This window comes from Aethalodelphis obliquidens, unplaced genomic scaffold (assembly GCF_003676395.1).
Source record: "Aethalodelphis obliquidens isolate GAN/ISIS:26980383/991018 unplaced genomic scaffold, ASM367639v1 scaffold2, whole genome shotgun sequence".
In the NCBI taxonomy this organism is placed as follows: Eukaryota; Metazoa; Chordata; class Mammalia; order Artiodactyla; family Delphinidae; genus Aethalodelphis; species Aethalodelphis obliquidens.
Window position 1 is genome coordinate 19,131,428 of NW_020837946.1, and position 139,288 is coordinate 19,270,715.

A 139,288-nucleotide genomic window follows, 5' to 3' on the forward strand; every position below is an offset into this window, starting at 1 on the left:
CTTCAGACCCAAGCCCTCCTGCTTTCTCTTTTGGGGACTATGGCTGGATCACTTGGGGGATGGGCAGTGGCAGTCTTCAGATGGGCTGTGATCTACTCTCTAAGGGCCAGGAAGGGCATCAGCAAAGACCCACCTGCTGACACCCCTGAAACATGTGACTAAAGGATGGGGGGTGAGGGGAAGGGCCCACAAGGGCCATCCCATCCCTGGGTCAAGGACTTACTGGGTGAGGTAGGGGATGCCGTCCTGAGGGCTCCCATACACCCGACAGTCCTGGTGCCGCCGGCTGAGGTCACGGTTCCCTCCACTGTGATCCCTGTAGGATGGCACAGGCAGGGTCTTTAAGGGGCAGCTGTACTGGGCCTCCTGCCTCCTTCTTCCCCAAGCGTCTCCAGGTCTCTGAGCCATGGGACTCCTGGCTTCTGGACTGAACCAAGCTGTCCACACCTCTTCTGGCCTTAGTTCAAGCTGTCCCCCTGCCCAGAATGTTGTCCCAACAACTTGCCACCCCTCCCCTCATCACCAACTAATGCCAACTGATCTTCTGGCCTCTCACCTCCAGGGTCATCAGCCTCTAATTCCTCCAAGTGGATCTGATCACACCCTCCCTGGTGCCCCCGCCCCCGTACCCTGTGCCGACTGTCACAGTTGTTACTGTTTGTCATCGCTGTACACTTCCATACAGGGCTGTCTCTCCTATTGGACTATAAGCTCCTTGATGTTAGAGATCACAAGGTTTGCCCATGCCCGGCACACCCGCCCCTCCCCCTCCCTCTCTGCTGGTGCCCCAGTGACTTCATGAGGATGGTGTCCACCCATACTGACTTCTTGACTCTCAGCCCAGCCTGTTCTCGCGGGACCCAGTCCTGGCAAGCCCAGCCGGGGCAGGGGCCAGCCAGGGAAGAGGATCTGCACCCAGACCTCCCACCTCAGCCCCTTACCAGTGCTTGTGGGTGCAGAGAATGGCAACCAAGTTAACGCCCTCCTTTTCAATGGAAGCCTAGAGGAGAGAGGGGGCAGTGAGACTAAGGAACAGGATGCAGAGGGAAACAGGGGCATGGGTGCTGGGTGGAGAGGAGCGGAGAGGAGAGGCGAGCAGGGAGAGATGAGGGAGAAGGAGGCGATGAAGCCAGAGAACGAGAAGCGGGTGGGGAAGAGAGGGCCGGGTAAAGGGGGGCAGCTGAGCCCCAGCCTGGGCATAAGCGAGAGGGAGATTCGTGGAGCGGGTAGACACACAGACACACGCACACACAGATAAATAAGTAACAAGAGGGAATGATAAAGACACCCAGACACGACAGACAGAGGCGAGGAGAGAAGAGCGAGGGTCAGAAAGGGGGCCACAGAGAGTGAGAGGCGGAAGAAAACTCCCTAGACCCGCAGTCCTGGGTCAGCACCACTTGCCCTCTGGCTCTGATTCCCCCACTGCTGCCCTCCCCCTTTCCCCCCGCCATGCCCTGACACTGAGCCCCTCCCCATGGTGGTGGTCTCTTTGTGCACATGTGTGTCAGGGTCTGTGTGTGAGTGCACATGGAGAGGGGCACATCGCATTGGCAGAGGGCAGGGTCAGCCTCTCTCTAGCAAGGAGAAGCTGCCAGTCCTCAAGGTGACCCCAGGTACCCCCAACCCCATCCTCCCCTCACCTGTACGGCCTGAGGGTCTGAAGGGTCCACAGCCACAGCCAGCCGGGCCTGGGTGTCGATGATGAGGTAGCTGTAGTTGTCTGAGAGGACGGGGATAGGAAGCACCTTCACTCCTGAGGAACAAAGATGGGCTGTGGGCGGGGTGATGGGGCGGGCAGCCCAGCAGTCGGGGGTATGAGATGGGGAGTAGGCTGGGAGGGTGGCCACGGCTTGGGGCGATGCTGGCCCGGCGTGGCCAGAGCTCACCATTGAAGAGGCGGGGCTGGGTTCTGGAGTGGCCTTTGGGGTAGCGATTCCGAGCCCTGCGCAGCTGCTGGCGGTAGAAGAGGTACCCGAGCCAGGTGCGGGTGTACAGGCTGTACCTGCAGGACGGGACGTCTGTGCTCAGCCCTGCCCCTCGAGCCCAGACCCTCTGTGAAGCCCAGGTCCCATGTCTCCACTCCCTCAGTCACCCCCTGAGTCAATGCAACTCCACCATCGCTTATCGTGTGCTGTTTGCCCTGCTCAGTACTCAGAACAAGATGGAGAATGAGACAGAAACACCCCCAAGCTCACCAGGCGAGATGTGAGCTGAGGAATTCATAGAAGAGAACCGAGGGTGAGGGGTTTATTCAGTGAAAGGGGTATAGGAGTTAGGAAGCTGCAATGCGGTGGGAACAGTATTTCAGGAAGAGCAGCGGTGTGTCGCAGTCATGCCCGGGGCTTGCTGAAGACCAGATTCTTCGGCCCCATCCCAGTATTTGAGACTCAGCCAGTCTGCGGTGGCGCCCAGGAATCTGCATTTCTAACAAGCTCCAGCTGATGCTGATGCTGCTGACCCAGGGACCACAACTCTGAGAACAGCTGGGGTAGAGGAAACAACAGGCCAAGGCCCAGAGGCAGCAGACAGCAGGGTTTACTTAGGGAAAGTGTAGAAGGTTCTGTTTGGCTGTTTGGTGGAGGAAGCAGGCAGTGGTGAGGCTGGATGAGCTGACCACACTCCCTCCCTCCACCTGCCTCCATTCCAGGCCATCCCAGGCTACACAGTGAAAAGGGGGCATGAGGAACAGAGGGGACTTGCGAGTGACAGAGTCCCCCAAATACAGGATGCCAGCACGCAGGGCTGGCTTCACAGGTGTGCGACCCGGCAGTCACATAAGGCCCCGCACTTGGTATGATGCTCTGCTGTTGCCATCTTGAAATTCTTAACGATTTTCTCTTTGAACTTGTGTCTTGTAAGTGAAGTCTGATGGGACAATGGAACATGCATGCGAGCAGAGGTGATACACACAACATCACGACATGTGTCTGCTCCGTCCCTGCTGCCCCTCACACACCGTGTTTGCGATGGCCATGAGCACAGAATTCTGGTGGACCCTCTATGTGTGGAAATTCAAGGCCCAAAGTGAATACAGGTGAGTGTACATCTGTGACTGAGTAAAGAGTGGGGTGGTGGGCACTGGCTGGCCCGTAAGCCACACTTTGGGTTCAAACTAGAATTTGCTTGAAATGCATCAAGAAGGCAATGGTGTTCTAAGGAACACAAATGATCGAGGAACCCTTATCATGTTACTGCCCTGTATGATCCCACCATTGACACTGCAAACGATGATGCTACGGAAGGAAAGGGAAAGAGGCAACCGATCTGTCCTTCTCCTTCCAGCCCTTCCCGCTCACCAGTAAGCTGAAAGCAGACAGATCTGGTAGAACGTGCACGTATCAAGAAGTGAAATACAAACAGCTGAGTTAGCTCGGGGCCACATTTCCACCGTTCTGGTCGGAACACAACACATATCCACGTACAAGCTAAGAAACGTGACTTATGTAGCTTCGGTGATCCCACATGTGAGCTAAATGTTCCTATATTTGCATTTAGAAGTGGCACTGCATGATATAGAATGAATGGCATAATTCATGCTAATAATTAAGATTTTAAGTACTCCTCTGCTCAGAATGACATTAAGTAGCAAATTAAAAACATCACGGCAAGTCGGCAAGTCAAGAGAGAGATCATAAAAGAAAGGAAAGGCTTTATATTTTAGTACCTTACGTGACACCTCCTTCCTGCCTTTCGAGCAACAGACTCCAAATTCCTTTTCGTAAAATCCCGTTTTACACTGGGCCCTGCAGAGCATGAGCAGGAGTGGTCTCAGGCCCCCTGCTCTCGGGAAGGCTACTGAGGCTGGGGTGTGGGTGGGGTCGGTCAGTGCTCAGGGTTACACGGCAAGGCAGTCAGAAAAGGGGTGGGGGGTGGTTCTGGCTGATTAAGCCTGAGACAGAAAAGTTGAGGTGGGGATGTGGACAAAGGGCCCTAAATCCCTACAGAGGCTTGCTGTGTCTGTGTCGGGGAGGCAGCAGGGGCAGGCGCTCTTCAGGCCCCTTTGGGAAGAGCAAGCTGATCTGTCTGCAAACAATTTGATCGAAACCAAGCATGTTTCCATGACAGTTTGGTCGAAACAATTTAGCTGAAGGTGAATCATGGCTGTCCCGGCTCTGTGTGCCCATGCCCTTGTATCCATTGGGAATCTAGACGCGCTGTGGAGGGGTTTTGTCATCCTTTTTTAAAAAAAATTAATTAATTTATTTAGTTTTGGCTGCGTTGGGGCCTCGTTGCTGCACGTGGGCTTTCTTTTACTTGCGGTGAGCGGGGGCTACTCTTCGTTGCGGTGCACGGGCTTCTCATCGCGGTGGCTTCTCTTGTTGCGGAGCACGGGCTCTAGGTGCGCGGGCTTTAGTAGTTGTGACGCACAGGCTCAGTAGTTGTGGCGCACGGGCTTAGTTGCTCCGTGGCATGTGGGATCTTCCCAGACCAGGGTTCAAACCTGTGTCCCCGCATTGGCAGGCGGATTCTTAACCACTGTGCCACCGGGGAAGCCCCTTGCCATCCTTTATGTGTCTTTATGTCTGTTTTTTTCATAGACCCTGTTTTTATTTTTAAACCCATTTCAGCCACTTCCTACTTTCACTCATTCCACAATATTTAGTGAGGCCTTGCTATTAGCCTGCTCTGGGCACACAGTGAGTAAGGCAGAGTCCCTGCCTTCTTGAAGCTTATATTCTAGTGGGACAGACAGGACAATAAACATACTGTCAAGTGAAGATGACGAAATAAACAAGGCAAAAGGACAGAGAATGAGGACAGGAGCTGCTATTCTAGAACTGGTAGTCAGTCACGGAAGGCCTCTTTGAGGAGAACTGGTAGTCAGTCACGGAAGGCCTCTTTGAGGAGGTGACATTTCCAAGAAGTGAGGGAAAGGCCGTGTGAGAATCTGGGGAAGGGACACCAAGAACAGGCAAGTGAGAGGTACCAAACACCCGGAGGGGGGATGAGAGCTAGTGGGAGCTGCTGATTCTCTTCTTTCTCCCTGCTGTGCTGCCGAACTAACAAAGACTTGGCACAGCAGAGACGCCCAGCCAGAGGGGATGGGTTGGAACAACCTAAATACCCTGGATTGGACTCCAGACCAGAAAAAGAATGTTAGGGGGACAGTGTGCAAAATTTCAGTAAAGTCTAGAGAGTGGTTACTAGTTTGTATGGACGTTGATTTCTTGGTTTTGATAACTGTACCATGGCTATGAAAGATGTTAACGTTCAGGGGATCTGGGTGAGGGGTACATGGGAATTCTTTGTACGAACTTTGCAACTCTGAAATGATTTCAAAATGAAAAATTTTTAAATAATAAATAAGAAAATAAAATCACCCTTTCCTCTGTGCCCGGACACCACCCTGCATCCATGCCCGGAGTCCTGTTCCTGACTTCATTTCTTCCTACTTAGGCTTATGGAAAGTGCAGGGGCTCTGGCAACAGAAAGGTCTGGGTTCCAGTCACGGCTTGGCCCATCCTTGGTCTGAGAACTTGGGCAAGTCAATGGTCTCACAGATCAGGCTTCTCATCTGTGTGAAGATTCATTGATATACAACAAGATGACAAATGTTAACATTCTCCAGGGCCTGGCAGATGGAAGGTGTTTCCTTCCCACATTCAGCCGGGCACCCCTCATAGCTGCTAGAACATGGCCGTCCACATCTGGGAGCGACTGGTAAATGTTCCCTGTCTTCCCTTGTTGGATACTTATTATATGTGCTTTGTGCTCCAGTGAAGATGAACAAGCGCAGGGACTGGGCACTAGGAAGCTGCAGTAAACAAGGCCCTGCTCTTTCACTGACTTTCTCCAGCAGATACTTACTGCACATGCTGGACAGGGTGCGGACGGCAGAGAACAAGACAGATGGCACCCTGCCAACATAGAGGAGCAGCCAACAGACACCAAACCGGAAATCAAAACACTTGACATGCAAGCCGTTAACTGTCGCGGGAAAGGAAGATGGTCTTACTGTAGACAGGGTGGTCGGGGAAGGCCCCTTCTCTGAGGGCGACGCTTGAGCAGGGAACAGACAGATGAGGGAGACAGCAGTGCAGACTGTCTGGGGGGGCGTAGCACCAGCGCCCTGGGGCAGGCACGAGTAGGGCACGTTCTAGGAGTTGCCAGGAGATCTCGAAGTCTCTAGCCAGAGAAGGGGTCAGCAAGGTGTGCAGGCGCCAGGCCACGGAGAGGAGGTGGAAAACTGCTGGTGGGTTTTAAAGTGGGGAAGCATGTGTTCTGACTTCCCTTTTTTTTTTTGCGGTACGCGGGCTTCTCACTGTTGTGGCGTCTCCCGTTGCGGAGCACGGGCTCCGGACGCGCAGGCTCAGTGGCCATGGCTCACGGGCCCAGCCGCTCCGCGGCATGTGGGATCTTCGCGGACCCGGGCGCGAACCCGTGTCCCCTGCATCGGCAGGTGGACTCTCAACCACTGCGCCACCAGGGAAGCCCTGACTTTCTTTTTGAAGAGCTCGCTCAGTTGCTGTCAGAAGGTACAGTGAAAGGGAGCAGAGTGGAAGGTGGCAGGGGAACCGAGTCACTCAGTGGGGGAGATGACAAGGGTCCGGCCTAGAGGCGATGTTGGAGGTGGAGAAAGGTGGGGATGGTTGCCAGACCCGAGAACTGTGCTGGCCGGGGTGGCCCTTGTGGGCCTGAGGTCCGGATCGGTGCAGAGTGGGGGGAGGGGCCTGAGGACCTAGTGGCCCTGGGCCACTCTCTCCAGGCCTGGTCTTTCCCTGACAATGAATTTCTCACGAGTCTCTCGAGTCCCTGAGCTCCGTCTCCTCCTGCATCAGCCGTTCGGCCGTGTCACAATCACCAGGGTCCATAACCACGCTTGTCAGCTCTTCCTCCTGCTGCCTCTCTTTCTAGGAAAGGCCCTGTCATCCTCGTAGTTACACAACTTGAGCACCCCTTTAACCCTTTCCCCAGTGTAGGTGACCCAGACAGGATTCCTCTCAATTTCGCTTTCCACCCCCACCCCCCCGCCCCGCATGGGCTCAACCCTGGGAACAGGCCCTAGAAGCTCTCAGTGAGGCCCTTCCGAAAGGCTGCTTCATCCAGCTCTCTGCCTCTGAAGCAAACTGCAAACTTCTGGCAAACGTTTAAGTTCCTAAAGCACCTCCTTTGACTGCATCCTACTCCTGCGCAAAAGCCTTCAGTGGCTCCGCATTGCTGATGGGAGGGTGTCCAACCCCCAGGCAAGCCCTCTGTGGGCTGGGAGGAGGCAAGTCTCTGGCCCCTCCTCCCGGACGGCCCCTGTCCCAAGAGTGAACAATCAGACCCGCCTAAATGTCTGTCAAAGGCACAGTGGATAAATAAGTGGTGACCTGTTCAGACCGTGGAAAACCATACATCCAGGAAAGCGAATGATCTAGAGCACCAGCCCTCAGCCCGCACAGAGCTCAAGCAGACATGCCACAGAGAAAACAGGTAACCTGACGGTACTTATCTAAAATGCCAAAGCACGCAAGACCATCATTGGTGTTGTTTAGGGACAGAGACATATGTATCAATAGTAAAAGAATAAAGGCAGCTGAGGGGATAGTCGACACGCACATTAGCAGGGCTTCCTCAGGGGCAGGGAGAAGGTGGGTGGGGAGGTGGGCACGGGCTTCACAGCATCTGTAATATTTTCTTTCTTAAGCTGGGAGGTGGGGGGATTGTTATACTATCTATCTTCTTCTGAATGCCTGAAACAACTCATTAAAATTTCAGAAGTACAGTCCTGCCTGGCTCCCGGGGAGTTCTCAGCCTTTCTACTTACTAGAACCCTAAGCATCCTTCAGGGCTGGATTCAAAGCCGGCTCCCGATTGTCCCAGCAGAAAGCGATCTTCCCCTGCTCCATCGGGGGCACTCAGCCTCTCCCCGCGCCTCCAGGGGCAGGCGAGCCCTGCAGTGGCTGGGCCTTGTCAACTTCTACCCGGAGCCCTAATCAGCGCCGTGCAGGGGGCAGGCAGTCACCAGCCTTCTCCTCGTGGCTCCTCTGCACCCCTATGGCTGCCCCCAGCACTAGCCCAGCACAGAACTGGGACCCACAAAATGCTGGCTTAGTGACCAGGAAAGGCAGGGCAGGGCCAGGCGTGCAGGTATTAAAGTGACGGGCACAGGACTTCCCTGGTGGCACAGTGGTTAAGAATCTGCCTGCCAATGCAGGGGACACGGGTTCGAGCCTTGGTCTGGGAAGATTCCACATGCTGCGGAGCAACTAAGCCCGTGCACCACAACTACTGAGCCTGTGCTCTAGAGCCTGTGATCCACAACTACTGAGCCCGTGTGCCTAGAGCCCGTGCTCCGCAACAAGAAAAGCCACTGCAATGAGAAGCCCGCGCACCACAACAAGAGTAGCCCCCGCTCGCCGCAACTAGAGAAAGCCCGCACGCAGCAATGAAGACTCAGTGCAGCCAAAATAAATAAATAAATAAATTTATTTTAAAAAAATAAAGTGACGGGCACAGAAAAAGGATTGTCAACACTGTGATCCCACCTGACTGGCCCCGTGCCAGGCCAGTGGATCCTGTGAGGGCCGGTGGGAGCATCCAGGGCCCAAGTTACAGCTACCTCTGCCCCTGTTCTCCCCTCCCCTCCTCACCCGCCTGCTTCCAAGTCCCTCCCCTCTCCCAGATGCACCCACATGGCAGAGCAGCGTGCTCTGCCATGCAGCTCACCTAGACCCAAGGGCATGGATGGGGCAGTGTCACTGGGGCACACAATCCCAACTTCTAAAGTCGAAGAGATGCGGCAGGACAGAGGAAAGGGGGTCTGAAGATGGGTCCATAGTCCCGGCTCTGCCCATACAGGTTAGAGCATCTCTCCAGAGCCCACTGGCCTCATCTTTAATAATAATGACTTTACCCACAGCTTTCCTAGACCCCACCTGTGAGCTAAGTGCCTCCCATCAATTATTTCCTGTCATCCTCCAAGCAACCCTGAGGCAAGTATCATTATTTCCTCCATTTTACAGACAAGGACAATGGAGCCCAGAGAGGGGGGGAAGGGATTTGCTGAAGATCACAGAGCGGCAGAGATTCACCTGAGGCAGCCTGACCCCGGAGTCCACACTCTTAACCATTGCAAACCCCAAATAAGAGGGTAGGATGAGATGAGTGGGCCTGAACTATTCGGGGGCAGACCCAGCTCCTCTGAGGGCCTTTGCTGGGAAAACTGATCTGTCAGGGTGGTTACAGTGTTCCAGACACACAGCCCAGGATCTGGCCTCTGGGACCTCCTGGAGCACTAGTTTTAGTCTCTTTGAGACACAGACCCCTTTGAATGCTGTGACTTCTCTCCCCAGACCAACTCCTTACATATGCAGCAGTTTCCCCGAGGACTACAGAGGGTCAGAGACCCCCATAACTCTCAGGAGAAGACCCCTTTCAATCTAGGCTCTGCCATTCTCTACCCTGGACTTATGACTGGGTGGATGGCTCCGTGGGGAGCATCACGAGCCAGATGGAGAAGAGAATTTAGGAAAAAAGATGGGACAGTGTGGGGGCTTCCCTGGTGGCGCAGTGGTTGAGAGTCCACCTGCCGATGCAGGGGACACGGGTTCGTGCCCCGGTCCGGGAAGATCCCACATGCCGCGGAGCGGCTGGGTCCGTGAGCGCATGGCCGCTGAGCCTGTGCTCCGCAACGGGAGAGGCCACAACAGTGAGAGGCCACAACAGTGAGAGGACCTCGTACCGCAAAAAAAAAAAAAAAAAAAAGATGGGACAATGTGGAAGTGAATGAGTCCCTGGGAAGAACCTGGCCTTCTCTGCCTCCTGTAAGGCGGCCCCACAGCTTCCTTTCTTCTGTTGCCCGAGGCAAGAAGCAGGAACTCACTCGCCAAGCCTCAGTTTCTCTCTCTGTAAAACCAAGTGCTCGGGCTTCCCTGGTGGTGCAGTGGTTAAGAATCTGCCTGCCAATGCAGGGGACAAGGGTTCGAGCCCTGGTCCGGGAAGATCCCACATGGAACGGAGCAACTAAGCCCGTGCGCCACAACAACTGAAGCCCGTGCGCCACAACTACTGAGCCCGCGTGCCACACCTACTGAAGCCCATGTGCCTAGAGCCTGTGCTCCGCAACAAGATAAGCCACCGCAATGAGAAGCCCATGCACCGCAACGAAGAGAAGCCCCTGCCCGCCGCAAATAGAGAAAGTCTGCACATAGCAACGAAGACTCAACGCAGCCAAAAATAAAAAATTTAAATTAAATTAAAACAAACAAACAAAAACCCCCAAGTGCTCCTTTTCTCTGAATGAGCAGCTGAGTCCAGGAAGTTCACGTCACTTACAAGATGACATTGACCTCCCCAGGGCCTGATGTGGAATTCTAACTCCCTGCCACGGGGTCCCCAAGCAGGGTCAGAATGTGCCCGAATGCATCAGAACAATCTCGAAGTGCTGGTGAAACAAAAAGATTCTGACATTTTCCTCTTTTGCTTACCCCGGCTCTGCCCCCCACCCCGCCCCTCCTGGATTCTGATTCAGCAGTTCTGGGGTGCGGAACTACCCACTGTGGCCTCACCAAAAAGAAAAGAAAGTTTCCTAATTGGTCCTCTGGGACCCACTGGGAGACAGAAAAACCACTCTGCAGGGCGGGGCTGGGGTGGCGGCAGCAGGCCTGGGGCAGCCTGGAAGGTGCCTGAGGGCCCTCCCCACGGGTCGGGTCGGGGCTGCAGGACACAGAGGGCCATAGGCATACCTTTCACTCCTTGCCTCGCTGAACCAGAGTGTGGCGTCTTTGGTATCTGAGCCTGAACCTCCAGCCCATGGGAGGCCACCAGGGACAGCTGGGGCAGTGAGACACAGCCCCTCCCCACCCCCTTCTTTTGGCTGGCTGTGGAGAACACACAATGAAGCCCTTCTTCTCCCCCTCCTCCTTTGAGCAGTCTTGCCATCCTGGGCAGCTCTGAGAGAGGCCTGGGGGCTGTCTGTCCCAGCTAGGCCCTGGCCCCAGATTCTACCAGCTGGACAGCAAGCCCAGGCTGAGAGGCTTCTCTGGTCGGGGGGTGCTTTTGGCTTCTCCTCTCCTGCACCCCCGGGACCCAGGTTTTCCCAGGCTTTGCATCTGACCAGTGACAGGCAGTCTTTATGAAACCAAACCGGAAATGCCTGTCTGAGGGCTGAGGGACCTGGACAGCCACCAGGACACAGAGTCCTACTGGAGCACAGCCTGCTCTGAGGCCCCTCAGGAACAAGTCGAGCCACTAGCTGCTCTGTGCTTTCTCAGAACTGAGGAAACTGAAGATAAGGAGATAGCTAAAAAGGCCCTCAAGAAGGAGAGTTTCCGGAAGCTGCCAGCAGGCCTTGGGGGGTAGGGGGACCATTTCCCCATGACCAGGAGAGGGGCAGTGCCTGCGTCAGGTCAAGACACAGGCCTGAGCGGGAGACCACGGGGCCTGTGTCTATTGTCTCCATACCCATCCCGGGTCACCGTCTTTCCCAGGGGGTAGGGAGAGTGGCTGCTGAGGGCTCTTGGGGAGAACCAGAGACACAGGCATTGCTGGCGGCCTCTTTGCCGAATCTTGGTCCTGGGCAGGACGCCTGGACTATTTCTGTCTCCTTGCCTGAAATCCCAGGCCACCTGCCCAGATAAGGCCCCTGGGGTTTGTTTGGTTCAGTCTGTTCTTTTTGATGCCCCCTCCCCATGCCCCCGCTCCCTCCCTCACCCTAATCCCAGGCCCTCTTGATTCAGTCCTGCTCCCTGGGCTAGGCCTGTGGGAGTCCAGTGGGGAAATCACACCTCTGAACACCTGATGCAAGAATTAGCAAGAATATGCAGTGAAGGCTCTAGGAGGGAAGACAGCGCCGGGGGTCACTGGAGGCGGAGATGAATTTTGACTGGGGAGGCTGGGCAGGCTTCGTAGAGGAGATGGGACTTGGGCCAAGCTATTTATTCATTTAAAAGCCCTTTAACATGGGGATATATGTATATGTATAGCTGATTCACTTTGTCGTAAAGCAGCAACTAACACACCATTGTAAAACAATTCTACTCCAATAAAGATGTTAAAAAAAAGCCCTTTAACAAGCACCAGCTCTGTGCCGGGCACTGTTCTGGAAGCTGGGATACAGCAGTGAAAGAAGTTTCTTCTTTCATGTGGCTCATATTCAGCCTGGGAAAGAAAACCAATAAACAATAGGCAAGTCAATATACAGGATGTCATGCGGTGATATGTACTACGGAGAATAACCTAGCAGCGTAGAGTAACAGAGCGCAGGCGTGGGGGCCTTGCTATTTTTACACAGGGTGGTCAGGGAAGGCCTCTCGAATAAGGCGACATTTGAGCAGAGACCTGAAGGAAGAGAGGCACAGCCATGTGGCCATCTGGGGGAAGAAAGTTCTAGTGAGACAGGACAGCGAGAGGTCTTGGAGGTCAGACTGTCTCAGAGTGTTTGAGGAGCAACAAAGTGGCCTGTATGGCCGAAGCCCAACGAGCAAGGTGAACAGCATACCAAAAACAAGTGAGGTTGGGGATCAGCGGCTGCTCAGGGCCTTTGAGCCATTCTGGAGGGATCTAAGCAGAGAAGTGACACATTTCTGACTTCAGTCTTAACAGTTTCATCCTGGTTGCTATGCTGAGAGTGCGCTGGGGGTACAAAGGCTGAAGGGAGCTGTCAATTTAGGAGATGAGGTGAGAGGCGACCACAGGCTGGCCCAGGGTTGTAGCAGTGGAGGTGGGTTAAGTGCTCGATTTTGGATATATTTTGAAGATGAACTTTGATGCAACAAAATTTGACGTAGGGAGGAAGGCCTGGCAGGCCCCAGACAGAAGTACAGCAAGAACACAGAGCCTGGGGAAGATGGGATTGGGGGAGATGGGTCCGGAGGGGATGTGGGAGAGCCCCTTTGGGTGAGGGGTGTGGACTCCACTCTGTAGGCAACGTGGCCTGGGGAAGGGGGCACTGGGAGCCATCCAGCCGAGGGGCCGCTGTAGATGGTGACACTGCAGCTCTCCAAGGTCCCAAGGCCTGCAGAAAGGAGAAGGACCCTCCCTGCTCCCCTCCTGCAGGCTGTGCTGCGGATGGCCCAGACCACTGCCTCTATGTGGCCTTTCTTCGGGCCACGAGCAGGTAGGTCATTCACTCAAGAGTCCTCAGCTCAGGACCTTTGCCACCCTTTGAAATCAAGCCAGTGGTCTTCACTGGCCCCAGAGAAGGGCTTTCCTCTTTCAGAAGTGGAGCAAGCAAGGTTTGTCCTGAGACAGCTGGTTTCACTTGGGTCAGGAGGTTCAAGAAAGATCATCTATGCTTAGGAGTGAAGAGAGCACTTGGTCAGGGAGGGTGGGAAGGTTTTGTCAGCTAGGACTGTCCATCCACAGAGGCCGAGTGCTTTCCACTTTCTCAGACATTCTCAAGGCATTCCCAGCCTAATTCCCCATTCACCCCCCTCCCCGCCCCACCCCCTGCAGACAGGCTCTGCTCAGGGGCCCTTTCTCTACTCAAACCTCCTCAACTACCACTGAGAAGGCAAAGGGGCAAAAGGGAAACTGAGGCATGAAGCAGGAGGCACACATAGGGGAGCACACACTCCGGATCCCAGCCTCCTCAAGCACACTCTGTTCCTCCTGGGGGAAACTGTCACACCCTGCCTCCTGCCAGTTAGGGTGCCTGTTCACATGCTCCTCTCCCCGACTCCTTGAGAACGGCGACCAGACTCCGCTCATATCAGTGATCCCACAATCTCAACCCAGGGCAGTTAGGGGGGTCACTGAATGAATGAAGGGTGGTGGGATTTCCTGATGGGTATGTGGGCAGGATAGGCTTGGAAGACAGGAGTAGAAGCATGTAAGGAAGTTCCAAAAAAAAAAAAAAAAGTGAGGGGCTTCCCTGGCGGTCCAGTGGTTAAGACGCCGTGCCCTGGGCTTCCCTGGCGGCGCAGTGGTTAAGAATCCGCCAGCCAATGCAGGACACACGGGTTCAAGCCCTGGTCCGGGAAGATCCCACATGCCGCGGAGTAATTAAGCCCGTGCGCCACAACTACCGAGCCTGTGTGCCACAACTACTGAAGCCCGCACACCCTGGAGCCCATGCTCCGCAACAAGAGAAGCCACTGCAATGAGAGGCCCGTGCACCACAACAAAGAGTAGCCCCCAGCTCTCCGCAACTAGAGAAAGCCCGTGCACAGCAACGAAGACCCAACGCAGCCAAAAATAAATAGTAAATACATTTATAAAAGAAAAAAAAAGACTCCGTGCCTCCACTGCAGGGGGCACCGGTTAGATCCCTGGTCAAGTAACTAAGATGCCGCATGGTGCGGCCAAAAAAAATAAAAAAGAAGTTGACAAGCCTCCCCAATTAAAGCTATCTGGGTGCCTATTTAAAAAAAAAAAAAAAAAGGAAGCTTCAGAAGGAGCCATGGCCCAGCGCCATGTATCCTCCCTCCCACCCATCCCCCATGCTATAGAATGAGCAATTGCTAACATTTCCTGAGCACTTACTACAAGCCAGGCCCTCTGTAGCATTTCATTTGATCCTCACAGGAGCCCTGTGAGATAGGCACTATCACCAGGCCCGTTTACAGATGCAAACAACTGAGGCACAGAGAGGCTGAGTTATTAGTCCAAGGTCACGTGGCTACTAAGGAACAAAAGCCAGGATTCTAAAGCAGATTGTCAGTCCCCACGTGCTCTGTGCTTAACTACTACACGCTGCCTCCCAGGCCCCGCAGAGTCCCAAATGTGTGTGTCTACCTCAGGTTAGCCCAAATCAACCCTCCATTGTGCCCCGTTATCCCCATCCCAAGACAATGGTGGTTATGTTTGAGGAAAACCCTTAATAACACTGTCAAACACCAGTGAGTATTGTTATTAATGATAACAACAACGACTCCTCTCCCAGCCATTGCTTCCTATCTCCATCGTCCACTTTCCAGCCTCCAACAGAATCCTCTACTTGTGGTCCTCTCAGCCACACATCTAGGATGGAGTGTGCCCATGTGCTCTGCCCCTCCCATCATGTCCTGCCCCATCCTGTCCCCCTCCCTCTCCATCCTTCCTGGAGGCACCCTCACAGCATTGACACCTGCCCATTTCCCTCAGACCGTTTCCTGCTAACACCCCCTGTCCCTCCCAGCAGCCAGCGGCTTCTCCCCCAAGGGACTGGACTGATTGTTTCCCAGACCCTGGAAGGGCAGGATCTGGGATTCTGATTCCAGGCACGCCCTTCTGCTCTGCAAATTTGGGGAGTTGATTCCAAGGCAACCTTGAAATCCAGCCACAGGAAAGCCCACGGAATACTGAATTCCAAAGAAGCTCTCTGAGAATTCCAAGTTTGAGGACTTGGAAACTCCCACACTCCAAGTTCTAGGACTAGCCAAACCCTCAGGATCCTGAGGTGGCGACCTTGGGAATTTTGATCTCAGGACTTCTGATTCCAGTCTCTTGTGGAAACTTAGTTTTCACTTCCTCAGGCCATTTGTGTGATTTCAATGTTACCAATTTTGAAAGCTGGAAGTAGATTTAAAAATCCCTCCCCAAATACAGCAACAAAATTTCCATAAATTTTGTAAGGAGAAATATTCTTTTAAATCCTAAATATGCAGATATTTGAATATTTGTAAATCTCATTATTTTAATGCAGAGCAGTGGTGACTTAGTTGGAGCATCATTGAGAATGTGACCACTGTTTGGGCTATTAGAGATGCGAATGCCCCAAAAGGCACACGTGCAAGATTCCCCCCCACCCTATGTTTTTCCAGTTCCCCCCCACCCCGGGCCCTTATATCTCTTTGTCTTAGAGTGAGTGTGAGCACAGTCCTAGGGGTGAAGCTTCTGGGATATCTGGGGTGGTCAGGGGAGGAGGGGTGAATTGTACAATGTCTTCTCTGAAACTCAGGAAATTCCCCGCTTAGGTCCTCCCCCGAGCCTGGCCTGGGGCCAGGGCTCCCATAGTTCCCAGGCCCAACATCACCGTGCTTCAACTGGGGCCTGAGGTCCTGCCCCCTGGCCCTGCTGGTAATGGGAAGGGGATAGAGACCCTAGGAAGCCTTCCTCTTGTGGCTCCTTCCCTGCCTCTTAGTGTTTCTGTGGCAGAACAGGGCTGGTCGCCACCCTTGCTTGGCCCAGGAAGGAGTAGAAGTAGGTGGAAGGGAAGAATGAGGACTGGGGTGGGGGTGGAGGGTGGTCAGAAAGGAAAAAGTCACTGGAGGTCAGTGAACCAGCGAGAAGTCAAGCTGAGTGATTACGGTCGGATTTCACAGCCTGAGGCTTATGACAGGGGCCAGGATTGGTGGGGGAGGGGACTGAAGGAAAGGGACAGACCGACCTACAGAGTTGGGACTCTCTCTTGGGACAGAAGAGCTTACATTGAATGGTAGGGAGTTGAGCAATGGGGAGAGGGACAGGGACACATGGAAGGAGTTAACGGTTTCACATGAGACTTAGAAGGTCTGAGACATTCCTTCACCAGCACCTGCCCTCTGGAGGAGCTTGCGGGGGTGGCGGGAGCCCGGGCTCCTGCACCTGCTCTCTTTTCCAGCTCCCTTGTCTCCAGCCCCTCATCTGGCTCTTTTCTCCAGATGTCCTCTCAACGCCCCCTTTCTCTGGCTACCCTGGCCTGTTCCCCACCCCACCCCCGCCGCAAACTGCTTTCCCCAGCCCAACCCAATTTTCCACCCCCAACTTCTCTTCTTCAGTCCCCCCAGATCAGTGGCTTCTCCAGCCTGCCTCTCCGATCGCTCTTCTCTGGCCCTGGATCCCCTAGCCCTAGCCCCGTCAGAACCCCTAAACCCTCCCCCGGCACCCCTCTTCAGTCCCCCTTTCCAGCGCGACCGCTTTCCCGAGCCCCGCATCCCGCCGGAGCCCGGCACGAACCCGATTCGGAAGAGCAGCCGCTTGCTACGCGCCATGAACAGGCTACGGAGGGTCCGCCGCGCTCGGCAGCTGCTGGGGCTCGCGAGCAGGACAAGGACCAGGAGCAGCAGCCCGCAGCTGGCGACCCACAGCCACGACGAAGGCCAGCCTTGCCAGGCCATGCTGGGGGCAGGCGCCCGAGGCCGCCCAGGGGGCGGGGCGGGGCGTTGCTACGCGACGGCTCGGCCCAGGCCCCCACTTGGAGAACCTGAGGGGTTGGGCCACGCCCCCTGCACGCGCAAGCTGGGGGACTGGGGGCGTTCTGGCCCCGCCCCTTCATTGGCTCGCGTTCGCACCCGCCCACTCGCCGTCCCTGGCCTGGTGCACTCCTGGAATGTCACCCGGCTGAAGGTGGCCTGGCCCCGCCCCCGGCTGGCCGGTCGGGAGGCGTGGCCGGAGCCGGCATCTGATCTGCGCTAATCCCGGTATAAAATCGCTGGAGTCCGGGGCTCGGCCCCACACCCTCCCACCTTCCCCCAAAAGGGAACTCTGAGAGAGGCCCTGGAATGGGCCTCTTGGCGGGAAACCGTAGCCTCATAAACTTTTTCAGCTGGAAGGAACCTGGGAGATCACATGGGTCAGCTGCCATTCATTCATTTATTCATTCACTAAATTACTTTTCTGTGTTCTCCTTTGTGCCAGGCACTGTGCCAGCCTCTGAGAATGCAAGGATCAAAGACACACAGTCTCTTCATTCCTGGAGCCTACAATCTAGAATCCAGCAGAGAAACAAACCAAATAAGCAAACAAATATAATTATATATGTATTTATCTATACTTACATATACGTGTATATGTACACATACATTGCTACCCGTGTGTGATTACAAATTGTGGTGCTATAAAGAAATCGAACAGAGGGGGCAACGATATGGAGGACAGAGAGGGCCAGTTTAGATGGGAGGGCCTCCCTGAGCTGGCGACATGTCAGCCATGCCCTGAAGGATAAGAAGAGGCCACAGAGGCTGAAGGAGTGATTTGACCAAGATTATACAGCAATGGTTGGCAGAGGCAGGACTAGGACCCAAGGTATCCCAAGACCAGTGGGGTTTCCACATCATTAACCACCCCCCCTCCACACCATGCTGCCTTCCCAATGAGTTCTAGAAGTTGTTAAGGTCAGTGGGTTGGAAGGCATTGTAAAGACAGGTGAGGTGACCTCTACAAATTTGGGCAAACTGGAGCTAGGGCTGAGCTCCTTCTGGCTCCAGCTCTAGCCCTAGCCCAGCACAGGGAGGGAAAGAAATCTGCAAACAGTGAAGGTAGCCATGTCCCCAGCGGGGAGATAGTTGGGGAGGGAAGCAGGGGAGGCACTGCTCTTGTTTTCTTCTCTTGCTTTTTGGGCTTCGGCCTGTGCTCTGGCCTGAGAGAGGCTAGATAACCCAACCCCCAAACCACACTTTTTCTCTCTCCCTCTGATGTACTCTTATTAGATAGCTGAATCTAAAGACTGAGTCCCCCGTGTGGAGAGTATAGAGGTATAGGATCATTACACACAAGGAACTGGAGGCCTCATTCCTCCCCCCACCCCAAAAAAGCCAAGAGATGGGTTAAACTATCCCCAGACTGAATTGTAATCCCAACACCTAATCCTGGGTTTCATTCAGCAACCCCAGACATGAAGTTTCTTTTATGTGGATACACCTTGAAGGCCGGAGCTATAGCCTGCTCCCTCCCTGTCTCCTTACCCACAATTCAGCTTCTTCTCAGTGTCTGGCACATAAAAGGCTCTCAATAAACAAAAATCAGATAGAATTGAATTAAACCCCTGTGTATGCCGCAAAAGAGGCGGGAGTGAGAAGACTGACAAGCTAGTTTGTAGAAGGCCCTTCTGGGCCAATGGAGCTTGCATGTCTCTAAGTCCGTGTCTATACGTGCAAAGTGAAGAATTACAGAGCCTCATCAAAAGTCACTGTGAACACACTTTTCTGCAGGTAAGGCTGTGCCAGGCATTATATTGAGAAATTAAAACACAGTCCCTGTCATCTGAAACAGGAAATGCAGGCTCAAGCATGAGCCTGCAGAGGTACAGAGATGACTGAATCCTAAATCTAATCTCATGCTACACACACATTTACAAGATTATTGCTAATTATCCAAGATACATTTCAGGAAATGCAAGGAGCTGGACAAGGCCGGGGATAAGGAGTGAGAGTGGGTGTTTTGGGGGACTCATGCAGGGCTAGGAAGCCACCCTCCCCTCCCCCGGCCTGTTCCGGAAGACTTCCAGAACATATCTGCTCCAAATCTGCTTTGCTTTCACCTCCTCTCCCATGAGAATCTTCTGCCCCAGCCAGACTGATGCTTCATTATTCACCCCCTCCTACACTTTATACCTGATAATGCCTCATTGCTTGCAGACATTTGGCTTAGCGGGCACTGTCAAGGTTAAGGTTTGCCTCTGTTTGGCAGATCTTTTACTTTGCTGAGATCTCCTCTCATTATCCATAGTTGTTATTGGAAACCTCAGGCCCAGCTCCAATTCCTTTGCTTTCAGCCAATATGCTTTTTAGAGTAAATAATTTCTGTGCCCATCCACCCCTTTACCCCTTTTTCTCACTCTGTATAAGCAAACTCGAGTATCTCTTTGCCTAAAAAACTTCTCTTGGGGGCTTCCCTGGTGGCGCAGTGGTTGAGAGTCCGCCTGCTGATGCAGGGGACACGGGTTCGTGCCCCGGTCTGGGAAGATCCCACATGCCACAGGGCAGCTGGGCCCATGAGCCATAGCCGCTGAGCCTGCACGTCTGGAGCCTGTGCTCCGCAATGGGAGAGGCCACAGCAGTGAAAGGCCCACGTACCGCAAAACAACAACAAAAACAACAACAACTTCTCTTGGGGCTTCCCTCATGGCTCAGTAATTAAGAATCCGCCTGCCAATGCAGGGGACAAGGGTTTGAGCCCTGTTCCGGGAAAATCCCACATGCTGCGGAGTAGCTAGGCCCCTGTGCCACAACTACTGAGCCTGCGCTCTAAAGCCCGCGAGCCACAACTACTGTGCCCATGTGCCACAGCTACTGAAGCCCGGGCACCTAGAGCCCGTGCTCCACAAGAGAAGCCACCACAAGGAGAAGCCCGTGCACCACAACGACGAGGAGTCCGCACTCGTCACAACTAGAAAAAACCCACACGCAACAATGAAGACCCAATGCAGCCAAAAATAAAATAAATTAATTAAAACAAAACAAACTTCTCTTGACCTTGGGTCCCTATCTAGATTCTGTTCTGCCTTTATCTTAACACAAAGGAACACTAGTTTCCTGAAAGGCTGTCTCCGTGGGTGTGGTAGATTGCATTTCGGTTCTCAATTCTTCATCTCTCCCTGAAAACACACCCTTCACCATGTGACTATGCACCACCTCCACGGAGGTGCAATAGATTTCTCCCGCACCATTGATGTTGGGCTTGACCTTGTGACTTGCTTTGGCCAATGGAATGATACAAGCAGAGGTCTTAAATGTGCTATTATGGTTGAATTTGGTCTCTGTAGCCATGCCTTTCACCATGAGAACATCCCTCGGGTAGTTAGTTGCTGGTTTAAGGAGAGTGAAAGACACAAGGAAGTGACCTGACCCCACTCACAGCTTGGAAGCCAGCCCAGCCCAGCAAAGCCCAGCCTAGATGAGCTGAAACTTAGCCTGCCCACAGGGGCACGAATGAGAAGTACATGCTTGTTGTTGTATGCCTCTCAGTTTTGGATTTGCTTGTTATGCGGCATTATTGCAACAATAGCTAACACTGACAGTGGGAAGCAGAAAGATTAGTTATTAATGTGCTGAAAGCAAGGTGCTTAAATAACTGATTAGCTATTTGGAAAAGAGCAATTTAGACCCATGCTTCACAGAACACACCAAAATAAATTCCAGCTGAATTAAAGTGCTAAGGACATAAAATTCAAACACACCAAATTAGAAGAAAATTAAATGCATGTCCAATCTCTGGACAGTGGAAGACTTTCTAGGGCTAAAAGCAATAGAAGTGTTTTTCTAATTTTCTTTAATAGGCATTTGTTACTCTTAAACTCAGACAAAAAGCAACTGAAGACTTAACAAGGGAAAGAATTACTCTTCTGGTTCCTTAAAAAAAAAATTTAACCTTTTTGTTATGAGGTAATATGAACAAAAGAAAAAGCCAAAAAAAAAATTTTGTGGAAAATACTTGTCTCAAATTTGTCAAAAAGTTAATCTACTTAATACATAAAGACCTTAAATAAATGAGAAAACACAGACCCCCAATTAATAAAGGGATAAATGGCTAATATACACATGAAAAAATGTTAAACCTCAAAAGAATCAAGAAAATGCAAGATAAACAATGAGACAAGATTTTCATCTATCAAAATAGCAGAGATTAAAGACAGTAATACAATTCTGAAGGCTTCTAAGAATATGGGAAGATGAGTATTTATACATTACTTCTGGAGGTATCAATTGGTACAGTTTTCTAGAAAGCAATTACCAATATGCATCAAGGCTTTAAAAATATTCATATCCTTTGACTCAGTAATTCCTTTTTAGCCACCTGCCCAAAAGATCTGCCCCAAATATATCATTTGAAATGTACACAATGGTGAGACTGTAAACAGCCAACAGGTCTGGCAATAAGGGAAGAGTTAAGGTTCTGTGAACTTCTGTGCAGCTTTAAAATGGTGTTTATAGTTAAAACCCAATGTATTGCATGATCCTGGATTGCATCCTGGACCAGAAAAAGGACGCTGGGGGACAGCTGGCAAAATTTGAGTAAAGACTGTAAAGGGACTCTTAAAATTGTATCAATGTTAAGTTCCTGGGTTTGATACTAACACTGTAGTTAAAAGTAAGAAGTGTGGGGCTTCCCTGGTGGCACAGTGGTTGAGAATCTGCCTGCCAATGCAGGGGACACGGGTTTGAGCCCTGGTCCGGGAAGATCCCACATGCCGTGGAGCAACTGGGCCCATGAGCCACAACTACTGAGCCTGCGCGTCTGGAGCCTGTGCTCCGCAACAAGAGAGGCCGCGATAGTGAGAGGCCCGTGCGCCGCAATGAAGAGTGGCCCCCGCTTGCCACAGCTAGAGAAAGCCCTCACACAGAAACGAAGACCCAACACAGCCAAAAATAAATATACATTAAAAGTAAGAAGTGAACATTTGGAGCTTCCCTGGTGGCGCAGTGGTTGAGAGTCCGCCTGCCGATACAGGGGACACGGGTTCGTGCCCCGGTCCGCGAGGATCCCACGTGCCGCGGAGCGGCTGGACCCGTGAGCCATGGCCGCTGAGCCTGCGCGTCCGGAGCCTGTGCTCCGCAACAGGAGAGGCCAAAGCAGTGAGAGGCCCGCGTACCGCAAAAAAAAGAAAAAAAAGTGAACATTTGGGGAAGCTAGGTGTCAGGTGTATGGGACCTCCTTGTACTTTTTTGCAAGTATTTTGTAAGCCTGAAATAACTTCAGAATAAAAAGTTAAAAAAGAAACAATACACACAAATAAAACAGTATTGATATGTCGATAAACATTGTTTTTAAAAAACAATACAGGGGACTTCCCTGGTGGTCCAGTTGTTAAGACTCCGCGCTTCCACTGCAGGGCACGTGGGTTCAATCCCAGGTGTGTGTTGGGGAAGGAGATTCCGCAAGCCAGCGAGGACAATAAATAAATAAATAATAAATAAATAAATGCTTGACATAGTACCTGGTACAACTAAGCATTCAATAAATTAAAAAAAAAATAAGGTGTGGCAGATCCTGTTGGTTGATTAATACCCATTCTCCAACTCTCCCTTTTTTCCTTGCTAACCCCTGTTTTGCCTATGAATAGCCATAGCTTCCAAGTGAGCCTCTCCCCAGCCCTAGTGGGGGGGATCCTGATTGGTCCAAGCCAACTGGCGCTCTCATTGCCCTGCCAGGTGATTGATTAGACCGAGGAATATGACTCAATTCTTGACATTAGATAATAATAGCAAATATTTATATAGCACAAATCATGCTCCAGGCATCGTTCTAAGTGCTTTACACAGATTGTCAGTTCTCATGACTACCTTATGAATCAAACACGGTTATAATTCACATTGGCAAAGAACACCAAGGCACCAAAAGATCAAGTCAGTTGCTCCAGGTCACACGGTGATTTGCTCCAGGTTGAGATGGGGAGGGAAATAGGCTGGAGGCCTTCTAAATAAGCCTTTCCTAGTTGTCAAAATGGGATATAGGGACTCCCCTGGTGGTGCAGTGGTTAAGAATCCGTTTGCCAATGCAGGGGACACAGTTTCGAGCCCTGGTCCAGGAAGATCCCACATGCCACGGAGCAACTAAGCCTGTGCACCACAACTACTGAGCCCGTGCACCACAACTACTGAAGCCCGCATGCCACAACTACTGAGCCTGCGTGCCTAGAGCCCATGGTCTGCAACAAGAGAAGCCACCTCAATGAGAAGCCCGCACACCACAACGAAGAGTACCCCCGCTCGCCGCAACTACAGAAAGCCCGCGCACAGCAACGAAGACCCAATGCAGTCAAAAATAAATAAATAAATAAATTTATTTTAAAAAAACAAAAACAAAAAATACGGGATATACAGGACTGTGCTCTTTTCTTGTTCCAGGATGTTGTCATTTGCCTGTGATGCCTGGAACTATGGCAGGCATTTTAGGACTGTGAGTAAGCAGCCTAAGAGGCTATTCCAACAGCTAAAGATGGCAGAGCAAAAGTGGGGATGGAACTAGTGTCCTTGAAGACATAACTGAGCCCCTGAATTAACCAGTCTGGATTGGCCCCTGGACTTCTTGTTATGTGAGATTAAAATTGTCCTTACTGTTTAAGCCACTTTTAGTTGGGTTTTTTGATACTTGCAGCCAAAAGCACCCAAACTAGTACTGTGGGTAACTTTTATATTTTAATCTAAAGTGGGAGGAAAAGCAGTATAAATTTTGTGTAATTGATATGACTGCTATAAGCAAAAATGCATAAAAAGTATCGAAAACGCTATCAGTGATGATCTTTAATTGATGGGTTCATGGAGTATCACTTGTTTTATTTTTTTATACTTTAAAAATATGTTCTGGGGACTTCCCTGGTGGCGCAGTGGTTAAGAATCTGTCTGCCAATGCAGGGGACACGGGTTCAATCCCTGGTCTGGGAAGATCCCACATGCCGCGGAGCAACTAAGCCTGTGCACTACAACTGCTGAGCCCACATGCGGCAACTACTGAAGCCCCTGTGCTCTAGGGCCTGTGTGTCGCAACTACTGAGCCTGCATGCTGCAACTACTGAAGCTTGCTCGCCTAGAGCCCGTGGTCCGCAACAAGAAAAGCCACCGCAATGAGAAGCCCACGCACCGCAATGAAGAGCAGCCTCCACTCGCTGCAACTAGAGAAAGCCCGCGCGCAGCAACGAAGACCCAACGCAGCCAAAAATAGATAAAAGTTAAAAAAAATCACATTTGTATAAAAAGATATTTTCTGTCTATGATGAGAAGGTAATACTATTTTAATTTTAAAAGTATTATGTTATTAAAACAAAGAAAGTGTCCTCCTTGCTGCCTCTACTTTCACTTCCCATCTATTCTCAGGCCACCCCATTGAGCCTCTGCCCTCACCATTCCATCCTAATTTGTCTCTGACCCCTTGAACCTCAAACGCGGTTGTCAATATTCAGTCCTTGTCACTTAACCTCCAGGCAGAGCCTTCTTTCTTCTTCGCCTTCCCTGTGACAGTGTCTTCTGGTTCTCTTCTCGCATCCCTAGATGCTTCCCCCTCTGCTGCTGTCCCTAACTTTCACTGCTTCCCCTGACTTCAGCAATCACTTGATACTACTCATTACTCCCGAAGAGAAATGTCCACCGCAGCTTCCCCCTGGAGTTCCAAACCTAAATGCCCATCCTCTTTCTGGTCATCTCCAGGTGTGGTGGGGCAGGTGTAGGGGGTGAGGGGCTTAGTCTCTTCTCTGCAAAAAGGACTGATAGTTTGCACCGAGCTATTTATTAAGGATTAACCACAATTACCCAAGGAAAGGACATAGTGCCAAGTTCATCACGGGTACTTACTAAATGTTCATTGATATTATTGTACCATGTATCATTCTTGCAACATCAAGGTCTGGTCCTCGTGAGTGCTCAGCCATCACCCAAATTTGGGCACCTGAGTCCCAACACGTGGTCCATCGTGGGCACCTCCAGCCCCTGTCCACCTTCCTTAGGTTATCAGACAAAGGCTTTGGAAGCCCAGCTCTGAATTGGGTCTGCCCCCTGCTCATAACCAGTATCTGCAGCATTAAATTCACACGGCTTGGTTTACCAATATGGTCTCAACCCAGTTTTCTAGTGTTTTGTGCTCCCACCTCTCCCTTCCATGTCCCCAGCTTTCAGTCAGCCCGCAGTGGTCACTATCCTGTGCTTTTGCCCCCTTACACCTGCCCTACCACACCTGGAGAAATCTTTTAAGGCTCATTTCTCAAGATACCTTCCACCCCAGCACACCCGAGATAATCTAAGACACTCCAGGAGTAACTGTAACTAATTAAGGCCCAGGTTCTCAGTCTGGGGAATTTTGCAGACTCTCCCAGGGGGAGGAAGGAAGGAGGGTAAAGTTCAGGACCAGGGAGACTGATATGCCCCTACTTTTGAGTAACAGCTCCTTTAAAGCTAAAAGTAAATGCAACGTCCCCTTTGAAGCCCCTCTGCTCACCTCAACTCTTTGCAATGCCTGGTCACTACTCTACCTCCAGACTCTGGAAAAATGCCTGCCACCTAGTAGTCAAAAAGAAATGAATGGTTTGAAATGTAACCCTCACTACTTTCCACTTTGAATTATGAGGAGTCAAGCTGGGGGAGCCACTGTGGCCTCCGTGCAGGCAGAAATGGTGCCCTGTGCTTCCTGGTGTGCCCATCACCCCAGCACTCAGTGCCGACCCATTACAGAGGCACAAGTGTTTGCTCTGTGCGGGGCAAGGGAGAAGAATGGAACTAGCGTGTATGATCGTCTGTTATGCCCTAGGCATGCACCAAGCCCTCTCATGTGTTATTTCATCGTCCTGAGATAACAGTGTCCTTACGTTAATATGAGCACACTGGCTCAGAGAGGCTGCAACTACCCCACACAGAGCTAATAAATGACAGAGCCAGGTCCAGTCCTGGTTTTATCTGACCCGAGTCCAGCCTCTTTCCACTGATACTGTTTTGCCAGCTGGGGTAGGGAGTGGGGTAGGAAGTGGTTCGGTCAGAGTGGTAGCCAGAGGAGAACTTTATGGAAGGACTGCTCTACGGGTGATGGGTGGGGGATAGGAAACACAAGGGATAGTGCAGTTCTCCAGGGCTAGGGACAGTGGGACTGTGTCACCACCTCTAGGCCTGACAGGTGCGGGGAGGGAGCAGTTATGGAACTTGGAGGGACAGAGTTTCGAGGACAGGGCCACCTAACTGCAGTTGTGACCTCTGGTTGTGGGATGACCCTTTGGGAGGGGGAAGAACAAATACCCCAGGCCCACTGGCTCCTGGCCACCCCTCTCCTGTGGGGTTCTCCATTGGCCAAACCCAGCTGAAGCTGGAGGACAAAGGGCCCCCTGCTGTGTCCACCCAGGCCAGCCCTGAGCACAGTGGAGAAGGGTGGGGATGGGTTTGGGGACAAATGGACGGTAGGCAGCCAAATGAGGCCAGAGGAGATATGTGGGTTTGGGGGCATATTGACCCTTCAGAGGTGATGGCCGGGTACCACTTTTCACCCACTCACTGAGACAGCTCCTAACCGGCCTCCCTGCTCCCACGCTCTACCCCTCAACCCATTCTCCACTCAGAACCAGAGGGTTTTCTTAAAATACAGCCCAAATCATGTCCCTCCCCTATTCAAAACCATTCAATGGCTTCCCTATAAGGTAAAACTCCAAATCCTTAACAAGACCCAGGAGGTCCTGCAGATCTGGCCCTGCCCACCTCCCCAGTCTCCTCTTAGGCCATGCCCAGTGCTCACCACTCTCCAGGCACACGAGTCTCCTGGAAGTTTCTGGAACACCCCAAGCTCTTTCAGCTTCCGAGTAGCCTCCACTGCCTTCACATAGCTTGTTCACTCAGAGAATAATAACAGCCTGCCTGCCACTGCACACACACACACACACACACACACACACACACACACACACAGCCTGTGTGACTCAGGCTGCTCTTCGATGCCAGCTTCTCAGAGCAGCTGCCTTGGCCGCTCCAATCTAAACGAGGCCCCTGTGTGCTGTTCTCGTGGGTGCTGGGTCCATTGTCCTTCAGTGCAGCTATTAGTGTTTGTAACAATACATTTACTTGTGAGGTTAGTGACTAATGTCTATCTTCCTGACTGGTCTGCAAGCTCCAGGAGGGCAGGGGCTGTGCTTATTTCATCCACTCCTGTCTCCCCATTGTTTAGCACAGGACCTGACACGTAGTCTGCCCCTCAGAAATATCTGCTAAATTCGTATTAAAGGGTTGGGTTGAGTTCTGGCTGCGCCACTCCTAACTGTGAGCCCATCAGATGACATTTCACTGTTCTGAGCTCAGTTTCTTCTTAAATGAACTTTTTATTATGGAGAATGTAAAACATGTGAAGAAAGAGGAGAAAAGAGAAGGAGCTCTCATGTCCCCATTTTCTAGCTTCAACACTGGTCAACTAGTGGGTTTGGTTTCATTATCTGTAGACAAGGGAGATCAAAGTGATTTAAAGTGACCGTGACTCACAGTTAGGAAAGACATTATTTTTTACGTGGAGACCCATACACAATACATTTATAAATAAAACAGAAACAAAGTTACACAGAACAATAGCAATGCTTATATTCTCATATTTTTCTAGCCTTTTTTTGAATGTAGGTATCACCTACTTAATTGATGTTACTAATGGGTCATGACCAGCAGCATGAAAAACGCTGCGCTGAATGATCTTCAGCCTAGAAAACTGTTAAGGGTCCCCCTTTCCTTGCCAAGGGATGATAGCCAGATCCTGCCCCCTAGTGGTCATGTTTGGAAACCGATCGTGTCTTCCTAGAGGTCAATTTTTGACTGGGGAATAAATTCTTTCCAGGAAAAATTACTCAGTGCAGGCCCTAGGCCATGCATCTGAGGTGGTGGGCTCTGAGATGAATTACAGCATAGACCCTGACCCCAAGAGTCTTCTCCCAATTGATGACCACAGCGTAATTGCTCTAGGGTCTGTGCTGTCCAATATGGCAGCCACTAGCCACTGAATACTTAAAATACGGCTAATGCAACTGAGAAATCTAATATTAATTTTAATTCATTTACTTTTAAATATAAAAATCGATACTTGTTTCAGTTACTGGAAAACACTCAAATATGTTTGGACCAAACTTTGTATGTCAATTGACTTTTTCAACTGTACATTTTATAAAATCTAGATAAAGATTCAATATTTCTGATGAAAATTGAACATCCAAATTGAGATGTGCTGTAAGTGTACACTAAATACTTGATTTCAAAGACTTGGCATGAAAAAATCTCATTAATAATTTTTTATACTGACTAAATGTTGAAATAACATTTTTAGATATGTTGGGTTAAATAAATATATTACTAAAATTAAATTCACCTGTTTCTTTTTACTTTTTAAGTGTGGCTACTGGAAATTTTTAAACTACTCATGTGGCTCACACCATATTTCTGTTGGACAGCACTCACAAAGCTGGAGTTCCTTTTTTTTTTTTTTTTTAGTGGTACGTGGGCCTCTCACTGTTGTGGCCCCACGGCATGTGGGATCTTCCCGGACTGGGGCACAAACCCGTGTCCCTTGCATCGGCAGGCGGACTCTCAACCACTGCGCCACCAGGGAAGCCCTGGTGTTCCTTTTGATGTCCCTCCCTCCATCCCCTCCTGTGCATCTTGCACCCTTGATGGAGAAGGAGGAAGCTGCGAGAATCCTCATTCAGACTGGGCTATGGATGGGGGTAGGGATTAGGAGTTAAATGTTGGACCTATTAAGGTTGAGATGCCCATGACCTCATCACTCAGAGTGTGGTCTCCACACCAGCACCCCAGCATCACCTGGAGCGCATGAGAAATGCAGACTCTCAGGCACCACCCTCCCTACTGCAGCAGAACCTGCATTTAACAAGATCCCCACGTGATTTGTTCGCACATAAATTTTGAGAAGCAGTCAGCTATTAGACAGCCAAGTGGAGATACAGGTGGCAGTTCTTTTCTTTGCTCAGTGACATAGGAAGCAAGGTCAAGGCTGTGAGTGAGGCTGTGGAGCAGGTGCTGGAGTTTGAAGAGATTGGAGAAAGTGTGGCTGGGAATGTTAATATGAATAGATGAGAAAAACCCAAGTCTTCTGAACTCAGAGTGAGATCAGTCGGTGCCTTGCATGTTTTTCTCCTCCTTTTCAGCATGGGGGTGCAGCGCTGCAGTTTTGCCTGCTGAGTACCACAAGGCAGAGAGGGGTAAAGGAATGGAGTGATTCTAATGATGGATCTGAGCTGGTTAAGGAGGGAATTGAGGCTGGGAGACACCGGGAAGACAATTCATAGATGGTCAATCCCAACGCGGTCACGGAGTTGTTGGCGGCAGGGTCCTTGAGCTGGAAAGAGAGATGGTGGTCAGAGCGTGGGGTGCTTGAAATTGAGATCATGGCGGATGCAGTTAATGGTAATGAGAGGTTCCAGGGCAGCTATTATCTTGGGCTGGAAATAAGAGGAAATGGCTGTTGGGTTTTTTTCGAGAGGGGAGTTGTTTAGACAAATGCAAGTGAAATATGAGGAAGGGTTTCCCAATCTAACCAGGAGGGGGGGGGGGCTGCAAAAGCCGGGAATCCCCCCACAGGTGGGGATGACTCAGAAGGCCGAGGTCCACGGTGGGTGGCCATGGACAGGGTGTGAGAGCACACAGCTGGAAGGAACCTGGGCCTCTTGAGCTACTGCAAATTCCTCCATCTAGGTCCTGCTTAGTCTTCCAGACGAAATCATATAGCTGGCCAAACTGAGGTTGTGTTAATCACTGAGTCACTGGGGTTCTATCTCACAAACAGCAATAGCAATAGAGTTTCTGCTAGGTCCCAAGCACTTTAAAACTGCTATTTTAAATCCTTACCGTCCTATAGTATCACCTCCTTTTATATGGATAAGGATACCAAGGCTCAGAGAAGTAACGTGCCCAATGTCACAAACCACTATTAAGTAATTTAAAGAGAACCCAGGTCTGTCTAGCACCAAAGCTGGCTGATAATTATTCTCCTTTGGGGATTCATTTCCACATTCCCTGAAGATTCTGATTCAGAGGTCTAGAAAGAGGTATCCTCAAGAAAATCTATATATTTTCACAAGCCCCTTGGGTGATTCTGGTGGTCAGGGAAGATTGGAAAGCACTGTACCCTGCACCCTGCCTGGCCATCGCGGTGCGGTGAATGTCAGCCTGGTTCTGTAGCCCAGCCTTCCTCCTGGGAAGGAGAAGCTCTTATCTAACCTGATTCAGCTCTGTCTAGTCTGGTAGAGTCACTAACAACATCACTGTGTGCCATTTTCAATGCCTTTCACATAGATGATTTCATTTGAGGCATTGAAAGTCATAGGAGATAGGAAAGAGCAGTACGATTAGACCCATTAAACCCATTATAGATAAAGAGATGGGCCCAGGCCTCACAGCCACTCCTGGCAAACCTGGGACACCTCTTCCTCCTGGGATATTGAATCCACCATTCTTTCCACTCCTTATTTCTTTATGAAAGTGCTAACTAATGTTTATGGATATAAAGGCTAATTTTTAGGGGAAAGAACTCTGTCCTTCCCCCTACTCTAGTATCTGTCATTCCTGCCTGAGAGCCTTGCCCTGACGCCAGTTTAGAGCATTAGAATTCCCTAAATTCAACGGATGATGGGGATGGGCTGTGCTGAGGCCTAGAGATAAATGAGACATTGTCCTTGCCTTCCAAAAGGAGAAAGAGGCATCTTTACCCCAGGCCAGATTAAATGCCTCAATTCAGTAATACAAAGTCCTCTGAAAAAAAGGCAACTCCTTTGAGGAAGTTAGTGATAAATGAAAAGACCTAGCTTGGGTGGAGTAACACATAAGCTCTAAGTAACAGGGCATATGGCAGGAGGAATGTGTGGGACCAGTTAGTGGAGCCCTGGGATTGGGCAGCAGAGAAGGTTCTCTGGATCCTCTGAAAACCAAGTCCCCCTAAAACTGAGTTCCCTTACTGAGTTTATGATTAATCTCTCTATCCAAAACTTCATTCCCTTTCTTGTCCCCTCTGACTTCAATTCTATGCTAACTGAACACTAACGACTAAAATTGCTGTTGTCAGTAACATCGTTAATATACTAAAATTGTTATTATGGATATCATCATTAACATACAAACTCAGGTTGTTCCTTCTGCGCACGATGAGCTAATGGACCCTGGAATCATGAATCACCTGGCCGGAGAATTGTAAACAAGAGACATCACGACTCCTGAAACTATGATTGAGAAATGTCATAGAACTGTCATAAAACGATGATTAATCCCAGTCTCTTTGTGCTTCCCCCTTTAAAAAGTCCCCTAACTCAAAGACCAACTTGGAGTGGACTTGGGGCTTGCCTCCCACTCCACTCCCTTGCTTGGCGCCCTGTAATAAACCCTTACTTTGCTGCAAACTCCAACTGCCAGTGTTTGGCTTTCTGTGTTGTGGGCAGGCGAGCCCTGTGCTCGCTTTTTCCCCCACTCCAGTCAAGTTTTCCCACCCACTCCCTGGGGTCCATCTGGGTTCCAGGGAACCACTCCACCCCCTGTCATCAATCACTAAACTTAGGCTACTCCATCCCTAAAATAAACGTCACCCTGATGCCTTTCATTCCCCACCCTTCCTGCGGCCACTGACTTGACTTTCCTCCCAGAGCAGGGTCACCAGAAAAATACATGACACCCACTTAAATCTGAACTTCAGATAAGAAACAAATAAAAAGTGTAAGTATTTCCCAACATCGTATGGGGCAATGGGACATACTTATGCTAAAAGTGATTTGTTGTTTGTCTGAAGTTCAATTTAACTGATCGTCCTGCATCTTTCTTTGCTGAAGCTGGCAACTTTACCCCAGGGGTACCACCAAGCTTCCCCCATCCTCCCAACCTCCCTCTAGACGGCTGTTGACATTCTCTTGGCTCCCCGTTGCCCTAGGGTAAAGTTTCAATTCCTGGATCCCTGCCTCCTTGCCCAGCCCTATTTCTTGTCACTCTCGTCCCACTCCACCCGCCCCATCCAAGATTGCTGGGACAAGGGGCAAGCTCCTTGCTAAGCTCCTTGCTTCAGATACTGTTCTATCTACCTGGAGGACCTGCTTCCCTGCCCCTGCACCAGCTAGGCTGATTCTTAAACATCCACCAACATGGTATCAGGTGTTACTGCCTCTCAAGAGTCTTTCTTTCTTTCTTTCTTTCTTTTTTTTCCCCAGCCATGTGGTGTGGCTTGTGGGATCCTAGTTCCTGACCAGGGATCGATCTGGGCCCCCTGCAGAGGAAGCCTGGAGTCCTAACCACTGGACTGCCAGGGAATTCCCCCTCAAGAGTCTTTCTTGAAACATCCCTCACTCCCACACCATGCTCCTTTTTCTGGGATCCCACAGAACGAAGTGAACACTCTATCCCAGCACTGGTAAAATGACAAAAATTGTAATTATCTGGTCTTTTACTATCTCCCTTAGACTATGAGTTTCTTGAGGTCAAGGGCTGTGTCCTTCAGTTTTGTCATCTCTAGAACCGGAAATTCCTGTCTGCTTGGCAGACAGTAGGGGCTTAATTAATAATCTGCTAAGGGTCCTGCAGATAAGGCCCTATCCCTTTTATCCAGGCACACAATGGGGTCCAGAGAAGGAGACATCACTATTGACTACCTATTGTGAATGGTCACCCTGGGCCTGGGGCTTCCGATGTTCTTTTAGGATTATAATTGTCAAGAAAAAAACATTGCCTGCCATTCTAGTTCTACAGGACCAAGCCATTGGCCACTGCAGTCACCCACCAACAGTGCAACCTGAGGGGAATTCCGGGTGGAGGAAAAAAAAAGAACAAACAAGAGGCATTCTGTGCTTTGGATATAAGGGTCCTTATATAGTTAAGATGCATATCTAAGAAAAAATTTTAATGACCCCAGATTCTTGCATCTTCCCATACATAGAACACTAAAATCATCAACTTGAGATAGCTGTTCTTTGTGATCAGAAGTAACGTTTTTATGCCTGAATACGTGTTTTTCCCAGCAAAAAAGATCCTGTATATTCCGGCTCCTCCCTAATCTCTTTGGAGCAGTTTCTCAGAGCTATCTGAGAGGCTATGGTCCTTAGTAAGGTCCCCGAATAAAACTTAACTCACAAGATTTACGTTGTGTGTTTTTCTTTCAGTCAACACAATCTTGATTCCATGATCCGAACATGGAGCAAGGCTTGTGTGGGGCTTGTCTGTGTGCATCCCCATGGCCCACTTTCCCAGGGGGTGGATGTGATTGCTGGCTGGAAAATGAATCCCCTTGAAATCATTGTAGCAGTCCTAGAAAGTGGAGCGTACTTTCTGGAGAAGGGACCCAAGTGCAGACAGCATGAAGGGATGTCAGGAGATGTGGCCAGATGCGGCAGGGCTTTGCAGTTCACAAGGGCTCTGTTCTGTGATCCAGGGGTAAACTGATATTGAGCGGAACTGTACTTGCCCCGGTGCGTTCTTGCTCCCTTTGGGAGGGGACTTCCTAAAGTGAGGTCTTTGACCCCAAACCGAACTTACACTGAAGGGTTGGGGTGGCTGGGGGAGTTAGCCCACCATAATGTCCGCCAGTGCCCCTGAGTAACTCCTACTTAAGTTATATACAAATAAACATACGCAGTGTGTGTGTGGGGGGCAATTTAAACAACACCTTTATTTTAATTGGTCCCACTACAATCCAAGTGGTAACCTTGCTTACTATGCTTTCTAGTAGTAAACACACTGCTCTCACTTATGTTTAGTATGCAAATGATATTCCAGATAAGTCCACAGGTTCCTCCTTCCTAAGCCTTGCTCTGTGAAAGAACGGGACTGGCCGCTGGAGATAATAATGTAAAGAAAAGTGCTTAGTGATGGGTTTGGAATCCCGAGGTTGTCCTGGTTGTCCAACCGCATTCATTTCTAGCTGTGTTTTGTCAAGTCACACCCCTCCCCATTCAAAAAGGAAAAGTGTCAACAGGCTGTGAACGACATTCAGCGCAGTGCAGATCTGCAGCTACTAGCACGAGATAAGCACCTTAAACAAAGCCGTTCATCTACCGGCAGCCTTGGCGTAATGGAAAAAAACCATGGACTTTGGAACTATGTAAATTCCGGCAGCGTTTCAAAACTTCCCAGAACCTATTTCCTTGCCTGTAAAATGGAATGACTAGTACATTCTACCATTAGTGGCTGTGAGGGTTGAGACTACAGGTGCAAAGCCCCCAACACAATGTTTTGCACTGATTGTAGTGATCTACATCCCAGGATTTCTGATTCTAAAACACCTGCTTTCCTGGTTGAAGTAACTTCAGGCAGGCAATGTCTTAGTTCCCAGGGGCAGAGGTTCTAAGTTCCATCTATCTCTGCATCTGGACGTTTGAAGTTTAAAACTTGAAAAGTACATTTGGCTTAAAAGCATAGAATTGTCAAGGATGTTCATCACTGATTTATGTCTCATAATGAGAAAAATGGGAAACAATTTAAATGTCCTTAAAAGTAGGAAACCGATTTAATAAATCAGCAATAGCTGTGTGATAGAATACTTTGTGGCTTTAAAATTATGCTTTTGAAGAATATTTAGTGACAAGAAAAATGTTCATGCAAAAATGTGAAGTAAAAAAAAAGCGACAAGCAAAACATCGTACAAAACAAGTAAAACACGTAGATATATATAGGCAGAGAAGCATCAAAAGCAAGCGCTCGCCGCTGGGAGTCGGGAGGAGTGGGAAGAAGTGATCTTTTCCTGTAGTTTTGAGTTTCCAACTATGATTACGTACTGCCTTAAAATCCGAAGACACTAGTAAGTCCTCAGGGACATGGGAGGAGCGCGAACAGGGCGGGACGCGGGCGGGACCAGGGCGGACCCCAGCGCCAGGCTGGGGCCGGCGCGACGGGGCGGGGCGTTGAACACCAGTCCAGTCCAGGCCTGCGAGGGGGTGACCAACTTGCGACACCGGGAGCCCGCGGCCGCACCGTCGGGAGTGGCAGGCAAGCCAGGGGCCCGGGGCCGGCGGGAGTGGGGGGCCGCGGGCCGGCGGGGACTCGGCCAGGGCTGGGGCGGCGCTGGGATGGGGTCCCAAACTTTCTTCGAGTGCGCGGTAGGCCAGAATGGGGCTCTGTCTCCCTCACCTTTGGAGTTTCTCTTACCCTGTGCGCCCCGGGCGGGCGAGTGGCGCCTGTTTAGCCTTGGGAGCCGAGCCGCGGGTTGTGGGCACGATCGGGCCGGGGTCTGAGGGTGTCCTGTCTCCCGCTTCCTGGCGCGTATCTGTCGCTGGGCGTGTCCACAGTGCCAGCCCCAGGGTGGCCAGCTGTGCGTGGGATAAAGGCTGTCACGGCCTTAAGCTGGTGGGAGGGGGAGGGGAGGCGGCCCAGGGCCTGGCCTGGCCTCGGCTTGGCTCTGCACGCCCTGGTGGCAGCTTTGGTGTAGACAGGTGACCGAGTATTTGAGTGAGCTGGGGACCGGGTGGAAGCCATGAGCAGCCCCCATTCTTGGCGTGGGGAACCTGCCACCTCTGTCACCACGATTTTGCCTCAGTCCAGACCCTTCTAGCCACTTGCCCTCAGACTGGGTTCAGAAAGCTACCCGGAAGTACCAATACTATCCTCCTCGTGGCCTCTTTGGGCCGGAGTAAAAACCAAACAGGAAAATGGGAAAGGGGAAAACCGTGGAGACGGGACAGCGGGAGGGGCAGTAGAGGAAGGCTGCTGGGAGGCTCGGCCCTGATCTTGCGGGTTCTGCACCGGCCCTTGTCCACTGGGGGTCACCATCCCTTCTGACCCCACGGTGGCCTCTGTGTGGTATCCAGGGGTTGGGGTTCCCCCTGAGGAACCTGGACATGGGTTGAGGGGGTTAGGCCTGGAAACCAGGGACAGAGGCAGATGTCATGGAAGGTCCCTCGGGTGTCCAGTTCTCTGGGGCTCTGAAATATTCATCTCACTGGTGAGCTTTGGTTTCAAAGCTGGTGCCTTTGGCTTGGCCGGCGGTGGCAGGAGGAGCTAAGCGCTCCCTTGGGGCTGCTTTGTCAGGGGCCAGGGGGCAGCCATACTTCCGCCTCACCTGCCTGCTCTCCCCACCTCTCCAGCCATGAGGACCCAGAGAGCCAGTTTAAAACTTAGAAAGTAGTGGTGGGACCACACAGGGTCAAGTGCCCTGACTTCCTGTCATCTTGTGCCGTGACCTCAGGGTCTCACCTGTAAAAACAGGCACCTCAGAGAGGTAATGACAGGGTACACCTCAGGTGTGGGGAGAAGCTCACTTCATGAGCTGGGGTAATAGCCGACTCAGCTCAGCCTCCTCCCATGGGAATGGCTCAGCTGGAAGAGCGCTTCCATCCCCAAAACTTGTCACCCTGGACCCTTCAGAAAGAGCAGAAGCCCCAGGCAAGGGACACACACTGGAAGGGCCAGAGTGGAAGCTCATACAGCAACCTGGGGAGAAGGTCTCTGCTAACGGTATGGTTAACCCTGATGTGGGCTTTCTGGAGTATTCTGTTGGGAATGCCGTGGAGGGGATGGCTTTGACAGAATCTTCCAACCCTGATTCTGGGGATCTAGGCCAAAACCTGGGCCTTGTTTTAAAGTAGAAATGATGCCCGGAAGTCCACAGGCCACAGTGCCAGGTACCTAGAGGGTCAGGGAGGAGGATGAGAATGAGTCCTTATTCTCGTATGTAATGATTGGTATTTTTTCCTATCACATGAAGGTGATGTTAAGGGATCGCAGCCTCCTGGCTCTGTGCTGGTTGGAGATGTCCCCCAGCCCTTGGCAGTGAGTCCCGTTTTGGAGATTATAGCGGCTGTGGGGACAGGGCAGAGGAAGGCCCCTTGCAGAGGATCCGGCTCTGAGAGTGAGGGGGCCTGCCTGGTACTGAATGTGACTATTCTGAGGGGCTGGGGGTGAGGACAGGTGTTTCAAGATATGAGGACTTAGGACATGAATCATTCTGAGGTCAGTCTGTAAAACAAAGGTGGCCTGGCCAGCGCGCCACAGGATGGTAACGAGGTGTGCCCTGATACAAATGTTCCAGCCTTAAGGAAGTTGCAGGAACAAAGCCCAACACATTTGCTCAGGGCAGAACTTCTCAGAGGCTTCCTGTGCCATTGCGCCTTGTGAATTTCCAAAAGGGGATATGGCTTGTTTTTCAGACTTATCTGTTTCTGAGCTCATCCATTAACATCTCTTGGGGCGGTGCTCTTTAGGGCAGTCTGGGAAATGCCTGGCTGGTTGAGTCTAGCTTTCCACTCTCTGGTTCGGGTAACTAATCCCTCTTCCTTTCCCCGATGTGGGCTGATTTGAGGGGAAAAGGAGGCCAAAGGAGGTCATTTGCCTGGATCCTCACAACTAGTTAGTGACAGAGTTAGAACTTGAACCCAGACCTCTTGCCCTCCTGCCTCGTACTCTTTCTCTTCTGCAGCGTATTGCTGTTTCTCTGCAGGCTCTGTGGTGAGTGAGACCCAGGAGATGCTGGTCCAGAGGGCAGTCTGGGAGGAGAGGGAGTTATGGCCACCCCCAGGCCCAGGTCATGCCCTGTGCCTCTGCCCCTGTAGCCATCCTCCAGACCACTTTCACATCCCGCGGAGATTCTTTAGGAAGCAAGTCATTCCACCCTGAAGCCTTCTGCTCTGGTCTGTTAGGCTGTTCATTCAAAAGCAGAGACTCTTGGAGTCCGAATGGACTTTGATCTTTTGGTTCAGTGCGCTTGCTTTACGGATGAGAAAACTTGAGTCCAGAGATGTGCGGTGGCTAGCCCTGACTCACACAGTGGAGTCAGGACCAGAGCCAGGACAAGAACTCAGCTCCCTGCCTCCTAACCCAGGGCTCTGGCAAAGGTCAACTTTCTATGAGGGAAAAGGAATTGGTGTCAACGAGAACGGTCTTCACTACGTCAGCTGGCCCCGCGTGTTGGTGTTCGCCTCTTCACACAGGTGACTGGCGGGGGCTTCAGGGGCTTTTGCTCCAGGCAGGTGTAAAGGCAAAGGGCACTCGAAGTCAGACGTCAGATCTGGGTTCAGACCTATCTCTGCTGTTCGCCTGCTGGGGGACCTTGGATCGGGTTTTCTCCGAATTTCAGTTTTCTCATCCTTAGGGTAGGGATAAGGATAGGCCCCTCATAGGGCCCTTGCGAGGAGCAGACATCCTTGGTAGCCGGTAGTAAGTACACGGTACTTGCTACTCTAAGTGGTTCTCTTCCTTCCCTGCCCACCGCAGGGAGGGGTTTGTCTCCCTTCTCTGCTGTGGCTTGTTCATTATCTGTCTGACTTTCCCCCTCCTCATCTTGAAGTTCAACTGAAAAAGGTAGGAGAAGATGAAACACGAAGGAGATGGATGGGGCTGTGTTTCTGAAGCTGCATCCAGCCCTGGTTATTGCTGTCTGCTTTCCTTATCTGCACTCCCCAGCTGTTCTGACCACTGGCTTGGCTGGGGTCTCCAAGGTCCCCTGCACTGATGACACTGCTTTGCTCCCCTGGAGAAGGGTGATGGGGGGACCCTAGTACTTGGGTCTTCCCATGCCCTCCAGGGTGGCTTCCCCTTCCTTGGAGGCTGGAGCCACCTCCTCAGTTTCCGACTGGAGAGAGGCTACCCTGGTTAGAGCCCGGGGTGGGAGGGAGGTCATGGGTTGGCAGCCTTATCCGTTTCTGAGCAGGAGGGCATGGAGAACTGGGGGGATGGGGACTTGTTCTGGCTCTGCCTCAGCAATGCGGGCGCTGGCATCTGTTACTCTGAGTTCTCAGACAGCGGGCAGGGCTGGGAATGAAAGTTCCAAACCCATGACCAAGAGGGCCTGTCATGGGCTGGGCAGGAACTTTCGTGGCTCTGGGGTTTCCTGGTCTGTCAAATGACCAGATGATTTCTAAAGTTCATTCCAGCTCTGACGTTTCAGTTTTTAGATCCTCTCGGCATCATCCTGTTGACCGCAGAGGCCAGGCGGACAGAAGGATAAGTTGATTCTGGGCCCCTTGGTCTGTGTGCGTCAGGCCTGGTGGCGTGCCCAGCCACGCCCGGGTGGATCTTTTTACTCCTCTGCCCTCCTGGCTATGTGCTGGGTTAGGAGGGTGAAGTGTTTGCTTGGAGGGGAGTGAAGAGCTGGGGGAGTTGGGGTAGGTAAAGGAGGCTGTCACAAGAGGCCTGGTCACAGCAGGCCAGGGGCTGCGCTGCTGTGCCGGCTGGGTGGGGTTTCCTGAGATGCGCACTCTGAGCTATTCTTTCCATTCTGGCTCCGGGCACCCGTTCCTGGCAGGGAGGAGGGCAGGCTGCCTGGACCAGTCAGCTGCTCCTTTCCGCCCCTCCCTCCGACACATACACAGGCACCCTCTTGCTGTAACCCCAGTAGCTCCAGCTTCCTCTCAGCAGATTCCAGAGCCTTAACCCTTCAGATGCCCCCCAGGGAGCCTGAACCTCGGCCCCAGCTGGCTGGGAGCATGCTGGCCACACTGAGACGGCGCCAGGGGAAGGAGGTGGCTTCCCCAAGGTTGCCTCTGAAATCCTTGACAGCCAACAAGTCCTGTGTTTGAGCCCACCCGCTTCCGATGGCTGGGCCTGCGGGTCATGTAGGAGAAAGGAGAGGTTCTGGCTCCTTCCTGATGGGACATGAGAATGGGGTCATGAGATGGGAGCAAGCTTAGATCTAACTTGACAAGGATGGGGTGGAGTCTGAATGTCTTGATAAACTGCATTGGGAGGAAGAATGTTGTAATGATTCGAGCTGCCAGCAATGGAACAGGCTTGCTTCCTGTTGTTGGAGTGTATATGCCAACAACAGAAGCCTAATGTCTGCTGTATTTTAGGAAAATTCAGGCTTCCGATGGGGAAACTTAAAGGTCCTTTTTGGCCCCTGGAGACTGTGAGCCCCTCCAGTAGCTACCAGCGGAACTCAGATGCCCTGATTCCTGGTTTCTAGTTTCTGGGTATCAATCATACTCACTTTGTATCTTCTCCTGCCTCTTTACCCTCCTTCCCTTTGGACGCCACATTCTCCTGCGGTTCCCACCTTTAGTCATAGTCATGAAAGTAAATACCGACCACTTCTCCCTTTCCCTACTACCTAGTCACGTGCCAGGCCCAAACCTCATCCCTAGCTGAGGCCTTAATGACGTGGAAGTGGCCAGCGCTCCATGTAGGTCAGGCCGTGGCCAGGGAGAAGGCTCAGAAGCTGCCAATGCTGGCAGCCCTGGGCCTGAGGTTCCTGCCCCTCAGCTCGGAGGGGAGTGTGACTGAGCTTAGCTACTCCCCTGACTGGCCTAAACACTCTCTCCATCTCCGGCGCACAGGTCTCTACACCAGAGAGCTGGGATGTAGTCCTGGCCCCAGGCCCCACTTTGTGGCCAGGGACAGGTCACTCTACCTCCTCCTGCACTGTGGCTGGCTCCTGGTAAAGGGAGGGGTCAGCTTGCCTTAGATGAGTGAGTTTCCTTTCAGTGCTGACCTTTAAGAATCTCCATCTCTGACCACTCTCTCTCCTGCTGGTGGTTGCACAGGGTTTGGGGACCACGGGGATGATGGAATGGGCTGAATCGTTCAGCGTCCACTTGCTGTGTGAGCGTTCTTTTGTCAGTAGAGGGTCTGAGATGGGAAGCTTTGAGAAGTGATGTGAAGTTCGGATAGGCAGGGTGTCCAAACGAGGATGAGAGCAGAGACATTAAGAGCCCTGGAGTCGGTCTGGAGCTGACCGACTTCATCACACCCTAGCTAAGTAACCTTGGGCAAGTGACTTAATTCTCCTAAGCCTCTATTTCTTTATTGTAAAAAGGGATAACAACATATCCACCCTGTTGGGCTATCATAAGGATTTAATGAAATAATAACTAAAGATAGGCACTATTTTAAGTGCTCTACATAGATTTTCTCATTTAATTTTTATAACAACTCTGGTATAGTGTTAAACCCACTTTCCAGATGGAGAAACTGATGCATAGTGAGGTAAAGTGGTCAGTGCCGGTCTCTGGTGAGCACGGGCTGGTGGCTAAGCCCGCAGAGAACTGGACTGTGAGCTTCTGTGTTCCCTGCGGAGAGGTCTACTGGTGAGTTCCTCTGAAAAGAGAAGCGTCACAGGGAGGGGCGAGGGAGGGCAGAGGGCGTCTTCATGAGTCAGCGGCCCACTGTGCTGGACCGGAACCCCAGAGTCCTGGTGGCCTACCCAAGGCCGGCCTCGAGCTCCCTGATTCACCCTCTGGTTTGGGGAGGGACCTGTCTGCCCGGCTTGGCGGGTGGAGCATCTGGCTGGCGGGGCAAAGGGCAGGCCCCGCGCGGGTAACTGGGTTTGTCAGATAAGTCCCAGTCCGTTAGCGCTGGAAATGAGCTCAGAGATCATCTGGGTCACTCACCTCATTTCACAGAGGTGCGCCCTGAGGAGCCGACAGGACCAGGTCATGGTGACATCACTGTCAAGTGATTCGGCTGGGGCCTCCGACCACAGGGTCTTTCCTGCCAGTGTCTCGCCAGCCGTGTTTAGCCTGTTGTCAGCTGGGCCCACGGCAGTAACGATAGATAACCCTACTCCACAGGTGGCCCACCCGTGCTGCTTCCCGCAGACAGGATGCTGTCCTCCCGGTGGAGTTAAGGGGGGTGTTTGGAAGGGGAGGAGGGGAGGGCGCTGTCGGAAGAAGGAGCCTCTTGCCCCAGGGCAGGAGAGTCCAGTTTCTCTCCCTTCCTTTTTAAAAAAAGTCTATTAAGGGGATGCAGGTATTATAACTGCTCATGAATGTTATCCTACCCTGACAAACCCAAAATATTTTCAAAAACACTTACTATGCCTGTTTCTTAAACTCACACCACTCAGTGTTGGGTCTCCCCGTTCTCCGCTCCCTGTTTCCTCAGGGTGCTCTACCCCACCATGCAGGGCCTTCCGCCATGGCTGTGTCACACCCTCACTGTCAGGAAGGTTTTCTTATTTCTGACCTGACACATTCTTGATGTTCTGGTCCATTCACTCTGGGAAGATGGAGAACAGCTTTCTTCAGAATAACTCATTGACTTGGCCTGTTATTCGAGCCCTCCTCCCCGCCCCTCCCTGCTACCTTCCCCTCTCTGTGTTATCCCAGTCCAGAGAGAAGAGTTAAGACAATCCTTTATCTGCTGCCTGCACTCTGCAGGGAGCCCTCAAAAGAGAGGCCAGTTCTCCCGCCCTCCTGGCAGAGCTCTGGGATGTCTGCTGACCTCGATCTGGGCGTGCTTTCTCCCTGCGCGGTCCTGAAGTTCTTCCCTTGGGAGACACTCTAGGGGCCGGTGGTGGCCCTGTGAAGGGGCCCAGGTTCTCTCAGGGCTTAGGGCCCTTCCAGGAACCTCCTCCTTAGCTCTTCCCAAGTCTTCGTCTCCGCCACCTCAGAGGGGAACACCAGGCCCCAAGGCCATTTATTTGGCATAAGAGGGCCTAGAGAGCACAGCATAATATAGAGGACGCCTACCCAGGACCTTCAGCCTACCTCGGTTCTGGTTGTGCCATTCACTTGCTAGTTCTGTGATCTTGGGAGTCACTTCACTGTTCTGGGCCTGGATTCCCTTAGTGGAGCTGAGCATCTGGGGCTGTACAACTTTGGGGTCCCTGTGGGCTCTGTTTCTGGGGTTCCCTTCTCCTCACTCCTCAGCCCTCCCCTGGCTGTGGGGCTCTCCTCCCGCAGAGAAGGCACTGGCTGGATCTGGCGTGACTCCTCAGCACTCTCTCCTATCCTGGCCGCCAATCCGGGGGCGGGGGGGGGCAAACAGGCAGGAATCACAGGGACACCAGGCACTTGGCTTTCGAAACGTGTGTCTCCCCCTCCCGGGGGCTTCGGGGCCCTGCACTCCCTGGCACCCCACTCCCTGGCAAGGCCACGAAGAGAGTGGTGGCAGCCACAGGCTGTCGCATGCCTGACGCTCCTTGGCTTTTATTTGAAGGAACCAGAAAGTCCTGTCTCTGGCCTGCTTTTCTGCGCAGCCTCCCAACCCCCAGGGGCCATCCCCGTGCACCCACTTGCTCAGGCCTCTCGGGTGGCCCCTGACTCAGCCTGCCACGGTTGGCCCTCCTCCTCCGGGCCTGGCAGCTCCAGCCCTGGGGCTAGCTTGTTGTCTTCAGCTTTGGGCCTTGGCTCTCCCCCAGCGCTGCCTTTCAGGCCGGGAGCTCCTGCCAGCTGCTGTGGGTGCTGGGCTGGCCCCTTCAGTGGGTCCCAGCTGGCCCTGTGACTCACCCGTGGCTTTGCTGGGGCCATTGGGCTTCTTCCCTGGTCACTGGAAGGCCTTCTTAAGTGAGCACAGGGGTGGGGGCGGTGTGGTTCCCAGGCCCGCTGCTCTCACACCACTGATGCCCAGCGACTGCTTCGGGCTCCCGCACCAAATCCCCGTCTCCCGCCTTCCTGTGGCAGGAGGCTACACAGAAAGGGCTGGCGTGAAGGCAGAGGGGCAGGGGCTGAGCTGGTGGGGTGGGTGGTACTGGGGGGATGGGGACGGTGGCCGGTGGGCAGGAAATGATGCGCTGTGATGGGGAGAGGAAGTCTGAGGCTTTCCTCTCCACAGAGGCAGGCTGGATTGGGGCTGAGTGAGCGAGGCCTGGGCACTCATGACTGCTTCTCTCGTCTTTCTTTCAGGTCCCAGCAGCTGGGGTCTCCCCTCAGCCCGTGAGCCACCATGTCCCACCCCAGTGCCCCCCCTCCGTATGAGGACCGCAACCCCCTGTACCCTGACGCTCTGCCCCCGGGGGTCTACGGGCAGCCATCTGTCCTGCCTGGTGGGTACCCTGCCTACCCACAGCCTGGCTACGGTCACCCTGCTGGCTACCCACAGCCTATGCCCCCCATCCACCCGACGCCCATGAACTATGGTGAGTCCCTGAAGGGCAGTGGGGGTGGGTGGGAGGAGGCAATACTCATAGCACTGAAGCTACTTCCCTTCCTTCCTTCTCAACTTCCTTTATCCCTTTTTTCAATCTTCTCTTTAGCTCTCTCCTTCTGTTTCCCCATCTTTGTTACCTCCCTGCTTTTTCCTTCAGCTCCTAGCCCCGCGGACCACCTGCCAGCCCCTTTATTCAGAAAGGAGACTGGGTCCGTAAGACACACACCAGAACTTACACATCAGATGAGAAAGTGGCTGGTGAAGTAATTAATTCCTTCAGAGCTGCGACCCGAGGCGGCCGCTTCCGTCGCCCAGCGAGGCAGCTGCCACCCCACCTACACTCCCCACTTCCTTAGGAGCTGCCTTTGGAACCCAAAGCACTTTTTTTTTTTTAATATTCTCGGTGCTGACAAATCCTCATCTCTTAAGGTAGCATCTGATTTTCGCCAACATCCAGAAGTCGTTTGGATGCTTGATAAACATCATGGCTGGTAAATTTGGTCAGAAATGAGATGAGATTAGAATGTGGTGAGATTTTCCTGTGTGGCTCACATGCGGATTTTGAAAGCAGCTCCCAAAGAGGCATTCAAAGAATGTGTTGAGCCCCTGCAGCATCTCTGGAATCCTGGAGCACAGCCAGCTGTCATCTGGCCGTACGTGTTCTGGTGTGAATATTGGTACATCAGTCACATTTATGGTCACGCCTCGTCCTGTGCACGCACACCCCTGATATTTCTGTTTTCCCTGAGTCCTAACGTTTGCCTAATGTAGATCAGTCTGCACACTCGGTTCTCCATCCTCCACACACGTGTGCTGTTTCTATCTTCCTTTTCCTCCTTCCACCCCCGAGTCCCCGCTCTGACTCCGCCAGCCCCTCTGCCCCGCGCTTGCCTAGATTCCTCATGAGGTCGTGTCCCCTTGATGGCAGTGACCACAGGTGTTCACACCCCTCAGTAAATACATGCTGACGGAGTGGTCACACCTAAGCCCCCTTTGGCCAGGGGTACGCTGCTCCCTGTGGTACCAGCTCTGGTCACGTGGAAGGTACCTAGAGAACCTGGCTGGGGAGTTCCTGAGTTGTAACACATGTCTTTTGGCTGGAGATACCTGAGACTGTGAGATGGTGCCGTGGAGGCTTGGGGATCGAGGCCACACGTCCCAGGTCCCCAGTTGGTCATATGTGATCTGTCCCCAGGCTCAGGCCAGGGCTATGATGGGGAGGAGAGAGCTGTGAGTGACAACTTCGAATCTGGAGAGTGGGGTGACAGGAAAGTCCGACACGCCTTCATCCAAAAGGTGAGATATGGGTTGGGAGGCTGGTGAACCTGGGCCCCTGGGGCTGGGGGAACGGAGCCGGGGGACACTCGTTTCCACGCACAGGTGCTGCTGCCTTCTGGGTCCTCTCTAGCCCTGCACTCTCCTCAAAGGGGACCCCAGTTCCTCTAACCTGTGTTCGCCCACCTTTTGTTCCTCTGTTCCTTGACCTTGTTTTGGGGGGCAGATTCAATCTGGGAAAATCTGGGCAGCTTCTGCTGAAGTGTTCTGCCCCCTGCAAGCTTCCTTCTCCTGTTAGACGGGAGCAACTTGAAGCCAGAACTGATTGCACTAGCTCGCAGCCCCTGCCCCCACGTCTCACGTCTGCCCAGCACCTGCTCAGGGTGGACAGATACCTGACCAATGTCAGGCTGAACCGCTGTAGGCGCGGATGCTGAACCTGGGAGTGCGGTGAGGCAGGGGGCAGAGGCAGGGCAGTGAGTGACAGTGCAGGCCAGGTGCTGGGCAGGGAGGGGGAGAGGACAGGGGGCAGTGGGGGGTGGGGGTCAGCCCTGGTGGGGGCGTGTACAGCATCTGAGCCCTTACTGGGGGCGGCCTGTCTGCCAAGCTGCAGCGGAGCTTGGAAGTGGAAGAGGAAGAGGAAGTGGAAGAGGAGTAAGAGTAGATCCTTCAGAATGAGGCAGGAGACTCCTCCCTAGCTCTGAAAGAGGGGCCAGGGCTAGGGTGGTAAGGTCTTTGGGGCTCCTTGGTCTCAGGGCCCGGCTGCTTCCTGGGGAGAGTCCGGGAGTGCAGGGTGGTGACCGTGCTCCCCACCACTGCCTGTGTTCCAGGTTTACACCATCATCTCCATCCAGCTGCTCATCACGGTGGCCATCATCGCTATCTTCACCTTTGTGTGAGTCTCTAGGCCTCTCTGCACCGCTGGGAAGTAGCTCTGGGGTCCTGGGCTCTGGGTCACCTGCTGGGAGTGTGGCTTGGGGTGGGCCCTCAACTCAGAGGGACTGGAAGAGGAGCTGGGATGTGGGCGATTAGAGAAGAGGGGGCAGGGCCTCGGCAGGGAGGCAGACAAGCCGCGGTGTGACTCCTCTCTTGTCCCCCCTGCTCCACAGGAAGCCCGTCAGCGAGTTCGTGAGGGCAAACCTGGCCGTCTACTACGCATCCTAGTGAGTCTGTGCTGCTCCCTGCACGGGGGCAAGGAGAGGAGGGGTGGCAGCTGACCAGCTTTTCGGGGCAGGGATCAGATCCTTTTGGAGAGGGGCCCTCCCAGCTGTGCTGGGAAGTGGGGTGTGTGCCACTGAGTGTAAGCGTCACGGAACTCCTGAGAGCCAGGGGTGGGGGACTGGTGTCAACGTGCGTCCTGCAGGACCATCCCCGTGTTCTGGCAGCCTCCTCCCTGGCCAAACCCCCTGTTACAGATGTCCTCAGTGCCCCTGGCTGGGTAGCTTCCCCTCACACTTCTAGATAGCTCTCTGGACCTCCAGCCTGCCGGTGTGGTGAGTGCCGCCAGGCTGGGCCGGGAGGGGGCCAAGGGGCAGAGGGGCTCTGGAGACTACTTCCCTGTCTCTTCTCCCCAGTGCTGTGTTCCTGGCCACGTACCTGACCCTTGCCTGCTGCGAGGGACCCAGGTGAGTCCCAGAGACTTAGACAGTGGGAAGGGATGGGGGTGTGGGGCTGTTTTGCACAGAAAGGGGATTCCTTAGAGCAGCTAAGTGGAGACGTACCGGCAGTGATGATGATGATGGTGGTGGCTATCGTTCGGCTGTGTGCAGAGTGCCTGCCGTGTGTGGGATCTATCTAGCTATCTAGCTGTTATTCTTACAGCTACCCTGCAAGATGTGTAGCACTTAAACTATTTAACAAATAGGAAGAACCCAAGGCTCAGAGAGGCCGAGGAACTTTCTCACAGTCACACAGGTAGTCAGAGAGCTGCAAACGGATCCAGGTCTTTGTGGCTCCACAGCCCAGGTCTGTCCTATTGTCCCTCTTGTCCCTGCACAGACACCTGAGCAGGTATCAAGGGCCATGCCAGCCTCGCCTCCCCCAAGTCCAGGCCTAATTCTCCAGGCACATAAGCCAAGAGTCTCCTTCTGCTAATGGAGCCTGTGAGACCTGGCCGGCCCCACACCACTTAACTATGGTTTCTTTCCCTTCAGACGCCGTTTCCCATGGAACCTTATCCTGCTGACCCTCTTTGTGAGTCTAGAAAGGTCCAGGGTGTGGAGATGGTGAGGGAGGGCTGGTCCCAGGGAAGGGATGGTGGAAGGCCGTGGTGGAAGATGTCCCTAGCTCTCTCCCCGACCTTACCCTGACCCCTGCCCTTGGTCTCCCCGGGCTTTCCTACTCAGTCACACGTATCGCCAGCTCTGGCAAACCCTCCTGGCCGTGCCTCCGGGGCTCCGGCTCTCTTCTTAAGTGTCTCACTCTGGTCTCTGTCCTTCCCTCAGACTCTTGCCATGGGCTACATGACCGGCACCATTTCCAGGTACGTTCAAGGACAGTTACTACACGGTGGTGTGTTTTATAGGGGAGCGTGGGGCATCTCTGGGCTGGCAGCCACCTGTATGGGTGGATTCTGGGCACGATGCTTCCAGAAGTAGTAGTTTTGGAGTCATTCGTGTGTGGCATATGCCTCTGGCCTCTCTCAACTCCTTCCCTGCAGTGTGTATGACACCAAAGCCGTCATCATTGCAATGATCATCACTGCTGTGGTGTCCATTTCAGTCACCATCTTCTGCTTCCAGACCAAGGTGAGGGCACCGGAGGGCCCTTCCCTGGCCACCCCATCCCCCTGTTTTATACAGACCTGGCCTTCCGGGCTTGGCACATGAGCAGGCCTGGAAGGGCCCACACCCCTATGCCAGGCATTTCTCTCAGAGACCTTAATCCCCTTCCCTTCACAACTACATCCACAAAACTGCTTCCTGTGTCTGTCCTTAGAATGTCACGGTCACTCCCATGGCCCCCAGGAGGCAGCACTGGGACTCCCTGGAGGAAGAGGGAGGGCCTGGCTGGCTGGGCCAGGTGGCCCGTCTGACACGTGCCTCCCCCTCTCTTCCTGGCAGGTGGACTTCACCTCGTGCACAGGCCTCTTCTGTGTCCTGGGGATTGTGATGATGGTGACTGGCATTGTCAGTGCCATCGTGCTGTCCTTCCAATATGTGAGTGTCCCAGGAGAGCCGGAGTCACTGAACCCAGTGCCCAGGGCAGACTTTCTGTATATGGTGGTGTAGCAGGCCCCACAGGCCTCTGGCTTCTAGAACCTCTCGACTGGCTATAGCAAAGGCACCCACGCTGAAGCGTCATCCTCTGGATTGGGGTATCTTTGGAAATGGCAGGTCCTGGGAGCCGTAGCACCTGAGGCCCTGGACAGCATCATGGGATTCCTCTGGGAAGCAGTGGTTAGATCTGTCTGACAGCTGAGACCAGGTTCTCAGAGGCAGGTTGCCAGAGGAGCCCAGAGGACCGAGAAGATGGGCTTGGGTGGAAGAGACCTTAGCGATCACTGTATCTAACTCCTCTTTTACTCCAGTCAGCGGGAGGGGCAGCGTGTGAGGCCCCTAGGCTGAGGGGAGCTTCCTGGCGGGGAGGGGAGAACAGTGCTGAAAGGGGAAGCACATGAATGGGAGGGCCGCCTGCCCACTTGACCATGGCTGGCCCTGCCCTTCTGTGGACAGGCCCCTGGAGGGCTGTTGAGCAGGGCTGCCCTGGGGGTGCTCCCTGACCCCGCTGTTTATCAGGGTGGCTGGGGGGCTTCCCTCCCAGCCCTCTCCTTTAGTCTGTCCCTCCCAGGCTGGGCTGCAGGAACACGGTCTATTGAAGGCTGACCATGACTAGGGTGAAGGTGATGGGGCTCTTCAAGCGGTGCATGCCTGGGTCTGCCCCTCCCAGAGCTAGAACTCAACCATTTTCTTTCTTCCAGAGCGTAGTGGACACCTCTGTACCTTGACTAACTTTGGAGACTGGCTAGGCTAAAGGATGCTGTGATTGGTTTTATATGGGCATTGGATGATGGCCTCTGTTTTCTCTACCATATATGTTACTATTCTTAACTTCTCCCAGGATCTGGAAGGTAGAAGTAGTCCTTTCACGTAGCTAGCTTCCTGGATCTTCGCACTTGGCCAGACATCCAGGGGGGGAAGATGGTCCTGAGGGCCTGCCTCAGTCCAAGCTATGCTAAGATTTCTAATGCCATCCCTGTCCTTTCTCCCCAGGTTTACTGGCTGCACATGCTCTATGCTGCTTTGGGGGCCATTTGCTTCACTTTGGTGAGTAAGACCCCACCCCCTCTAGGAAGGGGAGCTGAGGGGACAGAGGGGAGGAACTGTGAGGATGGTGAATGTAGGCTGCTTGGGAGGCAGGGAGTGGGGCCACAGCCGCCCTTCCCTTTCCCTACTGTCCAGAGGTTCCACTGATTTTCTGGGCATTCCCGTCATCTCTTGTTCACACCGCCTGCTATGAGAACTGTCAGTGGGCCGTATTATGGAGATGGTGTGTCTGTCCCCTTCTGGACAGTGAACTGCTTTAATGGCAGAGACCACGTGTTCTGCTGTTCGTTAATGTGTTCCCTAAGCATATCTAATGGCCCAGAGGCTCCCAGGACAGATCTGCTGACCACTGAGCCCCTGGGTCCTCATGTGTGGCTTCCTGTCCTGCAGTTCCTGGCTTACGACACACAGCTGGTCCTGGGGAACCGGAGGTACACCATCAGCCCGGAGGACTACATCACCGGCGCCCTGCAGATCTACACAGACATTGTCTACATCTTCACCTTTGTGCTGCAGCTCCTGGGGAATCGCGATTAAGGAGCACCTCCCGTTCCGCCCTACCCTTGGACTTTTCTTTCCCTAGAGGGCTGGGCCCTGTGACCTGGGTCTGGGCCTAGACCCCTTTCCTTCCCCTCAAGTAATATGCCCATTTTCCTTTCTGTCCGGGGATGGGTAGCCTCTCTGGCTGTGGATGTGTAGGTACTTGGTGGGGTTGGAGGAACTAGGGACTAACTCACTCTTGCCCTTAGTGGACTTGGCAGGAACTGGGCCAAAGATGTGCATTCTCCCTCCGCCCACTATGGGGCACCAAATCCTTAACAGTTGGGGTTGGAGTGGGGAGGGATGAAAAGAGCCTGTTTGATAGCTAAAATGGAATATGAGAGGTAGGAGGGACTTTCTGGTGATGGGGTTTCCTCTCCCACTTCTGCCTCGGGCTTCTGGACTTGATAGCTGGAGCTGTTTCCTCTCTCAGCCCCCAGCAAAGCCAGAGAGCTTTGCCCCCGCCTCCTGGACTCATAGGCATTATCCTGTACTTCTTCGGCAACCTTGGCGCCTTCTGACTCAGGAAGGTAGAGGGGGTTTGTGCCCGTGGGTCTCCCCTGCTTCATTCAGCCTCTTCTTTCGACAGCACATATATACTGATCTTCTGGGTTTCGGGTGGGGAGGAGGAGAGCGAGCAAAGCCAAGCGCAGAGGCCAGTACAGAGCAGCATCTATCCGGGGCTTCCTCGTGGCTTGTGGTGGTAGTGCAGACCCCTCTGCGGCCACCTGGTCCCCATTCTCCAAAGCTGCCTGGGGCCTCCCTGGTGCTTCTGAGATCTCTAGTCAGAGGGACCTCTTGCTTCCTGTGCTCAGGCTGCTCACAGCAGAAGGTGAGGGACAAAGGTCAGGAGATGGGATGGTGCGTATGATCACCACTTCCTGGCCGTGTGGTCAGGAAGTAACCAGGGTGAAGAGAGACGGGGGTGTAGGCAGGGGAAGTGCCTTGGGGTCCCCCACCCTGAGAGATACGGAAGCTTACTGTGGTACCCATGGTTCTCCCCTTCTGCTAACTCGGGGAGGGCCCCAAGAGGAAGGAGACGCCCTTCTTAGTTTGTTAACTCACGCTTGGGGGATTTAAGACTTGGGCCCCGTCTCTCCAGCCAGCTACCGCTTTCTTCATGACACCAAGTGCCTCAAGCTGGAATGGGGAAGGGGGACAAGGGTCACTCTATGGGCTGGGGTGGAGACCCAGTCAGCCCAAGGGTATAATTAGGGCTCCTCTATTAAGTATTTGGTCCTAAATATATCCCCAAAAAGGACATAACCAGAAATGTAATAAAGTTTAACGTTTAGAAGGTAAAACCCTGTTTGGCTCTGGTTTTCTTCACTTTAAGGTGTCGTCAGCTCTGGGAGAACTTGTCTGGCTCTGCCCATTGCATCCGCATCCTAGCTTTGCGTTCTGGCTTGAATCGTTTACCTTTTCTACGATAACCAAGTCTACTTTGTCCCAGCGCTTCCTGGCGATGGATGGCTCAACCCTCAACCCCAGGTCTGGCAGGGGCCGCTCAGAGCCATTGCACATGACCTGCACCACGGACCCTTTACAAAAGTGCATGAGAGCCATGAATTCTCTTCCCCTCAAAACTGTATGTGTACACACGATTTCACATATGGGGCGTGGGGGTGGGGATGGACCACAACGTTCAGGTTTAGAACTGCCTTAGAAATCACTAGTTCAATCCCTCTTAACGAACAAGGAAACTGAGGCCCAGAGAGGTTGAGTCATTTGGACTCAGCCAAGAGGATTAAGTGCTTTTTTAACCTCCACACCCTGAACGCCTTCTTTGATTCTCCTTATTATTTGTTTAGGCTGAATGGAACCCCACCCTCCTGGCCAGCAGCTCTGAGGGCTTGGTCCCCAGGGCCTGAGCCTAGGCTTGTACTTAAGTCTCTGTGGTTTCCCCAACCATTCAGCCTGGAACACTGAGGCTTCTGTGAGAGGGAGCACACATGAGTAACCAACCCCACACTCTGCCCCTCCCATGCCAAGGGACTCACAAACCCAGTCCTGGTTCCTTTCCACTCAAACGCTCAGTAACTTTATTTGCCTTTGGCTGGTTTCTTGGGAGGGATGGGGCTGGCAGCAGCCTGGGCTTCATGCGCCCTCTGGTGGGCCTCAGAGGCAAAGACCAGAAAGGACTTGACAGTCTGGAGGCCACAATCAATACAGTCTAGGGGAGGGTGGCAGTGTTCCTCACCACTGCACCCGGGGACCCATCTTCAGGAGTCGGGGCATGATGGGAGGAGGCCCTGAACCTCTGGCTCTCATACTCGCCCGTGTTGGATGCCCGCATGTTCTGCCGAGCCTTCATCTGCTTCAAACGGTCCTTGTCCACTTCCCGCTTGGTGAGGATGAAGAGGAGGATACCACAGGGGAAGCCGATGGCCCTAGGGGTGGGGAGATGTGCACGGGGTTTGGGGAGGGGCCAAGCCTGAGCCAGAGGAGCTGGGGAGAATCTCATTCCAGCCTCACCAATTGCACAAACACTGCAATACCACTCGCATCTATTCAGCCTCTGTGCTGGCTGCTGGAGGGTCCCACTCGAATCAGATCCTGTCGCTGCCCTGCTCAAAACCCCGTAATAGCTCTCTTATCACTTCCTGGCCAAGTTCAAACTCCTAGGCACGGCACAAAAGGGCCAGTGTGGTTGGGTCTCTGCCCACCTCGTCATTCCTTTCCCCTTTAGCCTGACACTCCTCAGCATGAGCCCTGCCACCTCCTGCTGTAGCAACTGTGCAAGACTTTCCAGACAGTCCATCCTCTTTCCCTCTCCAAGTCCTGGCAAAGATTCCCTCTGCCTAAACCACCCCATACCCCCTCCCAGACTCCCCTTCTTAATCTGAGTAACTGCTACGTGGGAGGCACTTCAGTGTGGGGAAAGGTCATGGAGTCACAAGACCTGGTGAGAATCCAGCTCTGAGCCTCAGTTCCCTCCTCTGTAAAATGGGGATGTCCTATTTATCTCAGAAAGCCTAAAACATTACGTGATAAAGTACTGGCACACCTTAGGTGCTGGAAAAAATGTTAATTTTCCCCCTTGTTTTCTTTTAATATTGATCAATAATACGTATTAAGATCAGAGTCAGATTCAAATAACAATGCACTGAACACCTTGTAGGTGCTACTACTATACAACTAATATAATCTCGCGTGATCTCAATTAAATCTCTATTAAAATCTCAATTGGGTCTTGCCCCAAGCTCCCAAAAGAGAGGATGAGGCCAGGGACCCAAATATGAATCAGATTAGCTCAGCTCACTCCACAGAAAACCCACTATCTCTCCAATTTCACATACTTTCCCAACTCCCTCCCCTGCCCCAGTCCTCTGAGATTCCAGTCCTCACACCCAGCAATCCGGTCTCCGCAACCTTGGATTCAGCTCACCACCTGAAACTTGGAGAAGTTTCTGGGTTCCACCCTCCCCTGATGCCACTCCCCACTGGTGGGCAAAGGGTTAGTTAAAACTCACCAGGCTAGTCCCACAGCTTTCATTGGGTTCTTGCCCCTCTTTCTGGGAATGTATTCCAGTTCAGGGGATAGGGGCTCAGGCTCCTCCTTGCACTCTGGGGAGCTGTGGCTTTGCAGTGCCCGGGTCCTGTTCTGGGAAGCCTTGTTAGCTGTGGCTCCTGAGAGAATCCCTGTGGATGGAGGCAAGGAAGGTAGGTAAGAGAAGGTGAGAAGAAAGCCCGGGGAAGGAATGGCTGAGATCTGAGGAAGGGGAGTGACTGCAGTTTGGAGTAACAAGTACCAGGGAAAGTCCAGAGGGAAATGGGAAAATCGCCATCGAGGTGGCACCTTTGAAAGCCACTTCCACGTCACTGCGGGCTTATCACCCTGGTGCCAGGAGAGCGAGCTTCGCTGTTCTTCATCTCATCAGACGACAGGATGTGAAGGACTGCAGTGGGGCTCACATTGAGACGTATGAAGGAAATCCGAGAAATGGTTTTCAAACTGCAGAATGTTAGCACTGGAAGGGAGCTTAAAGGTAGTCTACTCTATCTCCTCATTTTATAGAAGAGGAAACTGAAGCCCCAAGAGACGAACTGCTTCGCCCAAGGTCAAACTGCTAATTATCCGGGGCTAGAACCCAAGCCTCCAGAAGCCCAGGGCTCTTTCCTCTGCACTGCGGTGAGTGTGAAACACCTGGAGCACGGGAGTCTAAAAGGCTTCCTTGGGGCTCCCTTTCGCTGCAAGACCCCAGAGGTGTCGTGTAACGGGAAGGCTAAGGGATGGACTGGGTGACCTCTAGAGAGCATCTTTTAGCTCCCAGACTCTTTAAGATCCTGCAGAGGGGTGAGGGCAGCAATCGACAGCCCTGACCTCCTGCTATCGCCGAGCGGGATGTGAGTAAAAGGGTGCCCCCTGCAGTCCGGCCCTCCCCAGGGTCCCTCTCCTTACCCCGGAGGACGCGGGCATTTCTCGCCCCCCGGCCCTTCAGCGCCGTAGCAGCTACCACCGCCGCCATGTTCAGAACCCACCCCCCTTCACCGCGCTCCCCGCCGGGAATTGTAGTTTGCGTAAGGGGCCTCCCCCGCTCTTCCCGTCCAGCCTACAGAGCAGAAACTACATCTCCCAGAAGCCCGCGGAACAGACCCGGGAGAACTACTATTCCCAGGAGATACCCCGGAGGCGCGCACGCTCGCTTGTTGCCCTCCTGTTGGGGGCGGAGTCAGGTCGAGCGGAGTTGGGTTCTCCTCTCCACGCCCCGGCTCCGTCTCCCAACTCTGCCCTGTGATTGGTGGTTAAGCCAGCCCACCCCCTTCTCTATTGGTCGAGCGGCCGTCGCTCTCCCTGCCGGGGAGTCGCCTACGCCTACTTCCTCCCGGGAGGAGGGGCTCGAGTTCCGCGTCGTCGCGCAGAGCTGACTCTGGGAGGCGTTTGGGCCCAGAGAAGTGGGTTCGTCGCTTGCGCCGCATGGAGTCCGAATCGGAAAGCGGGGCCACCGCTGACACCCCTCCACTGGAGACCCTAAGCTTCCATGGTGATGAAGAGATTATCGAGGTGGTAGAACTGGATCCCGGTCCGCCGGACCCGGGTGAGAGCTGCCGATCCTCGGGCCACGGGACAGGAGGCGCTCACCACTGGCCTTTGACCCCTGCTTCTCTCTCTCCCCACCCCACCCCCACCCCACCACCCGCCACCCCACCGGTCATTCCTACCGACCTCCTTCGCCCTTCCCCTCTCCCCCAACCCCACACTTAGTTCTCAGGCCTGGCCGGGGTGGGGGTTCCTCTGACGCCTCCCCTGGCCCTTCCCCTCACACACACCCCCTTCCCATCATTCCCTCGCTCCTCCCTTCCCACACGGTCCCTGGCCAACCCCAGGTCCACAGACCTGTCTTGTCCTCCGTCCCATACGCCCCCTCCCCCTGCCGCTTCACCCCTTCTGTCTGACCTCACCTTGCCCTCTTGCCACACGACCACCCCAGCCTCCCCGCACTTCCTATCCCTCTTACCGCCTGCCGAACCCCATCTTTTAACCCTCTCCCCAAAGCAGACGATCTGGCCCAGGAGATGGAAGATGTGGACTTTGAGGAAGAGGAAGAGGAAGATGGCAATGAGGAGGGCTGGGTTCTGGAACCCCAGGAAGGGGTGGTCGGCAGCATGGAGGGCCCAGACGATAGCGAAGTCACCTTTGCATTGCACTCGGGTAGGTCTCTGAGGAGATCCATCGTAAACCCAGTCCAGGTGGGCATTTGAGCATCAGCCATCCGCTGTGTCGGGAGCATTATGAGGGACACAGCGGTGGGAAAATGCTGGCCTTGCCCTGGAGGAGCTCACAGGTAGGGGGGCAGTATGATGGAATGGAGGAGAGCTTGGCTCCTGGAGTCAGTTGAGACACTTGGGTTCAAATCCTATCCCAGCTACTCGTCTGTTTATGATCTTTATTAAAGTCTCTGGGTTTTAGTTTCCTTTTAAAAAGTTGTCACTGGTAAAAGTTCTTTTATTGTGAATTACAGGTAATAGTACCTTTTGGAGCATGTTTTAGATAATCCTCTTAAATATTAGCTCTTTAATAAGGAACCAGTAACATGACGCTTTCCTCACTCAGACCCCAGACTGGTGGCATCCCATGCTGAGAATTGTAAGCGCTGCACATGTACCTTTCTCTTGTCCATGGCATCAGTGTGGGGTGGTGAAGGGAACAGCACTGAAGGGGGATCTGTCCTGGAGAAGGACTTAGAGTTCGGCAAGCTTGGGGAGGGATTTCTCCAACAACCTGATGCTTGAAACTTAGAAGAACTTGGATGTGCCCTTCTTTTCCAGGAGGAAAGAAGTGTTACTTTGGGTGGAAGGGGGTGGGCTTCCCAAAGGTCCCGAAGGACAGGTGGGAGCCCTGTCTCCTTACTCATGGAGTATCTCTTGGGACAGCATCTGTGTTTTGTGTGAGCCTGGACCCCAAGACCAACACCTTGGCAGTGACAGGGGGCGAAGATGACAAAGCCTTTGTGTGGAGGCTCAGCGACGGGGAACTGCTCTTTGAGTGTGCAGGTGAGCGGGCCTGGCTGAGGTCCTGCCCCTTAGAGGTCTTAGGGCGCTGGCCTGCAGCGGTTGTGCCTCCAATAGCCATTTACGGACTCCCGTTTTGCCAGCTCTATACTTGGCCTGAGGGCCCCAAAGAATAAAATGGTCTGTTGTGGGCATAGGGGAGGGAGGCACTGATTGGCTGAGGGAGTCAGGGAAAGGCCTGGGAGGAGGTGACACTAGTGAAGGAGAATTGGGGCAGGAAGGAGGCTGTGAGTATTTCAGGCAGAGATGTGGAACGGACAGAATGGGGAAGACATAGGCCTGGGCTATACATGGTTGAGTGGGGGGCCAGCAGTGTCTCCCCTGGGGAGACATGGGGATGTTGGCTTCTGGAGCAGCTCTGAGTTTGGACCCATCCTTTTTTCTGAGTTTTTCTGAGTTTGGACCCATCCTTTTTTTTCCCAGCTGGTCCTTTCTGGGGGCCAGATACCTGGGTCCCGTGTCCCCAGCACCAGGTACGCTGATGCTCTCTTCTCTTCCTGCCCACGCTTCTCTGCAGGCCACAAAGACTCTGTGACCTGTGCTGCTTTCAGCCACGACTCTACCCTGGTGGCCACAGGGGACATGAGTGGCCTCTTAAAAGTGTGGCAGGTGGACACCAAGGAGGAGGTCTGGTCCTTTGAAGCAGGAGATCTGGAGGTGAGATCATCAGAGTGGGATTCAACTCTGAGGGCTGGGGGAGGGGTGAGACCCTGGGGGTCCGTGCCACCTTGAGCAGACCAAGCCAGCTCTGAGCCGGTACACCCCCAGAGTACAGCAAGAATGTCTAGGCCCATTCCCTGGGATGTGCCTGCTGACTCAGAAGCGGGGAAAACTTGGCAGACCTCATGGGGCAGACTCCTAGGTGAGATGGGGTGAGGGGCCTCCCTCTTGAGCCTTTGTCTCTGCCCAGTGGATGGAGTGGCACTCTCGGGCACCTGTCCTACTGGCGGGCACGGCTGACGGCAACACCTGGATGTGGAAGGTCCCGAATGGTGACTGCAAGACCTTCCAGGGCCCCAACTGCCCAGCCACCTGTGGCCGAGTCCTCCCTGATGGTGAGAGCAGCTTTCCTGAGCGCAGAGAGGTGGGGACCAGGGTTACGCGTCTCCCTGGCTCCCTCCTGGGCCACCGCCAGCAAACTCTGAGGCCTGCTCTTGGGACCACTGACCTCCCAGGCCCCAGAGCAGACAGCTCCCCCTTTCCACCCGGGACTGGGTCTTCCCTGGGGCGCTGTGTGTTCCCTCACTTCCTTGCCCCCATCCCCTCCCTCCCCTGCTGATGTGTCTGAGTGTGCTATCTGTTCTTCTCTCCTCATCTCCATCTCTGGCCCTTTAGGGAAGCGAGCTGTGGTCGGCTATGAAGATGGTACCATCCGGGTTTGGGACCTGAAGCAGGGAAACTCTATCCATGTACTAAAAGGTATCTGGGGTGGGGAAGGTGTTAACCTAGGCCTTTGTGGGGCAGGGGCTGAGACCTGGGACAGGATGAAATCCGACTTATTCCTCTGCTTCATCCTAGGGACCGAGGGTCACCAAGGCCCTCTGACCTGTGTTGCCACCAACCAGGACGGCAGCCTGATCCTCACTGGCTCTGTGGACTGCCAGGCCAAGCTGGTCAGTGCCACCACCGGCAAGGTGAGTGGGACCTGGAGCCTGGCTCTGGGGCCTCCGCTTTCTGCGTCTCCTCCCCTTTGTCTCTTATCCTTCACCCAGCCTCCTTGCCCCACTGCCTTTCTTCTCTTAATAGAGGACCATGTTTCCAGGCTCTTCTCTGATCCTCTCCCCTGGCTCATAGGTGGTGGGCGTTTTCAGACCCGAGACCGTGGCCTCCCAGCCCAATCTGGGAGAAGGGGAGGAGAGCGAGTCCAACTCCGTGGAGTCCTTGGGCTTTTGCAGTGTGTGAGTGTGAGCGGGGCCTCAGCCTGACACGAGAGCAGGGGGCTTGGGGGAGGGGGCCTGGGCTGGGGGACCCCGAGTCCAGGTCCCTCCACGAGCTGTCGTGATACTCTCCTCTGCCCAGGATGCCTCTGGCAGCTGTTGGCTACCTGGATGGGACCTTGGCCATCTATGACCTGTCTACGCAGACCCTCAGGCACCAGTGTCAGCACCAGGTACAGGCAGCCTGGAGCCATGGCCCCGGCCATGGGAATCCCAGGTCTCTGGGAGCGTCTGCCCCAGACCTGGCTCCTGTCTGGTCCTTCCCTATGGCCCATAGTTCCTCCCTCCTTCCTTGAGAGGTGGGAGCAGATGCCTGTCAGCTCTCCCGCCCCTGACCGCACGCCGCTTCTGCCGTACCCTGCTGCAGTCGGGCATCGTGCAGCTGCTGTGGGAGGCAGGCACCGCCGTGGTTTACACTTGCAGCCTGGATGGCATTGTGCGCCTCTGGGACGCTCGGACCGGCCGCCTGCTTACTGACTACCGGGGCCACACGGCCGAGATCCTGGACTTTGCTCTCAGCAAGTGAGTGAATTGGGCAAGGGCTGGGGTCTCTGTGTGTTTGGAAGGTGGGAATAGCCCATGGGGGTGTCACAGGGTCCTTAGGGTATAGGGGGCAGCTAGGCCCCAAGGCCTGGGCCTGCCTGTGAGGCAGGAGGGCTGGCAAGCCTGCGGGAGTCATCTTCCGTTGACGGTGCGGCCTCACATCTCATCCCCTGGGCGCAGGGGCTGGGACCCCTTCCCCCATGCGGGCGGCTCTCCTCTGATCCCCTTGCTGGTTGCTGGCTTCAGGCGTGTTCACTGGGTGTGGGTCCGCCCAGCGCCAGGCACTAGGGGTCTGGAGTTGAGGATGAGCTGCAGGAGGTCCCCAGAGGGCCCTTGAGTGGTGGGCCTGGGGTGGGCCCGAGGTCTTCCAGTCCCTCCCAGCTGTGTCTTCTGTCCACAGAGATGCCTCCCTGGTGGTGACCACGTCAGGAGACCACAAAGCAAAAGTATTTTGTGTCCAGAGGCCTGACCGCTAACAGCTGCAGCCTCTGCTTTGTGTCTGGTGTGGAGGGGGCACAGAGATCCCCATCAGCAGAGGCGGTAGGGTAGGAGGGAAGAGGAGGGGACGGGCCTCGGACTCACTTTCCAACCACTTCAAACTGACTTGCCCCCTCTCTGTCCCTTTCTTCTCTTAAGAGTCCCACCCCTCGGGCCCCTCCTTCCCGCCCTCTCCCTCGTAGTCCTCGCCCAGACCTGGCACGCCCTTCAGAGGGAGGTTCAGACCTCTTTCTCTTTCACTTCCTTTGCTGGTGTGAGCCATGGGGGTGTGTATTTGTATGTGGGGAGTAGGTCTTCGAAGTTCCCGCTCTTTCCCTTCCCAAGTCTCTGGGGGCGGAAAGGAGGAAGAGATATTAGTTAACAGATTTTAAAAATGTAAATAAAATATACTTCCCAGAGACGTGTCTGTGTGGATTTCGTGGTGGCTGGACATGAGGAGGAACCAGTGAGGGGCGTGTCGGGGTGAGGCTCCCTGCCACATCTGCTAGATCTCAAGGTGCCTCAGCTCACCCCCTCAGGCAGCAGCATCCTCACCTACAGCTAGCTGCCTGCCTGTCTGGAACTGGAATCTCCCTGGATCCTCTAGGTTCTTTCCGCAGCTGCTTGCCTGTCCCTCCTTTGCTAAGATGTGGAATGAGATAACCACAGCTGGGAGCCAGGGGAGCTTTATTCAGTCAGGGTGGGGTCGTATAGGGGCAGGGTCTCTGATCCAGAGGTGCGGGGATAAGTGGAGATGGGCTTGGTGGCCAAGATGGACGGATGCTTCTAGTAGGAACGAGCAGGGGCCCCTCCCCTAGTTCAAGTCGAGGTCCATGCTGCTTTGGTTGCTGGTGTGGTAGGCGGGGCTGGGTCCAGGACTGCCCTGGGGTCTTCCCCGCAGCACCCGGAGCCACTTCTGGGCGGCCGCCCTCCAGGGGGCCGTGTAGCGCTGATCACCCAGCCCCATGGCCACAGGCACGGCCGCCGCACTGGCGCTGCCCAGGGAGATGAGAGACAGCAGAGTTCCGGGCCCCAGCGGCGGGCGCTGCTCATAGGCCAGGACGGAGAGGAGCAGGGTGGCCACGTAGGGCCCCCAGCACAGCCCGAAGAGCAACGTGGCTCCAGCCTGTGCCCTGGCCTGCCGCCAGGTGAGGGCGCGGGCCAGGGCCGAGGGCGCGCCGCGGCACACAGCCCGCTCCAGCCGGCGGATGTCCTGTAGCTGACGGCGGGCGGTGGCCAGCACGTGGACCGAGAGAAGGGCGGCAGCGCCCACGGCGGGCAGCAGGACCCCATAGACTTCGAGGTAGAGGTAGGGGGCTGGGAAGACAGCCTGGGAGCTGCAGTTGGCCCCAGGGGCCCAGTGGTTCCAGCCCAGGGCAGGCAGGCTGGCAAAGAGCAGGGGGCCAGCCCAGGTGAGGAGCAGGGCCATCCGGGTGCTCCCGCGGGGCCGCAGAGGCCGCAGCACTGCCATGTAGCGCTCCCCGTGCACCAGCAGGAGGTTGGCAAGCAGGGAGAGGAAGGAGAAATTGGGAGCCAAGTAGAGGAAGAGGCAGGACCAGTAGCCTCGGCGGCTCTGGTTCCATAGGCCTGGCAGCACGGGCAGCGCCAGCCCGGTGAGCAGCCCGGCCAGCAGCAGGCTCAGGAAGAAGCAGCCAGCAGGTGGGCCGCGCAGGCGGTGGTCCCTGGCGATGCCCAGGGCCAGGAACAGGTTGGCAGCGACGATGAGGCTTGCCAGGGCCAGGGAGAGCCCCAGGGCCCCTGCGGGAATGGGGCTGGGCATCTCCCTGGTGCTGTTGGGTGTCATCTTGGGCCTGGGGACGGGGGAGACCTGGAGCAGCAGCGGGCGTGCCTAGATGGAAGATGGGGCAACCGGAGTTAGGGTGGGGCTGCAGGTCACTGTCTGCTCGGCAAGGCTGCACATTAATCCAGAGGTCGCAGACCAACAGACTGTGGGCCATATCCTGTTTGCTGATACACATTTTCCCCCCAATGAATTGCCAATTAAAATTTACATAAAAATTCATATTTTGGGCTTAAAAAAAATCAGGTCCTGCCTGTATGATAGCAACCAGCTGGAGTTGAGTTGTGGCTGCCTTCAGACAGCTCCCACAGTCCCCACCCAGCCCTGTCGGCCCATTTCTGTTATCTGTCTGGTCCTCTCTGGGCAGCTGTGTTTATGCCTCTGTTTAGGCTGAAAAGTGGACCCACCCATCCCCAAAGCATTTTGACCATCCCTGCCTCCACCGGGTGAGGCATCTAACAAATTAGCTGACAGGATAGGATAGGGTCTGGCTGGTGTGTAGTGGTCCTCTGGCCAGCCAACAGTTGATGGCCTCCTTCGGGCTGGGGCCAGAGCCGGGACAAGGGACTCGGGGTGGGTGCTAAATGAAGGAGGGCGGTCCTTGTCTTCAGATGCTCGCAGGCTCGTGGGCACCCGTGCATTAAGAGGTGGTAGGTTGCTAAGGATTCGGGGTGCAGGTAGGGGCAGAAGTCACCCTGAGGCAGGGCTCACTGAGTTAGTGATGAGGCCAGGGCAATGGGTGGCAGCAAGGGGTTGCCCGGTCCCTTGCACCTCCCCTCCATCCGCCTTGTCACCAGTTACACCTCAGTGAGCAGCCTCCGGGCAGGACTTCCAGCCCATAAACTTGACGCATCCCTACCTCTCTAGCAACAGGGCCTTTCCTGGGAACTGGAGGAGGGGAGGAGTTGCTGGGAGGGGGGAGGGTTGGCAGTGAATGTGCAGATGCCGGCGGCAGAGGGCTGAAGCGAGCCCAGAGAGGGAGGAGGAGCCGCTGGGCAGGGCCTGGCCTCTCTGTGGCTCTGACCTGTCCCAGTCCTCCCATGCCCTGTCCCCACTGCCACATCATAGGGATGGGGGACAGGGGAGGGGTCCTGGGCCCTGTGGGAACTCCTGCTTCTGTCAACGGGAGCAGCCGCTGTTGCTAGGATTAAAGTCAAGAGGGAAAGGATTCCTACCTGCCCCCTCCCCCGGGTCAGAGGATTAGAGGGCCCCACGGCCACCCTGAGCGCAGGAGATGTTGCCCCTTCTATCCCCAGCTCCTCTCAGGTCCCCCCAAGCTGCTGCACCCCTTTACCCTCAGCTTCTGTTTCTTCTTCCTCAACCTCCCCCAGTGCCGTCCGCTGGGAACATCTTCGCCTCTCCAGCGGCCCTCCAGTTTCTGTTCCCCTTCATCCCTGCACTGTCAACTTTATTAAACCCCAGGAGACCTCAGAGTCCGTTACTTCAATCCTGGACTCTGGAGTCATGGGCTGGAGCTCCCAGCTCTTCGCTGGAGTGAGTCTCTCACCCTACCTCCAACAGACCAGCGAGAAAGGCAGGGTCGGCCGCCGGGGCGACTTCCCAGCAGTCTTATGGGTGTGCTGGCCGTGTGACCTGCACAACCCGGAGGCTCTGGTGGCTCAGGCTGCGTGCAATGGCCTCTGCAAGATCTGGGGTCGAGGTCTCCAGGTGTGGCCCCGGGGGCCGGGTGGGGAAGGGGGAGAGGGGGTAGGTACTCACATGGCTGTGAGGGACAGGTGTTGCTCCCCCAGCCTGGGCTTTTCCTCTGAGTGTCAGGGAGTTGTCGCAGCCAGCGCTGCAGGGCTTCTGGCGATGTCTGGTGTCCTGACCGGTAAGGGCATGGTACCTCCACTGTGCGAGTACAGCAGGGCCCCGGCTCTCCACTGCTCTCCCTGGCTTTGCCCTCGCCTGGGTTCCTGGAGGGATGGAGCTGAGGCTGGCGGGGATCAGCCTGGCCCCGCCTCTGGGGGGTGGGACCTGGCACACCCTGAGCTGCAGTACTGGGAGGCCTTCCTCCCCTTTCTCCAGTGCCCCCTCCTTACCCTCCTGTACCAGTGGTCCCCTCTCCAGCCACTGGCCATAGCTTGCCACCAAGGCAGGTCACCCAGCTTGGAGCCCTCTGGCCCGCTACTGCTTAGCTAATCTGAGAAATGCATTCCAGCTAGTGAACAATGATTTAGTCTACCTTCTCCACTTCCCAGCTCATATATTTACATTTTATGAGCCTTAAACCCCTGGAGTGGCCAAGCCAGCTGACAGTGCCAGTCCGCATAGTGGTGTGTGTCTGATGGTGGTGGTGGTGGGGGGATGTTTGGAATATGAGAATCTTCACTGCCTGCCCTTCCTATCACCTGGTAGGGAATTTTAGCTTATAAAGCCAGGCTTGCCTTCCAGAATCTGGGGTCATTCCACACTTTTCTCAGCTACTTTGTGAGTCAGGTTCTGGGCTATGAGGCACAAATAGCTCTGGGGTTGTGACTTGGGGCAAGCTGCCTCTGGGCCTCAATTTTCTCACCTGTAAAATGGAAACAAGGAAAACCACCTGTCACTGTTGTTGTGGGGAATACCATGGGATAACATGTAACTGCATACATCCCAGTACCTGACACCTAATGGGGGAGGGTTCTCAACCAGTGATTCCCTTCCTCCCTCCTCCATGACTAAGAGGCATGAGCCAGTGCTGGAATCCGAAAGCCTGGGTTTAAATCTCAGAATCCTTTTTGGATCCTGTTTTTTGGCTGTTTAAACGAGTAAATTATTAAAGTTCTCTTACTTTAATTTCCTCATCTGCAAAATGGGGCTCATATTGTATTCACCTCTTGTGAGACTATATGAGAAAATGTGTCGGGGACTTTGGCAGTCTAGCGGTTAAGACTCTGCGCTTCCACTGCAGGGGACACAGGTTGGATCCCTCGCCGTTGGGATCCTGCATGCTGCCCGGTGCAGCCAAAAAAAAAAAAGCGTGTGATAAGGACTTGGGTCAGTGCTCGGCACAGAAGCACACAATGAAAGGGATTTCTGGCCTTCTCTGCACATCCCTTCCCTCCAGCCACCTGTCCCCTCTGAGAATTCCATTGAGAAAGCCTGATAGAGAGCCTGTGCAAAGCAAGAGGGGAATGACACTTTCACTCCACAGGGAAACACAAGAAACTAGGCAGAGTGAGAGGAAGGGCAAGTTCAAGGCTAGGAAGACCCAATTTCCAGCTTGTGTCAAGTGAGGCTTTGGGGTGAGGGAGACAAGCAGTTACACTCTCTTGACGCCTGAAGTGGGAGGGAACAGGCTAAAACTGCAGCGTGAAAGCTGGAGTTTAGACATTAGGAAAACGCTCCTTGTAGACGGAGCAAGGGGTTTTCTGTGCTCTCTCGGTGAGACCTGGGCCTGAAGGGCTGGAGGCCTGAGAGGTCTAGCTCTGCCAACCCTGCATAGCAGTCAGGAGTCCTGGAGAGAAGGACCTCTGTTGGGACAAAAACTGGGAAGAGGAAAGCACCCAGCCTCAAACCCATCCTCAAGGGAGCTGGTGGGTGGGAGGATGCTGCATTCCAGTGGACGCTCTCGGCCCCATGCTATCTGGCGGTGCAGAAGTCAGAGGCTCTGGGAGAGTTCACCCTGGGGCCTTGACAGAAGTGGGAGTGGGGCGTCTCATGTTGGATTGCCAGGAATAAACAGACCTCCTTCTGTTCCCAGCCCTGGCCTCCTCCCTGCAGGATCCAAGATGTCTGTGTTTCTTCTTCGCTACTCTGTCTAAACACTGTGTGGGATGACGTGTAAAGGAGAACAAGTTCGGGAGCCAGAGCCGGGGAGCCTGGGTTCTGTCCTCAGCTCAGCCCTGTTTCCTCCTTATTGGATCATTTAGTTCCTCTCTGTTCCATCAGTCCCTGGGACTGACTTATCCCCAGCCTTCTCTCCTTCGCCCACAAGAGGGCTCTGGTGCAGTTTTCAGATGCTCCATCCAGCGGATCTGTGGGCCCTAGAGTTCCCCACCTCAGTCCCCGTTCTCCTCTCAGGTAGAGCCTGTATCATGGTGTCCAATCTGGACTGTGGCAGGAGATCCACCTGGGTCTCCTTCGTGCACCCCATTCTCCTGGAAATTTTCCTGTCGGCCCTGGGTAGCTCCCCATAGGCTCCGGCTGATGAGCCCTTGGGAGCCTCTGAAGGGCTCTGGGGACAGTCCTGTGACCAAGTCTGGCCAGGATCCTGGCTTCAGGAAGACTTTAAAGTCCTGTCAGGGCTACGACAGATTCTTCAAGCCTCCCTCGGAGTCACACAAACTGCAGTGCTTTTAGCAATCCCCAGAAGGGGGAAGCACTGAATTCAAAATGGCCCCCAGAGCCGACCCAGGCTTTGGTCTTAGGTCTCTGTAGCTGCTGGGACGAGGGTCCCTCAGGCCTACTGCGAATGAGACTGAAGGGAACTGAAATGGTAACTGTCAAGTATCAGCTCTGGGTAGAAGGGCTGACGCAGCAGCTGGCATTACTTCCTCTTCCTGGCTTCAGCTTCATGTCCTCTGGTTCCACACCTCCACTTCCTGTTACAGTCTTATTTGCTTTTCCATCAAGCTCCTGGTTCTTAGCTTGCCCAGGTCGCACTTTATCCAGACTTGGAGCTTCCCACTAACACCCTTCTCACCCCACGCGGCAGTTTGAGGGCCACCAAACAGTGAAAAATATCACCGTTTTTGGTGAGGACCTGAAAAACCCCAATGCAGAGCGACCTTGGTTTATGCTGGACTTGGCTTCTCAGCAGTCCTGCCACTCTGATCCTCTTAGAGTACAAGAATGTAACTAAGATTTATTAGACGGTGTTATCAATGATAATTATAGGCATTATAAATGCCTACAATGTGATAGGCACTTATTATCTGTTCTCTATTCCTTTTTAAGAGCCCTGTGAAATAGGTGGTGTCATGTCCAAAGATGAGGCCATCGGGGCTCAGATTAAGAAATTTACTCAGTCACATAGCTATTAAGTGGTGGAACATGGATTCAAACCCAGGTCTGTCTTAAACACTGCTTCCACCTCTCCAGCTTATATCCCAGCTCATCTATACCTCCCAGGTATGGACCTTTAGGGTAAGGCAGCAAATTAGCAGCAATTGAGACTAGATCCCGTTTCTCGTCACCCACATCCTCTCAGCATGCTGACCCTCAGCTTGAGACCTCCCTCCTCCTACAATTCTATGGGCTTTGGCTGAAGTTACAGTGTGCCTTTGTCCACAAAGGGGACGGAGGGTCCTTGAGAAAGAGTTAACTGTGCCCTGGAAACAGATGAAGACAAAGGAGCATGTCTGGAGAGGGGTTTTCACCAGCATGGGTTTTTATGCTGACAAAGTCTTGGAATTAAGACAATTCCTTAGGGTTTATTAAAAAATATTTAATGCCTCTTTTTCTCCTAACTCCATATTTTCTAAGCAACCCTGGTCTTGCCATTTACAGCACTTTTCAGAAGTCTGATCCCCATTATTGGCAAAATACAGTGAGTTCCAACTTACTACGGAGTTATGTCCTAAAGTCAGCAGGAGAGCAAAAACAACTTCTGGCCAAAATTACCCTTGCAAACCCCTTCAATAGCTCCTGGGGTACAGAACACATCTATGTCACTGTCTCTCAATAGATCTAATTTAGCCCAGTTTTCCATCCACCAGAAGTAGGTGATGAGGTGCCACATCCCAGGAAAACACTGGGAAGACTCGATGTGGTGAACTCTCGAAAGTCACGGTCAGCCCCACCAAGGGGACAGCACTCTCCCGGGCACATATTTGTTGAGGGGATGGGAACGTAACTGATCCTGAGTGAAACGAAGCCAGGATAACTAAATGACCTGTTGCTTTTAAATCTGATCATGACCCACAGTAAAAAGACATTTTTACAATCTAGTCAACATGTCTGTAACTAAATCAGTACTTACCCTTAATAGGAGTGACGCATTCTGATTAGTATATATATACTATTTTTAAAAAACGTTGATGAAGTCACACGTGAAAAAAAATGCACGGAAGACACCACACACACACACACACACACACACACAAATGAGTGTATGCAAAACTGGTGAAGTCTGAGCAAGGCTGGGATTGTGTCAGTGTCAACTTCCTGGCTGTGATATTGTACTACAGAATTTCTGTACTATTTCTTACAACTGCAGTGAATGTACAATTATCTCACAATAGTTTAGGAAATAAAAATGTCAGGACATTTCACAATTCATTAACAGTCTCAAACCAGTTTGAAACACACTGAACTTGGAGACAAAAGGGAAAGCAAGAAGGTAGAAACCATTAGGGTCACCCTTAGACCATTTCAGGTGCCCCTAAAGTTCTTTTCTTCACCAAGCCAACTTTCTGAACCAATTGTATTTTAGGGATCAGTGGGGACAGCAGGATACCTTGCTAGGCTCCGTCCTGTTTATTAGGTAAGCATCTCCCACAGTGAGTTTTGTGGAATGCCAGGCTATTGGGCTCTTGTGTGAGAAAGAAACTGCCCAGTTGTTTGCATTAGACCCACAATGACCTGCAGAACCACACACACCATGAAACACATTTGGGGAAACGTTATACATTATTCAAGATAAAAGACTTCACCAGAAAACACATTATAAAGTGGCTGTCACTGTCGTGCAAGCTTCTTGGCCACAGCCAAGACTTAGTAACCAAGCTTTACAGTGAGTATGTTTAAGTTTACCCAGAAATGCCAACTAAGAGCTTACCAGTGAGCCATTCTCTCCTCTACAGGGAGGCTGGCAGGGGGTGGGGTGGGGAGGGGCCTCCGGAACCTAAGCTTTTCCAGTGCAGGTTTGCAGGTTCAAGGGCAGTACCGGTGCACCCTTCATCCCTTCTCCTCTCTTGTTTGGACTCACAGTCCAGAAACCCAGTGAATTCTCATGTAAGATAGAAAGATTTTCTTTATTAATGACCCCAACCGTGTTTCTTTAGATACAGGAGTTCTGAACTCAAATACTTAGGAGAAAACAAGTTAAGATTGCATTATCCTGCAACTCATTACCAGTAACATACTGCAAAGCAAAACAGCTTGGAAAAGAGGGGGAGGGGAAGGGGAGTGAGGGAGGGAAGATAAAAGAAAAGGAATTACGTTGATCAAGTGGAATTCGTTTTTTTCCTTTTTTTTAAAATTCTTGGGAACCATGAAGTCCTTGCAAGCACAGCTCGTTTTTGCAGATTATTTTCCAAACGTGTACAAAATGGAACCAAAACGGAGAATCCCTTAAGAACCTGAAGAGGTGCAACATTAAAAGCTACGATTATCCAGTAGCAAGTGTTCCAGCCTTCAGCTGCCAGCCGCTTCCTCTTCCTGTTCCCAAGAGTTAGCGGGATGAAAACGTCTTCCCCCTTCAAAAGCAGAGAGTAAGTGTGAAGGCTGGTTTCTGTTCACCTTTCCGTCCACCTCATGCTCTGGGCTAGGAATGGGGTCCCGGAAGAGACAGCAAACACGAGGTGGTAAGGTTCCTCAGGCAGAGCTATGTAGGAATTCCAGGCACGGGCTAAGGTCCAGCTTTCACAGAAATGTCTCATCATCTCTTCCTCCCTATTGAATACTTTGGGGTACCAAGTAATACCTGTGCTAATAAGCCCACAAGGACAGTAAATGTACCAAGTTAGACAGGAGAATCACCTGCCCACAATTTCTGGATGGCCTAGACCTATTTGCATTTCAGACTGGGCTCAATCCTCTTCCGAGTAAAGCATTCAGGGTCCTCCTACACAGTTTATACCTATTCGGGCTAGCAGACAGCAGTTCCTTAAATCTTTCACCACGGGGGCAGGACGTCCAAAGAAGCAGCCCTCCAAACTTCCAAGGTTAAAGGTGCTTCGTGCTGTCACGTGGTGACTACACTCAGCCACGGAACGCTTGCCTGACTTAAGGTTCCTGAACTGGGGCGTCCTGTTCCACCCAGTTTCTCCCCAGAATAGCCAACTGTGGGAACAGGCTGGTTCCCGAAGATAGGGGGTGCGCATTTGGTAAAGCATCCTGGAAGCTAGAGCTGAGAACTACGGGAAACTGAGGCAAAAATACAGGGGCTAAAGCTTTCCTGCCCTGATCGTCTCATCCAACCCCAAATGAAACTAAAATATTTTGTTATCCATTCCCCGGTAAAAAGCTCACGTGTATTCAATTCAGGCAGAGCTCTGCGGGGTGCTGGCGGTTGGCTTCTGATCATAGCAGACCCGCCACGCGCCTTCATGCTGCTCTGGGTTCTGAAACCTCACACAGCAGGGCAGGGGTCCCGGCTTCTTCTGCCCACCCTTGGGAACACGATCTGGTTTTCAGGGTGGATGCAGTTGTTTACCTCACCCTTCTCCTTTCTGGGGCCCACCTCTGCCATTGACGTCATAGGACAGAAAAAGGCAAAGCTGTTCCTCGTAAGTTCCAGGAAGGAGGTTTATGGACAGTTTGCTCATTTCACGGATTCATCTCTTCCCAGTCCCCCATCAGGATAGGGCATTGTCCCTGCCCTCTGTCCACTGCACTCGCTTTGCAATGACCCCCCACGACCGCCTGCTGGCTGTGTTAACAGGGCAGGAGAGAAGCCGTGCAGGGAGACACTGGGTGGTGGCTGCCTGGTGGGCCCTTCTCCTGAATGGACAAGGCAGTTACAGGGCTGACGGTGACACAGCAGCTCATGATGCCCAGCCTTCCTGTTCGGTGGGCGACAGGCTGGCCAGGTCAGGTTGCCTTCTGCTGGCTCACCTCCTGGCCTCTACTGAACTGCCTGTCTCTTCACTGGGCCCTGAAAGTGGCACAAAATTGGCTGCCTCACACTCAAGGTCACCAAAGTGGTGTGGGTGAGAGAAGCAAGCAGGGAAAGGGGGACCTGTAAACTCCAGGACGGAGGCAAGGCTCTGCAGGGCAGCAAGAGCGTGCGCCCCCCAGGGCACACACCCTGCTGTCTCCCCACCTTGTGAGTTCTGCCTATTTTAGGGTATGCCACGAAGCTGGCATCTGTGGCTATGCCACGGTAGAAGGAATGATACTGCCACGGCACGTGGACACCTCTCTCTAAGCAGAGGATTGAGCTGTGGACTGAACACTCCGCTGGCTCTGGGCAGTGGGCGGAGCTATTATAGAGAAAGGTCTTTGGTACCAATTTCCTAACGAAGAGACAGGCAGCCTCTAAAGCCTAAAGAAGGCAGGGGCGACTTAACCTGTTCTGTATAAATGTCTGAGGTTAAAACCCTCTGCCCAGGCAAGCAAGCGTCAGACGCCTCTCTCACCCTGCTGAATGGCAGCAGGAACTAGCTGGGCAGAAGAGGCCAGGGGGAGGAGCCTGAAGCCCTAGGCACACCATACCTACTGAAGGCTCCCCCCAAGATTACGGGGTGCTGGCAAATGCACTGGCTGTGAGGGTTGTGGGTAGGCTTAGTTCACCTCAAGATTTTTAACTCAGTGGGCACAAAAGACAGCAGATCAGCACTTATTACCCTACCTGGAGAACAGGACTGCCTAAACTTCACCAGAGGGGGACCCAAGATCTGGCACCTGGCACAGACCCAAATCCCCAGGCCTCAGACCACGCTGGCCTCCTGCATGTAGAGCCTCACACCATTTAGGGCTCTCATCACCTCCATCCCTGATAAAGGTAACTTCCTCTCCATGCAAAATTCCTGCCGTGAAGTGGACCAGGAAAAAGAACACTTAGGGGTGGTTCCACGCCTATTTACTCAACTAAATGTCCTTAAGCAAATTACTTCATTTCTCCAAGAAGACCCTGAGAAGGACAAGACTGGCCCCTCAACTCAGGCCCAAAGAGAACACAGCTGATGTCAGTAAAAAGGCCCCTCTGTATTTTATCCTAGCTGCCACTCTCCTCGCTTATAAAGATGTAGAAACAAGGAAACCCACTAAGAAGTGAAAACCTGTGTGTCCCATCTTTAGTCTGCTGGGCAGCTACAGGCCCAACCCTGCCTGCCTCACATGCAGCTACTGCCCAGACACACCTGCGCCACCGACACCACTACCTCCTTCTTGGTGAGCTTAGGAGAGGAAGGTGGTCCTTCTGCAGGACGGTGTGACTCACGTGATTGTTTTCATTTCTTTTTTCTCAGCATCTGGGCGTGCACGATTCAGCACCTTGAGGAAGTCAGATGTTTTTGCCCGCATACGTGTGTGAATATAGGCCTGGAGGCAAACACAATGGGTACTGAAGCAGAGTCATCTTCTAGAAAGACAGCTTTGCTCTAATTAGCAGAAATTATCAGGAAGGTCTGGGAATATCCACCCTAGGGTTGACACAGGGCCATGCAAGGAAGCATATATTCACCTCTCTGCTATGGGGAGGGGTGAGTGAGAGATGGAGAAAGGCCATGATTTCTTGAAGCCTCTAGAACCACCTACAAGAGGTCATAGCAAGAGCCTGGAATACAGAGATGACTTTCTACGGCATCAGCTCTGGTGGAGAGAATGACCCAGAGCACAGGACACTGAGGCGCTGCAGCTGCTCTCACTCACCTTTGAGCACTTGATGTGGTAGTGCAGGTAGTCCCGGAACGTGTGGATCAGGTTGATGGTGTTGTCTCGAGCACTGGCGTTGGTGTGGCGAGGGAACAGCACTGGGCGGCGGTGGGGGAGGGGGATAGGCAAGGCGTCAGGGTCTAATAACACCAATGCCAAAGGGCGGGACGACCAGCAGCCTACAGTCAGCTCCATCTCTCCCTCCTTAAGGACCGTCCACTCATTTCATTATGCCTGGGCTTTGTCAGGGTTTCCTGCCAGTGAGTGCAAATGGAGGCGATCATGGTCGAAAACCAGAGCTCCTCAGAGAAAGGGTTTGGCCCTGGCATTCATTCCAGGTCTGGATTCTCTGGCTGTGCACTGTGAAATCTACTCCTTCTGCCACACACCTATGAGCTCCTGCCTCTGCAGCTCAGCAGTCTCTCTGGAGGATGACACTACTGGCTACCTGGGTGGACTGTGGAGCAATCAGGATTAGAGAACAAAGCCTGCCTGTCCTAGGTCCTTGGTGCTGAAGCAGAGTAAGTCTTCAGATAAACTAGATCCACAGAGGGTCATGTAGTCTGTGGTGAAAACCAAACAGCAAGCGAGAAGGATCTGAGCGCTCTTGATGAGGATGGGCAGGAGAAGCTGCTTTGGCTGGGGGCTGAGAAAAGCCCCCCTGCCGCCAACCCCCTGAAGCCCTGTGCAGTCACTCAGCCCTGCGCCTGGGCCGACCTGCACACCTCTCCTTCTGGCTCCCTGGAGCCCTCTCTATCTTCTGCACCCACTCTACTCAGTGGTCTCACCATAAGCAAAATCCTCAAGTATAAAGATTTGTTGAAATGAAAAGGAATGCCTCGTAAGAAAGGGTGGGACCCCTGTGTCAGCTTGCCCTGAGAGAAAAGAGCACCAGGCCAGGAGATAACGGCATTGCAAAGGTGCTGAGATGCTAATGACTGTAAGTTTACCATCAGTTTAGGTACCATAAAGAGAGATGCTGCCAAATTAAACTGTGGCAGGCTGCGAATTGTGAGCTGTGTGCCAAACTCAGAGAGTAACGTGAAAAAACAATGTACCTTAGATTTAATGAAACCTGGTAAATCAACTCGCTCATCTTTGATAAACTGGTGCACCTTCAGCACTGAGGTGAATTAAAGAAAACTCCAGAAAGGGGGACATTTTAGTGGCATCTGGGGCAGTGGGTGAACAAGCTGCGGTTCTAAACCGTCAGCTATAATGATGAGCCAGCTCACTAGGCTGAAGCAACTGTAACAGGGGAGCATGTGAATTTTTTCAGGGGGAAAGTGGAGTAAGTGAATCATGGCTGGAGCTCTGGTCTAAATCAGCAAAAAACCAAGAAACGCCAAAGGACACAGTATTCCCACCCAGCTGCTTAGCAATGCTTACATGGCCCTAACTCCTCACACTTGCTATCACAGGCTACACTTTTTTCCTTAGGATTTAGGAAAAACAGGGAAAAAAGGAAAATGATTACTGTATAAAAATAGCACTCGACCTGTACTAGCGTCCGTGGCAGGCCTCCTACAGTCATGGCAGCGGCAACAGGAATGATCGATATGCCTGCTTTCACCCCCGCCCCCCTTAACCACTTCAACTGCAGTATGAACCCATCAAGGTGCGCAAACGCGGCAACCCGCCCCGCTCACCGAAGGTAATGTAGCCGATGTTGTCGCCCACAGCGGCATCGGTGTCTTTCAGCTCAAGAGGAGGTTCCCTGTGGCTAAAGAGGACCTGTGGGGCTGTGTGGCTGGCTCTGCGTCCTTCTTTGAACTCCTGCCAGGATGAAGCAAAAAGCAACCAGAAGAGAATCTGGTGTGAGATGAACGGCAACTTACGCTCCAGGGTGTGCCCTATGGGTGTGACCTCTGAGCCCTCTGACCAGCAGAGGCTAATAATAACCTACACCTAATGTGAAATATTACAAGTGCTGGCTGCTATCAATGCACTTCAGATTCAGAGGAGAGATCACAAAGTACTTAACAAGCCCGATCCTCAATGAGTGTGGAAAAGCACTGTTAATCCTTTTGCCTTTCTCTTGTTCTGGAAGAACATAGGTGATAAAATTACTTCTGAGACTAAACAGACAGCAAATTGCAAAGCACTGGGAGAACCAGATTACATTCAGGATAATGACTACTGCTTATTAGTCTCTTTTGATTTAATGTGAAAAGAGGTTACATTTTTCAGGAAATTTAAAAAATTTCTGGGTGAATGGAACCCAAGCTTTAGCGTAAGACTTCAAGTTAGGGACTTCCCTGGTGGTGCAGTGGTTGAGAATCCGACTGCCAATGCAGGGGACATGGGTTCAATCCCTGATCCAGGAAGATCCCACATGCCGCGGAGCAACTAAGCCCATGAGCCGCAACTACAGAAGCCCATGTGCCACAACTACTGAGCCCGAGTGCTGCAACTACTGAAGCCCGGTGCCTAGAGCCCGTGTTCCGCAACAAGAGAACCCACCACAATGAGAAGCCTGCGTACCGCAACGAAGAGTAGTCCCCACACAACCAAAAAAAAAAAGACTTCGAGCTGAAGTCTTAACTCATTTAACCTTTGCACACAAAGCCCTTTATGAGCTGACCAATTTTTCATCCCTCCTCTCACCCCACCTCCACTTCTTCCAGTTTCATGAATACTATGCTTTCTCTGGGCTCTGAGCCTTTGCACAAGTCTTGTTTCACTGAGGTAACTTAGACCCTGTTACTGTTTATAATTCATCAATGAGAACTTTAGACCAAATTTAAGCCCTTCTTGGGAGAAGACAACAATGTTAAAGAAGTTGAGCAGTCTTAGTGTTCACTGAGAAAAGGAGACTGTGTGACATGAGAATTGGAAGTCCGACTTTTGACTCTCGCTCTAGAATGGCCGTGGATGAAATCACCACCACCCTGCATAAGAGCTCACCCTTGACAAAATGTATCCACCCTCACCAAACTACAGAAAAATGCCTAAGGAAGTAAAACACCAGGCCATTCCTTCCATGTTCTAATCCCCACATCTCAAGCTTTCCCAATCTATACATTCCTGTGTAAATAGACAAGTGATACAATGAATCCCTGTCTCAACCCAGATCTGCAAGAACAGGACTAGATTTTCCAGTCATGCCAGTAAAACCGCCGATTCAAATTCTCTGAGTGATGGCAGAAGGATGGAACCAAAGGCTTTCCAAGGTCTCTGAGTTTTATGAGTATACTGAAAGCATGTTATATAGCCATTTGGTCTGCAACGCTCTTCTACTGCTGCTCAGATATGACCTCTTCTATAACGTTATCTCCAATAGCCTGGGGGTAGCTGGCTGCTCTCCCCTCAGGGTTCCCATGTCTTTTCTCTACTGTGATACTTTACTATTCACTAATGCATCTGGCTTCCCCACCAGGTTGTAAAAGTTCCTCAAGCCAAGGATCCTGCTTTTATTCATCTCTGTATCTAGTCCTCTGCCCTTCAAAGAGGCTGTCTAACACATGGCTTGCTGAATGAAAGAAAGCACCTCTACCCTAGCTGACTTCAGTGCCAGTGTCAGGACACTGTAAAGGAGCAGGGACTATGTTTCCATTTGCAGGTAGGAGAATACGCACTGATCAGCAAGCCTTCAGTAAACGAGGAAGGATAACACCTGAGGAGGTCTAATGCCCAGTCTGGGATCTCGCCTGTTTCACCACCCTGCCTCCTGAGCTCACTGCGTGGCTTCTAAAGGTTGGTGGGAAATAAATTAACATCACTGGGTTAGGTTAGCTCCCCTTTGAATTTTGTTCCCCAAAGGAAAAATACTTGGAGAGGGAGGAAAGGATCCAAGATCATTCAAAATGGAAATTCTTAAAGCAAAGCTTGTGAGATTGCCCTTCTCTAGAAAACACCTTTCATTCTGCAACTGGGTTGGGAGGTTCTCTAAGTTCTGTCAGTTTTCCTCTTTAGCCTCGGGGGAGAAAACAGAACAGATAATAACTGCCCGCCAGTATTTTCTTGTGTTTAGTAAGCTTCCTGAAGGCTCCAGTTCACTGGTACACGTGGCATTCACAACCAGCTGGAGTATTTGTAAGCCTGTGGTGACTTGGCAGCATTTCAACAGTTCTGTATATGGAAAGTGATACATTTCAAACCTTTCAGACTTGGTTAACAATATACATCTGATTTGGGGCTATCCTTTAGGCAATCTCATGTTTCTCCTTGGTTTTCTCTCTTACATAACACTTAAAAGCCAATCAACCCACCAACCAGCAGCTCTCTTTTCCTTAGTGTCTTTGTTACATATGTATCAGCAATACTGCCTCTTTTTTCTCCCTCCAGCTGGGATGTCTTTTGAACATCACAATACTATTTCTTTCCTCCATCAAAGCACAAATGACCACAGGAAGTTTAGAATAAACCCAAATATACACAGAAATTTAGTATATGATAAAGGTAGCATCTTAAAATCAGTAGTGTAAACATGGGCTTTTAAATAATTGCTGCTGGGACCAGTGGGTAGCCACTTAGAAAAAAAGATGTATCCACCTTTCATACCATGTACCAAGAGAAACTCCACACAGGTAATAAGATTTATGTGTAAAATATGAAACTATAAAAACACCAGGAAAATAATACAGGTAAACTTCTTTATAACCTTGCAGTAGGGAAGGAGTTTCTAACTATGACTCAAAATCTGGAAGCCATAAGAGGTTGACCAATTTAACTATGTGAAAATAAAGTTCTGCATGGGGAAAAAGCAAAACAAAACAACAACAAAAACAACTCACAAAGTCTAACGACCAACTGGAAAAAATATTTGCAATTCTTATCACAGAAAAAGGGCTAATCTCCCTAGCATATGAAGAAATTGAGAAGATCAATAACCCAACAGAAAAATGCATAGGGGACATAAAGAGACATTTCACAGGAAAAAAGAAACAAATAGCCTGCAGCATAAAAAAAGATGTTTTGACCTTGTTCATAAGAAAAGTAGATAGCATTTTTAACCTGTCAGATTGGCAGAAATCCAAAAGTTCAACACTTTGGGGAAATGGACACTCTCATGCATTGGTGGTGGGAGGGCAAATGGCACAACTTCTATGGAGAAGAGTTTGGCAATGCCCTCCAAAATTACTCACTTTGAATCAGTGTTCCCAGTTCAGGAAAATATCCTATAGATACAACCCCACATGTATACAGGTAGCAAGGGGCCTCAAAAGGGGCATCTTCACAATTGCCTAAGAGGCAAATTGCTTCTGTCTTGTCTCTGAACATGGAGAAACCAGTGGTTTCCACTTAACTTCTCTTACTTACTGAACTAACTTAAAGATCTAATAATATAAAAAAATCCTAGCTCACCATACTCCAATGTCCAAAAGGGTAACTATTGTTTCTATTGCTTTTCAGGTAATAAGCGTTGAAATGAGGATATCTACCAGATTTTCCCTGGTGCTCAGCTCACACGCCTACAAAGATAATGCCCCAAAGCCGAGCACTGGGACATCCTTATGAGTGGGGAATGGAAACTCCCTGTTTTTTTCCTTACGGCAGCAATAAGCATCCCTCTAAGTCTGCCTGCCAAATGACAAAAGCAGGGACTGTGCTCTGCCCCAGTTGGAGGTGCGTATGCCGGCATGAGAAAACAGAGACCTGCAGCAAGCAGATAGTGACCACAAGGAACTGCAAACAGCCTCCCCAGGTCACAACACTCTGTGCTGGGCATCCACTGTTCTCCCTTCTCCTAGAAATTTAAAACAACTAGGCCCAGGACAATGATCAGATGATTTATTCTGGAGGGGAAAACCAGCCAAATAAGTCCAGCTTTCTATGGTCATTTCAAATAAATTACCTCAGCCTTTGAGTTTGGAGAGGGAGGCAGGGCAGATGGCTTCCTGAGCACTGCCTTCTCACATGGTGCCAGCCCCATCACTCACTGGAGAAACTGTCAGTGCAAAAATGCAGACTTTCTTTTTCCTTTTAGAAGTGCCCTACCACATGTACTTTGAGGGAGAGCTTAAGTTTACATGCAAAAAAGAACACACAAAATTCTCCTAAGGAACAAATCTCCAGTACACTCTCCAAGATCAGATCTGTTTAAAGTATAAAAATAAGTTAAGATGTTGTCTGGAATAAAATGGAACAAGACTGGTAAAAAAACAGCCAAATCTAAATATATAGTTCATAGCTTTTAAAATTAGCTTGTCAGTCTGGATTTAGCCCAATTTCTGAGCTACTGCGTTTAATTCCCCTGTCAATTCTGCATAGAAACGCATGAAATGCCTGCCTGAGGCGTACATTTAGGACCTAAGATATACATATCTATATATATATGTACATACACACACACTTTCGTAAGTTTGAGTACTCTCAAATGCTGCGTCAATATTCCAATTTTTCTGCACAGGGACTACAAAATTAGTTTCTGATTAATTAGCTTAAACACAAAAAGCCATGGGCTTCCCTGGTGGCACAGTGGTTAAGAATCCACCTGCCAATGCAGGGGACGTGGGTTCAATCCCTGGTCCGGGAAGATCCCACATGCCACAGAGCAACTAAACCCATGCGCCACAACTACTGAGCCTGTGCTCCAGAGCCTGCGAGCCACAACTACTGAAGCCCGCACACCTGAGCCCGTGCTCTGCAACAAGAGAAGCCACCACAATGAGAAGCCTGCACACGGTAACAAAGAGTAGCCCCCGTTCGCCGGAACTAGAGAAAGACCGCGCGCAGCAACAAAGACCCAACACAGCCAAAAATAAATACATTTATAAAAACAAAAAAACCCAAAAAGCCACCACAGATGGATCAAACTGAGAATATCCTTTTTGAAGATTTCCCTAGCCACTTAGAATGGCTACACATAAAGTATTCTCACTATATTAAGCACAATTGTCTTTCAACCTAACCTGGCAAAAGAGATTCTGTCCCAGAATTCTTAAACCTCTTCACCCTGCTAAGGAACAGAATGAACCTACAAGTGTTTTGAAATTTAACCACTGTACTAGATTTTGAATGCTGAGCCATCTCAGAAGAAACCAGCCAGGATACCACTTCACCAATGAGCTCTCACATCCTAAAGCCAGCAACTGGTTAGCAGACAGCATGACAAAGCCACAGCGGGTGTGTTGTGTCAGACCTGAGTCCAACCGTACCAGAAATCCAATTACAAAATGTCCTGCTAAACCCATTACTCTTCTAGTAGATGAGCTTCTTCTGAGGGAGGCACTCCCTCCATGGGGGCCTCGGTCAAACTCAGGTCCCTTCTCGTCACTGTCAGTTCGACAACTCTACCCTATTAATGCATTACCTACTACTTAAGAATTTTCTCTAGATTCCATTCTAAAAAGACTTTATTTGGGACTAAGCCAAGCCAGCAGACCTTGCTAGAAACTTGAGGAAACATAAGAGGGCAGGAAATGTGACCAAGCTTTAAATTAAAGACCTCATGGCAGGAAGGATGCTTAATATTCAGTCATTTTGTCAGTATGTTTAATATTCAATTCACCCTCTAGTCCAGTCCTGCAAAAGGGCTAAATCCACCAAGAAAAAAAATTCAGTGAGTTTGATGGGGGCTGTTTAATCAAAGGAGCTGCCAGTTCTATGCTCATGGTGTGCTTTGATGACGAGCTGTAAGTCACTAGGCCATGGCTCCCCCCCAAGATGTCTGCTCCATACCTGCATGAACACCTTTCCAATGACCACATCGTCGTCATCCTTAAACACTGTGCTGAAGACTACCGTGACTCTGTCCTTTTTAGACTCAACATACCTGAGGGAAACAAAACCCATGAGAGTGAGTACAGAACCAGAACAGGGTTTTGTCAAGAACTTGCTCTACAAGTGAAGTAGGAGGGTAAAGTCACGAATCTGTTAATTCATAAAACAAGGTGGCCAACAAAGTCAGTATAATAAACGCATGCCAAAATAAAGAAATAAATAAATGCATGCCCTATGTGAGGCAAGAGATGAAAATCACCCAAAGTGGATGTTATTAACTTGTCTACATGCTCCGACATGGAATCCAGAGTTAGTGATTCTCAGAATTCCACTTTAAAGAATGTATTCCTTTATATACTATGAGACTCATAGCATGTAGACGATCCAAGAGTTGCAACAACACAGAACCTACAGTCACCCTCTGCCTCCCGATTATCCAGCTATACTACTGAAGGGGACTCAAAATGATGGTGCCTTCAAGGAGAGCACTGGATTCTCTTTTCATCTTTTGCCAACTTTCAGTATCTGGAGACAAGAAGTGGCCTTTCCCCCTCAACACTTACATCCTGGGTTAAAAAATTTTATGAGAAAGACACTTGGGGGATTCACACAATAGAGTTTAAGGTTTGACTTAGCCGAATGACTTTCAGTAAGCATGCGTGACAGCCACACCAGGCTTCAGGACCAAATTCTATACTCACATGGTCTCATCATCCCTATAATGGATAACTGCCCTGTTCTCTCCTTCCTTGCCCTCTTCTTGGAATTGGAAATATTTCTCAAAGACAGAGGCAAAACAGTTTCGTTTCAACATGCCAGCCTGATGCACGATGGAATCCTTGGATGCAGGCAGATTTTCAAGGTCATATAGCAAAGAGACATTGTATCCTGGAGGGGAAAAAAAAACACCCAACAATTATATTAAAAAAAACTTTACAGGTTCTAATGACATTTTATTTTGTCTCAATGTCTATACTTTTAACCCAGGTAGAAAGCTATCCATTCCCATTTACTTCAAAGGGCAAATGAGATGAAATAAAAAATCTTAATTCTTGCAGAATTACTGTAAATATATATATAGCTAATTAACAGATACTATGCAAAAATTTGAATCAATATCAAAGATGACTGATTACAAATAAGGAATGGGAGGAAGTCATAATCCTGGAAACTTCATTAGAAATTTAATGTTCCAGACACAGCTGTGAAGGGGGTCGAAGATGCTATCAAGCTATAATATGAGTTACATATTTTCCTCTGAGGTTTAACATGCCAAGTGCCAACACGGCCAGCAGTTGGGTTGCTTTTTAATAAAATATACCCGCTTACATGCTATCACAAACCCTGAGGATGGAGGTAGGGAAAAAAACCTAAAAAGGGGGAAAAAAAGGGTACATATACCTCCCCAATAGATTTGTGTACCCTGTAAAATTTTCAAGGTGTTTTAAAATATTTGACTTCATTTGATCTCCATAAGAACTCTTTGGGGACTTCCCTGGTGGTGCAGTGGTTAAGAATCCGCCTGCCAATGCAGGGGACATGGGTTCGAGTCCTGGTCCGGGAAGATCTCACATGCCGCAGAGCAACTAAGCCTGTGCGCCACAACTGAGCCTGCGCTCTACAGCCCGCAAGCCAAAACTACTGAGCCTGCGTGTTGCAACTATTGAAGCCCGCGCGTCTAGAGCCCGTGCTCCACAAGAGAAGCCACTGCAATGAGAAGCTCTCACACTGCAACGAAGAGTAGCCCCCTCTCGCCACAACTAGAGAAAGCCCACGTGCAGCAACGAAGACCCAACGCAGCCAAAAATAAATACATAAAATTAAAAAAAAAAAAAGAATTCTTCGAAATAGGTAGGCCAGAATATGGTTATTCTCATTTTAGAGGGAAAAAGAGGTTCAAAGAAGCAAAGTGCCAGGCCAAATGCAGCATGATATAAAGGTCGAGGCAACTCTTTCTTGAGCTGAACAAAAACTGGGTCCAAATCCTGGCGTTGACACTTTTGGCCTTGGACAAATTGCCTAACTTCTACAATTCCTGCATCTGTTAAAAAAAAAGGGTGGTGAGTTGGGGGAGGCTGCTGGGAGAATTAAAAGAACACACAGTATTTAAAGTGCCTGGAACATAGCAGGTCATCAATAAATGGGGCAGAACAGAGACTGAAGTCTGAGTGTACTGACCACTACACTATGCTGCCTCCTTTATAGCGTGTCCAGCACAAATTCCAACAAGGCTGGGATGTTTTATTTTATAATCTAGCCAAATAATACCTGCCCAAAAACCTATAGATGATTCTGCAAGAGTATCTGTACATCACCGAGGATCATTTCATATTCTAGACAACTGATCGCAATAATTTTGCCAGAACTGTATAGATTTCACATTTCCAAGTATCTTAGACCTTTATACTTTGTTACTATTTAATTTTTTCCCAAAAGCATTCCTGGGGTCTGTGGTTTTTGTTGGATCTATCCTCACTGAGAGCACTGGCTGGCTATCTAAATCTCTGTTCTAGATAGTGCTTAGCACATTTTTGGCACTCCAATATTAAATAATACCAATCACCATTCCATTTTGGATACCTGAAAACCAGATAAATAGACCACAAGATTAGATTAAAAAAGAAAATATTTAAACTTGAGGTTTGCTATTTTTAAGAAGCCAAATAAAACAAACAAAATAAAACTTTAACTGAAGCCAGACTTAAGTACGGCTTCTGACATGATGAACAGAACATACTGAAGAAAAGTAAAAATCTAGTATGCCCTGCTGAGTTTTCCAAACTTGCCTAGATAAATCCATAGAAAAAGAGGAAGAGACATGCTACCTTCACATCTTTTTATACTTTGCACTTGTCTGAACACAAGGTCTGCAATTTGGTAGCGTGTGCTTTAGCACAGAAAGCGGAAGAGAAGGCCCAGAGACAGAAACATAAGCTCTCTGAGTTATACTCTGCTTGTTCTGATAGATTTTAGGATCTGAGCGGTGACAAGCATGTCTGAGAGTTCCTTTATGCTTTTTCTGCTATAGTTCTTTTTTTTCCTTTCTTTCTGAAATTCCTTGATTCCTCTTAACGCCTACAGTGTTATTTATCTTTTGGCTTTTATTTCTGAGATACGTTTGGACCATCAATTTGGGGATTAACACATTTCAGTATTCTTTAGGAGTGCAAAGCTCTCATCCATAAATACTCCTAGTAGCAAGTTACACTCCAAAGGCGCTTTTTCTTTATTAGATATTTTGTTTCCAAAGCAGCATATGAGTCATAGGAAGGTACTCTAATGGGAATGGTGAGATGGTGTCATGTTGTTGTTGTTGTTGTTTTGCGGTACGCGGGCCTCTCACTGTTGTGGCCTCTCCCATTGCGGAGCACAGGCTCCGGACACGCAGGCTCAGCGGCCATGGCTCACGGGCCTAGCCGCTCCGCAGCACGTGGGATCTTCCCGGACCGGGGCATGAACCCGTGCCGTGTCCCCTGCATCGGCAGGTGGACTCTCAACCACTGCGCCACCAGGGAAGCCCTGTTGTTGTTTTTAAAGTAACTTGTTAAAAGAGACAGACACACCTTCCTTTTTAGAAGGATTTGTTAGTCAAGGTACCACAGTCACAGGATTTGAGTAACAAATATTATGTTCAAACAGTCTTACAACTTGGTCCTGACTATGCGGCCCCGGCTAGACACCTCAGAATTTGAAACTACCACTTAATCATAGGGATAAAAATACTGTTTATTTTTTTCTACTTTAAACTTCCTTTAAAGCTGTGTAACATAGCTGTTCTAATCAAGGATGGCCATGGTGCTTTCCAATACCTCTGGCCATGAAGGAGGCAGAGATCACTGATCAGAACAGATGAAAGGGGCTGAAATTTTTGTTACTTGAAAATGTGAGAATAGTTGTGAATATTGCTTTTCCTTCTCCAAATGTACAGTGTACAGACAAACGTGTTACTAGGGGCTGGGAGGAGACTCAATGTTTGCTTAGTCTTCTCAAAAGGCATTTTAATCATCATGGGCAAACAAAGGTGGCCCTCTGGCTGAAACATTAAGGGAGAGTCATTAGGCCTTAGCCAGTAAATGTTAAAAATGGCATACATCAATTCTCTGTGTGACTATAACAATAATGTGTACCATTACCGGACAATGCAAACCCCTTAAAAGCTATTTTTACGGAAAGAGTTGAAGTGGGAACTGAACTCATGCAAAAATATTTGTAAGATGAATTAACATTTAAACGAAATCCTTTGGCTAAAAAAAGCATAGCACAAAAAAGGACAGGTCTCTTTCTATGTCATCCCACAGCTGCTCACATTACTACATACCTGATTCTGGATTTACCAAAAAACTCCCGTACACTCTCTTTAATAACTAGAAAACACAAAAACAAATAGGTTAATTCAAAGTCCATGATAATTTCATAATTTTCAAAGCACTGTGCTGGCTAAGCTTTTCCTAAGCCAGCGTTCTTCCTAAGTTTCAAATGGCGAACGAGAAACTGGATAGAGGGGGAAGCAGATTTATCTGAGTTACCAAGCAAATCACTCACAGAACTGCAATTAACTCCAAAAGGTTGGTCTAGGATCTGTGTTTCAATCAAGGTTCACCCTTTACTCTTTTAGGACTCAGTCACACCCGTTACATGACGAGATACAACCAGAACTGTCGGGAACTGATTCCAGTTAGCTTGCTTATCTTGTATGCTTTAAAATTATTTAGCTCACCATCATCTTTTTTTAAAAGACAAAAAGCAATGGATAACTGAATCTTAGCCAGTTATTTATGCTGGTGGGTCCACAGAAGCTTGTACTCTCTAAATGTCTTTTTCTCAAAACCAACAAACAGCTGGCTACTTCCCAGCTTTTTGGAGTAAATGATAAAACAAGAGCCCCTTTTACACCTTCTTATTTTTTCTCTGCCGGTATGACTGCTCTCCCTGGTAGAAATTGCTCCTAGGCTGACATGGTTTAAGAAACAAACTTTTTATTCGGGAAGGAACAGTTCTGACTTAAACGTTATATGGGACATATTAAGCGGAAGAAAGGCAGTTATTAGAAGAGAGAAAAAAAATAAATATTAAAGTCACTAGAATTTAATAACCTCTCAGTATTTAGTAGTCTTTATATGTTTAAGAGGCAAAACACAGACAGGGCTTATTACTATGTCTCCTTAAAACCTTACACTTAGGGAGGCAAGGTGTCATCACTATTTTATAGGAAGGTAGAACTGAGGCCAATATATTAACCCTCAGTAGTATAACAGGCTGTAGGGTTTTGTCTCTAGGCATCCAATTTCTAACTCTATGCCACCACAAACACACTAATGATTCTCTTGCATTTTCTGGGATATCAAAAAAAGAGGTACTGAATCTAAGACAAGTTACCAAGTTAAAAATGAACAAGGGTACAAACTTGTTTTAATTGTAAGAGTGGCACGTGTGTTTTAAAGGATCCCACTAGCCAGCGAAAAGCACTGCGAACACAGGCAGCACTAGAGTGGAGGTCCATGTGAGCAGGGCCTCTGTCTCGTTCACTCCTGTGGTCTCATTGCCCATCTCTGACATCCGGGGACTCATAATAGATCTGAGCAAATGTCGATGCTTTTCTTCTAATCTTATTTTCAATGTACTCTCTAGGTTATTTAAAACAAACACAACAAACAAACCAGGAGCAAACCATTTATTTCACGTCCCATTTAAAAAAATTATCACATGGTAGGTTCTTTCCCCCCATTCTTAAATATTCTTTAGTATTCCACATATCAATCATTATCCTATAGCTGGAAGAAATTCTCAACGTGCAAAACTTGGATAATAGGGTGGACCTCACCACATGAATCAGTGACTACACTTTTTGTATAAAGGTAAAAGATAAGTAATGTCACATGTAGTTCCTATTTGGTGACCATACAGCCACTGTAAGGTATCTCTTTTACAGAAGAGGAACTAAAGGGAGAAGTTCAAGGTCATAGAGTCTGTTGACCTTCAGGTGTCCCATATACCACTTCTCCTTAACTGTCTGGGGGAAAAATAAAGTAACACACATATCCCATTAACAATTTTAACTAGCCACAATTCTGTACTGTGTGTACTTGGAGGAAGGGAAAATCAGATGTGGGAGAAACCACAGCACCTAAGATTTAGTTTAATTCCAAGTTACCAAATTAATACTCTGAGATCTAAGAGGTTTTTAGAGCCAAAATTACACCACATTCAACTCCTTTGCGCCCTCCTCTTGGCAAAACCAGCCAGCGCTTCCCTGCTGACTTCACTTGCACTTTTAACCATGATTTACTTTTCAATTTGTGCCCCCTCTTTAACAGGCCACCAGAAGTTCAGACCTTCCCACCCCAGCAGCTGAGGCTTTCTGCTTTGAAAAAGGGCCTGTGACAAAGTAACAAGCTTCCTGTGGTTATCCCAGGCTGGTCACTGTTTAACCAACCCAGGGAGCCATTTACTGTGCACTCTGCCCCAACACTGCCAATGTTACGTACTCCACCCACTTGAGTGGGTGGGGCTGTTTCTTTGACCGTTGTGGTACCTACGAGAATAGCAATGTGTTCTGGAGTTCTACCATAAGGAAAGCACAGACTGGAAAGGAGATTTAAGAAATCTAGCTTAACACTTTCTCTCCCTCCCAAGGATTGTTCTTATTGCACCTATATCTTTAAAGAGAGAGGACTATCTAGGGAGAATGATCACACAATTTTTTAGTTGTTTGTTCAAATGTTCAACAGTTCTTTCCAGGTAGTTGTCTTCTACTTCATCTAATACCCGGCCAGCTTAATGCCATTTGTTTCCCCTTGCTCTTCATCTGGTAAAGAGTCAGCCAGTATCACTTATATAATTAATAATCTTTCAAATGCTTTAAAAGACTAGGTCTTTCTCCTGAAGCTCTTCCTTTTCGGGTAAAATAACCCTGAATACAAATTCTCTAAACCATCCTTCTTCCCTTGAATTTATGAGGCAAATCAGAAAAGGTTTTAGCTCTACCCTTGAACTTACAGGGCAAACCAATCACATATGAAGAAGGAAGGGAAGTGACGATGTATGGCTCTTGGTATTCTTCATGGTTAACATCAATTTTAATTTTTATTGTTAAGATTTTGATTATACTCTTTTGCAAACAGCCTTTTTCATTACATAAATTTTAAAGAAGTCAAAAGCTACTACTCTTAATCAGAAAGAAAATATATCTGATTTCATTCACCAGACTGTATCTTCATTCACCAGATTAAGGAGAACCTACTTTGTTAAAACTAAAAGATATTTGAAAACTGATTCAGGAACTGAGTCATACTTCCTGCTTTGAGACCCAACCACAACGTGCACACACTGGTGTAATAGCATTTTCTTTCTTCCATAAATGGCTCTCCTCAGAGCAAACATAGTTCAACAGGAACCAAACCCATTGAAAGAAGCCAGTGAATAAAGCATGGCCATCAGAGTTTCAAAACGCATGGACACCCTTTCTTATTTCCCCTAAGGTAGTCATAAAGAAGAGCAGATACTTAAAGAGGCCAGCTCTAAAGAGCATTAAATTTAAAAATTGAAAGGGCAGATTTGTGCCTAAATTTCCAAAATAAGAAATTAAGATTGTAAACTTGAAACAGGTCAGAGGTTATATACCTACTTCACAATGTAACAGAAATAGAACAGAACCCATCTCAGTCTTGTGATAGTTATTTTTGTATTGGTCAAGGAAAAGTATTCTTTGCTCCATTTTTTGAGAACTAAAGCTGTTTTTGATTTCATTGGTTAGAGAACATCTTTATTTCTTCAGAGTAAAAAGCAGGCAAGCAAAGAACCAAAACTCTTTCTGGGAAACACCCTTCTTTACGACTATGGGAAACAGAGTCAAGAGCCCCTGGTTAGGTGAGCAAGCCAACCAGAGTGGCCCGTGCCAGTAGGGATGACTCAGTGCCGTGGATTTTCTAGGAGTGGCAAGCTACCAAGAAAAGGTGAGAAGGAAAAAAGAGTCCCAAGGAAAAGTGATGTGGAACTTACCTCATCAGCACCATGTGCCTGAAGTTCCTTGTAGAATTTCAAAGAAATACTGACCATTACTTTTGTTTTGTCTCCATTAGGATTTGAAATATGATAGAGGACTCCATCAAAATCTGCAAGGAAAAGCAAATAAGGTTGCTTAAGTTGGGAACAGGGAATAATATCTCAAAGTACCTGCCTACATGTTGCAGGCCACAAGGAAGTCTCCCTTACAAGTAGGCATATAAGTAAAACTGCATTTATTTTAAATCCATGTGGAAAGTCAGCAGAAACACTGAGATAGAATTAGAGAGTACCTATCTCTTTGCTCTTTTCTAAAATTACAAAGCTATTTTTACTTTAATCACAGCTTGGTGCTGAAAGAATTTGAAAAAAATCTTTATTGTGATGTATTTTAAACATGTATAAAATATAATTTATAACAAACCCCTATTCTCATCATGGCTTCAACAATTATCAACATATGGCCAATCTTGTTTCACTCAGACACACCCCTTGCCAATGATTTATTCTGAAGCAAATTGCACACGTCACTTCATCCATAAATATTTCAGAATACACCTCTAAAAGGTAAAGAAGACAGTTGAAAAGAAAAGAAAATAACCCCAATTCCACTGCCATGCCTAAATTAAAAAAAAAATTTATTAATATCAAATATCCAGTCAAGCACTGAAATATTGTCTCAAGAATTTAAAAAAAATATTGTTGTCTTACTTATGTAAAACGTTCAAAGAAGAGAATGAATAATATTAAGCCATTCTTGATTAGGCCTGATAGCTTAGCTGACTTTTTTTTTTGTCTTTTAGCCTATTACCTTTTTTAAAATTTGGACCAAGCTGTTAGTCTCCAAAAACTGAGTGACAGTGGTGATGTTAGTGAGGTTTTTTCAATATAGAATCCCTGTGCACAGATAATCATCATAGTACCAAGTTGAAGGAATCAAATGGAGCCACATTTAAATAAGTCTAATTTGAATTTCAGAATGTGCTGTGTTGGGACGTTGTGGCCACCTTTGCCACGCATGTTCTGTTGATTCTGTCAATAAAGAAGACTTCAGCTTCAAAAAAAAAATTTTTTTTGTCTTATTTGAATTAGGATCCGAACAAGCCCACACACTGCATTTGGTTATCCCTTAAGTTTCTGTACTCCACAGGCCTCCCCTCTCTTGTAGTTCCTGAAACCAGGTGCTGAGTGTAATTACTTTAGGGAGATCTGGCATTGCTAGTTAGTATGAGGGGAAGGGGATGGTGCCTGGCCTCCAAGTCACAGCACTGCAGAGCTGCAAAAAGTGTTCCAAGATCATCTAGCCAAGTACCCTCATTTCTACAGAGCACAACTATCCAACTCCTCAAAGTTCACACAGCAAGTGAGTAGTATCAATACCTAATTCTTTCTAGGAAAAGAAAGCAGTAACATCTCTCTCTGACTTGTGGAACAGGTCTCTAGCACTTTTGTGATTCCCCACTCCTCTAGTGCTAGGCAAACTAAGATGATGGTTAAAGATAATAACAAAATATTTCCAAATTTAAAAAACCTTAGTTTGTACCACAAAATTAAACCCAAACTTCTAAGATATGAGCAGGCAACTTTATATAGCTCACTAAATCCATGGAATAATCATCTAAAATAAAGAATCCCCCCCCCACAAAGACAATCAGGATAGTAGCCCTAAAAAGCTTATTTTAGGAAGAATTTTATTTTCTATTTTTTATATTGTGCCTTCTTCTTAGTAGGTGAGATAAAGGCACTTACCTGCAAATGTTACTTCTACAGCTTCTGGTTTGTTTCTGCAAAACAAAACAAGTCCTTTAGTTAAGATAACTATATTGCTGGGACTTCCCTGGTGGTCCAGTGGTTAAGACGCCGCACTTCCAATGCAGGGGGCATGAGTTCGATCCCTGGTCAGGGAACTAAGATTCTGCGTGCCGCATGGTGCAGCCAAAAAACAATATAACTATATTGCTGTTTGCCTTCAAGGGGACTTGCAAAAGGCTCCTGAGCTTTATTTAAGATCGGACCATCCTGTAAAAATCTTATACTTACCATTGATCCAGGTACACAATTCATTTTCTTATGCATCTAAACCTCTGTAGTTATTTAGGGTGGAGGACTGAAAAAAGGAAGCAGGACAGATAAAGCTTTTGTTTTGCAGCTGGAATCTCTGCTGTGGTTGTGCTCACCTTCAATTCTCAACTCCTTAAGACCATGATAGACGTTTGAATATGTGACCCACAAAATGCCCTCTTTTGGTCAATCCCTCCCCCACGGGACATACTCAGTGGAGGTAGCACACTCAGCAGGAAAACTTCTAAACAGAGCATAGAATGGTTTAAATTTACTTAAAGTGAACGGATGATTTCAGGCTATAAACGATACAGTTCTATTCCATTTCAAAGACAATCTGTCTTCCTACACATCTTTCCCTCTCCCTTACATGAGCGAAGTACTCACCACTCTCCTTAGTGAAGCCCTCTTTGGTTCCACCCTAGTTTTTTTGGTTTTGTTTTTAAATTCCAGTGTGTACGTCCATAAAGTATAGCACAAAATAACACTGCGAAATCACTGAGAACAGTTAAGACACCTGTTTTCCAACTTTAGCCTTTTCTCCAGGACCATGTTTTCAGACAAATTAACACTACACACCTTCTTTTTCTTGCCTATTCATCTATGAAATGGGAGAACACAAATGATCCTACCTACCTCTCACAACTGCTAAAGATAAAACAAGAGAACAGACACAGAAGAACTTATCCTGGAAGGCAAAGACAGTCTAACACCTTCTGGGCGATTCCCAGATGAGCCTGGAACATGGACTTCTATTTGATAAATGCTGCTGAGTTATTACCTAGAAAGCATGACATATATCCTAGCTATAAACAATAACAGTCAATTAACCTCCAGTGAAAAGCTACTTTACATGCTTTCCTCACTTCTCCTCAAAGCCCAATGGTAGGAATCGAATGAAGACTCTACAGTTTTATCAGCTAACACCCTAAAACTCAAACGATTCCACTTTGTTTTATGGGCCAGCAGACAAGATATACACATTTTCATATTTATTCTTGCCTAGCTTGCTCAAGACCTCATGATCAAGTGCGTATCTCTTTTACTATCTCCGCTCCCTCACCTGTAAAAGGAACAAAGACTGAGTTACCCTCCAGAGTTGCTGGGAAATAATGGAATAGATAACGTGGTTTATGACTGTTAAAAAGCTGCAGCAGAGCTAAACAATGCCTTTCAAGGAAATTGGCCTCTCCTAAGCATATGTTAGCCCTGTTGTAAAATCAGCCTATACAAATAACATACAAAGTTCCACTCTGCTTCTTCAAAGCCATCCATCCATATGTGACTTAGATAAAGTATTTCGGGTGTCTGAGAATCGAAGCATCAAGTGGGTTTATGGACAAGCAGTGAGTTCGGAATATGATGAAAAGAACTGTATAAAAATTTAAGTTGTTTCTGATCTTTCATTTGAAATTGTAGCCTGGAGACTAAGGCAATGACTGGCCAACCACCATTTTTCTCTTCTAGAAAACAGGAGCCAAGGAAGAAGTAGACACGTTAATCTACGGCCCGCTTGAGTGAAATATTAAGAGGCTGCACAACGGGAGGAAGCACTGAAGCACATTTTCCAGAGGAAGGCTGGCTGTGCCAAAGAGGCAGGGTGGAGGCTTATAAAAGGCCACATTGTATCACTTAGTAGGCGGCTGGTTTTGTTTTTTTGTTTGTTTGTTTTTAACCTTTAGGCTTTAATTCAGCCAAGGAAGGACTGAGTTCCTCACTTTCTCACTTCATCAACAGACCGAGAAAAATCAAGTATAGATAAAAAACCTTAGAGTTCCAACATTTTGACTCAAAAATTCTGCATTTCTCTAAGCCGTAAAGTTCCCTGAGCACAGCTCCCCACTGGGAGAAGTCTCCAAGATCTATACTACGTGGTTTGCTGCTTGACTTGGGAATATTTGTCAAATCACTGCCATTAATATTTTAGCTTACTATTTATGGCTGCATAAAGGTTGGAGAGGAGAGAGGCAGGCTGCTGAGGAGAGCACTGGGCCAAAGGAGTCCTCCTGAGGCATCAGCTGGGAGTCAGAGGTCTGAGAACTCTGTGCCCCAACATGGAGACTGCACAGAGCGGGAAATACACCAGGACAGGGCCATGACTCAATTCCAAGACCAGGTGTTTCTTATTTACTTTTGTGGTTTAAAATCATGGAGCTAGAAAGGAATAAGATTGGTCTGGGAGAAAGTGTACCATTTAATAGGCCAAAAGGGTAAATCGTTATTTTCTGTTCCACTGTCTGCTAAAGTTTCAGATGCTGCGGGTGAGTTTAATCACAGAAAAAGCATGTCTTTCAGAGTTGACTCTTCACCTCAAGTTCTGTCCCTTACTGGCTATGTAACCACAGGCAATGTTACTCAAACGTCTGCGAGCCTAAAATTCCTTTTCTAGAAAACGGAGATTAAAAGCATCTACCACACAAGGTTGTTGTGAAGACTAACCGAGATGCTATGTGGATAGCAAAGTTTCCCAATCAGGGTCTTGTGACTAAGTTATAGATATGCTGAGATAATGATCCCCACAGCCCTTAGGGCAGCCCAGAGGCAGGATCTCTAGGCTAGACCATTTACCCAGATGTGCCACAGGTATGGTCATGTTCTGTGTGTGACATACCAGGAATCACCGGGGAAGGGTGCCTGTACAATGCTTAATATATACGTCTACCCCCTCTCCAACTCCCAAGAGCCCCAGTTTTGTCAACTGTATTATTGGAACTGCTGTCACCCAGGCACACTCTGAAATGGAACAAAACCACGTTAAAGCTTATAGTAAAGTGCCTGGTTCATAGAAGGTGATCAATGAATTAGTTTTTCTTCTAGGTAGAATCAGAGATCAGACTTTGGAGTCATGGTTGAGAGAGGTTTTGGGAGTGTGGTTAACTCCCAGTATCAGGAATTGGTCAGCACAACAAGAAGAAACAGAACCATATTACTGTCAGACTGTTGTAATGTCTGGAATCCTAGAATAAAGCCCCCTGGATAAGCCCTCAGGGTTACTGACTGGACAGTACAAGACACTAAAACATATTCAATTCATTCAGATGGGTTTCAAGAGCCATTCTTAAAATCCTTTAGAAAAAAATTTCCTTTTATCCTTTTTCTAAGGAAGCTTCTAGAATGTCACTAATCAGTCAATAAAGAACTCCTGGCAACTGTTATTGTCCAATCCTCTTTCCTCACTAAGGGTTTTGGAGTTTTTACTCCTGAATGCATCCAGTTCCCCGTTGTGCATTTGTGTCCCTCTTCTAGTTATCCCTTCCATAAGCTGAATTAGAGGAATTATTGAATTCTGCTCATCATCTCACCATAAAGTTTTTGATTACTCTCCTTTAAGTCCTCTCTAAGGCTCCCATCCTCCTTTTTGAGCAAAGCCTAGAAAAATGGATCATGTTAGGTAAGAAGTGGGTGGTCCTACTCTCTGTTAAGCCACGTCTCAAAATAAGAACAAAGAGGGTCTAAAAGCTCATTCACACAATATCAGAAAAGTGATAAACTGCTAAAGAAACTAAGAACCATTCTATCTGGCTTCATCCATTGCTTCAAGAAAACACTTATTAAGCTGACTATACACACAGTGAGAATGCTGGGAAAACAAAGATGATGAAACCACAGGCCCTGCCCCTAAGGAGTCACAGGTTTGGTACACACGTAGGGAGTGCAGCTCTGGGGCTTGATGCCCAAAGTGGTCCCAAGGCAGCCAGAGGGTGGGCAGCAGTGTTTAACTACAGTGACCTGTAAAAAGACCAACTAGATCGTCTCAGCAAGTCAGCCACTACATCCAATTTCTTCTAAATGCTTAAACAATGTCCTAATTCCAAATCACTTCAAACCAGTATGTCTCTCTGAGGACATATGCAGCATATCTGGGAATGACAACAAGGTATCAGCAAGATTTAATTTATTCCTTTCTCAAATTTCTCCTCCCACAGTCCTCGCCCTCCCCAACTGGCACAGCCTGCTTACTGAGCTTCACTCCCCCTTATAGAACCACAGCTCCCCACAATATGCACAGCTGTGGCAAGGAGCCAGCATGCACTTAAAATCAACAGCAATTTGCATCTGACAGCATTTCCTCAATTTTGGACTCTAGCTAAGCTGACAAGCCTAGTTTCTGAGGCTGTAAAGGTTCTTGGTGTGTATATACTAACAAAAGAATTAAATTAATTTGCCAGATTACTTCTGCTTTAATTGGGGGCCTGGGTAATACTTCCTAAATGATTAAAAAAAACAAAAACAAAATGCTGTTGACAAGACCTGCACATGAGGTTATCTGCAGTGTTCAAAATAGCTTCTTAATCAGTCACAGTCTCTTAGCTTGGAGGCTGTTGGGAAGACAATTTACCAATAACTATCATTCTGTGAGGATACAGAAATCATTCCAATAAGCCACCTTCCCAATAGGGCGGTAGGAAAAAAAAAAAAACGGTAAATCGTTTGGAATGAATCTTAGGCTTTGTCGGAACTGCCTCCAAATTAAAAGGGTGTCGTGACCAAATGTATTCTTTTTTTTTTTTTTTTAGTTTATTTATTTTTGGCTGTGTTGGGTCTTCGCTGCTGCACGTGGGCTTTCTCTAATTGCAGCGAGCGGGGGCTACTCTTTGTTGCGGTGCGCGGGCTTCTCACTGTGGTGGCTTCGCTTGCTGTGGAGCACAGGCTCTAGGCACGCGGGCTTCAGTAGTTGTGGCACGCAGGCTCAGTAGTTGTGGCACACGGGCTTAGTTGCTCGCGGCATGTGGGATCTTCCTGGACCAGGGCTCGAACTCACGTTCCCTGCATTGGCAGGTGGATTCTTAATCACTGTGCCACCAGGGAAGTCCCCAAATGTATTCTTAAACAATTTAGATGACAGAATTGCTTTATTTGAAGGAAATTTAGACTTTCAGTAGGATGTCACAGGCAAGAAGACCCAGCAGGATGATATGAGAGGCATCACTCTCTTCTGTTTCATACTGTACAACACCCTTCAGTGCTCACAGTCCACAGGTAAGGAGGCTGGGCAATGGTTCGAGGCTGCAATTTACTCTCGCATGGGTACATTATGAGAGGCCCATAGAGAAGGACCTGTCATAAATCCATTACCATGCTCTGAGAGGCGTTTAAAATAAGATCAACTTCAAAAGGAAAATTACTCTAACAGTATTCTAAAGTATATACGACAGAACTATTTTTAAGACTATCTATCTCATGCTTATGTTCTTAGTAGCTGGAACAGTGCTACATTTCCAAATGCAGGCTTTCTGCAATAATGGAAATGTTCTACATCTCTGCTACCCAAATACCGCTGCTCCTAGCCACATGTGGCAACTCAGCCCTAGAACTGTGGCTAGTGTGACTGAGAAACTTAATTTTAATTCACTTTAATTAATTTTTATTTAAACTTAAACTAGTCACATGTTGTTACTGGCTATCATTATTGGACATCGTGGAGGTGGAAGATTCACTCTGGGGAAGGCTGCTCAGAACCTAATTTCCCCAACTGGTTTTTTGAGAAGTGTAAAGCAGGGTGGAGCTGACCTCTCCCAGCATGTTCCCACAAGGGCCAAGCCTTTCAAATCCCCAGGGTTTCTCCTCAGCACTACTGCCTTTCTTTAATCTTTCTCTGATCGCCACCCCAACACGTGTCACCCCTTTGGTCCTCTGTAACTTTGCCAATGCTCTCAGAAAGGTCCCCCTTTCCTGTTCCTGCCTGGTGCTGAGCACTGGGAGAAGCCTACCAACGTTTATGATTATCACACTAGTCACCCTTCTCTGGAAGCTCTGGCTAGGCATGCACCTTGATAAATTCTTAACTACTCTACTGCTGCCTCACCTTACTGGTATGCCTGGAAATTCACACCCCGTCTAGAAACAGGCTTCTGCTAGGTGTTACATTTGCAATCCCAGGAAAGCCCTACCTCCTCAGCTGAATATCATAGTCTCTTTTCAAAGGTTTTCAAAGTGCTTTACAGCAGAATACGTTTTGAGCCCACTTACTTAAAGACACACCTCAAAGGGAAGAAGAGCCAGAAGAAAAGACAAAGCTTGCTGCCCTGCCCCAATATTCAACATCGCTACAACATATACTTTGTAAAAAAAAGTCCCAGAAGTTCTAACTTATGCCTTCCAGACTTGAGTGCCTACATTACTCCCACTGAAATGGTTAGTAGCTCTTTTTAAGAGTAATGTTCTAAAAGCAGAAGAGCTGAAGCTCTGAGTTATGGGCTACATTTCAGAATCACAAGTTATTAACAAACAAGTAGTTGTGAAGGTACTCCTACACCACAAGGCATGCTTCTACTTGAAATGCACAGGCATTTATCTTGTAGATCAGCTTATAACCACCCAGGTCTCATTTTTTGCTAGTCTAAACTTGAGAATTCACTTGAGATCAGCTGTGAAAATGCAGAAGTTAATTTAACTTCCTCCTATGTGCTACACTGCTCAAAAAAGGACAGAGCAATCACCCAAAATAAGCCACTAAGCTGATTCGTTTGAACATTTAAAATGCAAAGCAACTGGTAAGTGAGGCTGAAGACACGAAGCAAGTTAGCCTAAAATATAAGCAACTGCAGTCCCTGGCAGGAAACAGTAGCTACTGCTCACTGTATGTGTTACTTCAAGAAACGTTGTGCTTTGCTTTACAGATAAAATCTGTGGCCTTATAAAAGAGACAGACAATATATTCAATTTAAGCAGTGGGTTATAAGTATTTTTTTTAATGCCTCCAAGCCACAAGTTCATTATGTCCACTTAGAATTTCCCCTCCACCAATCCTCTTCCATCTGTGGCTCTCCAAGCACTTGCTCTTTTTATTAGTTCCCAGTTCACCAGAAACGGTTTGCACTTATTTCCTCAACTGTGTAAGCAAGATGTGAAGCCCCATCCTCACAGATGGGGAAATGAGGCAAAGGCACTGGCCACAAGCCACCAGAAATTAGAAGCTAAAACCAACTCCTTGGTTTAAATATATTACAAAAGCAAAGCAGCTTTGGGGGAAGAGGTTGTCTTCTACTGATTCTTGTGTTTGACAGAGAAGGGTGCCTTTGAAACATGTCCTAAAGCCCACTTTTAAAAAAGCCAATGGCTAAAAACAGGTTTCATCTAAGAACTTAACAGACTCTAGAGGCTTTTAACTGTGTATCTAGGCCAGAATTACTGCAGAAGAAATCACAGACCAGGGGTATGGTATAAGAATTTAAAAGATAAACAACCAGATAGAGGACAGCGGGTGAGGAAAGGATTATTAGAACCTCAGAAGAGCGATAAGGAAGGGCTGTGGATGTGGGGGACGACTAACTTTGCTTGAGAAATGTAACAAAATGGCCAGTGTCTCTCACAGCTGGGTTCAGGGAAGGTAAACTAGAGAGATCATCGGGTTTTCCGGCTGCAAGGCTGGGCCTGCCTTCAGTCTTCCCTCCCGCTCCCTTAGACGAGGTGGGGGGTGGGGAACGAGAAGACTGGTGGTGATCTGGGCCTGCATCTTCTTTCCTCCTCCAGTCCTGGGAATTCCTGAAAACTCCTTCCAATCCAATCCCAAATGGGCTCTCTCCGGGTTCTGAACAATGACGGGGAATACAGAGGGAAGTGGTCCCCTGCTCGCTCCAGCGGGCAATGGGATCCTCCAGCGAAGAGTTCTGGCCCAAGCTACCCTCACGTCCCACAGGTCTCCTGCACTTTGGCACGCGCTCTCCTGTCCACTCACTGCTTCCGCATCCCTCCTCTGAGCCTCTCCCCACGCATCTCTGCCCCTCACCCCACCGCGCCCAATCACCGCCCACGTCTACACCGCCTGGGCAGTCCCCACACCCTGCCAGGTCTCCCACCTCCCTCCTCCATGTCTGGGGGGCTGAACGATTAGCAGGGGTCAACTCTGCCTCCCCCGCCACCCACCAGCCCCCGGCCCCCAGCGCGCGCTCACCCGGCGGCCGCGTTCTCGAACTTGAGTGCGAGCGTCTCCTCGATGATGCGGTTGTTCACCTCCAGCAGGATCATGGCGGCGGCTGCCCCGGGCAGGGGAAGGAGAAACAAGGGCGGGTGAGGGTGGGTAAAGGAGGAAAGGACGGAGGGAGCGGCCCTGCTGCCCCCTGAGGAGGGGAGCTGGGTGGGGTAGGAGGTTAGGGGAGAAGGGGAAAGGGATCGGGGTGGGGGTAAGGGAACGCGCGCGCGCTGGCCCGCGCACGCACTCACTGTGGAGACACCTACCCACCCACCCGACCGACCTGGCCCCCGAAGCCTGAACCCGCCTGCCAAGCCGCCGCCACCGCCGCTGCCGCCTCACTGACGAGCCCGGTCCCCGCCCAGCCCCCGGCTCTAGCCGGCCACTTCCGCTCTCACACCCACTTCCGCTCGCTGCCCGGACGCGCGGCCCCGCGGGGCCATTTCCGCTCCGACCCCTCGTGCACGCGCACGCAGGCGCGCCGGGCGGGGGCGGAGGCCGCGCATGCGCATGTGCGGTGCCGCTAGTTCCAACTCCACTTTCCCATAGACGCTGCAACTGGCTGTGGTTAGTGTGTTTCCTACCCTGCAGTCCTTCCCCGAGGCCTGCCTCACTGTCCGCCGTCTCCCTCCCGCACTCGCCAAAGGTTTACTTCCACTCTTCCCGTCTTGTACTTTCAGAGACCCTAGAAGAAGCTCGCCCTTGTCATATCCCAGCCGGCTTCTTTGCTCTCAGCTTGTTTGCTGTCGGTGTGACCCTTCCTCATGCCACACTAATGGCTGTCCGGCGGCACCATCGTGCATTCATTTCTTCCACAGATGTTTAATGGGCTCCTGCTCTGCGCTGGGAATACAGTGGCGCGTGAAACAGATGAGGTCCCCCCCTCGTGGAGCTCATAGTCTGGTAAAGGAAACGGACTACAAACTCAATTTATGTAACTACAGAGTGTTAAAAGGGCAAGGAAGGAAAGGAATGAGAAGTCACCGAAGTGAATAAACCTACCTGGTTTCCTGTCATGCCTCCATTTCTCTGCCGGGAGCTGCCTCCAAGGTGCCCCGAACATGATTTTCTCTGCCTCTGAAACCCTTACCTTCCAGTACCTCTGCCAGAGACATACTTTTTTTACTCAACTTCATGTGGGAAATGAACTCATTTTTGTGCTGCGTCTGTACCTTCTGCCTGTGTGCCTTGTTTTGTATTTTTCCTTCTCCAGGGAGGATCTGACAAACTTGAGTTATTTTTACATGTATTGATTTATTTTATGCTAAGTGCTCCCAGGAAAGCGGGGGATGGGGAATGCAGAAAATGAGCAAAAAACTAGCTCTTGTCAGCGAGGCCCAGAGAGCCCTTCAAAACGGATTTATTTACCGGCCATGGATAAACTTCGAGACATTGCGGATACCCCCAAATAATATGCTAATATTTTGACGTTGTTTATTGAACTAAAATAATACGCATACATAGTTTAAAATATATATACATATACTAGAAGGCTTGTAATGAAAAAAGCAGTTCTCTGGCCTACTCTTTAGAGGCAATAGCCTCAACTCCTTTAGATACTCATCCAGATTAGATCCATATATCTAAATAAATGTGTATACTACTAATTCTTGATTTGTTAATTTTAAGGGTTATTTGTTGACTTCCTGCCGTGATAGATAAGAACATGAATGAGTCTATCACTTCTGTTCTCCACCTCCACATTTATATAACTATTTTTAGTTAAACCAATAATCAGCATTTAAATTATGTTTGCAAATACTGTTTACTAATGAGCCAATAAAGGTAGTACAACCATGCCTTCTAGCTTATACAGCCCTCCATTTTTCTTAGAGTTAATTATTGCCTTTTTTTCCTCACTTGTCAATTTTCTATATTATCTACAGTTGGCTGCTGCCACCCCTGCAAGTGTTCCAAGGCTCTGTCCAAAACTCTAGCAATATTTTCCATATACTCAAATGCATAAATTCCATTTTTTTCTCTAGAGTCTTTGTCCCAGAGCCTCCTTCCTCTTGTTTCAGTCTGGGCTGACTGATCTCTAGACTTGCTATACAGTTGTCATTCTGGGATTTTCCTTCATTGCTGTCATGGGCTGGTTTTGCCCATTTCATGGATCCCATGCCTTCTTCTTTCTTAATTTACTTCTTTGTTTTGCTAAAGCACCTCCTTTAGTAACCTTGTAAGGAAGAGAGATAGGGGATATGTTGTTGGAATCTTTGCATATTTTAAAATGTCTTAATTTTATTCTAATACTTGATTTGTAATTGAATTTATAGTTGGGCTGGTTATTGAATTCAAGTTTGAAAATAATTTTCCATCATAATTTTGAGGGTATTATTCATTTTCTTTTACCTTCCAGGGTTGCTATTGTAAAAAGTCTGATTCCTGTTCATATTCCTGATCCTTCGTATGTTACATCTTCTCCATCTCCATCTCTGGAAGCATTAGGATTTTCTCTTTAGGCTGTTGGTTGGAAATTTTATAATGATATGCTTTGCTGTGACTCTTAATTGTTTTGTACTGAGCACTCATTCAGAGTGGAAACTCATGTACTTCAGTTTTGGAGGAAATTTTCTTTGATTATTTACTTGATAATTTCTTCTCCTCCACTTTTTTTGGTTCTCTTTCTGGAATGCCTGTTATTTAGAAGTTAGATTTCTGGATTGATCCTTTCATTTTTTTCTTCTATTTTTTGTTTCTTTGGGTTTGTTTGTTTTATTTTTAATTGTGGTAAATGTACATAACATAAAATTTCTCATCTTAACCTTTTTTTTTCTTTTTTTGCGGTACACGGGCCTCTCGCTGTTGTGGCCTCTCCCGTTGCGGAGCACAGGCTCCGGACGCGCAGGCTCAGCGGCCATGGCTCATGGGCCCAGCTGTTTCGCGGCATGTGGGATCTTACCGGACCGGGGCACGAACCCGTGTCCCCTGCATCAGCAGGCGGACTCTCAACCACTGCGCCACCAGGGAAGCCCATCTTAACCATTTTTAAGTGTACAGTTCAGTAGTGTTAAGTTTATTGACATTGTAATGCAACCAATCTCAAAAACTCTTTTCATCTTGCAAAACTGAAACTCTGTACCCATTGTTTGTTTGTTTTTGTTCTATTTTTCTGCGATATTTCCGTGTCATTATCTTCAACCATTTTAAATTTCAGTTTTCTTATTTTTAATTCCCAAGACCTTTTTTCCCCAACTCCCCTTCCCATATTCTATCCTTGTTTTATTGACAGGAATATCTTCTATCTTTCTGAGGCTATTATATGTTTTATGGACAGGAATATCTTCTTTCTGAGGATACTATAGTGTGTTTGTTTTTAGTTTTTCTCTAAAAACTAAACTGCTCTTTGCTCTGTTTCTTTCTTTTCTTTTCTCATCTCTCTCATTTATGTTAATGGCCATCCTCAAAAGTCTGGTTACTTTAGCAGCCTGTTCGTATTTAGGGATGAGACTCCAAAAAGCTGAGTGGAGGCTGAAGTGTGTGGGCAAGATGTGTTGACAAGCACCTTACTACTTAAAAGGAACTAGCAGCATTGGCTTCCTCTGGAAGCTTTTTGGAAACACAGAATCTCAGGTCCCACCATAAACTACAGATTTAGAATCTGCATCTTAGCAACATCCCTAGGTGATTCAAATGCATATTATGTAGTGAGAAGCACTGGATTAATGGACTTCACTCTAAGGTGCACTGATGATGTGCCAGATTTCATAGAGGGCCCTCATATGTCAATATTGGTCTTTTCTCCAGAGAAGGATCCTCTAGTTGCTTTGGGCTTATAAACTTGGCTGTGAGTGTTCCCAGAGTCTTAAGAATGCTTTTAAAGTTCCAGCCCACTTCCACTTAATGCCATTATAATCCCTGTGCCTCCCCACTGCCTTCCGCTGGGTTTGAGTGTATAGAAAATGAATCTCTGTTGGTGGAGATGGAGGAAGGGGTGGAAATGGGATGGGCCAGTGGGGAAATGGGATAATCACCTGACTGCTTGGGGACCTAGAATGCTCTTTATACAGATTTTCAACCAATCTTCTGATTTTCTTCATCTTGCTTTTGTTTTTTTAAACTTCTGACTGATTGAACAAATATCTTTGTCCCACCACCCAGCTTCCTTGAATCTTAACATTTTATAATTAAACTTGCTTCACAGCTTTTGTTTTTTTCTCTTTTTTTTTCAGAGGTTTTTAAAAAAGAAATACAGTTGAAACTTCCTGTGAACCCCACCCAATTCTATTCCTTTTTCTCCTTCCTCCCCCTCCTCTTCAAAGGTAACCATCACCTTGCATTTGGTGTTTATCCTTCCCACACATGTTTTTACACTTTTACTACATATGCATGTATCCATAAACAATGTGTAGCAAATTTGCATGATTTTAAGCTTTTTGTCGATAAGTGTCATACTGTACATCTCCTTTTGAAACTTGTTTCTTTTAGTCAGCAATATGTTTTTGAGATTTACCCATCATTACGTGAACCTCTTTTAACTGTGATATAGCATTCCAATGTACGATTATATGTTATGATTACCAAGGTATTTATCCATTCTCCTGTTGAAGGACACTAAAGTTCTTCCCAGTATTTTTTCTCTTACAAGCAGTGCTGTTTGGAACATTCTTGCACACATTTCCTGTGTACAGGTGTGAAGGTTTCTTTAGAGTATAGCCCTAGGATTGTAACTGTTGAGATGTGGATTATGGACACCTTTAACTTTTCCAGATATTGCCAAATTGCTCTCCAAAATAGCTGTACCAATTTATACTTCCACTTGCAATGTATGAAGGTTCTCATTGCTCCTTGTCCTTACTAGCACTTGGCATTGTCAGACTTTAAGTGGATGGATATTAAAACACATCTGATTGTTTTTAAAACAAGAATTAGCCAGGTAGATAAAGAGAGGTAGAGCTGGAGAGGGGAAGTGCCAAGAGATGGACAGCTGGAAACACAGTAATAGCTAACATTCAGGTGGAAGATTTATTCTGTGCTAGGTGCTGTTTTAAGAACTTTACATGTATCTCTTTGAATTCCTGTGACAGCTCTAAGAAGTAGGAGCTACTATTAATTCATTTTATAGATGATGAAACTGAGATGCTGATAGGCTAAAGAATGTATCCAAAGTAATATATGTGGCTGGTCATTGAACTGGGATTTAGACTCCAGATGTCATGTTTTGACATGCAATATTGGTATCCAACAGGATAGTTGACATGACATGCAATACTGGTATCCAGTACTGAACTGGATAGTTCTGCATTTTAGTTTCAAGTATGATAAAATCAAAGTATAAAAAACTGGACCTGACACTTCATTTAAATAAAGACAACAGCTTCTTGATTGAACCTTCATCCTGCTGAACCCTGATGGCCAAAGTAGGGAAAGCGACTGTTCTAAAACAGCCTGAAATTTGCTGCTTTCAGTCGTAAAGACAGAGGATGGAGGTCATTTTGGGGTTGGGGGGCTGGAATAAATTGAAACTTGATTTTTGTCCATTTAGGATGTCAGTTGTAATCCCCAGGGTAACCACTAAGATAATAGCTAAAAAAATGTATAGAAAAGGAAATGAAGAAGGGATCAAAACTGTACACTAGAAAAATCAGTCGAAAGTAGGGTGTATTCAAGGAAATAAAGAAAAAAGTTTAAGATATAAAGAAAACAAATAGCACAATGGTAGAAGTAAGTCCTTTATTATCAGTAATCATTTTAAACGTAAACGGATAAGGTCAATTTATTAAAAGATGGAGATTAGCAGAATGTACAAAAATCTGTGATCCAGCTATATGCTGCTTACAAGAAACTTTAGAAGCAAAGACACAAATAGGTTGAAATGATTGGAAAAATATATTCTATGCAAATAGTAGCTACAAGAGAGCTGGGGTGGCTATACTAGCATCAGACAAAATAGATTTTAAGTTAAAAGTTGTTACAAGAGACAGAAGAATGCTGTATATTGATAAAAGGATCAATTTATTGAGAAAATACAGTAATTATAAACATATACACCCAAAATATAAGAATCAAATACTGACAGAATTAAAGAGAGAAATAGATAATTCTACAATAACAGTTGGAGTTGGCCTCAATATCTCACTTTAAATAATGGCTTGAATATCTAGACAGAAGATCAATAAGGAAATAGAGGACTTGAAGAACATTATAAATCAAGTAAACCGAACATACATGTACAGAACATCCCATCCAACAACAGCAGAAATACATTCTCCTCAAGTGTACGTGGAACATTCTCCAGGATAGACCATACGTTAGGCCATAAAAAAATCTCAGTGAATTTTAAAAGATCAAAATTGTACAAAATATTTTCTTCAACGACTGGAGAATGAAACTAGAAATCAGTAACAGAAGAAAAGTGAAAAATTCACAAATGCATGGAAATTGAGCAACACATTCTTTAACAACCAGTACATTAAAGAAGAAATTACTAGGGAAATTAGAAAATACTTTGACATGGATGAAAATGAAAACATAATATACCAAAACTTATGGGATGCAGTGAAAGCAGTGCTCAGAGGGATATTTACAGATCAACACCCTAACTTTATACCTTAAGAAACTAGGAAAAGAAGAGCAAACTAAACCCAAAGCTAGCAAAGGAAGGAAATGATAAAGTTTAGAGCATATATAAATTAAATGGAGAATAGAAAAACAATAGAGACAACCAATAAAACCAAAAGAAAAGTTCTTTTTAAAAAAGATCCAACAAAATTGACTTTTAGCTCAACTAAGAGAAAAAAAGAGAAGATGCAAGAACTAAAATCAGAAATAAAAATGAAGATCTAACAGAAAAGGATTATAAGAGAATATTATAAACAATTGTATGCCAACAAATTAGATAATCTAGATGAAATGAACAAATTTTTTAGAAATGCACAAATTACCAAAACTCACTCAAGAAGAAATAGCAAATACCAACAGACTTCTAACAAGTAAAGATATTGAATCAATAATCAAAAACCTCACAAGAGGGGCTTCCCTGGTTGTGCAGTGGTTGAGTCCGCCTGCCGATGCAGGGGACACGGGTTCGTGCCCCGGTCTGGGAAGATCCCACATGCCACGGAGCGGCTGGGCCCGTGAGCCATGGCCGCTGAGCCTGCGTGTCCGGAGCCTGTGCTCCTCAACTGGAGAGGCCACAACAGTGAGAGGCCCGCGTACAGCAAATACAAACAAACAAACAAAAAAACCTCACAAGAAAGAAATGTCCAGGACCAGGTGGCTTCACTAGTGAATTCTGATAAACATGTAAAGAATAATTAATACTGACTCTATCCAAACTCTTCCAAGAAACAGAAGAGGAAGGAAAACTTCCTAACACATTCTATGAGGCCAGCATTACCTTGATAGCAAAGCTAGACAAAGATACCACAAGAAAAGCAAATTACAGACCAGTATCGTTTATGAGTATAGATACAAAAATCTTCAACAAAATGCTAGCAAGCCAAACCCAAGAGCACGTTAAAAGGATTGTATACCACAACCAAGTGGAATTTATTCCAAGAATGCAGGGTGGTTCAACATAAGACAATCAATCAATGCGATACAGAACATTAAGAGAATGAAGGAAAAGAATAAAGAACATCTCAATAGATGCAGGAAAGGCATTTGACAAAATACAGCACCTTTTAATGATAAAAATACTCAGAAAGCTAGGAACAAAAGGGAATTTCCTTAACACAATAATGGACATTTATGAAAAAACCCACAACTAACATCATACACAGTTATGAAAGACTAAAAGCTTTCCCCCTCAGATCAGGAACAAGACAAAGATATCTGCTTTCACCATTGCTATTTAGCATTGTACCAGAAGTCCTAGAAGCGCAATTAGGCAATAAAAATAAAGAAAAGACATCCACACTGGAACACAAGAATTAAACTATCTCTATTTGTGCTTCGGTTTTGTTTTGTTTTTGGCTGCACTGTGTGGCATGTGGGATCTTAGTTCCCAGACCAGGGATTAAACCTGTGCTCCCTGCAGTGGAAGTGCAAAGTCCCAGCCACTGGACCACCAGGGAATTCCCTAAACTATCTCTATTTGTGGATGACATGATTCTATATAAAGAAGATCCCATAGAATACACACACACACACACACGCGCGTGCGCGCGCGCACACACACACACACACACACACACACAGCAGCTAGAGCTAATAAGTGAATTCAGCAAAATTTTAGGGAACAATATCAACACACAGAAATCAGTTGCATTTCTATACATCAGCAATAAACAATCTGAAAAGGAAATTAAGAAAACTTTATTTCCAATAGCATCTAAAAGAATAAATTACCTGGGAATAAGAATAGCCAAGGAGGTGAAAGACTTGTATACTAAAAACTACAAAACATTGCTGAAAGAAATTAAGACCTGAATCAGTGGAAAGACATCCCATGTTCACGAATTGAAACACCTAATATTGTTAAGCTGGCAATATTCTCGAAAGCAACCTACAGATTCAATGCAATCCCTAACAAAATTCCAGTAGCCTTTTTGCATAAATGGAGAAGCTGATCTTCAAATTTATAGGGAACTGCAAGGGCCTCTAAATAGCCAAAACAATGTTTTTAAAAAAGCAAAACAAAATCAGAGACTCACACTTCCTGGTTTCAAAACTTACTACAAAATGGGACTTCCCTGGTGGTACACTGGTTAAGACTCCATGCTTCCACTGCAGGGGGCATGGGTTTGATCCCTGGTTGCAGAACTAAAATTCCACATACCATGCAACATGGTAAAAAAAAAAGAAAAGAAAAGAAAGAAAAAACTTACTACAGAGCTATAGCAATCAAAACAGTGTGACACTGCCATAAAGGCAGACATGTATAGACCAGTGGGATAGAATTGAGAGTTCAGCAATAAACCCAACACTTATGGCCAACTGACTTTTGACAAGGGTGCCAAGGCCATTCAATGGGGGAAAGAAGAGTCTCTCTTTAACAGATTGTACTGGGACAACTGGATAACCTCATACAAAAGAAGGAAGTTGTACCCTTACCTCACTCCTTATACAAAAATTAATTTAAACTGGATCAACAACCTAAATATAAATGCCCAAACTATAAAACTATTAGAAGAAAACATAGGGGTAGAATCTTTAGAACCTCAGATTTGTCAATGGATTCTTAGACTTGACACTAAAAGCAGAAGCAACAAGAGGAAAAAATAAATTGTTCTTCATCAAAATTAAAAACGTGATAGACACATACAAGCTGTACCTCTAAACCTGAGGTGAGTCAGGCAAGAGCTCTCATTAGGTATAGTCAGCTGAAAGTCTAAATATGAATAATGCTATTGGTTGTGCTATTTACAGAAAATTAGAGATTTATTTAAATTTTAAGTGGTTTCATGTGCCTCCCAAGAAGTTATCTGCTTTAGAAAAATCACATGTATTGAGCCTCGCATTTTGGCATAAAAAGAGAGACACACCACTTTTATTAATAGTTTCTCCCATTTCTGCTGAATAAATGTTGAATTGAAGGAACGCCAAAGCATTCGCTTGCCTGGGATGCTTTCATGTCTTGGCCCTGTGCTAATAGGAGGGACAGATGTGACAGGGGAGATCAGCAGGCTATTCTGTTTGTCTGGGTAGGAGATGATGACAGTTTGCTCTGGGTGGAGTAGTGGAGATGGAGAGAATTGGATGTTTTTGAGAGTTATTTCAGTGAAGGAATCAAAAAGTTCTGGTGATAGATTGAATAGGTGCTGCCTTAATTATCTATACTGAGTAACAAATTATCCGAAACTTAGCGACCTAAAATAACATCCATTTATTAGCTCACAGTTTCTATAGGTCAGAAGTCCAGGCATAGCTTGACTGAGTCCTCTGCTCAGGATCTCACCAGACTTCAATCCAAGTACTGACTGGGGCTGTGAATCAGAGATTCAACTGGGAAAAGATCCACTTCCAAGCTCCCCCAGATTGTTGGCAGAATTCATCTCTTTGCAGCTGTAGCACTGAGCTCCCCATTTTCTTTCTGGCTGTCAGAGGGCCCCCCACACTTCCTTGACAAATATGACAGCTTAATTCTTTAAAGCCAACAAGGATGTCTCTCTCACTTCAGCCTGCAGGATGGAGTCTTATAATAATGGGAGTCCTATAATTATGGGATTGACATCCTGTCACCCTCGCAATATAAGACAACCTGAACAAGAGGCTGACGTTCATCACCTTGGCCATATTCTACTGATTAGAAACATGTCACAGGTTCTGCCTTAAGGAGAAGGGATTATACAAAGGCATAACTCAGTAGAGGGGGGTTATCACTTTAGAGTGTGTCCCCCACAGGTAGGATAAGGGAAAGCAAAGCGTCAGCTCTAATATTCAGATTTCTGCCTTGAGCAGGTGGGTGGAAATTGTGCTATTTATTGAGATGAGAGCATGGGAGAGCATGTTGGTTGAGGGCAGATCTTGGGCTTAGTTGTTGACCTGTCAAGTTAAAATGCTCAAGGGCATGAAGGATGCCTATTCTGTTCTTCACTCTTTATCCAGTACCTAGTGTAGTTCCTGCCATATAGTAGGTGCTCAATAGAATGAATGAATGGATGAACGAATGAGTCTGTGAGACATCCAAGTGGAGACAGTGATAAGCCAATATCTCTTGGAGGTCACTGGTGTTTGTACAATGATTAACACACTGCCTTGGATGAGACTGCCTAGGAAAGAGGGTAGAGGGAGGAGGGCAAGGGTCTCAGGATTGAGTGCTGGGGCCCCCAGTACTGAGAGGTCAGCCTGGAGAGGAAACACTGCCAAAGGATGCCAAGAAAGGATGGGCACAAGAGTGTGGTGTCAAAGCCTCCTGAGAAGCCAAGACAGTACCGAGAGGTGTCCATGGGGAGAACTGGTTTTGGCGGAGTGGTGGAGCTAAGGAGTGGACAGGAGGTAAGGAAAGGGAAGGCAAGCCAACAAGTCTTTCTAGAAGTCTGGCTGTAGGGGAGGAGAGATTGAATGATAACTGGAGAGAGATGTCATCCACTATAGAGATCAGACAGGTTCTGATGTTGAGAGAGGGCAGCTCGAGGCAGGTGCTGGGGCTAGACCAGCTTTCTTGGTCAGAGTGGTAGAGAACACCTTCTCTGCTGATCTCATGGTCTTGCTTTTATACTACTTTCTCTATCACGTTTTTTATTGTAGTCAAGCTAACACATTTCTTTAAGAATGTTAAGGATGGAAAATATACTCGAGGTCTCTTTCCTTCCCCCTTTTTTCCTCCTCTTCCCTCCTTTTGTCCTGCTCCCAAATCATTCTGTTCAGAATGTGTTTCCTTCCCTTCCTCCCTCCCTCCCTCCCTTCCCCCTTCCTTCCTCCCTTCCTTCTTTCCTTCCTTCCTTACTTCCTTCCTTCCTTCCTTCCTTCCTTCCTTCCCTCCATTGGTATGGAAGACACTTGAGCAGTTTTCATTGAGGACTAGTAGGCTGCAAAAGAGAAGAAGTTGAAGGTAAAGCAAAGATGGTAATTAATAGTGTGAGGCTTCTGAGAGAACGGTGGGGAGACGGACGGTAGGACACGAACTGGCTTTGCGGTGGCTGAGGGACGCAACTCCTCTGTGGCACAAGCAAGGAGGAAGGCGTGTGGTGGGTCCAGTGAAAGTATTGGTTTGGTGTCAGGAAGTAGAGGGAGGTTTCCAGGGCTTAGGTCCAAGTGCCTTTTGTGTCTACCTCCATCCGCGAGACACAACTTTTCATGTAATAAACTTAATATTTGTTGAATAAAAGAATACGTGCAGTGGGAGGGAGGGAGACGCAAGAGGGAAGACATATGGGAACGTATGTTTATGTATGACTGATTCACTTTGTTATAAAGCAGAAACTAACATACCATTGTAAAGCAATTATACCCCAATAAAGATGTTAAAAAAAAAAAAAAAAGCCATGAGGAAGGATTGGGGGATGCTGAAGATGTTTGCTATCTTGATTATGGTGATGGGCAAAGCTTATCAAGCTCTACACTTTAAGTATATGCAAGTAAATGTAACTGAATATAATTATTATTGGGCATTTCTTGGTGTTCAGTTGATGGCTGTCAATGTTTGGATGAATAATAAAATAAATTCATATATAATTCACTAAAAAAAAAAAAAGAATACGTGCAGAAATCCTTTAAAGGACAGCGTAAATAGCATTTGTCTTCCTTGATTTTTCAAAATGAAATACTGATTGACTTTAGTTATCCTACAGATAATACATGCTCCTTATAAAAAATGTAAATAATATAGAAAATTTCCCTTGAAATTCTCCCCCACAGAGATAACACCTGTAAATGGTGAGCATCTACCTTGCCAGTGGGTTATACATTAAACAAAAGAGGATCACCTCATACGTGGAATTGGGTGAGCTGTTTTCCCCACTTTAGCGTTGTATCCTTTGTGTCAATACATAAAGGCTGTCCTTATCTTTCATAACACCTGCTTGCTATCCACCTCTGAGTCTCATACATTTATTTAACAAAAACCCTTTGATAATCATGTAGGTTGTTGCTAATTTTTCAGTACAGCTTTGCACACCTGCACCATTATTTTATTAAAATAAATTTAGAGGAGGGCAGCACATATGCACATTTCAAATTTTGATACCCATCTCCAAATTGCCCTCCAAAGGACTGTGCCAATTTAAGCTTCCATCAACAGAATGTCAGGTTGCCTGTTTCCACACACTCTTGCCAACAACCAGCTATTAGAAATCTTTTTAATCCTGTCCATCTAAGTGAAAAATGAATCTCGTTTTAATTTGCTTGGATGTAGTTATTAGTGAGGTTTGACATCTTGAATATGAATTTTGGCCATTAACAAGTCTTCTTTTATGGAGTGCTTCTTTGTGCCTTTTCTTTTCTATTTGGCTTGTAATTTTCTTAGTTATTTCTAAATAATCCATAATTTAATAATACCACTCTTTCTCCAGCATGTTGCAAATATTTTTTTCCATTTTGTTATTCGTCTTTTAGCTATGCTGTTGATTTGCCTTGCTATACAGAGATTTTTCATTTTCACATCAATTTTCTCAATTTTTTAAAAAAATGGTCTTTGTCACTGGCATAGTACTAAGAAAGCTGATTGTCTCATCAAAATTATTGAAAAATTCTTCTGTTTTCTCTATTAGTTTGTCGTTTATCATTTTTTAGTTAAACTTTTATCTGTTTCTGCTTATTTTTAATGACAAGAGCAATATATGAGTACACCCTAGTCACTTCCTTAGAAGTGATCACTGCTATTCGATCAAGGTCTGTGCTTTCAAACTCTTATATGTTCATATGAAGATACACACACATATTCAATATAAATGGCATCATTCTATATGTGTTATTTATAACTTGTTTTTTCATTGAACAGTGTTTAAATATTTCCTTGTCAGTACCTATGGATTGATTTCTTTCCTTTCTAACTGCTGAATGATAGTTTATTGTATGAATGTACCATAAATTGTGGTTTTTATAAAATATTTGTCTGCAATTCACCTGAATTTGTGTGTGTGTGTGTGTGTTGTGTAGAGTGAGAGATATAACTTAATTTTTCCCAATAATTTTCCAACTATCTTAATACCATGTGTTGAATAACCCATCTTTCCTCTAGTGACTTGAAATGTTACTTTATAGTTGAGTGAACACTAGATTGACAATGTTGGGAGATGAGCATAGCAAAGTGCTCAGGAGAATATGAAGGCTTTCCTCTTCTGCTGTACCAGCTGTACTAGCTGGCCTGGCATTCTTGTTTCTCCCCTGGCCATGTAGCTTGCTCTGAACAGACATGAAGGGCTGACCAATATTCCCTAGTTGTTTTATACCCATGTACAGAGAAATCTTAGCTTTGAAATGGGGCCATTTCTCCTTCTCCTTCACCATCATCATCATCCTGTATAAGGTGGTGGTAGACCTGCCAACTATTTCCGTCTCCCCTGAGTTACTTGAGGTGTGTACGGCCTTATGCACCATGTGACTCAGGGGAAGACCCTCATCTATAACATTCCCTCCTGGAAATCTGGAACAGGAATATCTAGTCATCTGGCTTTGCTTTCGCAAAGTGCTCCACTGGTAAAAACGAGATGATTTGGGGTGGTACATAGTGAATCTGTTTTAATTTAATTTAATTATAATTTAAAAATTATTATTCTTTTTTACTTACATTGTAAAGGATACAAATGAACAGCCAGATGAACAGGCAAGGTCTAGAAGTGTCCTGAGAGCAGGATCTTCCCTGTGGAGATGGGATGTACCACCCTCGTGGCCGGTAAATGTACTCAGCAATCCAGAAACTGTTTTAATTTTAATCGTTACATTTATTTATTTATTTTATTCTAATGGGTATTAAAAAAAAATGACACACACGAGAGCACAAGGCTTAAAATAGGTATTTAATTTAACACAAGTGAATAAATGTAAAGAACACTGTATTTGAGTGGACATGGCAAAATGCTACAGAAGGTTTGAGGATGATTGAAGTTTGGAAAATCCCAAATTAGATGGCAGTATTATCAGTCAAGAGTGCCCTCAGGGGAATTCCCTGGTGGTCCAGTGGTTAGGACTCTGGGCTTTCACTGCCGAGGGTAAGGTTCGATCCTTGGGTGGGGAACTAAGATCCCACAAGCTGTGCAGTGGCCAAAAAAAAAAAAAAAAGGAGTGCCCTCAGATGCAAGTAACAAAAACCTAACTCATGGTGGCTTAAAAGCATGGAGGTGAGGTTTTAAAAAGAAGTTGGTTTTTGTCTTTGTTTTTTGGGTTTTGTTATTTTACACATAATTTCCACTTGGACAATGTTGGTTCAGGGGCTCGATGATGTCTGAGGGTGAAAGACCTCTCTGTGATTCTTTTGGCCTTTTCCTCATGGTCCCATGATGGCTGCTGCTGCTCTGGCTATCACAACCAAAAGGAAGAAAAAGGAAGAGGTGGCACAAAGCAGTGCCTTGCCTTTTGTCAGGAAAAGCAAGAGCTTTCCCAGAGTTCCCAGCAGTCTTCTCCTTAAGCCTCATTTGCCAGAACCGTATAAATGGCCACTGCCATTTGAAATTCCACTGCCAAAGTGGACTGTAGATTGTTGTAATTGGCTTAGACCATCCTCATCAAACCGAGGTCCTCTTAGTGAGGAAGGAAAGGGAACGGGTTGTGGGTAGACAACTGCAGTGTCTGCCATGTGGGGATGTGTGGACCTGCAGATTGAAGCAGACATGGGACACCATCTGCCCCAAAGAGATGCTACTGTGGAACGAATGTCAGGCTCTCAGCTCCAATCCCTAAATGACCAACTGTACTTCATTTCCTGTTCTTGCAAGTTGGCAAGATTGCCTGTTGTATCATTTCCATAAACCATCTTTGACTTGAGCTAGTGAGAGTGGGTTTTTATTCATTATAGCCCCAAGCAGTTTTTTTTTTTATTTTACTGAAGTATAGTTAATTTACAATGTTGTGTTAGTTTCAAGTGTACAGCAAACTGACTCAGTTTTATACATATATATATATATATAGTTTTCTTTTCTATTATAGGTTATTACAAGATATTGAATATAGTTCCCCATGCTCCAAGCAGAGTTTTTGACATGTGTTAAAGTGTGTTTTCTCGTTTGTTCTTTACAGCAGTTACTAGAATCCTTATTTTACACAAGAGGAAAAAGAAGCTCTGAGGTTAACTTGCTCAACTTCATGTGACTTTAACAGGTTTTCTGACAACTAATATATTCTTTATGCCATCTCTGTATTTTTTAGAGGACCATCTTTAAAGGCGAAGTGTTTATTCCTTAAATAGCATCAAGAGGACAAAGGAATAAGTACGTGAGAGAGGGAGTTTCCTTGGGGGCTGGTCAATGTCACCCATCAGCTCTGTCCCTGGCTTAAATCAAAAGGCAGAAGGCAGCTTAACTCTGTCACGCATCTGGGTTTCAGAGACCTAGGGAATGTTTAGTTTTCTGCTTGTCTATTTCCAAACTTCATGCATGTAATTTATTGTCCTGATTACAATTTAACGTGGTTAGAGGATGTGAGACATCCAAGTTACAGATCTGTGTGAGAAGCACAAGAGAAATCAAATGCATTTGGGAGCTGTGGTCTTCCTCCCTTCTCACACCAGAGTCGCTCCGTGGGTGACCTCAACCAGCCGTGATTTTAACCACCGCCGAGACAGTGCTGACTCTCAAGATCTTGATTCATCCTGGTCCGGTGGAAATCATTACCTCCTCTCCCTAAACTTGATGTTTTTCTTGCATTCCCTATCTTGGCAAATGGTAGAGCCATCTACACAGTCATGCCAGGACGTCATCTCCCCCACATGCAAACCCTTGCCACATTATGTAGATTCTTTCCTCTAAATCACGCTGTAATACGCCCCTTCTTTCCTTCCCCGAATGCTTCAGTTCAGCCCTTCATTCCCTTTCAGGGGATGGTGGCTGCCATCTCCTGGATTTGGTGATTTCCAAGTTCGTTGGAAAACCTGGGGCACTTGCTAATCATCTAGATTCCCAGGCCCTTCTCCTAGACTCTGAGTCAATAGGCCCGGGGTAGGGCCCTGGAATCTGTATGCTTAACAAGTGTCCCAGGGAATTTTTCCAAGCAATGGGCAGCACTGATACCTCACTGGTCTCCCTGCCTCAGGTCTCTCCCTTGTCAATCTAGCCCTGCTCTGCTGCAGGAGTATCTTCCTAAAATGTACCAGAGGCTTTTTTTTTGTGCTGCACAAAACTCAGCCTCTGTAACTTTATTAACAGGGTGTGATTTAGTCACTACCTCCCTCTCCAGTCTCATTTCCTGCCTTCCCTGGACTTTAATAATACAAATTGTTCATCAGATTTGAGGATCCCATTGCCTTTTCACTGCTCAATGCCTTTGCCTATGTTGTTCTTTCTGCCTGGACAGTCCACCTTCCCCAGGTCTACCTGGAAAACTCCTATCCATCCTGCAAGATCCAACTCAAGTGTTCCCTCTTCCCTGAAGCTTTCCTTGCCACCTTTGGAGCTTGAGCATATGTTTATTATTGCAGCTGCCTCACTGAAGTCTCTGTGGCAGAGTCTCTGCTTAGCCCACAGGTACAGGTAGTATTTGTAGTTGTTGCAGGTGCTCGTTAAACAGCTACTGAATAGATAGCTTTTTCTCTGTGAGAGGAAATTTAGTGAAAGCAAATAGGGCAATTTCCCAGAAAATAGTATTCCTACTCTTTCCCCTGTGAGTCTAAACTCTATAGAGTTTCTTACTGTGAAAAGCAGTCCTTATTCTATCTGTTTACATTTGCAAATTCAATACGTTAAACTGTGTAATAACAGTCAACATTTACCTGGTGCCCATTGTGTGCTAGAAATGTTGCATTCACCACTTCACTTATCCTACAGATGAAAAAACTGAGGCTCACAGGTGAATTAATTTGCCCAGGATCACAAAATTGGTAAGTGCCAGGATTGGTACAATGCTATTCTGCCTCTTTCAGAGATTTATATAATAACCACTAGGATATGCCATATGTGTTTAGGATAAAACATCCCTGTATTGAGGGGTGCAGGTAATGTAAGTGAGTGAAGCAGTGTGGGCATGAGGCAATAAGGAGGGGTGTGGAGTGTGGCAAACCGGAGGGTGTACACTCTGCTTCAAGGAGGTAGCCAAGACTTAGTGCCAGCTGATCTGTCTCCCCAGCATTTTTGTGAAAAATTTCTAACATGTAGCAAAGCTGAAAGAGTTTTACAGTGTATGCCTATCTACCTAGTACCTAGATTCTACTATGAACATTTTACTTGCTTTATCTCATATCTATCCATTTATTCATTAATCAATTTTATTTTTTTCTACTGTAAATATTTCAAAGTAAATTGCACGCACATCTCCCTATATACACCAGTATGTACATTAACTAGAGATCAATATTTGTTTTTAGTTTTAGATATAAAATTTATGTACAGTGAAATGCACAGAACTTCAGTGTATATTCACTAAGTTTTGACAAATAACGTGCTCTTGTCATCTAAATTTCCATTGAGAAATATCCCCCAATCTAGAAAACATCACCATCATTCCCAAAATAGCCTCACGTTCCTCCTAAGTTTGTCTCTGCTTCCATCCCCCTGAAGTAACAACTGTTTTGATTATTTTTCTTTCATAAATTAGTGTTGCCTGTTCTAGAACTTTATAAAAGCAGAATCATACAGTATATACTCTTTTGTGTAAGACTTCTTTCACTCAGCATAAAGTTTTAAAGATACATCCATGTTGTTGAGTGTATCAGCAGCTCTTTCCTTTCTGTTGCTGAGAAGTATTCCATTGTACTTGACTTATGAACATACCACAGTTTGTTTATCCATCTTCCTATGCATGGACACCTGGGCTGTTTCTAGTTTTTGGCTATTATGAATAAAGCTATTAATATTTTTGCACAGATATGTTTGTGGGCATGTATTTCCACTTCTCTGGGTATATTCTTAGGAGTGGAATTTCTGGGTCATAGAGGAGGAGTATGTTTACTTTTATAAAAAAACTGCCAGACCTTTTACCAAAGTGGTTGCACCATTTTACATTCCCATCAACAATGTATGAGAATTCCAGTTGCTCCACATCCTCACCAGCACTTGATTTAAACATTTAAACATTTTCATTTAAACATTTTTTTGAGTCATTCTGGTGATTACATAGTGGTATTTCCATTGTGGTTATAATCTGCATTTCCCTGATGGCCAATGATGTTGAACACTTTTCATGTATATATTACTCATTTGTATATTGTCTTTTGTGAAGTATCTGTTCCAATCTTTTGCCCATTTTGGGGAGAGTTGCTTGTGTTTTATTATTTTTGGAATTCTTTGTATATCCTCGATGCCAGTCACATACATGTTTTGCAATTATTTTCTCCCAGCTTGTGGCTTGTTTAATACTTTTTACAATGGTGTCTCTTTTGATGAACATAAACTTAAAATTTTGACAAAGTCTCATTCACCAAAAAAATTTGAAAGGTTATTGCTTTCTTTGATTTGTAAAAAATAGTTTGCTTACGCCCAAGTCATGATATTCATCTACATTTTTCTCTAAAAGCTTTGCAGTTTTAGCTTTTACATCTAGACCTAGGATTCATCTCAACATAATATTTGTGTATAATGTAGGGGTCAAAGTTCATATTTTTCCATATCTAGTTATTCCACCACCATTTTATGGATGAAATTTTCCTTTCCCCACTTGATTGCTTTGACACTTTGTTGAAAATCAAGTGATGGTGTGAGTGTGGTTCTCCTTCTAGGATCTCCTTTATGTACCAACTTTAGCTGATTTTTGCCATGGGCTCAGTATTGTCCCATCTTCCAAATTTTAGAAGAGAGGATAGAAATCCAGATTTCTTTTAATGTGAAAAAGTTTAAATTTTAATAGGTTGAAAATCAATTCTAATTTAAATGAACAAACAAAGAAACCAAACCTGTGTAGCCAAGGAAACTCATCTGCAGGCTGATCGGGTCTGTGGCATGGAGACTAGGAGAGGTAATTTCAGCAGGAAGCTGGTTATACTATCTATGTTGAAGTATAAATCAAGGGCCTTATTTCGTTTTTTCTTTGAGGTTGAAGAATATATTTTGAATAAATCAAGGAAGTATAAGTTTGTGCGACTATTATTTCACTAAGATAATTAGTTATCTATTATTATAATACTTAAAGTTTAAATATAGAAATATGTTATTACGGAATTTGTATATCAACATACTCATTTAATTTTCTGAAAATTTTCCTTCAAATATGTTAAAAAAAATTTTTTTTTAAATTGAAGTATAGTTGATTTAAGGGCCTTATTTTAAGGGAAAGAAAGTGGGAATGTTGCCAGGGAAAGTAGGTGGGTTTCCATAGTCCAGGAGAGTCTATGAGAATTCACTGCCAGGGCGAGTTTAAAACCCAGAGCCTGAAACAACAAGGTCCTACTGTATAGCACAGAGAACCATATTCAGTATCCTATGATAAACCATAATGGAAAAGAATATTATGTATAACTGAGTCAGTTGCTGTACAGCAGAAATTAACAGAACATTGTAAACAATAAACATTGTACTTCAATTAAAAAAAAGTCAAAAAAAAAAAAAAGCCCCAGGGCCTGAGGTTTCTTTGGTGCCTAGGAGAGTGGGGAAGGACAGCAGCGGAGCTATTTGGAATTGCATCTAGCAACAATACAGAGAGAGGGCCTAGTGGGAGACAAGAGAGTCCAGGACACCCTTGGTTGCAATGGAGGGGAGAGTGTAAGCAGCTAGACAGACCAGTGACGGGAGAGGGACAAGGACCAAGAGAGTCCAGGGTGAGCTGACTTGGAGTTAAGGGTCTGGAGTGATGGGGACTAAGAGAAGTGACAGGCCTCTAGGCCCAGGCCCAGGAAGATGCTTCCTGGAGTTGGCTGAGGCCTCTTCGGCTCACTGGGTGGAAGGTGAGACAGCAGCCAGAAGACATACAAGTGCGGATGCCAGAGCTTCAAGGATAGCTCCCAGCAGCACGACATACTTCCCATCCCCATGGTTAAGTTACTGGCTTTTAACATGTTAAGATTATATTTCACACTTAAAACTTAGAACGGGAACCATGTCACATGTTTCAAAAATAAAAAAAATTAAAAGCTATTGATGAAGTCTTCTTCTACCTGCTTTCCATCTGCCCAGTTCCCATCTCCAGCCCCTCCGCCCCCAGGTAAACGTTTGTGCTGTTTATTTGTATTGCAACCAAGGATGCTACTCTGGCTGCCCGTCTGTCAGACAAAATGTTGATTATGCTGATTGAGCCACACAGAGTAGAGCTTAGTGCAGCTGGCAGCATATAAGAGAACATGAGCAAGTCTGCATTAAAGACAGAAGTTTGGGGCTTCCCTGGTGGCGCAGTGGTTGAGAGTCCATCTGCCGATGCAGGGGACACGGGTTCGTGCCCCGGTCTGGGAGGATCCCACATGCCGCGGAGCGGCTGGGCCCGTGAGCCATGGCCGCTGAGCCTGCGCGTCCGGAGCCTGTGCTCCGCAACGGGAGAGGCCACAACAGTGAGAGGCCTGCGTACCGCAAAAAAAAAAAAAAAAAAAAAAAATTTTCTTGTTTTTTGGAAGAAAATCCAAGATGGCTGTAACGGAGATCAATCACTTCCTGTGATTACATTTTAGTAGAATTAGAAAAAAGTAACAAAAGTTGGAGTAAACCAGGTCTTTCCCCAGACACTGAATCTGCCAGGGCCATCAAAATTCATGTGTTGAAGTCCTAACCTCCAATGTGATGGTATTTTGTGGTGCTGGTGGGGTCTTTGGGACGCAACTAGGTTTAGATGAAGTCATGAGGGTGAGGGCTCCCCTCCCCGCCTCAAGTGATGGGATTAGTCTCCTTATAAGAGGAGGAAGAGGCCAGAGCTCTTTCTTTTTCTGCACAGAAGGTGGTGGTCTGCAAGCCAGGAAGAGAGCTCTCACCAAGAACGCTACGAGGACTTTGTCTCACAAACTGTGAGAAATAAATATCTGTTGTTTAAGCCACTGAGTCCACAGTATTTTGTGATGGCAGCCCCAGCTGACTAAGACAATTTTGGAATTTTGGAGAACCAAAAAGTGAGCTATGAAAAGATTTTCAGTTGTCTGAAATAATACCTTTTAATTGCTTTGCCAAGTGTGTCCAAACGTGCTGTGTTTAAAAGTGTGGGTTCACACAAAGAGGCTGAGAACCGCTGGTCTGGAGGAAGGGTCTGCGGAGGAAGGGGGATGGCCACAGGGACAGCTATTCATGAAGCCTGTGACAAATTTGTGAGATACGACCTAACGGGTGGTAAACTTCACCTGCTCATCTCAAGCCGCGCTCACGCTCTGGCAATTGCTAAACTCTCATCTGGGAGAACGTTAAGGGGAGAATGAATGTATGCGAAAAGGTTTGCAGACCTTAAAAGGTGGTGTTACGTTCTAGACATTGGCTGCCTAATCCAACTTCTAGCGGGTAGAGGGTATTTCCACGTGGATTATTTCACTGCCCGCCCCTTCCCTCGCCTGCCTGCCGGCCCCCTCGCCGTGTTTGGTTTGAATTGAAGGTAATGCTGCCCTCTTCTGGATTTATCTTGAAACTACAGTTCCTGGCCACCAGTAGTAGATTTTTTTCCCCCCACTCTTGCTAGATCTCAGGTGCTGTCAGCATCGCTAGGGGTCTCATGCTGTCCAAAGCCATGGTGGGGTCCACTTTCCCTCCAGGGTAATTTCCCAGAGGCCAGATGCGAGATAAACAGAAGGCAAGCCACTCGTGGGTCTCCCAGTGTCTAGAAATATAATCCATCTTTCTTTCCTTTTCTTTCGTCAACAACTTTTTATGGCACCCTAATTGCCAAGCTGTCTCATAGGCACTTGAGATACAGTGATAAAAATAGGTAAGGATCACTGCCCCCGTGACGCTTATGTTCTAGAGAGGAGACAGACAATAAACAATAGAGCCTATAGTAAACAAGTAGATTATATAGTATGTTAGAAAGTGTTAAGTGCTGTGGGGGAGGAACGTGCAAAATAAAACGGGGTTAGGGACACCCAGCAATGGTGATGCAACTGTAAATAGGTGGACAGGCTGGGCCCCATTGAGAAGGTAGCATCTGAGCAAACACTTGGAGGAGGCGAGGGAATTACCCGCAGGAGCATCTACAGAAGGACATTACCAGAAGCATGAACTGCAGAGGCAATGCCCTAAGGCAGGAGCAAAGCCAGCAGGCCAATGTGGCTGGAGCAGAGCTCTAAGGGAAAAAAGAGGATACGATTAGAGAGTACTATGGACTGAATTGTGTCCCTTACCCCCAAATTCATATGCTGAAGCCCTAACATCCACTACATCAAAATGGACCTTATTAAGAATCCGCCTGCCAATGCAGGGGACACAGGTTCGAGCCCTGGTCTGGGAAGATCCCACATGCCGCGGAGCAGCTAAACCCGTGCGCCACAACTACTGAAGCCTGTGCGCCTAGAGCCCATGCTCGGCAACAAGAGAAGCCACCACAGTGAGAAGCCCATGCAACGAAGGGTAGCCCGGCTCGCTGCAACTAGAGAGAGCCCGTGCACAGCAACGAAGACCCAACATAACCAAAAATAAAAAAAGAAAATAAATAAATTTTAAATTAAAAAAAAATGGGACCTTATTTGGAAATAGGGTCCTTGCAGATTAATTAATTAAGATGAGGTCATCAGAGGGGGCCCTAATCCAACATAATTGTTGTCCGATAAAAAGGGGAAATTTGGACACAAACACATGCACACAAGGAGAACAGCATGTGAAGATGAAGGCAGAGACTGTAGCGATGTTCCCACAATAAAGGAACGCCAGAGCTTGTTAGCAAACCACCAGAAGCTCGGGAACAGGCCTGGAACAGATTCTCCCTCACAGCCCTTGGAAGGAACCAATCCTATTGACACCCTGATCTTGGGCTTCCAGCTTCCAGAACTGTGAGAAAATACTTTTCTGTTGTTTAAGCCACCCGGTTTGTGGCCCAGAGTGCAGGGGGTGGAGGAGTGATGGAGAAAGCCTTAAAGGCTATTTAAGGACTTTCACTTTTATCAAATTCACTTTTTTTCATGATTAAGTGGGTTATATCACCCCCAATGCAAGCATTACTCAATGTTAGAAAACCATAATATAATTCATATGCTAATATATCTAAGAAGAAGAAAAAAAACCCCATATGACTATCTTGATAGGCCTTTGACAAAATTCAGTACCTATTCCTGATTTAAAAAATAAAGCTCTGGGACTTCCCTGGTGGTGCAGTGGTTAAGAATCTGCCTGCCAATGCAGGGGACATGGGTTCGAGCCCTGGTCCGGGAAGATCCCACATGCCACGGAGCAGCTAAGCCCATGCACCACAACTACTGAGCCCACGTGCCACAACTACTGAAGCCCACATGCCATAATTCCTGAAGCTCACGCACCAAGAGCCTGTGCTCCACAGCAAGAGAAGCCACCACAATAAGCCTGCACACTGCAACAAAGAGTAGCCCCCGCTCGCCGCAACTAGAGAAAAGCCCGCAGCAGCAATGAAGACCCAATGCAGCCAGAAAAAACACAAAAATTAAAAAAAAAAAAGTCATTAAAACATAATAGGTAACAACGTTAATAGCAAGTATTAACTAAACTCCAGATTTTATCTGGATTTTTCTAGATTTTCCATTATCTCCTCTTTCTGTACCAAGATCCAATCCAGGGTTCCCCATGGCATTCAGTTGGCATGGCTTCCCAATCTCCTTGGTCTGTGATAGTTTTGCTTAGTCTTTCCTTGCTTTTCATGACCTTGACAGAGTTGAGGAGTGCTGGCCAGGTATTGTGTAGAATATGCCCCAATCTGGGCATGTCTGATGTTTTCCTCATGATTAGACGGGGTGATGGGTTTTTGGAGAGACTATCAATGGAGGTGAGGTGCCCTTCTCTTCACATCGTCTCGAGGGTACGTGAGACCCACACAGCATCCCTGGTAGCATCAGCCTTCCTCACTTGGTGAATGAAGGCAGTGTTTGTCTGGTTTCTCCACTGTGCAGTTACTTAAAAGGCACTTAAGAAAATGAAAGCAGTAAAATTCATCCTTTGGAGACATTGGAGGGTAGTAAGAAGGCATGACATGATCTGACTTAAAACAAACAGATTACTCTGGCTGGTGTGAGGAGAACAGACTGTAGGAGAGAAGGGGCAGACGCAGGGGAGACTGGGCGGTCACCTTAGCGATTTAGGTGAGAAGGGATGGTGGCAGGGGCCAGGGCAATAGCAGTAGAGGAGATGAGAAAGTAGGAGTTGGAATTTATTTTGGTAGAGGTAGCAGAATTTTCTGGTAGATTGAATGTTGGGTGTAAGAGATAAAGACGTGTCAATGATGAGTCCACGAATTCTGGCCTGAGCTGTTGGAAGGATGGAGTTGCCATCACCTGAACTCAGGTAAAAAGTCCCATCTGCCGTTTATCTCTTCTCCACTCCTTCAATATTTCACCCACCTAAGAAATATTTATTTGGTGTCTGGGCTGGTTGTATAATTTGCAGGACCCAATGTAAAGTGATAATGCAGGGTCCCTTGTTCAAAAAGCAGGAAAAAGCTTGTTTCTTTCTTCCATGGTCTTTCTCTCAAGGGGACAGACTGGGGAATTCCCCGGTGGTCCAGTGGTTAGGACTCCACGCTTCCACTGCAGGGGGTCTGGGTTTGATCCCTGGTCGGGGAACTAAGATCCCACAAGCTGCATGGTATGCCCCCCTCCAAAGAAAAGGAGCACAGAGTGTTTTTTATTTTCTATCTAATGTTGCACTCCCTGAGGCTTGGGGTATTTGGGGGTGGGGGGAGAGGGAGGCTGAGCCCCTTGTCCCAGGGAGGCAACAAGAGGTGGGACTGCACTAGAGCAGAGCTCTAAGTCCCTGTGCGTGTTCCATTGCCCCATCAGACCTCAATTACAAAACACAAATTCCAAGATAAAATCATAATTTTGTCTGGCCACAGAGCATTACACCCCAAGTGCAGGGCTCTTCCGAGCATGGGACCCTGTACTACTGCACAATCACACGCCCACTCCCTGTTCGGCATCTACTAGTATGTGTCACACACTTTGCTGGGCACTACGGATGCAAAATAGAATCCTTTACAGAGGGGCAAGGAGGAAAGGACGAGGTGCTTTATTCATCATTGCTTTGTGTCAGAGTCTTGCCTATTCCCAGTTTGGTGGGAGAAAGAGTCCTAGAAATGAGTGTATTCCAGTCTGAAAAGTACAATAGTAGAGAACGGGGTGGGTGGTACTGGGCCCCGAGGTGAAGGAGACTGTAGCGGACTGAAGGGTTGAGGAGTTAGGAGGAGGCTGAGTCTTGGACATCTGGTCACCAACCTCGCTGGACAGCCAAATCTGAGGGAGAAGGAAGATGACCATCAGAGTGTTATTTATTTACTTTTGAATGAAAATGGCTGAATACATTTTTTTTTCTGATTGCAAAATTAATGCTCATTTTAGAAATTGGGCCACATCAAAGGATATAAGCAAGAAAGCAAATATCCATAATCCCAACACCCAAAGATAACCACTGTTGACATTTTGACTCTTATTTTCTGCCTGTGCACATACATCCATACATTTAGTACAAAATGTTATCATCCTGTACATTCTGCTTCTATTATAGATACCTTTCCACAGCACTAAGAGTAGCTATACACTATTGTGTTTAATAGAAACATAGTGCTCCATTTTACAGATCTACTGTAATTTGTATAAAAAAGTTTTTTGAAGGGCATTGAAATATTTCCAAATTTTATTATTATAAGCAACCCCGAGATAAACTTTATGCTCCCGCTTCCTCCCTGTTCCTACTTCTTTCCTTCTTTCCTTCCCTCACGTAAGTGGGATTGCAGGGTCAGAGGGTTTGCATTGTTTAGTGAGTCTGATACGTATTCACCCAACAGGACTGTATATAGACAGTTAAAAGTCATGGAACATTTATTATCTGCTGGATACTATACTAAGCACTTTAATTTACTCAACGATTCTCATACCAACCCTATGAGCTGGCTCCTGCTTTCAGTCTCATTTTACAGAGGAGAAAACTGAGGACAGAGTGGGTATCTAGCTTCCCAATGCACACAGCTGGCCAGAGACAGAGCTGGGATTTGCACCGAGGTGATTTGGTTCTAGAGCCTGTGATCTTACCCCATTTCATTGTCACATAGCTCCATGAGGCAAGTATCCCCATTAAAAAAAAGAATTGATTTATCTGGTTGGTTGCACCGGGTCTTAGTTGCGGCAGGGGGGCTCCATACTTGTGGCATGCGAACTCTTAGTTGTGGCATTTGGGATCTAGTTTCCTGACCAGGGATCAAACTCGGGCCCCCTCCATTGGGAGCACGGAGTCTTATTCACTGTGCTACCAGGGAAGTCCCAAGTATCCCCATTTTTATGGTTAAGGATTTTTTTTTTTTGCGGTACGCGGGCCTCTCACTGCCGTGGCCTTTCCCGTTGTGGAACACAGGCTCCGGATGCGCAGGCTCAGCGGCCATGGCTCATGGGCCCAGCCGCTCCACGGCATGTGGGATCTTCCCGGACTGGGGCACGAACCCGTGTCCCCTGCATTGGCAGGCGGACTCTCAACCACTGCGCCACCAGGGAAGCCCATATAAGGATATTTTGATACATGCTAAGAAACGTGTCCAAGGTCAAAAACTGTTAAAGGAAAGCCGACGTTTGAATCGTGGTCTGTCTTCCTCCAAAGCAGGGGTTTCTGGGTCCCTCGTGAGGATTTCTGAGTTCATTCAGGAGAGTGTCCTCAGCTGGGGTCTCACCTGCTCACTCTCCAAGGTTCCTCTCTGGCTTCCACCAGAGGCTGGCAACCAGGGCTGGGAGGTCTGCACCCCCAGGACACACCCCTGTCAAGTCCTGCCGTTACCTGACTGTCTGCCTGGACCCAGTGTCACACTGACATTCCTTCCCCTCTCCTCTCATCCTAGATCACTGTCGGGTTCCAGAACTCTCTCAGTTGGTCACAGTTTTGGTTGCGTGTACCAGACAACTCCATTTGAACTGGGCTTAACAACAAAGACAATTTATTGCTTCATGTAACTGAAAAGTACACAGAGAAGAAGACCTCTGGGCATGGTATGTTCAGGGCCCTGGCTCTGTTTTTCTGTGATTATCTCTGATCTGTCCTCCTCCACGTGTTAGTTTTTGTCTCTGGATTGGTTTGCCATTTATGGTAGCAAAATGATTTGCAGCAGCAACAAGACTACATACTTGCTTTTCCACAGTCATTAAACAACCATCCTGAACTTGGCTCTGAGTGGGATCATCTTAGGTCACATACTTGCCCTTGAACCTGTCACTATGGCAACGGGGACCATCACCAGGGAGAGGGGTGAACCTTCTCCTCCACCTCCCTTGCCTCTACTTTGGTCCCCAGGTCCAAGTGGATTATTCTGCAGGGATGAGAAGAGATGCTGATGCTGGCATCAAAGCTGACAAAGGGACGAAATAGATATCCTTACAGCTATATTGTGCTGTTCACATGGTCTTGCATAGAAGCTGCCATTTCTAAAAGAGAATGGCAAGAACAGGCCTCTGCATTTTGCCAGAGGACTGGCATTTGGGCTGCACATGTCACAACAATCTTTGTGGCACTGGATGTTCTGCACAGAATGGAAAAACGCTCTCCCATTAGGAACATTATAGATCCATTTAAGAGGGAGCCGTTATAAGTGGAAAGTGACGTACGGAAGATACGTTGGGTGGGCGAACTTGCTGGAACATTTTCAAGTGGGTAAAATTTTATTCCAAGCACATCTGTATGTGCCTTTCCCCCTCCTTCAGTGAAATGCTCTTTCCCACCATGAAGGGAAAGATTCTTTTCAACTCTTGTCCTCCAGATCGTCTTCCCACTGGAGACCTAAGTTAGCACTATTGCCACTCCCATGCTCATCCAGAGGGGTTGCTTCCCTTTTACTCCTCGGGTTTGAGGGAGTACCAGACCCTTCCCTAGGACCCCAGTGATTAGTTGAAATAGACTCGAACGCTGAACCAACTTGACTGAGGGCCTGGGAAAGCAGAAGGGAATTTTACACGAAGAGGAGCTTAAAACCAGGTATTAGATCAGGCTGCTCTCTCCCTGGTCTTTCTCAATGGGTCTCTTCCTTGCAAAGACTTCCGTGTCCAGTGACTGCTGCCCCCTCGTGGCAAATACTCTCTCAGCTTGCATTGAGTGTGTATAGGCTTTTGCAGTACACAACTTGGGCAGTCTGTTTTCTCTTGTGTTCCCTAACTTCTGCTCCAGGAGCTACCTTTTCCTTAGATGATTAATAGGAGTAATGTCTGCTCCCTCAAGGGACTACGCCATCTTCATGTTCTTTCTAGTCTAAGCATCAGATCACAACTGGTCAACACTTGTAAAAGCAAAGTGTGGGTAACCCCAGGGCAATTGTCTCCTTACACTTCCTGCTATTACTCATAAAGGATAAGAGAACCCGGGAGGAGAGCATGACTTAGTTTAAGAAATATGGGGCTTCCCTGGTGGCGCAGTGGTTGAGAGTCCGCCTGCCGATGTAGGGGACACGGGTTCGTGTCCCAGTCCGGGAAGATCCCACATGCTGCGGAGCGGCTGGGCCCGTGAGCCATGGCCTCTGAGCCTGTGCGTCCGGAGCAATGGGAGAGGCCACAACAGTGAGAGGCCCGCGTACAGCACACACACACACACACAAAAGCCTCAAATGGATGTGCAATTCAGTGAGTCCTGGCTGACTGTGGCTTAGGGCCCCCCCAGTATGACACTAGTTGCCTTAAGAAATACAATGAAATTCTCAAAATCAGTTCTGAAAATAAAGGACCTAAATTTTTAAAAAAAAAAAAAAGAAAGAAATATGCTTGCCCGTGGCAGAATTGTAGGTACCAGTGCCATGATAAATTCAGCACTTAGGGTAGGGGCAGGATTTACGCCTGCATAGGTTAGCACCAACTCTAAACAGTAGAGGATGGTTTGGAAAGGACAGGCAGACCAGCTCGGCTGTATGGAAGCGCAGCTTTCAGGCACACCTTACATAGACTGCGTGGCTTCAAGTGATAGACACCCTGAATCATGGTGGGGATCCACGATGCATGAATCAAAGGAGATATGACTGACGTCATTTATTCTACAACCACTGAGTGAGCACTTACTGTTTCCTGGCAGAAAATTGGAGAGGGTCTCTGGCAGCCCACGGTCTAGTGGGACAGGCTGACTTGTAAACACATCATTACAGAATGATAGGCTTCATGTTATAATGGAGGAGTGACTAAAGTACCAGAGGTAAAGCTAAGGGACAGACATTAGCTGCTGGGAGCAGCTGAGGCAGGTTCCCAGAGATGCCATCCATCATTACTGAGAGTGGGGAGAATGACATGACCCCCACTCCTCCATTCACCGACTGCCTCAGCTCCGATGGTCTCCCTGGGGTCCAGCCAGATTTCCAGGAGTGGCCCCCAGCCTCAGGGCCATTCTAATCAACAATCGTGAGCTGGCAGTCATTGTACCACGGAGTGACTGGCGGTGGAGGGGGTTTAGTTCTCCCTCCAAAGCTCCACCAACAAAGATTTTGCTTCAGCAAATGTTTCACAATTTTAAAAGATATTTGAAAACTGTTGAAAACTGTTTAGGGCGTGATTTCATGGACCAACAAGCTTTCTCCACCAAAGCTTGCCAAAGAAGTCTAGAGTTTAAGTAATTATTGTGTGCTTGCTGTCCAAACACAGGTCAAGTGCAATCTTCTACCTCCTTCCCACTGGGTTGCCCCCTAGTCCTAGTGGAGGACTCCTACAAGGCCCTCCTACTTTGAATTCATTCTGAAGTCTCTACCATGCAAAGTCAAGTCTTTTGCCCTTTATTCATGTCAGGCAAGGTGGAATCTTGCCTGGAAATAAATGGAAGTAAATGCAAGAAAAGGAAGACAGTAAAAGTAGTCATCCACAGAGTGGAGAATTCAGATAATGGACCCTGAACTCCATCTTCATGCCTGGTTCCCCTGCTTGGACGTGTGGACCCTGGGAGTCTCTGATGCCCTGTGATCACTTGACTTAACCTGTTCTCCAAATGTAGACATGGGCATGGGCTGCCCTGTGATCACTTGACTTAACCTGTTCTCCAAATGTAGACATGGGCAGGGCTCAGGGAGGAGCTGGGCTGTGACGTGCCTTCCCTATTTCATTTTATTAATCAAGTTCTCTCTCAGTGTTAAGTCACTCTGGTCTCTGAATTCCAGGCTCTTACAGTTGGACACACATGGCCAGTGACTCAGGTAGGAAGCCACCTCTGTTTGCCAGGACTTTCTTTGGGGCAGGGTGACTTGGTTTGACTGTATTTTAGAAAATGCATCCATTTGTCTGGGACCTGTGACTTCTGCTCAGTTGACTCCCTGCCTCCTCCCTTGCGACCGTGTATTCAACCCTGTCCTTATACACGGTGACAAGGGGGCCGCAGCCGTCTCATCTCCTCCTTTCATACCTCTCCTTTTTACAGGGAAGAGGATGACTTTCCCCAATCTGATGTTTATTGCTTTGCCCTAAGACTTTGTCTTCTGTGAAAATGCAGTCCTGGCAGGGGTATTAAAATGTGTGAATCGAAATGAACTCATAGAACCTCAGACTTGGAAGCATCTCAGGGATTATTTACTCTGCCTCCCTAAATTCGGATGAGAAAATGGAAATCTGTAGAGGTAAAAGGACCCATTCAAGGTCATGTAACTTATTAATGACAGAATCAGGATAGAGTGAGGACTGGATACCAGATATCCTTATTTCCAGTCTTGGTAACTTTTTATAGGTTTTCAGATTGTTCTCGGAAGAGCCCTGAGGGTTTTGTGGGAACCTCCGTAGTGGCTGTCTGGTTGGAGAGAGCGGCACAACCTCCCTCCCCAGTAGATGAGCTTTTATCTGTTTTACATATTGGGCTTCTGGTAAGATTTTGCTTCAGCAAATGTTTCACGATTTTAAAAGGTATTTGAAAACTGTTGAACGATTCTGTGGCTGTTTAGGGGGTGATTTCATGGACCAAGATGGGGGCTTCTCTTAAATGCTTACACTTCCTTTAGACAGAGGACCCAAACATTTATTGCTCCCTTAGAGAAAAGGCTTAAAATACACCTTTTTTTTTTGGCTGCGCCGCATGGCATGTGGGATCTTAGTTCCCCAGCCAGGGATTGAAGCATGGAGTCTTAACCACTGGACCGCCAGGAAAGTCCTTTAAAATACACTTTAATGCAATCCATTGCTATCATTTTCTTCCCTCAGTAGATTTTAAGAAGGTTAAACAAGAATCAGGAAGGGAATTCCCTGGCAGTCCTGTGGTTAGGACTCAGCGCTTTCACTATTGGGGCCTGGGTTCGATCCCTGGTCAGGGAACTGGGATCTCACAGGCTGCACGGCACGTAGGGGAAATAACATAGAAAGGGACATCTGAACAGATGAAGACATCTGAGGAAGGTTTGCCTCCTTCCATTTTGCCTGATTCTGGCCCTCCCATGAATGTATAGGACCAAGCTGGTCCTCCCATCTGAATGCACAGACATGGCTGAGGATGGAGAAAGCCAAAGAGAGCACAGAGGCAGTATTATAGGTAGAGTCGATGCCGTGGTAGGGCCGACCAACAGCAGAGGTTTTTCCCTGTAGTCCATCTTATCCCACAGTCAAGCCTCGGAGTTATGGAAAGCTGACAACACGGTGAAGATGATCTCTAAAGCAGACAGAGATAGAGATGAAAGAAGGGATCTCTGGCTACCAAACTAGCAGAGAAGCAGAAGATATCCCAGTAACCACTATCACGTCCTTTTTAATTACTTACTTACATACTTCCTTCATTTATTGGCTGCATTGGGTCTTCATTGCTGCACAGGCTTTCTCTAGCTGTGGTTAGCAGGGGTTATTCTTCGTTGTGGTGTGCAAGCTTCTCATTGCAGTGGCTTCTCTTCTGGAAGAGCTCAGGCTCTAGGTGTGTGGGCTTCAGTAGTTGTGGCATGTGGGATCGGTAGTTGTGGCATATGGGCTCTAGAGCTCAGGCTCAGTAGTTGTGGTGCACGGGCTTAGTTGCTCTGCATCATGTGGGATCTTCCTGGACCAGGGCTCGAGCCTGTGTCCCCTGCATTGGCTGGCGGATTCTTAACCACTGCGCCACCAGGGAAGTCCTGTTATCACATCCTTGATGAGAGTGACTTGAATCTGAGTTACTAAATCACCTTTCCTTCCTTCTAATCTTTCAACCAGATCAAACCATGACTATCATCCTGAATGATTTATTTAATTACACTGATTTGTGGGAGTTGTTTGAGGATGAGTTTGCAAATTTCACTGGCACGCCACCCACAGAAGGACATCGTTATAGTCCCTGTAAGATGGACACTGAGACGCTCAACAAGTATGCCGTGGTCGTCATCTATGCCCTGGTCTTCCTGCTGAGCCTCCTGGGAAATTCCCTGGTGATGCTGGTCATCTTATACAGCCGGGTGGGCCGCTCTGTCACCGATGTCTACCTGCTGAACCTGGCCATGGCTGACCTGCTCTTCGCCCTGACCTTGCCTGTCTGGGCCACCTCCAAGGCAAAGGGCTGGATCTTTGGCACAGCCCTGTGCAAGGTGGTCTCACTCCTGAAGGAAGTCAACTTCTACAGTGGTATTCTACTGCTGGCCTGCATCAGCGTGGACCGCTACCTGGCCATTGTCCATGCCACACGCACGCTGACCCAGAAGCGGCACTGGGTCAGGTTCATATGTTTAGGCATCTGGGTCCTGTCCTTGATCCTGGCCCTGCCCATCTTCGCCTTCCGTGAGGCTTATCAACCACCCTATTCCAGCCCAGTCTGCTACGAGGACATGGGTGCCAATACAACAAAGTGGCGGATGGTGATGCGGGTCCTGCCCCAGACCTTTGGCTTCCTGCTGCCCCTGCTGGTAATGCTCATCTGCTACGGACTCACCCTGCGCACGCTCTTTGCGGCCCACATGGGGCAGAAGCACCGTGCCATGCGGGTCATCTTTGCTGTCGTGCTCGTCTTCCTGCTCTGCTGGCTGCCCTACAACCTGGTCCTGGTTGCAGACACCCTCATGAGGGTCCGGGTGATCGCGGAGACCTGTGAGCGCCGCAATGACATCGGCCGGGCCCTGGATGCCACCGAGATCCTGGGCTTCCTCCACAGCTGCCTCAATCCTCTCATCTACGTCTTCGTTGGCCAGAAGTTTCGCCACGGACTCCTCAGGATCATGGCCATCCATGGCCTGGTCAGCAAGGAGTTCTTGGCCAAGGACGGCAGGCCTTCCTTCGTTGGCTCTTCTTCAGGGAACACCTCTACTACCCTCTGAGACCGCACGCAGGGCTCCTCCCTTCCCTTCAGCATCCGCCCCAAGCCGCATGTCCTCTGGCTGCTCACAGCCCTGTGTCCAGGCAGCCCCCCATTGTGGTTACAGGAAGTTGCTGAGGCCACATCCTTAGTAGGCCCCCAGCTATGGATTCGAAAGCCCTGGCCCCCACCTCTTATCGTAATTACCATGTCAACTGCTAGAGCTCAGTCCATCCTACCACTGAGACCACAGCACTCTGTCTTCTGGCAGACATTCTTTGAAGACACTCTTTTAAGTGATTACAAAAAGTTCCCACCATTGGGAGGCATTAGTGTCAAACACCATTGGTTGCTTCCCCAACTCTCCCTTTCCTTGCCAGCTAACGAAGTCCACCTCCCTTGAGAGAGGCTGAAAATGACAGATACTCACTTTCTAAGACTCCCTTAAACTAGAAGTGGCCATATCATTTGGTTCTGATTAATAAGACTCAAAGGCAATAGTGTGCTGGTAAACCACTTTCCTGGGAGAAAGTCTTAATGTTCTGTGGTGTAACTAGATGCTCTTACCATGGCCGATTTCAGGGGTGGTGGTGTTTAGCAACAAGCTCACAAAATCTAGATAGTGTAATAATCTGCTTCCACAAACTGGCTTCAGTGCACTCTTGCTTAAGAGGAAGTCTACTGGGGCCAGGGGACTCCTGGGATATATTCCTGATTTAAAAGACACACACACACATACATATCCTTGATTCTTGCCTGTGAATACGGTTATAGGATATGATGTGTAGAGATGAGCCAGTCACTTTGTGACAATGAGACAAAAAGTGTGCCCAACACACTTAGGCTGGTGGAGCCAAAGGATAAAAAGGACCTGAGAATAAAGAGCCCAGAATAAACCATAAATGGTCAAATGACTTTATTTATTTATTTAAAAATGTGTTTGGCTGCGTTTGGTCTTCGTTGCTGCGCATGGGCTTTTCTCTAGTTGCGGCGAGTGGGGGTTACTCTTCATTGTGGTGCGCGGGCTTCTCACTGCAGTGGCTTCACTCGTTGCGGAGCATGGGCTCTAGGCGCTCGGGCTTCAGTAGTTGTGGCACATGGGCTCGGTAGTTGTGACTCACGGACTCTAGAGTGCTGGCTCAGTAGTTGTGGTGCTCGGGCTTAGTTGCTCTGCAGCATGTGGAATCTACCTGGACCAGGGCTCGAGCCCGTGTCCCCTGCATTGGCAGGCAGATTCTTAACCACTGCGCCACCAGAGAAGTCCCTGGTCATATAACTTTAAACAAGGGTGCCAAGACTATTCAATAGGGACTTCCCTCTCCTCTCACTCCTTCCCTTAATCCCCTCTCCATCTCTCCTACTGTGTGACTCAGTGCTCACCTCCCTTCATCCTCTGCTGCCCTAAAGACAACTCCATCAGGGGTCTCAGTAAGTAAATAAGGATCCAGATCGGGTCTGGGAAAATACAAATGACTAATACACATCTGAAAAGATGCTTGGCCTCACTAGTAACCTGTGAAGTGGGAATCAAACAGCAATAAATAACTTGGAAGTGTTTTAAACAGGTCAGGGATGTAGTCAGAACTCTCTTCAAACAAATGCAACATTGTTTAGTTAGATTTTTTAATGCAGTGTGTAATTCTCTGGGTACAGCTCAATGATTTGGATTTCAGATCTGTAAGAATGCCAAGGTGTTGGTACTGAAGTAACACAGTATATGAAAATATCAGAAACTGGTGTTCCGATCACTAGATAGGGTAAGGATTAGACATCTGTTCAAGGTTAGGGAGATGGTTCACCTTGGGGAGGAGCTCCATGTCCAGGATGGGGCTGGGATCAGGGGTGGGGTGCACCTTAGGAGAGGAGTGGGGGGTGATCAGAGATGGGAGAGAGTCAGGGATGGAACTGGGGTTAGGTATGGGGTAAACAACAAGGATTATACAGGGGACAGGGATTGGGATGTGACGGTATGTTTTGCACAATGTTTGCTGATTTTTAAAATTATTTAAAAATTATTTTTTTATATTTTGGCTGCACCATGAGGTATGCAGGATCTTAGTTCCCCAACCAGGGATAGAAACCCACACCTCCTGCAGTGGAAGTGCGGAGTCTTAACCACTGGACTGCCAGGGAAGTCCCAATGCTTGCTGATTTTAAATTTTGAAAATTTGCTTTGTGGGCTTGGTTAAAATGTTCCAGCCTCCAAGTAATAACATTGAATTATACTATTTCCCCCTACACTGTTCCCCTTCTTAGCAACCACAGCCTCTTCACCACCCCTTGCCTCCCTATCAAGTGGCCTATTCTTAGTGGTTCCAGCAAAAATATTAATGGATAATCTGTATTTTATTCCATAGGGGTTTAAGATTGCTCCTTTCCCAGCAACTTGCATTTTAATTAGGGTCTTCCAGCGGCTGAAAAGACTCATAGATGCAGATGAAATAAATCGACCGTCTCCTCTTTGGTCTAAGGGTCTTCCCAGAGATATATTCCAAGAGATAACCATGAACCAAGAAATAATGAAGAGTTCAGGCATAACTTGGAGATATTACAAGTTTGGCTCCAGACCACCACAATAAAGCGAATATAGAAATGAAGTGAATCACCTGAATTTTGTTTTTTTCGGTTTCCCAGTGCATATAAAAGTTATGTTTATACTGTAGTCTATCAACTGTGCAATCGCATTATGTCTAAAAAATGTACATATCTTAATTAAAAATACTTTATTGCTAAAAAATGCAAACCATCATCTGAGCCTTCAGTGGGTCATAATCTTTTTGCAACTGTAACAGCAAAGATCACTAGTGAGCAAATGCTGTTGGAAAAATGGCACCAATAAACTTGCTCTGGGTAAGGGTTGCCACCAACCTTCAATTTGTGAAAAACGCAGTATCTATGAAGAGCAAAAGAGCGAAGCACGGTGAAACGAGGAGGTATGCCTGTACAGCCTTTGCTATTTCTATGCAGAGGTTGGAGAGGCCAAAGATCTCTGGGTGTGACCCAGAAAGCCAAAAGTGGCTCACAGCTGAGCCCTCACCACGACTGTTTTTATCTATCCTGGTATTCTGTTTTTAAACTCAGGATTCTTCTTCCAAGCCTGAAGGTAGAAATGAATTAAAGAATTAAAAAAATAAAAATAAGCGGAATATGTTAATGCAAACTTTCTAAATTAGTTTTTCTTTTTTATCAAAGTATTTCACCTACATTGTTTAAAAAAGTGAAATAGCTTTATAAAGCTTATAATGAAAACCAGAAGCAGCCCTCCTGCCCCACTTCCCCCAGGCAAAGGCAACAACTTTCTTCCTGTAAAATAAATTTATTTATTTATTTTTGGTTGTGTTGGGTCTTCGTTGCTGCTCGCAGGATTTCTCTAGTTGCAGCGAGCGGGGGCTACTCTTTGTTGCGATGTGTGGGCTTCTCATTGCAGTGGGCTTCTCTTGTTGAGGAGCATGGGCGCTTGGGCTTCAGTAGATGTGGCGCGCGGGCTCAGTAGTTGTGTCTCGTGGGCTGTAGAGCGCACGCTCAGTAGTTATGGCGCATGATGGGCTTAGTTGCTCCACAGGACGTGGGATCTTCCTGGACCAGGGATTGAACCTGTGTCCCCTGCATTGGGAGGCAGATTCTTAACCACTGCGCCACCAGGGAAGTCCAAAGGCAACAAATTTCAACTCGCATAGCTGTTTCATTCAATAGAGGTCTACATATTTCTAAATATCGTGCTTATTCTGCTAGCTCTTGAGGTTTTTTTCTGAGTTTTAGATATCATCTATTGACTTTCAATTTTGGCTTATGAAGATTTAACAACTCTCTCACACTCTCTCTTGCTTTTACTCCTGTCCAAGCAAACACAAATACTGCCTCTTCCTTTCTTCCAGGACATGGATAACACACTTTTTTGGTTAAATCAGCATTCAATGTTTTAGTTAAAATGACTATATAAAAAAACACTTCACAGTTGGGTGCAATGTTTACACTTCCTTTTTTTGTCCAAGTTTTGTTTTCCTTAGAATTAATGATAGGATTTGTCCATGTACTTTTCATTACATCACTCTCAAATGTCTCCCTCAATACATTCACAGTCATCAGATAATCAAGGTAATAAACATCAGATAATCTATAACTTTTTTTTCTTTCTTGGAGAGCCCTTGCCTAGAGCCCTTTATACCCCTGTTCCAATCTGGGCAGGTTACTATGCCTGCTCTTTTTTTCTAAAAAGCTTTAACTACATTTCCAGATAAATTTTAGAATCTGATTGCTAATTTCTATAAAATGTCCTGCTGGGATTTTGATCTGCATTATGTTGAATCTATAGATCAGTTTGGAAAAAGTTGACGTCTTAATAACATTCAGTCTTCCAATCCATGTGCATGGCAGCTTTCTCCAATTATTAGGTCTTTTCTATTTTGTCTTGGCTGTGTTTTGTAGTTTTCAGTACATAGATCTTGTACATATTTTGTTAGATTTATCTCTAAGTATTTTATGGTTGTTTAAATGCTATTATAAATGGTATTTAATTTTTAAAAATTTTCCAGGTTTTTCTTATTATAGAGAAATATAATTGAGTTATGCATATTGACCTTGTATTCTGGGATCTTGGTAAATTCACTTATTAGTTCCAGTAGTTTTATTTTTAAAGATTCTTTTGGATTTTGTGTGTACGCAATCATGTCACCTGAGAATAAAGACAGTCATTTCTTCCTTTTATTTATGCCTTTTATTTACTTTTCTTGCCTTATTTCACTGGCTAGGTCCTCCAGTACAATGCAGAATAGAAGTTGTAAGAGTTTGCCCTGTTCCTAGTCTTAGGGTAAAGCATTCAGTCTTTCTCTATTAGACATCATGTTAGCTAAAGATTTTTCATGGAGACCCTTTATCAGGTTGAGGAAGTTCCTTTCATGAGTGGGTGTTAAATCTTCCTCTTTCTTTAAGGGCATGGCCTCTGGAGCCAGACTACTGCTGCTTACATGCTTTGTGACTAAGGGCAGATCATTTAACCTCCCTCTACTACCTTGTAAAATGTGGATAATGATGATGTTCAGCTAATTCCTATGAGGATTAAATTAAATGACCACACACACACACACACACACACACACACACACACACACCATTTAGAAGAATGTCTATTATACCACAGGTGCTATATAAATGTGAACTATCATAATTTTGGTTTACTCCTTTATTTTGTTGTACTACTGGATTTTTCTGAGAAAAGATACATAGTGGATAACTTTTTAGAAATCCTGAATTTTCAGAAAAGGCTTTATTCTACTCTCACATGTGATTGGTATTCTGGCTGAGTATTGAATTCAAGGATAGAATTCATTGTCCTTCAGGCTTTTCTTAATTTCATTTTGCAGGCTTTTCTTAATCTCTTCTAGCTTGTAGGGTTGCTGTTGACACTTATGATGTTATTCTATTCTTAATCTATTTTATGTGACTGAATTTTCTCTTAGAAACTTTTAGGATATTCTCTTTATCTTTTCAGTATTAGAATGCAGGATGATGTGCCTTGCTGGGGGTTCTTTTCTCATTCATTTTGTTGGGCACCTGGTGAGTGCTTTTAATCTGGAAACTCAGGTTCTGTGAAATTTTCTTGTATTATTTCTTTGATATTTTCCCTCTCACATTTCCCATTCTCTTTTTTTTCCCAGGATTCCTTTTATTTGACTGTTGAACCCCCAAGGTTGATTTTCTAATATTTTTTCAATTTTTCCTGTTTTTTTAATCTTAATCTTTTCACTTTCCATGAAATTACCCTTAACTTTATTCCTCAGCTTTTTAATTGGAACTTAAAATTTCCACTATCATATTTTAAATTTCCAATAGGCTTTTTTTGTTCTCTAATGTTTCCTTTTATGGCACTTCTTTTTTGCCTCATGGATGTAATATTTCCTTTTATCTTTCTAAGAATATTATGGTTTTTGTGAAGATTTCTTTAACTCCCTTACTGTCTCTGTGTTTTTCTTTTAGTCTGATAACTCAGTTACAACTTGACTTCTACTTTCTGACTTCCATTAAAAAAATCTCTTATCTTTTATTTTCCTTCACGTTCTCTTTTTTCTTGTACTGTGTGGGAATATGCCTTAAATAAAATCTCTTTAGTGTAATTTGTAGTGGATTTTTGAGAGGGAGCAGATATAAAAACATTTCTCCAGTCCTCCATTTTTGATATAATAAGTCCCCTGGATTTAAAAAACATACTTATTTTAAAGTCTCATCCAGATTGTCTTATTTTAACTTTAGTTCCTCAGGTGTGAATTCTCCTTTTTGTTATGTTGGCTGACTGTTGATTGTAGTTTTTATTAGTTCTTTGTAATATTCGATTATGAGCTCATCTATCGAAGAGCACTTTTTTTTCCCATGGGAGTCTTGCATGTGTCTGGGATTATGAAGAAATCTACACAGGGGCAGTGTCATGGCTGTCCTTGCTGGGGCCCTACTGGGTCATATGGTTCATAGCATTTTTGGTAATTTTTATTGTTATTTCTTTGTCCTAGGTTTCCACATCATCCCAAAGGGCATATTTGGATCCTCACCATTTTCTGCTCAGGACTTGTAAGTCTGGATTGTCCCTCAGGTGGCCATCTTTCCCCCATGTCTAGGGCAGGCTGCTCACTTTGGGGTCATGTCTCATAGCTGGCAAATGTTTTTCTATCCCCAGGCAAGGGTGGGTCAGCTCTTCTCTGGTTCCTGGCTTTTTGCAGGGAATCCAGTTCCAGTTCCCTGCTGTACCAGGGTCTGTAGACCACTGGTGTTAGCATTCTCATCCTTGAGATGCACAACCATTTCTAGCATCCTCTGGGTTCCTGTGGCTTCAACTCCTGCTTCTTGATTAAGTCTGTACATCTCTAAGTTTCCTTTTCATATCTGGCATTTAGAGAACCCCCTTTGCCTTTTTTTTTTTTTTTTAGGTTTTTTGATGTGGATCCTTTTTAAAATCTTTATTGAATTTGTTCCAATATTGCTTCTGTTTTATGTTTTGGTTTTTTGGCCTCAAGACATGTGGGATCTTAGCTCCCCAACCAGGGATTTAACCCACACCTCCTGCATTGGAAGGCAAAATTTTAACTACTGGACCACCTTGGAAGTCCCTCCCCCTTTGCTTTTGATCGCAGATATATATTTTAAAAATTTAAAATATATGTTATCTAACATTTCAACGTGTGTGTGTGTGTGTGTGTGTGTGTGTACTGTTGCTTCCCCTGCTCCTCAGAACAATATCATAATAGGATATCAGTAAAAATTCAAATAACACATAAAATCAATCAGTCTCTTCCCATTCATTATTTCCTTTCCTTAAAGATAAGTGTAGTTAAAACTTTCTCCCAGTGAATTTTAATGTCAGTCTGGAGGACACATTGACCAAATGTCTAGTTAACTCACAGCCTCTATGTATCTGCTGCATATGCCCCTGTGCATGTGTATGTATGTGTTGGAGGTGAATGACCCTGCAGTATCTCAGGATTATCATGCCCTTCTCTTAGCCAGGTTCAAATCAGCAGGGTGAAAGAAGTAAGATATAGAAGGTAAGTGGGGAGGTGCTTCTGGGGAAATCCAGTCACTTCCGACATGGGAAGAAATCGGATTGCCCAACAGAAACCTATGAGGCCACATCCGTACTTCTCTTGGTTCCCATGTTGTAAACAAGACTGTTTTCCCAAAAGAGCTGGCTTTGCTCCAACTTTGAGAGTGTTGAAGGTGGAGAGAGGCTAAACAAGTAAGGCCTAAGGGCCACACAGTGCAGGGCTCCCCACTTTGCCAGCGTCCTTGTACACTCCCCCTAGCTGGGATCCTGATGATATTCTGCAGGCACTGTCCCCTGTGCCCATTCGCCAAGATGTTATAGAAAAACATATGTTCATAAATAGGAATCAAATGGCCAGTTAGCTGATTATGTATCAAATGCCTATTATGCACCCAACTTTGTGCCAGACCCTTAAAATAAGGACAGGTACTGTAGAAATGAAACTTAGGGGACAAGGAAACTTGTGAATGGAGGATATGTGAGGAGTTCATGAAATTTCCTATAGTGTCAAGGTGATCAGGACAAAGAGATCTGTCTGGGGGTTCTAGTGAGCCACAAGCTGAATCTGAAGATTTGGGAAAAAATGTTTCTAATTAAATAAAAGAAAGTAAAAAAAGACTTAGTCGTTGTGTGACCTAGAATATTCATTTAAACTTTCTGCTGGCACATAGGAGCTCAATAAATATTTGCTCTTTTAGGAGTAAAAAGAAACAAAAAATAAACAAACAAAAAACCTTTCTGAGCTCAGTTTCCTCTTCCATGAAATGAGGTTGAATTAGGTTTCTAGTTCTAAGACGAGATGCTCTATTGAAGAATCTATACCTCTACAGATGTGAACT

The 139,288-nt window shown here is 47.9% G+C and overlaps 7 protein-coding genes, 2 long non-coding RNA genes and 1 other non-coding gene across 19 annotated transcripts in view; 5 read left to right on the forward strand and 5 right to left on the reverse strand.

Annotated features, from left to right (window-relative positions):
• PNKD (PNKD metallo-beta-lactamase domain containing) overlaps window positions 1-16,960 on the reverse strand; it is a 21,271-nt gene extending 4,311 nt beyond the window's left edge. For both annotated transcript variants that reach the window (XR_003435954.1, XM_027121577.1), the window contains exons 1-5: window positions 16,786-16,960; window positions 1,890-2,005; window positions 1,644-1,756; window positions 942-1,000; window positions 224-316 (exon numbers count right to left, since the gene is read on the reverse strand). Coding sequence is in view for 1 of the 2 variants with exons in the window: in XM_027121577.1 (XP_026977378.1) it covers window positions 224-316; window positions 942-1,000; window positions 1,644-1,756; window positions 1,890-2,005; window positions 16,786-16,946 (542 nt within the window). In the remaining variant the exon portion in view is untranslated. The remainder of the gene's footprint in view (window positions 1-223; window positions 317-941; window positions 1,001-1,643; window positions 1,757-1,889; window positions 2,006-16,785) is intronic.
• Window positions 16,961-34,847: 17,887 nt separating this feature from the next.
• TMBIM1 (transmembrane BAX inhibitor motif containing 1) lies at window positions 34,848-51,150 on the forward strand. Of its 3 annotated transcripts, none has more exons than XM_027121624.1 (12): window positions 34,848-34,955; window positions 43,523-43,755; window positions 44,962-45,062; window positions 45,872-45,936; window positions 46,151-46,204; window positions 46,616-46,666; window positions 47,195-47,234; window positions 47,486-47,523; window positions 47,701-47,788; window positions 48,104-48,199; window positions 49,253-49,306; window positions 49,697-49,843. In XM_027121624.1, exons 2-12 carry the CDS (start codon window positions 43,563-43,565, stop codon window positions 49,841-49,843), a joined length of 927 nt encoding a protein of 308 aa, XP_026977425.1. In that variant the 5' UTR covers window positions 34,848-34,955; window positions 43,523-43,562. The 3 variants fall into 3 exon arrangements, with proteins under 3 accessions (XP_026977425.1, XP_026977436.1, XP_026977444.1); XM_027121635.1 differs by lacking the exon at window positions 34,848-34,955 and adding an exon at window positions 37,503-37,891; XM_027121643.1 differs by lacking the exon at window positions 34,848-34,955 and having other exon boundaries at window positions 43,563-43,755; window positions 49,697-51,150.
• A 710-nt stretch (window positions 51,151-51,860) lies between these two features.
• On the reverse strand, window positions 51,861-54,457 carry LOC113628292 (putative hydrolase PNKD). The gene is made up of 3 exons (XM_027121675.1): window positions 54,249-54,457; window positions 53,320-53,488; window positions 51,861-52,236 (listed from the first exon to the last, which is right to left on the reverse strand). The coding sequence occupies exons 1-3, from the start codon at window positions 54,313-54,315 to the stop codon at window positions 52,020-52,022; spliced, it is 453 nt and encodes a 150-aa protein (XP_026977476.1). The 5' UTR covers window positions 54,316-54,457; the 3' UTR covers window positions 51,861-52,019.
• AAMP (angio associated migratory cell protein) lies at window positions 54,348-59,735 on the forward strand. Of its 4 annotated transcripts, none has more exons than XM_027121564.1 (12): window positions 54,348-54,885; window positions 55,344-55,499; window positions 55,902-55,934; window positions 56,222-56,341; window positions 56,877-57,016; window positions 57,270-57,414; window positions 57,695-57,778; window positions 57,878-57,993; window positions 58,154-58,257; window positions 58,379-58,469; window positions 58,664-58,818; window positions 59,240-59,735. In XM_027121564.1, exons 1-12 carry the CDS (start codon window positions 54,765-54,767, stop codon window positions 59,313-59,315), a joined length of 1,341 nt encoding a protein of 446 aa, XP_026977365.1. In that variant the 5' UTR covers window positions 54,348-54,764; the 3' UTR covers window positions 59,316-59,735. The 4 variants fall into 4 exon arrangements, with proteins under 4 accessions (XP_026977365.1, XP_026977340.1, XP_026977347.1 ...); XM_027121539.1 differs by having other exon boundaries at window positions 54,629-54,885; window positions 55,347-55,499; XM_027121546.1 differs by lacking the exon at window positions 55,902-55,934 and having other exon boundaries at window positions 54,629-54,885.
• Window positions 59,736-59,985: 250 nt separating this feature from the next.
• GPBAR1 (G protein-coupled bile acid receptor 1) lies at window positions 59,986-67,923 on the reverse strand. Of its 3 annotated transcripts, none has more exons than XM_027121603.1 (3): window positions 67,821-67,923; window positions 62,837-63,632; window positions 59,986-61,165 (listed from the first exon to the last, which is right to left on the reverse strand). In XM_027121603.1, exon 3 carries the CDS (start codon window positions 61,118-61,120, stop codon window positions 60,131-60,133), a length of 990 nt encoding a protein of 329 aa, XP_026977404.1. In that variant the 5' UTR covers window positions 61,121-61,165; window positions 62,837-63,632; window positions 67,821-67,923; the 3' UTR covers window positions 59,986-60,130. The 3 variants fall into 3 exon arrangements, with proteins under 3 accessions (XP_026977404.1, XP_026977413.1, XP_026977393.1); XM_027121612.1 differs by having other exon boundaries at window positions 62,837-63,033; window positions 67,821-67,920; XM_027121592.1 differs by having other exon boundaries at window positions 63,934-67,879.
• Window positions 67,924-67,997: 74 nt separating this feature from the next.
• On the reverse strand, window positions 67,998-97,656 carry ARPC2 (actin related protein 2/3 complex subunit 2). Of its 2 annotated transcripts, XM_027121652.1 has the most exons (11): window positions 97,504-97,656; window positions 97,203-97,284; window positions 88,997-89,031; window positions 87,245-87,357; window positions 83,565-83,610; window positions 79,948-80,134; window positions 79,205-79,298; window positions 73,231-73,357; window positions 71,579-71,679; window positions 71,148-71,248; window positions 67,998-68,460 (listed from the first exon to the last, which is right to left on the reverse strand). In XM_027121652.1, the coding sequence occupies exons 2-11, from the start codon at window positions 97,274-97,276 to the stop codon at window positions 68,436-68,438; spliced, it is 903 nt and encodes a 300-aa protein (XP_026977453.1). In that variant the 5' UTR covers window positions 97,277-97,284; window positions 97,504-97,656; the 3' UTR covers window positions 67,998-68,435. The 2 variants fall into 2 exon arrangements, with proteins under 2 accessions (XP_026977453.1, XP_026977464.1); XM_027121663.1 differs by lacking the exon at window positions 97,504-97,656 and having other exon boundaries at window positions 97,203-97,433.
• Window positions 94,253-94,389, reverse strand: LOC113605283 (small nucleolar RNA SNORA42/SNORA80 family). The gene has a single exon (XR_003427139.1). It is a non-coding gene; the product is annotated as a small nucleolar RNA SNORA42/SNORA80 family (small nucleolar RNA).
• Window positions 97,657-97,694: 38 nt separating the features above from the next.
• On the forward strand, window positions 97,695-99,019 carry LOC113628297 (uncharacterized). Its single transcript, XR_003435968.1, has 2 exons — window positions 97,695-97,787; window positions 97,901-99,019. It is a non-coding gene; the product is annotated as an uncharacterized LOC113628297 (long non-coding RNA).
• A 28,766-nt stretch (window positions 99,020-127,785) lies between these two features.
• Window positions 127,786-131,832, forward strand: CXCR1 (C-X-C motif chemokine receptor 1). The gene is made up of 2 exons (XM_027121698.1): window positions 127,786-127,892; window positions 129,853-131,832. The coding sequence occupies exons 1-2, from the start codon at window positions 127,877-127,879 to the stop codon at window positions 130,941-130,943; spliced, it is 1,107 nt and encodes a 368-aa protein (XP_026977499.1). The 5' UTR covers window positions 127,786-127,876; the 3' UTR covers window positions 130,944-131,832.
• A 2,642-nt stretch (window positions 131,833-134,474) lies between these two features.
• LOC113628304 (uncharacterized) overlaps window positions 134,475-139,288 on the forward strand; it is a 9,074-nt gene continuing 4,260 nt past the window's right edge. Inside the window, exon 1 of the long non-coding RNA XR_003435980.1 lies at window positions 134,475-137,479. This is a non-coding gene — a long non-coding RNA (uncharacterized LOC113628304). The remainder of the gene's footprint in view (window positions 137,480-139,288) is intronic.

Excerpts from the sequence above, each read along its gene's own strand:
- GPBAR1 (XM_027121603.1), bottom strand. The coding sequence starts at position 61,120 with ATGACACCCAACAGCACCAGGGAGATGCCCAGCCCCATTCCCGCAGGG.
- ARPC2 (XM_027121652.1), bottom strand. The coding sequence starts at position 97,276 with ATGATCCTGCTGGAGGTGAACAACCGCATCATCGAGGAGACGCTCGCA. Across the intron at positions 83,611-87,244 it reads AGGCACATGGTGCTGATGAG|TTATTAAAGAGAGTGTACGG; the intron begins GTAAGTTCCACA and ends TGTGTTTTCTAG. Across the intron at positions 68,461-71,147 it reads AAAGAAATGAAAACAATCAC|GGGGAAGACGTTTTCATCCC; the intron begins GTGAGTCACACC and ends CTGCTTTTGAAG.
- LOC113628292 (XM_027121675.1), bottom strand. The coding sequence starts at position 54,315 with ATGGCGGCGGTGGTAGCTGCTACGGCGCTGAAGGGCCGGGGGGCGAGA. Across the intron at positions 53,489-54,248 it reads AAATGCCCGCGTCCTCCGGG|GGATTCTCTCAGGAGCCACA; the intron begins GTAAGGAGAGGG and ends CTCCATCCACAG. Across the intron at positions 52,237-53,319 it reads AAAGCTGTGGGACTAGCCTG|GGCCATCGGCTTCCCCTGTG; the intron begins GTGAGTTTTAAC and ends CCCCACCCCTAG.
- AAMP (XM_027121564.1), top strand. The coding sequence starts at position 54,765 with ATGGAGTCCGAATCGGAAAGCGGGGCCACCGCTGACACCCCTCCACTG. Across the intron at positions 57,017-57,269 it reads TTGAAGCAGGAGATCTGGAG|TGGATGGAGTGGCACTCTCG; the intron begins GTGAGATCATCA and ends GTCTCTGCCCAG. Across the intron at positions 58,470-58,663 it reads GGCACCAGTGTCAGCACCAG|TCGGGCATCGTGCAGCTGCT; the intron begins GTACAGGCAGCC and ends ACCCTGCTGCAG.
- TMBIM1 (XM_027121624.1), top strand. The coding sequence starts at position 43,563 with ATGTCCCACCCCAGTGCCCCCCCTCCGTATGAGGACCGCAACCCCCTG. Across the intron at positions 47,235-47,485 it reads TTATCCTGCTGACCCTCTTT|ACTCTTGCCATGGGCTACAT; the intron begins GTGAGTCTAGAA and ends TCCTTCCCTCAG. Across the intron at positions 48,200-49,252 it reads TCGTGCTGTCCTTCCAATAT|GTTTACTGGCTGCACATGCT; the intron begins GTGAGTGTCCCA and ends CTTTCTCCCCAG.